Source organism: Malurus melanocephalus, unplaced genomic scaffold (assembly GCF_030028575.1).
Source record: "Malurus melanocephalus ecotype Western Australia unplaced genomic scaffold, MMel_1.1 scaffold_460, whole genome shotgun sequence".
Lineage (NCBI taxonomy): Eukaryota > Metazoa > Chordata > Aves > Passeriformes > Maluridae > Malurus > Malurus melanocephalus.
This window is the reverse complement of record NW_026623692.1, coordinates 54,204-198,382: the sequence shown is the minus strand read 5'-3', so window position 1 is coordinate 198,382 and position 144,179 is coordinate 54,204. Positions and strand designations below refer to the sequence as shown.

Below are 144,179 nucleotides of genomic sequence, written 5' to 3'. Positions count from 1 at the left end.
CCTTTGGGGCACCATCCCTTTGCACTTGGGAAGGACTTTGCAGTTGGGTCATGTAGAAGGCCACTGCTTAGAAAASAAAAAAAGTGCTGGAAGGAAGTCTGAAGACTGGCAGCTCCCAAATGTGCTCCTGTTCTGCTTTGGTGTGATGGGCTGGTGGCTGCTGAGCTGTGGTTGGACTCGTGTGTTCACAGCACCTTCAGACAGGTGTGTGTGAGCTCTGACCATGGCAATATCCATGGCTCTGCCTCACTGTCTCCCTGCCATTTTGCCATTTAGAGTCAAATCCTTGCTCTGTCACATGGCTCCTTAGTGCTGGAGGGGTTGAGAGATGCTGGGTGAGCAGCTGGGGGAAGTTTGGGATTTTCTCTGGAGGCAGTGAGAAGTGTCAGGCACCATGGAGGGGGAGAGCAGGTACCTGTATCGAGAAATTTGGAGCAACTCATGTCTTTCACTAACAACTTTCACTAATTTATTGAGCTAATTGCACTAATTTATCTGTGGGAATCTGTGTTTTTTAAAAGCAGGATGCTGAGGAAGCAAATACAAAATTTAGGTGGTGTGAGCATTCCTGCTCCTTCTCACCCTGGTGATGTATAAAAGGGAGCAGGCAAAAGAGGGAATTTTCAGTGACCCCAGGAGCAGTGCTGGGGCTGATTGTGCTCCCTAYGGTTCATCCAGGATGAGCCATCCTGTGCTCTCAGAATTGGTGTGTGCTGCTGCCTGGGGATGGTGAGGATCAGAGTGGGAGGCAATGTCCATCCTGGATCTCAGAGAGTCTTTGCTGCTCTGACTGTGGCTCTAAYGCTGAGCGTGCTGGTAGAAATATGTAAATATCAACAGATTCAGCCCTGCATTTGATACTTTCCATTTTCAAACACTTGACTAATGTTTACATATTTTCAGCAGCCCTTTCCCAGCCAGGRAAAATGAGACACAGCATCTGTGAATTACTGTGGTATATGACAAATCATTATGAGAGAGCACCTTAAGGGCTCATTAAGGACTTGCAGGGCCTAAGATTTCCTTTGCATACGTTTAAAGCTGAAGGCAGAAAATATTAAAGCTGAATCCAATTTAGGACAGTGAGTTCAATCAAAAAGRTCTGGATTTTGATGATAATTCAGGGATGAGAAATTTTGAGGGATCACCTATCAATGTAACACATAATTACTGTGGTCATAAGTAATATGCATTGGTCTTTTCTCCCAAATAGGAAAAGTGGAAATGACTTCAGGCTGTGCCAGAAGAGGTTTAGATTGGATATTWGAAAAAACTTCTTCATGGAAAGGGTTGTCAAGCATTGGAACAGGTTTYCCAGGGCAGTGATGGAGTCACCATCCYTGGAGGTATTTAAAGCTGTGTAGATGTGGCACTTGGGGGCGTGGGTTGCTGGTGGCCTTGGTGGCAGCACAGGGATGCAATGGCTTCCCCTGGGATTGGGGATCAGCACCAGGGGCTCTTACTGCTGCTGTCTTGCTCTGCGCTCGCAGCTCTCTGGAACGCTGCTGCTGTTACTGTCTGTGCTGTGGTGGGTGAGGAACCCTCAGTGATAACAGGGGAGGTGTGGTAAAGGCAAAGGAGAACTCCTGAGCAGCTGTTGCAGGAAAACTGTGTGTGTGGAGGGAAGTGAGTGGGGATAGCAGTGCCCGTGGGCTGGCTGTGATTTGTAGCCCTGTGTACGCATGTGAAGGCGTTTCTGATGCTAGAGGAGCTGCATGTGCTGGAAGCTGTGGGAATCGGCCCCTGTGCACTTGACAGGGTTTCCAAGCAGTCAGCAAAACTCCATTTTTTAGTCACCCACAAAAAAAGCACAAGGGGAGAAGCACAGAAGCAATCCCAGTGTGCTCATGGCACAGCTTCCCACAAAACATGGGTGCTCTGGTTGTTGCTGGAGCTGCTGGAGCTCGGCTTCCCCTGCTGCTGCTCTGTGGGTCACTCTGGTGACCTGCATGTCCCAGCCCCTCATGTTCTCCCCTTTATCAAACACCTTGTTGGCCAGGAGCAGCTGCCAGCCCAGCAGAATTCCCTGGGAATGGCTCCAGCATCTTTAACTCCTTCAGTGRTTAATGCAGTTCATGACTTTGGTTTTGTGTTTGAGCGCTTTTCCAAAAGTCGTCCTGCCCTGGCGGTTTGAGGATGCGACAGCAGGATGTGCAGATCCCGGTTCTGTTCCTCCTCTGTGTCATGCCCTGACACTTCAGTCCTTCCCATCTCTGAGGAGTCTGGCAAGGGCACTCGCTCATCATGTCATCCTGAAGTATTCCAGAGGAACAGTGGGAAACTCTGTAGCAAATACCAACACGCTGGTGTTGGTTGTAATTTGTAATTGTTCGTGTGTTCCTCCTTGCTAATCCCCTTGCTGAAATTCATTAYGGAGGGAGAGCGACCTACACCAAGAGAGCTGTGCTGAAGGCRGAATGACTTGGCCGAGGAAAGTAGCTATTGTTTTATGATTAAAGGAAGGGATTATATTGGGATTTCCTTGAACAAGGAAAGTCTCTGCCCTACTTTTATTGCTTGTAACAAGGGGATAATAATTACTTTCCATTATAAAATACCTCCAGCGCTTGCGCTGAAAGATTTGTGGTAGAGCTGTGTGGCATTCAGGGCTGGTTATCAYAAATGGCCTGGAGTTGTGCAAACTGAGATCTCTGCCTTAGCTCTCCTGCTGGGGCTCAACCCCTGCTGAGACCATGGAAAAAATTCCTCTTCTCCGAGTTGGGTCAGACTCTCCGAGTGTGATGTGAGATTTTCCTCTGGCAGACCTGGTGCCAGTCACCTGTGCCATGATACCCACCCTCTCCAGGAGTCATGTCCAGCCTCCTGGAGGTTTTGTACGGAGGTTTTGGGAGGATGAGCAGGGGCAGCAGCAGGGATCCAGGCCAGCCAGTGCTGGAGTTGCCCAGAGAGGTCATGTTTGTCCAGGCAGGAGGGCTGCCAGCTGGCTGCCACCCCCTGCTCCAGCACATCCCTTCTTCCCGTGCTGCTGCCACCCCCTTGTGAGGAGAGGGACAGAACAACCGAGCATTGTAACGGGGGTCGCCAGGGGCTCACTGTTTGTTTGGGTTTGACACTCAGTGCTGAGTGTCGTGGGCAGAGGTGCCTGTGAAAGAGAGAAGCSCTGGTATGTGGTCTCTGACTGCAAAAAGGAAAACTGTGAGGCATTTCCTCATGTGTCCCAAATGGCATCTTGTGGCTCAGCTGGTTTTTGAAGTGTCCAGCTGCCACCAGCTCCAGGGTGATGATTTTGATGTAATCAGTTTCCACTAAAAGTGGGAAAATAAATAAGTCTCAGCTTAGAGATAAACTAGTCCATGCAAAATTTGATCTTTTGGTAACGGATTTCCCTGAGTATGTGTGCTTTTCAACATGTCTAATTTGAGACAGCTCTGCATTTTATAATGATGCCTCTTCAGAGTTAACTTCTCCTCCAAGTTGTAGCTCACTGCCACCGTTGCCCATAAAGATTTGGTGGAAATGATWCCCTTATTTCTTCACACCTTCCTATTTTTACGTGGTTGTATTTTTTCCCTGTAATGCTACAATGATTTGCTTGGCTGAAACAATGCGGGATGAATTGGAATTGMGAGAGGCGCTCTGTTAATCCACAGATTATTGACACGGTGGACCCTCCGTGCTTCAAAGGCACCATTATAGTCCATCATGTCCATGCCTGCGTAGAGAGCTCTAATCCACGGATTACAGGTCCCTAAGAGCTCCTGCCCTCCCAGTTACAGCTGGTTTTGCCAACGGGAGCTGCCGTGTCAGTCTGGCTGYGGCACCACACAAAGAATTTGTCTTTAAAATCCACAGAGATACACCCCTGCATCCTTGGCAGGGCTGCATTCCTTGTCCCGAGCCCCTGCAGAGGTCCCACAGCCCTGTCTGGCCCATGCTTTTCCCCAGGCAGGACCAGACAACAAATTTTTAAAAGCGCTGCTTTAAAAAAAAAAAATAATAAAAAAAGGAACCACAAAAAAGAGCAAATGAAAAGCATACCAGGCGTTTTCCAGATCCTTTAGGGAATAGTCAGCATTAAATGGCAGGCCTTCACTTTTCCCCTCTGCTCTCCCCCTAAACAAACAAACTGAGCAGYTCCCAGTAAATGCTTAAATTGCAAAGGCGTTGTTTTTCCTTGTTTGCACATTAAAAATAACTGATTGCATTACAATCCAAATCTATAATTGCTTTTAAACTCCTCTGTTGCTCAGGTGATAACTGTGTGTACTGAGGTGCATGTATTTGTGGCATATATCTCTGGAAATGAAGTGTATAATGGAAAAGCCCAYGGCCTCTTTACTTGCAGCATTCCTATAATAAGTCAAAGAAGTCACACAGTGCCCTTTTATTTCCAAAGCTGGACTTAAATCACGTCAATAAGTCTGCAGACTTACCATGAGATGCAGCATGGGTAATGTAAACAGAAAAAAATCCACCCCCAGCACACCAGAGTTTAAAAATAGGATGTAGGAAGAGAAAAAGTTAGCCATCCCTACAATAAAAAGAGAAGAAATGTAATACAAAAGCGCTGTGTCAGGCAGTGCCTTGAAATTATCCTCACTAAATTACAGTTGTGYTCTTCCCACTCTCTGTAATTAATGTGAGGCTTTGGTTATTCCAGATGCATTTGCTGCAGGTAAACCCAGATCTTTTTTTGTTTTGTTACTGTAAAACCTTCACAGGTCTGGGTGACAGTTGAGGAGTAAAGCAAATTATTTCCACAGATCAAGGAAGATGGCTGTGAACAGCACCGACGTTGGCACGTGGTGAATCCAATACTTTGCTCCCTTTTCCCAGAGTGCAGATGTGTTCGATGACACTGAGCTTTTCTGGGGGGATGAAATACACAATGAAGCCCAAACAGGAATGCACAACTGCTTGGATCCCAAACAACCAAACAAAATGGGTTCTTGGCTTGCTGGGTGGGATTCCCATGATGGGATGTAGGCAAGGAGCCTAAGGAGCCTTTGATCCCTTATGGAGTACACACTGCAAAGCCACATTTTATTGCTGGACAAAAGGTCAGTTGGGAAATACCCTAAGCTTGAGCAAGGAAATCCAAAATGGGTGATTTTACCTGTTCCCAAGGCCACCTGTCTGTGGCTTGGGTTTAGGATGTGCCCACCCTGCTGATCCTGCAGGAAAAGCCCATGAGTGCTGCCATGGCTCCAGCTCATTTGTCCCTGACTCAGAACCTGAGCCACCTGCAAATCTTGTCACACTCTTCATTTCTGCTCCTAACTCAGCTTACCTAGAGATTTGCAGATCAAGTTTGTTACCTGAAGGTCTTAAAGGCAGGACAGAAGACTGTGTAGTGCTTCTGTAGATGGGATTTTGGAAAGATTGGGTAAGGAGAGTTTTAAAAAGATAGGAATTAATTTTAATCATCATAAAACCCTGACGTGACTTAATGATTATCTTGATATTTGTGCTTATAACTCAAATTTATGAAATGCCAGGCTGCTGTTTTTGATTATCTATGCTTTGTAAAATAAGAGAAAAGCCCCAAGCTTCTGGCAATGTGGTGAATTCTGAATGTTTCAAAATCACCCATAYCCTTCTCCAACATACAGCATGTATTTTTCATCTGTTGATCTTTGTAGGTAAATACAGCCGGGTTCGGGTTCACTAAGCAAACCTCTCTGAGGTGTGGCTGTTGCCACTGCAGTGTTTGTGTAGCCTGGGAGCTGCTCACCTGGGCACAGAATTGCAGCATTCCAGGTTCAGATCCAAGGAAAGCTTGGCCACCTGGCCTGGCATGGCTCAGCCTGCCCGGGTTCAGTGTTGCACAATTGGGAGCAGCCCTGCCTGGGATCTGCCAGGATCCCCTGGATGCTCCGTGCTCCCTTTCACTCCCAAGGTGGGTCACCAGCAGGATTTTTCCCTCGGAGTTTAAGGCTCAGTTGAGAAAGAGTTTGGGGAAAAAGTGAGAGGTAAGGATGGGCCATTAGAGGGCACTTTTGCAATCCTGGAGAAGGAAAACGGTGCTTATTATTTCACTTAGGACTGTTTATTTTGGCAGTCTCTTAAATTCAGTGATAAACAGCAGGCAAATCCCTCCAGTCAGCAGGAATATATCAATAAAATATTGACTCAGGTTTTAAAAGAAAAGAAAACAAGAGAAACTTGTAGAAAACTGAATAAAAGGCATTTAAGGAGGTGGTACAGCCTAGAGAACAGAAAATCACACAACATATTTCACTTAATTTGTGTGGCTTAGCAGCGCAGCACTTAGGCCTCGGCTTGTACCTGCCTTCTAAAAATGAATCCAAGACAAGAAAATGGTTTGTTGGGAGTTTGTGAGRGCTGGGTGGCAGAGCACCAACTCACAGGCTCACATCTAGCAAGTGCATTTTCTGAGGGGCTCTGTCAAAGTCATCGGTGAGCTTGCCCAGAAACAAACATGGGATGAATAAATGGGCTTTTTGCTTCTCTCTTGATGTTTTGCATGAGTGAACTACAGAGGATTTAGCTTGAAACTCTGCCAAATTGTAATGAGTGCATTGCAAAAAATGAAATCTGTTTATTAACAGTGTGAAAGGGTGGTGCAGCACTGACAGCACAGCTTCCAAAAACTGTGAGCAAGCTTTGGATGCCTCTTTGCTGTTGTCCTGCTTTTGGAAGGGTTGTGTGTGAAAACKGGGCTCATTTTAAACCTCTGAAATTAGATACAGGAAAATGAAAGCGCTCAAAATTCTATGCATTTGTAAAACAATAGAGATTTTAAAAATTTCCTTTTTCAGTAACAGTTGACAACTTTGCAAGGTATTTCATGTATGGGATAGGCAGGGATCACAGAAYTTACTTTAATGTAAGTTAAACTTTTTTGGAGTTATTTTTAAGCCAAAATGCTTTCGCATTAGATAAATTAGAGACAAATCTGTACCTTGTCACTGCTCTATRGCTGTTAAGGGGGACAGAAACACTGTTTATGGGAGGTTTTTAAGGGCATTAGCCCTTAAAATTATTTAAGAAGTGAAGCTTAGCCTATAATCAAAACGGTTTATTTTAGTAGAGGTTACATTGTGCTGGAACTGACTATGGGAATRCACAAGATTGCAGTTTTAGGGGGTTCATGTGGAGGACGCTGTCTGCAGAAAGCCTCAGAGTTCCTTACCTAACCAAATAATCTGCTGTAACTGTTGTGATTAAGTTGGCAAGAATTTCTTCCCTGTTGGCCAAGGATAATACTCGAAAAATCAATAAACAGCGTGATAGAGCACACGAAACTCATCTGCTTTGTGTGAGAGGAGCTTTCTGCTGGCTTCGGTGACTCAAGCCAACAAGTATTTTGACTTATGATCTTTGCTCCAAAAGGTTAAATGTCTTTAACTTTGCTGATAARTATCAACACTTGTGTGAATTTGAGRAAATRYGTCCACTGTCATTAAAAGCTAAGTCAGAACCTGATGGGGATAAATTTTGACAAAGGCTGAGAAAGCTAAATCAGGATTTACCTGTAAGTAGTGTGTGTTAGGTAAGGYCCTGGACTCCTTTCCCTTCTGTAGGGCAGAGCAGTGCAGTAACCTGTCATTAAACCATCCCAAATGATAACGGGGCACACAGTTTGACACCTAAAATGTCATCATGTGAGGGACTGTTCAGTGCAGGTCACTCCTGGCTTATGGTACTTCAGTTTGCTGTGTGTTTTCCCTCTCCCAGCACCAGTTTCAGTGGGACAATAGAGAGATGAAGGAACTGAGCTGGACAGCAGAAGCTGGAGAAAACAGTAGAAACAGGGGTGGGAATGGGCTGAGATCTGGGGAGAGTAGAGAGGAGGTGGGGGGGGTGAGCAGCGGGACCTGTGTGCTGTTGGAAGGAACAATTAAATACCGATGAGGGTGAAAATCGCCCTCCATGGCCTTGCTGGTGTCAGGAGCCCTGCTGTCCTCCATGTGGGTGGCTGTGTTTGGCTGTACTGAGAGCAGGACAGGCAGGAGAGGAGCTAAAGGCAGCAGGACAGGGATTTGGGAAGAGCAGTTCTAGTGTGGCTTAGACTACACTGTGCCACTTCTCAAGGAACTTTAGGTTTGCTACTTTTACATAAAATATTAGAGAAAGGTCAAGTGAAAAAAAAAAAGAACAATCTCAGCAACATGTTAAAGGTAAAAGAAAGAGTTTGCTGTGAAGTAGCAGTTACCTTCCAGTGCAGTACCCGGAGGGGTGTGTGACTGCACAGTCAGCCAGGGGACAAGATAAAAYTGTTCCTGCCTGCTCAGCTTTTTACCCTGTTTCTCCCCAAAACCAGTGCTAACACAGTTTAGTTAATGGCCTAAAGCTCTTTTTTTCCCCCTAATTAAAAAAGGAAAGCACTATAATTTAGCAATTTAAACTTGGTATACTTGTACCAGAAATGGGCTGTTTCCCCCCTTCCACACCCCCCCATCCAAGAGCCATTAAACATGAGATCATCTWCTGTACTGAAAGGAGATTTCCAGCCTGTCCCACTGTATATGTTAGGGTAGTCATTACTGACCTAGTTATAGACATAATAATGGAAGGCTGAGATTATGAATTATTATGCCTAATTTGTAAAGGATTCTCTGCTTTTGTGTTTTGCAATTCCCATCAGGCTTGAGGATTAAGCCCTGCTGAATTGCATGCTAATACCAATGTGCTTTGAATATGTGTGGGTTTGTATCACATGTTTTCCTAATTCGCTATTTTTGTAAAGAACAGTTTTTCTGGAAATATTTACTTTCCAGAGGATTGTTGGAAGCCCAACCAAAATCTCCTAGGGGAAGTGAGGCTGATGTACCCTTACATCTGTTCTGTGCTTGCTGCAGCTCCCAAGGCCAGCGAGCTCCATTCCTGCTGTGGCAAAACACTCAAGTGTGGCTCACCAAAGTGTGTGGAGGCTTTTGGTAGTGACAGGGAGASATTYYGRTTTGTARCCAGTGCCTGGGCTTGCTTCAGTTRCAGTTCAAGATGGGAAGATCTTGGTGAGGTCCTTTATGCAAGTGCTGTGAGGGTGATGGGTCAGTCTTTCCAGTGAGTTTTCCTGGTGTCTGTGTGGCAGTGAAGGTGCCTGCACAGCACCCAGTGTGTGTGAGGTTGTTGTTGCTCCAGCACAGATCAGCTGCACGTGGAGCCTCTCCTGAGTGGGACTAATCCCTGTCGTTTCTGCAGGATGCTCCTGCTGTGCTGCCCACTGCTGCTCCTGCTGCTGCCACTTGGCTCCAGGCCCCAGAAGTTGCCCACCAGGGATGAGGAGCTCTTCCAGATGCAGATCCGGGACAAGGCGTTTTTCCACGACTCGTCAGTCATCCCCGATGGAGCTGAAATCAGCAGCTACCTCTTCCGAGACACCCCCAAAAGGTATTTCTGYCTGGCCCGGGGAGGGAGCTGTACTTTGAAAACAGTAGCTCTGGTTGCTGGGTGCTTTGAGATAAAAATTGGATTCCAAACAGAAAAATACAAATGCCAGTCTTCTCGTTGCTGTAACTATGCGAGCTTCCATCCCAATGTCCAAATTTTGGATCTCTCCAAATTATTGGATTTCTTGAATAAGCCCAGAGGCCCCCCAGACTGCAGAATTTCCCTGGAGTGGGGCCACTAACCGTGTCTGGAGGCTAAAGGAGTGGGAAAGAAATTAGAAACTATGGGCTCTCCCCACCACGCTTGTCCCTCTTCATTATCTCATATTGCGCTTTAAAGAAGCGGCCTAAGGCAGCCTGCTCTGAGTTCCCCACTTCCCAGCCTCCAGGGTCAGAAAATACCAGGGGTTTGACTGGGGAAAAACTTGAGGCTTGAGAGAGTTAAGCGAAGAGCTGCATTGCCTCATATCACATACCTCCTTCAGCCTTCGTTGGTGAGCAACATTTTGTTATAGGTGCTTGGGGGGATGTGGGAGGGCAGCTGAGTGTGTTTGTATCTATATGTGCTTAGCTGGATATAATGTCAAATGTGTGTCCTGCTTGGAAGAGCATATCCCTAAGTTCCAGGAGAGATCCCATTTCCCTCTTTTATACTTTTGTGATTATTTGTATCTAGGTAGTATAGGRGTAGAAAGCAAATCCGGTGGAGGGGAGCAGGAGGCCAGAAACCCCTCTGCTGTGCCTTGACACAGAAGTGAGAACTTGGCTCCTCAGCTCTCACCCACCAGCTTTTCCATATTCCCTCTGCCTGCCAGTAACACTTTTGACTCTGTGGGCACACCAAGACCATTCCTGATCATGTCAAGTCAATCCCATTCAGCTGGCTGCCATCAGGAGTTACTGACATGTGGGTCTGTTAACCTCAATGTAGGTATTTCTTTGTGGTTGAAGAGGACAACACTCCCTTAGCAGTGACAGTGACACCSTGCGATGCCCCTCTGGAGTGGAAGCTGAGTGTGCAGGAGCTCCCAGAGGAAGCAAGTGGAGAAGGTTCAGGTAACAAACTGTCAGTGACTTCCCCTGTCCTCTTCCCTGCTTTTCTCCTAGATTTAAGGTTCTTCAAACACTGAGTCTCACAGCAGGTCTGTCTTTATGATCTCCTGCTGTTTGGGTATGCCTGTGCAGGAGACGGACAACAAGGCAGCAACACCAAAATGAAAGGGGCTACAAAAAAGGACGAGCTGAGGTTACAGGGGGGCACTGGATCCTGCCAGAGCAAACTGTGTTTGCCCAGAGTGACTCAGTTGGATGGGGGCTTTGCTGTGAGCTCTGTACACAAGAACTGGAGAGACAGGGCTGGCGCTGCAGCAGGACTGAGCTCACCCCTCAGAGGTGAGAAAGACTCATCTCCAGACAGGGAGCTATATAGCTGCTGCTTGGGAGAGAAAAGGGCTTCCAGAGCCTCTGACACAGGCACTGTACTGTCACACACACCACATGGGATGGCAGACACACCRTTGGTCCCTGCCCTGTTTAGCAATGAAATTTTAGCAGGACTTGGAGGGCCAAAGCCAAACATCCAGGAACAGGCAGCTGAATGCCTGATACTCTGGTAGAAGGTATCAGCTGCCATTCACGGGACTCCCATTAGTGCTGGGCAGCTGGAATTTCTACTGCACTTGGTTTTACCCTGAGTGCCAAGCCAGTTTTCTTCTCTGATTTGACAGAAGTGTTGATTAACTACATTTTTCTCATAAGACAAAGCCTTCCTTTTTCATTTCACCTTTGTATTTTATATAGAGTTCTGTTTCCTCGCATTCACAGAGAGTGTCTGTACAAATGTTTACCTTTGCTTGTACTCCAGGTGACCCAGAACCTCTTGAGCAACAGAAACAGCAGATTACCAACGAGGAAGGCACGGAACTCTTCTCCTACAAAGGCAACGACGTGGAGTACTTTGTGTCCTCCAGTTCCCCGTCCGGGCTGTACCAACTGGATCTGCTGTCAACAGAGAAAGACACCCATTTTAAAGTGTATGCAACCACGACTCCAGAGTCAGAYCAGCCTTATCCTGAGCTACCTTATGATCCCAGAATCGATGTCACCTCTCTGGGACGTACGACAGTGACACTGGCATGGAAACCGAGCCCCACGGCCTCCTTACTGAGACAGCCCATCCAGTACTGCATAGTCATCAATAAGGAGCACAACTTCAAAAGCCTCTGCGCTGTCGAGGCCAAGCTCAGCTCTGACGACGCTTTCATGATGGCTCCAAAGCCGGGTCTGGATTTCAGTCCCTTTGACTTTGCCCACTTTGGCTTCCCTGCAGACAGCAACTCTGGCAAAGATCGTGGTTTCCTAAAACCATCCAAGTTTGGGCGGCAGATATCCCCAAAGCCGAGAGTTGACCTGCATAAAGTCTGCATTGGGAACAAGAACATCTTCACRGTGTCTGACCTGAAGCCGGACACGCAGTACTACTTTGACATGTTTGCGGTGAACACCAACACCAACATGAGCACTGCCTATGTCGGCACCTTTGCCAGGACCAAGGARGAGGCTAAGCAGAAAACAGTCGAGCTGAAGGATGGCAAAGTTACAGATGTGTTCATCAAAAGAAAGGGAGCCAAGTTTCTGCGCTTTGCCCCTGTTTCATCTCACCAAAAAGTCACCTTTTCCATTCATTCCTGCCTGGATGCTGTTCAGATCCAGGTTAGGAGAGATGGAAAACTTCTCTTGTCTCAAAGCGTGGAGGGTGTGCGGCAGTTCCAGCTCCGGGGAAAAGCAAAAGCTAAATATCTTATTAGGCTGAAGGGAAGCAAAAAAGGTGCTTCCATGCTGAAGATCCTGGCTACAACGAGGCCTAACAAGCAGTCATTTCCTTCCCTTCCTGAAGATACGCGGATCAAAGCCTTTGACAAGCTCCGCACGTGTTCCTCAGTCACGGTGGCATGGCTGGGCACGCAGGACAGGAACAAATTCTGCATCTACAAGAGGGARGTGGATGACAATTACAACGAGGAGCAGAAGAAAAGAGAGCAGAACCAGTGCTTGGGTCCAGACACGAGGAAGAAGTCGGAAAAGGTTCTCTGTAAATACTTCCACAGCCAGAACATCCAGAAAGCAGTGACCACAGAGACAATCAGAGGCCTGCAGCCCGGCAAGTCCTACCTGCTGGATGTTTACKTGATAGGGCACGGCGGGCACTCGGTGAAATACCAGAGCAAACTGGTGAAAACAAGGAAGTTCTGTTAGTGCCCCTGGACAGAGCAACACACAGAGCTCTGGGCTGAGCATTGTCCTGCTTCCGAGTACACGGATTGACTACTTGCGCAGCTGAGAGGTTGTGACCTGTATTTGTACTGTGTAGAAAAGATATCAGCTTGTATATTTATGTTTACATGAGTCATTGTCTGCAGGGACTGAGGCTGGTGCTGTCTGGTGGCACCTGGCAGCCGTGTTATCATGTGTCCAGTGACCCACATGTGATGCTCAGTAGATGCCCAAGGTAGCAGGAAACCTCGGAAGAACTGGCACGCCTTTGCTTCCATATTGCATGAACTGCTTCTAAATTATTTTATACTTTCAAMGGCTGAGGTACATCGTTTGTCCACCTTGTTACTCACACACACGACTCACAGACATACGCCCTTTCTCTCAGTGTAGACGGTAGGGTTTCTGTAAATTATTTTATAGAGTCTYGTTTTAAATGTTTATGTTTCTATGATTGTAAACTATTAAAATCTCCCCCCAATTAAATACAGATCTAAACTAAGTATTAACTGGGCTGCGGATGAAGCAGTTTCATTGCTAATGTAAATTCTTACCTAGCTGATTTTCATGTTTAAATACTGTATGTATTTCATGTACAAAGTTGCCATAACGTTATATTCCTGTACATAAAATTAAAAATATTAGATTATATATGGCTGATTTTTTGTGGTTTTTTTTTGGTTTTTTTTTCTGTTTGTTTGTTTTTTTGTTGGGGTTTTTTTTTTACATTCTAAGCATGCTGACAAACTTGGGGACAGAAGAGACATGCTGAAACTTGAACTGAATTCAGTTTTTCTGTTTCATCGTGTTTTGGAGTCTGACTTAGACAGGACATGCAGGTCTTTTGTATGGTCATTTGTTATTTTTTGTTAGATTGTCATTTGGAAACATTTGCTTTCTGGATGTTGCTGGTTTTAACCATAGTAGTAATAAGCTGAAAAGATTGTGTTTTTAACATTGACAAGAATGCTAGTGCTACAAAAAGCCCAGGTGCTTTCATTTAATTTGCAGTAATTTCTATGGTGTAGATTTCTTTAGGATATTATATTTTTGGATCTGATATTTTCTAAATTGTCTTCTTTGTTTTTCCATGTCACCTGCATTGACTCAAAAGYGAGTAGAGAGCTGCTCAATGGAAAGCACACTTCAGAGAAGCAGCTAGGYCAGCCTCATTTCAAGCAGTGAAGGTAGGAGGGAAGGGGACCAAAATCCATCTAAAGGCTGCAAGCAGATTCCTCAGGCTGCTGACCTGACCTTTTCCTCAGGGAAAATGAGACCTGACTTCCCCTGCAGAGGTGAGCTCCAGTTTTCCTTGGCCCCGTAGTGTTGAGTTCCTGAGGTTTTCCTTTTTGCTGCCCCCAGCACATTTCAGGTTGCAGACTGGTGGATGGCAGCAGGGTTTCAAGCTCCAGTGCCATTCCACGTGCTGAGTTTGTTGTGATTCTCCCAAGAAACAGGGAGATGCTATGAGAAAACTGATGAGAAAACACCCGCTGTGTTTAATGTGTTTGCGTAACAAACATATGAATAATGGGAATTTACATTTCTCTGGAGGTGATCTTCTCTCTAATCCCTGAAAGGACCTGGCTGCAGTAACCCACACTTGCTGGATTGCCGTGCCAGGGTGTACGTGAGCAGTGGGCGACTCCAGCTGGGAATGCTCAAGAACAGGACACTGGTACCAAGGTTAGATCWCCAGCTGCCAGGGAGATACTTTCCCTGTATTTTACTGTCCAGAAAGCTACTGAATCCTTCAGCAAAAGACAAATTTTTTAAGCATTTCTTTCTACTGCTGCCAGTTGTGTGGGGGTCAGTATCCCTTCCACTGACCTATTATGATGTTTGCTTGAAAACACATGTTTCACCACAATTCCAGCCCTATTTGTTCCCTTCAGCCAGATTTCTCTGTTTGGATATTCATCCAGCTCACTTGGCTTTTCTGCCTGCTAACCCCTTATGTCTGCAGCATGTCACAAAATTTAAAAAGTCCCCAAGATGCATGCATCTTCTGTTTCTCAATGCTGTTTTCGAAGAAAAATGGYGCAACAGTTGTCTTTATTCCCACTGGAATTCTTCTTTTCCTGAACAGCTAGCTCTGTTTATTCTTCTGGACGAAACTGAGACCATACTAGTACCATATCTACCAATCACCACATTATCATTCAGGTCTCCATGATCTGAGAGAGGCAGTTCTTTAAAGGATGGAATTAAAACATGGGCACAGGTTTGTACAGTGCAAATACAAGTCAGCCTTAACTGAGAGGTGACTGAAGCAGGTGTTAAAGTAAAATAGTCTCATCTACTTGGAAATCTCCAGACTGAGTGTTTGTGAAAGCAGAGAGCCCATGTAAGAAGTCCCAGCATTGAAATATATATGAAAAGAATTTATGAAGAATGTAATAGATGGATACCTGGTGTAAAAGGTCAAAAAAAGCCAGTATATCAAATAGATGTACAAATATACACAAGGAGTTTTTAAAGCACAAAGCTGGAGAGTCAATTAAAATAGAAACCTAAGCTGGGATGTAGGAGGTTACATGGAGTTCAGTATTCATGCTGATGGTATGTGTCCCTTTGGGAGAGAATGCCATGCTGGGATGTGCAGTGAGGAACACTCAGGGCTGGAGGGAAGCAGCAAAGATGGCTCTCAGGGATGGCAGCACCTCACTAAGGCTCATCTACTGCAGGGCTGTGTAACAGAGGAGAAATCCTCTGCAGATGAGCTTTGTTTCAAAGCTGCTAAAGAGTCACTGAGCCATTGCAAACCACAGCAAGATAATCTTTAACACCTTCATCATTCTACTTACTGACAAATGTGGCAGCTGCCTTACCATGGAAGCTTCAGASTGCCCAAAGGACACAATAATCCATGAGCTGCAGAACACAAGGTGAAGTTACTACAGTGGCAAATCTGCAGAATAAATCCATCAGTGATACAAACACATTTCAAGAACTCCACTTGTAACAACAACAGATGGGTATTAAAGTCATACTTGTTCGGGTTTTAAGTTGCAATTTTAAAACTGGGAGAAAGAAAATCCTTATTTTGAGCAGCAAACATGTCTTTACCTTAGCACTTGGCAAAAAAAAAAAATGCAATAGTTGTGGTTGCTCAAAGTCCTTTGACTAGTTAGGGCTGGAGATACCATGTTTGGATACATTCAGTTAAATGGGATGTGAAAATGCATTTTATTTAATTCAGTACATAAGCTATGCTGGAGAACTGTGTACCAGGAGCTCTGAACTCGGCCTCCTTTCCCTCCCTCTGCTTGGAAACCTTGTTCAGAAACCTTTGTGACAGCAGAGATCAGCCCTCAAGTGTTGTGGCAATACATGAATCTGGTGTGACTGTGATTGTCCCAGATGTTCACAGCACAGCTGGTAACTTGAGTTTTTCAGTTCTACACCTATTCATTCAAATTCCCATTTTCCTTRATGTCCTCTTCCATTTGATGATGTTTGCTCTCACTTAAAAGGTCTCCTGGCATTCCAGTGATGTTAAAAGGAGGATAGCAGAATATGAACTTTTTTCCTTGACTATTGCAGACTTTTTTTTTTGTCACTTACTTCCACTGCTGATTTTCTTTCAAACRCTTCTATGTAGAAGGTGCAGCAGAATCAGATGTAAGAGATATAAGATAATAAGAGTTTTGCCCAATAAACAAACTCAGAGCAATTTGTGAGGTGAATAAAATTGATCATGTTAAAAACCATGGGGCTGTGGCATATCAACAAAGCTAACTGAGGCCATGGAAACCTGAGAAAAACCACATAAAAACACCTTTCTCTGCTGGTCTTCTCTCTTAAATGACCTTTTAAATGGCAMTATGGGTACAAAATAAAACCACTCYAAAGAAGGCGGCTTTTCCCATCTGTTTTTACCCCGCTTTCACTGATTTGAGCAGCAACACAAAATGCAAGCTAATTSCACAGGGAAACATCCTGCAGAGCCCAGGAGGCTGCAGCTGGGCTGCATTAGCAGCCCCAGCACTGGGGCCAGGTGACCCTGCTCCCTTTAAAAAGCCTTTGCACAGCAGCCATGGAGGATGCTTTCCACTGCCTGGGAGGAGGGGAGACCACAGTGTGCTCTTAGAGGTAGGTGGGTCAGTCTATTTTGCTTTTCTAAATTTGCTTTGAAGTAAAAGGAAAATATTCAGACTTGCAGAGGCTTTGGTTTTATGTTTTAGCTCCGCCAGGGGGTTTCTTGAATTTGTGTTGTGATATTGGTATTTCAGCCAGTTGTTTGTGAGTGATTAGTAAATGTGGCCCTATTAAAGTAAATATTTCCCCGCTTTTTTTCTCCTTTTGTCTGAAAAGTGTGAAGAAAGCCTGTTTCCCTGTATTRGGTCTCCTGAACCTGCTAACTTTGTGCATAAGAAGTTTAAGTTAAGCTGTGATGTCTTACTTCAGAGAGCAAACAAATGGATTGTCCAAGTCTTTTTCTGTTCTCTGGGCAGACAATGAAAAAGTGCTTCGTATCACAAATGTGTAGGAATAATATAATGATGTAACTACTGAAAGGCTGATAGAGAGGAAATAATTAATTGCCAGGTTTTGAGGGTATTGTTGCTGTATTGATACACGCTAGGGCTGTGTCTTAATTCTGGGTTTGGATATTCATGGAGTGTAACACCTGCTAGAGGTAGGCAGGCACATGCTTCATTATTTCACTTGATTTAGAGAAATGGGTGTTTGTAGCAACAGCAGCTAAGATGACTGTAAATTTCTGCTCCAGTGGCTTAGCTTAAATAAATGCTGACAGGATTATTAAGTATTAATCTTATAATGCATACCTTGCAAAGAGAYCTGAGTTCTCATTTTAATTGTGTTGCTAGACTTAGAAAAAGGATTTTAAGTCTGGTAGGGAACAATCTGTCTGACTGTGTGAAACCTGGTTGTAAGGTGGGAGAAACACCACGAAACACCACAAATGGGACACAATGCTTTAGCTTGCTTTGCTTCTAGAATGAAAGTTAAGAAATTATCCTGCTAATTCTCAAAGAATGGGTTTTTTTTTTTTTTTTTTGGTATGGGGGGAAGAACAGAGAGTCTGAATTACAAAATTATATTATTCTGGTACTCAGTGATTTAATGTTATTTCTAACTAATACTGATTTTACCTGTGCTGTTCCATACTTGGAATTGCAATTGTTTCAGGTGAAACAGGGATAGAGATCAAAAAATGGAGATATTTTGTGAAGTAAATTATTTTAGTCCCCTCCACTCTGCCTCCTGATTTAMCTGTTAAGTAGAAATGAGTGTGTTGTAAATATTGACTTCCCCACTCCCTGCCATTTCAAGCCACTGTTTTGCAAATGTTGCATTTTCCTGTTGAGCTGCCACAGCTGTTTCTGGCTGTGTAATTTAATCCTATATGTAGAGGAGAAGCTGAGCTTTTCACATCATTTCCATATTAAACCTTTTCTCCAGTAGCTCTGTGTAAGTGAGGAGAGCCTTTCATTGGCTGTCTCGAGGTGCTCCATGGATTTCAGAGTCACTTTAGGGTTTTGGTGAATCCGTGAAATGCTCCAACAGCAACTGGCACAATTCAGGAATGGTTTAGTCTTCTAAATAAGTGTTTAGACTGGTTTATAAACTTGTRCTATTAATCATGTCAGGGAGACAAATTCTTACTTCATTTCATGTGTTTGATGGTTCCAAAACCTACTTTGGAAGAGAGCTTTTATCACTTCTCCAGAGTCCACCTCCCTGGTTATAATAATCACAATCCTCAGCTTGCCTAAACAGCCACTGCTGATACCAGGCTGYGGGGACATCCTCTCTCCCCTCTTTTTTAAAGAGAACTCTTTATAAATGCACATTTAAGTAACCCAGTAACACTGATAGGTTTTGTGASTGCTATTTGTTATTACTTCTAAGCAACTTGTCTGTGTAACAAAAAAAAGGGACTTATCTATCTCAGAATAGTCCAAGTGAATAATGAATGTACAGCTGGCATCTGATCCTGCAGCCATTGTGTGTTTTGGAAAGTCGACTGATTTAAATTTGATTTCTGCCTGCTGAAAACTGTGTAGAGTTGAGGTACCCTTTGATGAACTGTTAGATAAATGTTTATCATTCACTTCAAAAAGCGATCCTTTTTTCCTTTGAAGACTTTCCTTCACTACAGTGAAGAAAACTGACAAGGAGCAGGTAGAAGTGTTGTTACTTSAATATTTGCTGTTTATAGACATAAAATAATATGGCTTTTTAAAAGGATGTTAGCTCTCAAATAACAAGCAGATAACTTGTTGTCAGGGAAGGATGATGATGGTGAGAGGATGTCTCCTTCCAGACAGTCAACCATGGCTTTTATTTTGCTTCTCAGTAAAATCAGGACTTACCTCCTGTGTCCTGGGGAATGAATTAATTCTTTGAGGACACAGGGATAAGGAATCCTGCTGAGCACAGGCAGGGCTCACACGTAGGCTGTGGGCACTCTTGATATTTTTCCTCCCACGCACTCATGCCTGTGCCAGCTGCCGTCCTGCCCCATCATTATTATTGTGTTCATTCTCGTTGATTTCCCATCGCACAACTGGGGAGCTSAATGTGAAGTAAACACAAATACATTTACTTCAAGTTGCTTGGCATGGTGTTGTAATTAAAAGCTGGAGCCAGCTCTCTCAATTTGTYGTTCAACAGGGAGGCATTGTTCCTCCTCCTGGTTTTTGTTTTCCCGAGTCGTGTCTCTTCATGGCCATTCTTTCACAGACCACAAGTTTTGTTTGGGTTTTTTAAAAAAATGTTTGACACATTTAAAACTAATGGGCAGGTATACCAAGCTAATGCTRTGCTGTTCTGGAGAGCTGGTTTGGTCTGTGCTGAGAGCGGAGCAGCTGCAGACCGCCTGCAGATGTTGACCGGAYGGCCAGTTGCTCATGAGTGATTCCATTATGTTTCCTCAGATCCCTCTTTGAGTCATGTTGGGCAACTGCTCCTCTCCTCTAATGGCTTCCTTATGTTCTCTCCTGCTCTTGTTCAAGCTGTGCAGCTGGCTGCCGGGGGGACAGCCCGGTGACAAAGGCTGCTGCAGCACGGTCTGCAGGCAGATGACGCCTGACAGGGTATGGACAATGCAGCAGTTCTGCTCCCTCTGTAATTGGTGGCTGCTGAGTGCCGGGTAATTGGGCTCATGGCCTCTCCAGAGCGGGTGGAGCAGACCTAAAGGACAYGGAGAAAAGGCTGCTTTGGTGGGAGCAGTAGGTTAAAGCAAGATCCAACTGTTTCTGGATCCTGTGTAGTCACAGGATCCCTGTTGGTACTGACAAAGGCCCTTTTCTCATTGTGTTTTGGAGCTGTTTGATCACTCTCCTCTGGCCTCGCCCAAGTGGCATCACAGCTGATTGTACAATCACTCAGTCTAGCGTTCAGAACGTGCTTTGTAGGAGGCTCTGCTCAGAGCTTTTGATCAGCAGCTCCTAGCTCAGATGGAGCATAGGAGAAGTRGAAMAAGACTGGAAAATTATGAAATCYTTTTTACCAGAACCTCATGCTGTCTTTATTTCCAAGTGTGCAGGAATTGCTTYTGAGATTAGGGCTGTCTCTGAGCTCAGGCTCTGCCCTAGTGCACAGATTGTGATGTTGTCACCCACCCCTTTTCTCAGACATAGAGCTCGACAAAGCCACTACTCCTGTGCTGCACAGAGGAGCTAATCTTTGTCATCATAATTAAATGAAACACCAAAATGCCTCTGTCATTAAAATATATAAATCTTTGACAYGGGCTTTGAGGTAGGTCTCTCCAGAGCTCTTCCCTCAAAGAGCTTTTCAACTCCAGCCTCAGGTTTTCTTTGAACAAAAGCTACATCAGACAAACCTCTTGCAACAAAGAGAAAGGACAGACTAGACATGGGCAAGGGTTTATAAACAAATCCCCTGCTGCTCACTTTGTCCCTGCTTCCAGTCTTGCTTTCAGTCAGCTCTGTGGCTTTCTGGGCTGAAGCAGTCTGCAAGTTCCTTGTGGTCCCTGGTGAACTTTTCCCACTGTCACTGGGGCTCGTTCTGGCTTGTCCTGCTGCTCTCAGCTATCTCCTGAGCTGTGTGCTGGTGTCTCCTTGCTGTCCTTGCTTTTMCCCTGTTAAGCACACCCAGTAGCTCACAAATGAAGATACCACATCTTTTCCCCTGCAGAGGGGCTCACTTAACTCTTGTCTCTCCTTTAAAGGCAGATAATATACCAAGAGAAACAATTAATTGGGTGCTGTCTGTCCTAGCCCCTAACCCAGATACTTTCTGGAGAAAGAAGTGTTTGTTGTGATAGGTATAAAACATGCAATATATATATTTAGCTGCTGCTAACTCATCTGKTAATGTTTCCTGGCTATCTTTTCAAAGTTGTTTGTGTGCTTCTTTGTATGATGTTTCCATCATACAATACTTTCCTTTCCTGTCTCAAAATAAAAACCATCTTTTTGAGTTCTCATATAATGGAGAAAATGARCAGCTGCCTACACCTCCTGTTTGTGCAGAGGTTAATAACCGGGTGATCTCTTTGACTGTCTTGTACTTCAGCTGGAATTTGTGCTTTCAGGTCTTCAGCTGGTTTTTCTTGGCAGCCTAGGATGTTTATTTCTGCCAGTTCAGGAGATGTGCTTATAATGAAGAGTATTTGGCAAATTTTCTGCATGGGCTGAGTAGTTCTGCTTCCATTTTCTGCTGTTGTAGACCTGTGTGAATGCAAGTGTAGGKGCTTTGGTTGAGGGGAAAGATCTGATGGGTGGTGATGGGATGAAGAGTTCCTGGGAACTGTTAGAAGCCCTCATCTGCTAAAGTAACAGAGCTCCCCCATAGAACCATGAATACAGCTCCTTTTTTTCCTGCTCCAGACTCAATCTTCCCAGTATGTTCAGAGAAGGGGCTATGGTGGTAACACCCCTCTGTAAATGAACCACCAGTGTAATGAGCAATTACACAAATCTATAACATCTTCCCAATCCCATGGCACCAGAACAGCAAGACACTTCACAGGACAGAGACAAACAATGATACTGAGGAGGAGGAACGGACATGAAAGAAACAAACAATAATAACAAGAATAGAGGCATATTGTCATTAAATGAAAACATCTTAAACAATGACCTTTCTGACAAACCACAGAAATAGCAAACATGCAGCATTTTTAATAACTGTTCCATACTGGAGTTTTGCACACATACCCCCTGGAAGCTTAATGCAATCCAAATGTCTGTCCCTTGGACAAGGCCTGTGGGTAAATGCTCTTTGATGCCTGAAGGAAAAAGTGAAAGCTTGCAGGTCTCTCAAACATGCAGGAAACTCATGCTCCTGACTATAYCTCTCTCCATTTCAATTTTTATCATTTGCTCTTCTCATCTTTTTCATTGTTTCTATGGGAGGGAAGTGAGGGGAGAGGGGGAAGAAGATTTTTAGTAAATGTTTWGTCATAATAGGTATGCTTAGTGTCTGTGCTAAAAAAAACTTGTCTGGATTTTTAGTTTGTACTGATGTTGGGCTGTTAAAACCCTCATCAGTGTCACAGTGTATTTGAAATGGATAAATGTCTCCATYTATATGACGATGGGGTTTTTGGATGCTTTGTCCTATTAGGCAGATAGTGTAAGCTGGAGAGGTGGACAAAATACCATTTTTGAGATGATGCCAAAATGAGTAGCTGCTCCTTCCTAGACCTCTCAAAGCAGCAGATCTTCTATGAAGAAAGAATTTAGATTTTTTTTTTTTGGTATATTGAGAGCTTTAAAATTCTCACTTCTTGCTAAGAGCTTTCATTAATGGGGCCTATCAGATCTGATAGCCATCTGACTCTTAAATCAGGGGTCRTTAGATTACTTTAATCTGTTATAACAGTGTCTATGAAAAAAATTTTCAAAAATGAACTGAAGAGCATTAGAGACTAATTGTGTTCAACTCAATGCAGACTACTGAGAGTTAAAATACCTGTGATGGACAAATGTTTACCCATGTCTATTCAGTGTTTTGTTTCAAGCCTTTTAGATTGTTGCAGTGTTTTCCCATGTCTTTTATCACAATTCAGTGTTAGTTAATAAATGTTCTCCCAACCTTCAGAATTTCATTAAGAGTAATGGTTATGCCCACTGCCTCCAAGTCTGTAGAGAGGTGAAACAAAGTAAAATTAGACTACTGCTGATCATATTTGATGGTGTTTTATCACAATGGAAATCTATTGTGTATACCCCAGCAACTCGTACAGCAGTTTGTAAACTAAATGGRAGTAACGCAGTGTCAAGAACTATTGCAGAAATAGTAAATTTCAGCAATTCCAAAGAGCAAAAAGATGGTTTTGTCTCTAAGTAAGGTGAGAAGGGAAATGGAGATTCTGTTTCTGGGATTCTGTGTGTATGCATGTGCCTATGGGAGGACCAGGTTGTTGGGTTGAAAAATCCACTGTTTAGACAGGCAGGATCCTACCAGAACCTGCACACTGAGTGCTCTGCATCTGCTGTTCTTCCCTCCCTCCCAGCTCTCCCTAGGGCTCCCTTGATGCTGTGAGGATAACAGTGTTCAGGCACGAGTGTGTCAGTTGTGATGTACCCCGTGGCTCTGTGCAGGTTAATGCTTTTCATCCCAGTAACACAACAGGGAAGTGTGCCTGGCTGCAGGTTGGTCACAGRCACGTTGTACAGGGGCTGACTGTGKCTGCTCTTTGAGTGCCGACAGGGCTTYTTCCAGACTTTCTGTGATGACTTATTATAGTTTGGGCAGACTTGCATATAATTTCCAAAAGGGCATGTTAATGTCTTGTACCTCTTGAAAGACACACTTTTAAATAAGATGCAGCTGCCCTGTACTTTCAGCCCGTTCCCTCGTTGCTTTAGGAGAAAAGATGACTAACTCATTTACGGCAATACTGAGCAGTAATAACTTCAAATTTATGGTGYACCCAGTGTCCAGATGCCTCAGGGCGCCTGACAGGCTATAACTTAAAACGTAACTTAAAAAAAAACCCCGTGTGATTGAACACAATGGAGCGAGGGAGAAACAGAAAACCCATTGTGTGATAAATAGAACGGCGTCCCACAAACAATCTCCAACCCAAACTCGCTGCAGCCCAGCCCAGGGGGGTGCCATTGTGCTCTCTGAAATGCCAGAGAGGAGCACACACTGCAGCTAAGGGGAAGCGTTTGGAMAGGCAGGCTTTGCACATGGAAAAGYAGAACCAACTACAGCTTCAGTCCGAGGAGTCGTGGGTTTTGTTAGCCGAGGATGAATACTTCAGGAAGGAAGTGATGTGGTGGCAGGCATCTTACAGATGTCTTTTGTAGCTATTGCTTTTCTTCTAAAAGCCTKCTTTTCAGAGCACACTTAGACTCTCAATAATCTAATGATTACTCTGTACAAATACACAAACACTCTTCCATTGGTCCCACTCTACTAATTTCAAATACTTCGAGAACTCCCTGTGGACTTGACTCTGCTCTCAAAACCAACTTCTGCCCCAAAGTGTAAGGGTATCAAGGCTTTGTATCAGCTTCTGCTCTTAGTGAAGAGTGAAGGTAGCTCCTGAGAGGGGGCCATGTGAGATGTGAGCTCTCCCCAGTTCAGTCTCCAGACATCTCTGCTKTGTGAAGCTGAATAGACCTGTGAAGTTTAAATCGAAGGCTCTGTCTGGAAGAGCACATTTATTTGAATTATGCTATCATTGCTTGTAAGGAAGAACTACTTTATAATTTTTGTGTTAATTTCAAAAACATGATAGTGAAGGGAATAAAGAAAAATTATATTGTTGCCTTTAATCCTCCCACTGCTTTCAGAACTGAGTAACTGCACTATGAACTATTTGTAAAAACAGCTTAACTTTTGGCGTAGCTATTGGTTTTCCTTTATTGTTTGTTTGTTTTTCTAATGTGCATATATAAATTTACAGTTGATCCTTACAGACCTTGGCACTAAAATCTAAAAGTAATTTGAGCCAGAATCATATATGGTGATGATTCTTATATTTTTTAGAGTCTAGTCTGACACCTTGATCCTTGAAACTGAGTTGCTGATGTCTGATGGAATATAATGAGGATGAGAGTTTTTGAATGGAAGCAKTCAACAGAAAAGCCATTTTCAAATGCTCATCCTGCATGGTTTAATGAGAACTTAATTCCTGACAAATGTCGGTGGTCTGATTTGTTGTTTTGGTTGGTTTTTGTTAGGCTCAGTTCATTCTAAACATACATATAGTACCCGATCATGCAGGCCCTTAAGCATTATAAAGCAGCTCATGCCCTAAAGTATTGTTGAAGCTGGTTCTGCTGAGGCCTGTAGGTGGAAAACTCCCAGATTTGTTTATAATTGTTATATGCAGAGCTGCCTTTTTTTGGAACAGAATATGTATTTGGATGGAGATATGTGTTGGTCCTTGAAACATGGTCTCTTTTGAATTCAAAGTCTACAAGTCAGACTAAWGTGGTGCATTGAAGAYGAWTCATAGAAGTTCCAAATTCTTTGAWGGGGGTGAGGGAAAGTATTTGATTAATAAAAGTTGAGGGTGTTTTTTTCCAGCAGAAAGAAATAYTGGAATGCCAAAATGAAGCAGGAATAAAGACAAGATAGGAGTAGAAAGAGTGGAAAGGGGTCAGAAGGGCAAGCAGTAGGTATGGCAACTGCAGTGCAAGAAGGCAATGTTTGGAATATGGAATCTGGTCTAACATGAGGGTCTAACTACTGCCTCCTTGGTGAACTCAGGAATTAGATTTAGCTCCCAACTAGGTGATGCAGATCTGTTGATGTTCCCATTTCCTGTAGGCCTTAGAACAAACTGTTCTCTTCTGGGACCAGGTTTCCTGACCAGGGGAATTAAATTGCTCCAGCTCACAGTCAGGAAGAARCTAGCACATCTGTAATGTGGGTAATTGGGGGGGTTTAAACCAAYTGGTGGGTCAGGCACAGCTGAATGCTGAAAGATAAGAAGGTAGTGGACACTCACCCCGTTGAAAAGAGGGTAACAAACGCTGCTTTGCTGAGAATGGGAGGAAGACTGTGAGGCCAAAGTGCATAATAATTATGTGAAAGATGTCCTGAGAAGTCTCTAAGCAAAAGACAGCACAAATTGTGAAAATGTGTGCTCAGAATGACAAAATGGATGTTCCATAGCTGGCAGTTCTGTGTGTACATAGCCATTCTCCAAGGATTTAAAAATATTCTGTGAAGCAGCTTAATGCTATTCGATGTAGTGGAGATCCATGGAGAAGTGAAAATAGCAATATCCAACACCACCTGGCAGACATGAAAGGCAGAGGTCAGTCATGAGAGTTGTCATCCATCTGCTAGAATAATATCAGCAAACCACTGTGAGTTCATAGCAGTCAGCTGTCTTCCTGCTACAGGAAAACCCAACATGGTGTTCCAGCTTCATGTCCTGTTGAGGAATGGTGGAAAAATACTTCACAGCATTAAAGCTCTTTCAAGGTTTTAGAAAGAATTCCTTGTATGGCTGGAGTGCCAGATATGATGAGTTAAATGACTGGCACAGAGCAGGTACTGAAAAGGAGCCTCACTTCCATGTTTTTTCAACAAATAAAAATAGTTGCACAGAGTGGAAATTGGCTTGGTGGCGAAGCTTGTGCTCCACGAAGATTGCTCTCAAGATTAGGCAGCAAAWAGAAGAGGAAGCAGGCAAGTTTAAGGCTTATTGGTCCCAGAAGGAGCACAGGATCAGCTCCAGAGCAGGCTGTAATGGGAAAAGGGGCCTGGGAAGGAGTGACCTTTATGCAACAAGGCATGTATGTGAATGGTTAGCATTGAAGGAAGGAGCTCACCAGGGACAGGCTGGATCTGAGAAGTCCCTTTCCATTAATTAAGGAAAGGCTGAGTTGATCCTGAAGTGGCTGACAGGAAAAACAGAAGGGGTCAATTTGGACATCAACTTGGGAAGTCACTCTCAARCTTAAATTAGGTATTCCTGAGCTGAGCTAGACACTTTGGGGATGTATAAGGATGTGGCTCAGTTCATGTGCTACTGCACTCCCATTTTTCAAGACAGTAATGCAAATGCTACAGAGCTCGAGGCTCGGCTGCTATTCTAAAAGTGAGTTACTGCTACTCAGTATTTGTAACCATTCTCGATTYGCTTTATAGAATTCTTTCCTATATTACTTACGTGAAGTTTTCACATGAGATAGCAAGAAAAATCTACTACAGCCCCATTGCATTGTGCTCCTTTTAGGTCCATCACAATGAAGCCTGAATTATTAGCTTAATCTGGTACTTAAAATTTTATCAGTTTTTCTTTTTTTTAACCCTAGTTTAAAACCCTCTCAAACAACAGGAATGATCACTTAATATGCCATCTGCTTGTGAATGTAAATACAACTGCATGTCTGAAATTCAGTATATTCAGTGGAGAAGGAGAAAAAGTTTAATTCTGAAATCCTGGCACAAACTTGTAGGACTTCGAATATCTGAKAGAGAAATTTTGACAGCAACTACTCTGCATGTAAGCAAAGAATGAGACATAAGTTTAAGACTAATCTGATAATTCAGAGCTTTGTGTGACCTTGAATATCACAACACAAGGAATCGGTATTAGTTTACAGAAAAAACCAAAAAGCTAACTATTCATTGATTAGAAGAGAGATTTTGCTAGGAAAATAATTTTTTAGTTGCAGTRCTTGCTAAATTCAAAAACCTTCAGAAGAATCCATGCAGAAAAAAAAMCCAAAAAACCCACCACACACACAAAAAAGCAATCCTTAAAAATATCTCTGAAAGGAATTCTGCTCGGCAAATCAAAGCGCATTAGGGAAAGAACAACTTAAGCTTTTCARAGCACAAAAAACACAGACAAAACAAACACTTTTAGAAGTGGGGAAAAAAAAATGAGACACTGAGTAGATGGGACTTTTTGTCATGTTTTAAAAAGGCACAGTTAATTGTTTCAAAAAGTAGATTGTTTTACATAAAAGAGATTGAGTTTTCAGTTGGTAGTATGACATATGGTTTAAGTTGACTCCATGTCAACACAATTTGTTCCAGGTACTTAAGAGTCCCCATGCCTGGTAATTACTGGTGGCAAGAGTGTCATTGTCCCCAAAGCAGGGCAGGCTCTAAAGGTGTACTAAGCTGTGACAGGTGTTTGGTTTGTTTTTGTTTTGGGGTTTTTTTTTTTTTTTTTTTCTTTTAAGTGTAACTCTGTACAACTGAGAAAAGAATGAAAAAAGCCCTGAAAAGTCTGTGTGCTATTCCTCTTCCCATCTTTCACTCACACTCTGCCATTAGACAAGCTGGAACCTTTCCTTTCTGCAAACTTTCAACCCAAAATGAGTCAGTGCAAACCCCATTTCCATCCTGGTCTGGGCACTGCAGTGTAGAAGGTGTGGGAAGTGACCATGACAAAAGAACAATGGTCCCAAATGAAGCTGAGGACTTTGTACCTAATCAGAGAAAGGGGCTTGGCAAATTCCATAGAAATTCCTGACTGAAACTTTGCATTCCTGGTCCAAGCTGACCATTATTTGCACACTGGAAACGTGCAGGTACACATGAACTAAGAGGAAATAGTCTGACAATACTGGACGTGTCCTGCACATGGGGTACAATCCAGGTAAAACAAAGATTTGCTCTTAAAGGGCTGCTCCTGATTGTACCAGATTRGGAGGAAGTGGATGGGGTTGGAGAGGACATCCATAGTTTGGGAAGGTTTTCAAAACATATCTGCAAACTTGGTTAAACTGCAGTGCAGAAATGTTTTGTGAACCAGTGGATGTTCAAACTGGGAAGAGGAGCTGTTATTGTGAACAGCCTTTCTCAGGTGTGTCAGCTGCTAGAATCAAATTCTGCCATTGCTATGGATGCTGCAAACACTAATATTTTAATACTGCTGGATGCAAGGAACTCTTAAAAGGATAAGAAAAATATTAGCCTGTCTGATTTCAGTCCAACTGCCCGCAGAGCAGGAGGAGGAAGGATAGAAATGTCAAGTCCCTGAAAAGCTTTAGAGATGACACTACACCATCTAAACAAGGGATTAGCAGTGAAAAGCTTGGASAACACATTTTCCTTCTAAGCTGCTGGACACTTCAGGGGCTGGCATGTTTACTTCTGGCATCTTGAAGCCCATTTTGGTCTTAAATCCTTTTGTTTGCTAGAATGTGACATATTGAATATGACTCTTAATTAGCTGCTCCTCGAGTAACATACCATGAGTCTGGTATGATGTTGCAACAAGTCCTATAACTCCAGACAAAACCTCTTGTAATTATTTTGTTTGTCACCACAGGTGGATTCCTGCCATGGAATTTCATTTGGGGCACAGCAGCTTTTATGAGTACATAAGAGCTTCCATCTGAAAGTACCTTGTTCCCTTTCCAAGGAAGTTATGCAAATGAATTTTGACAGTATAAGGCTTCAAATCTGAAGGCTGCTGTATGTCCTCATGTTTTTCCCTGGGGTTCTGTACAGAGCTACACAGAAACAGTGGGTCAACACGTTTTGTTTCTTTGTGCTGCATTGCAAATGAGTTACAGCCTTATGATTCCAACATTTAAAGCTATGTATTAAAATTATATATATATATATATATATATATGAGTTATATATATTAAGAAAGACTGCCATCCAATCAAGGAAGTGTTGTGGTCTACAAAAATATTAAGTATGTTCAATTATGCATGTGGAAGCTTTAGAGCTGGATCTCAATCGAAAGAATAGTTAAATTTTGCTCCTAGTCTTAAAATTATGTTGCCCCAGGCAATTTATTTCCCCTYAGTTCAGTTTATTTGTTTTTGAGATGGTAGAATTCTTACTTATATAGATTTAGATACTCTATTTTTATAACTAAATTAGTGGTCAGTGTCCAGGCTATCAGTCAAGGTGTAAAATCTGTGGGTTTGATGCATTTTCATTCCAAAATTATTCTTTCAACCATAGTGTTGGAGCTTTTCTTCCTTTTTTCTTGTCAAAGTGAGTGTCTCATCAAATTTACCAGAGCATTTGCTTGCATGTTGAATATCATGCAGTATTATATAAATTTCCCTGTATATCCRTGCGTGTTGGTGAGAATATACATCATCTTTATAAAGACCTTTTCTTACAAAGCTTTAAAGCTAAACTACAATTCTGTAGATGCTAAGCACAAAAAACCATCGTGTGCAAAAATAGTCAAAGGGAATTTCATGTTTAGCTAAAACTGGGGTTTTTATAWTTTATTTTTCCCTAAATATCCACCTGTGGATGTGCAGGAATACAGCTGATCCAAAGCTATACATGATGGTCCATTCAGTGTCATGTGGTAACTAARATTCAGGACATTTTTTTTCATTCTTTCCAAATGACACCAACACAAAATTTTTCTAATGCTTTGGCGGAAAACTAGGAGCTTTTAATATTTAGCTTCTACTATTTATACACCTGTTAACATGGAAAAAGGTAGAGAGAAGAGGTTGTTACGCTCCAGTGATTTAATTATTATTATTAGCAGCACAATTTAAAAATGTCTATAAATAGGTTTTTTTTTTCCTTTTCCTTCTGCGTGCCTCACATGCCTTCATACTTATTTTTAACTGCACAATCAAATATAACCAAATCCCTTTTCTAGCTACACCACTTTAGTTTAGAGAGGAACAATGTGAGTACGGCATCAATGGAAATCGCAAAAATCCGAAGAACTATTCCGTTTTCTAGAAAAAGGGCAGTGTATCTTGTATATATATATAATATACATTTGTAATGTATATTGTAATTTTGTGAGTATTGGTGTGATGTTAGTAACCTAAGCCGAACTTTTCCGCCCTGTTCGACGGCATTTCGTGTAGGTTGTCAGAAAGCCATGCCTTTGCTGGGTATGTTGTAAGAATATCCAGAATATTAACTTTTTAGAGAAAAAGCGTCATGTTTGCACGTTCTTAMGGATTTCTGGTTTGACATCCGCGTTCCCTCAAAAACAACCCCGGAAAGTGAAAGATTACTTGGTTCCGAAGCGAAGCCRCCCTCACGCTTTTGTGAATTAACAAGAAAAAAGGGGATAAATCCGCTCTGACGCGGCCGGGCCCTGCCGTCCCCTCACGACGCCGCCGCCGCCATGGCGCCGTTCCCGCCACTGCCCCTGCGGCACGCGCGCCCCCTGCGGCCGCCCCTGCCGGCCCCGCCCCGTCCCGCGCGCTGGCCCCTCCCCTCAGGAGCGCCCCGCATCCAGCCCCTCTTCCTGCCCCCTCCCCCGGTCTCTCGCTCGCTGCTCCCGGTGGGATGGAAAGTCCCCCGTAAGCCTCTTCCTCTTCCCCGGTAGGCAGGCGGCGGGGCCCGAGTTCGGTGCAAAAATGCTGGGCATGTACGTGCCGGATAGGTTCGCCCTGAAGTCGTCCCGGGTGCAGGACGGGATGGGGCTCTACACGGCCCGCAGAGTGAAGAAGGTGGGTGATGGCGGGGGAACGGCCTGGCCCGGCCCGGCGGGGAGCGGCTGCCACGTATCACCGGGGAGCTGGGCGGCTCTCCCGCCCCTCTGTCCCGCTCCAAGTTCGCCTCATCCGCGCTGTGCCCGCCCGGGCTCCCTCAGCTCACGGGAGGCGCCGCCCGCCCGCTCCCCCATCCCGGTACAGGAGCCTCCCGCCTCAGCCGGGAAGGGGCGCTGGGGCCGGCGGAGGGTTTGCTCTGAGGRAYTTYATTTTCCCYGTTTTATGAYTTTTATTTATTTATTTWTTTWWAAAAAAACTTGGTTCGTGTGTCTGGCACAGTTGTGAGGGCAGAGCTCCCCCGGCGGGACCGCCTCCTTCACTGCGCTCTGAARGGAAAGGGGGCCGCGCAGAGTCGCGTACGGCTGTCACCCCCTTACGGCCCTCAGGGCTCGGCGGGACGATGATTTAATTCGTCCTTTCGGCATAATAAAGCCGGGCCTCTGAACGGTGCCGTTCAGCTGAACCGAGTCTCATACCCCAACCAGGTGATGCCCCTTCACACCTCGTAATTGAAAGTCTCTCGATCATCTGGAATTCCAGCTGAGACTGTCCAGGTGGCCTGTTAGGACACATAAAGCCATASCAAAACTATGAACCCATCATTAGKACACACTTRTCTGACTTTTCTAAGTTTCAATTTSCATTTTTGTTCTCGTTTTGGCTCTGATTTTTTTATTCCTGATTTTTCAGTGGTTTCGTGAACAAGGCTTAGACACGATGGGATGGAGGTGTCACATTTTCAAGGTGTCCCTGAGTGTTAAAGGGGAGGCTGGAAGGAGAACAATTTTATATAATTTTGTTTAATTTTTTGCTTCTCTAGTGAGATTCTGAAGTTTCCTTTGATAACTTTGTGGGTTCATATAGCAAGGAAGGTTGTACACTGTTAGGATTTGTAAATCCCTGGACTCTGAAATAGTCAGCTCTGGAGTGAAACTCACAGGAATCAGCATCCCCAGTTCAGAGGTGGGGGTCTGAGATTCCGTCATTTGTGCTGTTGTCAGTTGAACCATTAGAGCTGGATGTTGGGGCAAAAAGAGCATTTTCCTACCTGAATTATTCCATACTTACGAACTTGATACAGACAACATGTGTTGATCAGTGCTGTGCAGGCGCCCAGAAAAACCGTGTTGCAAGTGTGGTGTGGACTTCATCTGGCATGCAGAAGGTAAAGGCAGAGGCACTTGTAGTAGGATCTTTATTAGGAGTGTCTGGTGACAGTGYTTGTTACAGACTTGTCTTTTGGCAGTGAATCCTCTGTGCTGGTAGCCCAGACAGCTGTGGYGTGCAAAGCCCTGGTCAGAAGAACAAACAGACTTTGGTGGGCTCAGGAACCAGCTCTTGAGTTGCTCTGTGGTTTATTAAAACATACTCCCAAAATTTGTGGGACACCTAAGCCCCATGTTCTCTGTTGGGAGAAGGGTCAGTCTGCATTACTCTTTTCTATGGAAAGAAAATTCACATCTGCAGTGCTCTTGGCATGTTCTCCTRTCTAGTAATGAGGCAGAAGTACTGCACTTCATGGCTGTGATAAATAGTAGCTTATAGCTGTTAAATTAATTCCATGGAGTTTTGGGATTGGGAAGGAGGTGTTGAATGTGACACTTAATTGTGAAGTAAGACCTGTGTTGCTGAGTTGGAAATACTGCACTGTTTTCTCTCTRTTGCTGTCACACAGTTGCAGTTGTGTGAACTGAAAGTAAAAAAAAAGAAATTCAGATGATTTTATAATGAGAAATTGCAGTACTAGCTCTCTAAGTGCTAAGGAGGCCTCTGAAAATTCTGCCGTTAGCAARTTTTGGTAATAATGAGTTCTGAACTGCTGCTGCCTACCATCTGCTTGGCACCTGTAGGCACGAGGAACTTTCAAGTTTTAGTTTATAATCATAAAAGGTGGAAATGTTTTATTACCTGTACAAAGCTGTGATTCCTGTGTACTTTGTGTTTTCCATCAGCTGGCCTCAGGCTACGGCATCATGAGGCTCTTGGTGTAATCATCAGAGAGCCATTGCATTTCTCAGTGTTTTGCTGCAACTGGAAGATTAGACACTGCTGCTTTTTGAARGCAATTGTTGAAAATAGYTTTTTCAGCATTGGCAAAATGTGYGTTCMTGTACTGAATAATTTCTCTGACTTCAGTCTGTGTTGTGTGCCTCACTTTTATTGATCAGAGAGGGGAAGTTGAGTGTGTTTTTGATTTATGTATGTTGGCATATAACATGTTTATTAACCAGGAATAATGTGSCTCTATGTATATATGTGTGTGTGTATATTTGAAGAAAGTGGTCTGAAGGGCTRAAAAATAATTGCACTTATCCCCATGGACCTTTGTGTTCCAAGACATCAGGTTTTGGTTTCCCTCCAAATTTGAGAAGCCATAAAAAGTGCTCAGAAATCTGAATCACCTAYGGCTTATGTTATGTTTACTTTGCACTCAGAGGTGGACACGTTGCTTTTGCCATGTTCTGAGCTTCCAGAAGGCCTTGAACATACTGCAGGAGAGATTTCTTGGTTTGAGGCAGCTGAGGTGGGAGTGATGAGTAGTGTTTCTTGTTCTGAGCCCTTTGCAGTGCTGAGCTGTTACTGTGCTTTGTCCCAGAGGTGCTGTGGCCTTCAGTGATGGGTAAAATGAACATTGTAGGTGCTGTACACATACAACTGTATTAACCTATCTTACCCTCTTTGCTGATGAGGTAAGAGAAGGGAAAGTTTCAGCCTGAGTATTAACTCCCAGGAGTTGAAAAACTGGTGGGAGAGGAACTCTGACATTACTTATCAGCAAAACAATGAAGAGTTGTGTGAAAGTCGGTGAGAAGGAAGGACGTGAAGCCCCAGAGTGCCAGTTTTTACTGTCACTGCCCCTTCTTGTCTCCTTTGCTACACTGGGCTCCAGTTGCTGACTTCTGGTCTTGTGTTTTTACCTTCTGCTTTGCTGTTCCTTGTAGTGAAATGTTCTTTGGGCGCATTTAAAAATTTGCCCCTCAGTTCTGTTGCTTTATTGTGCAATGCTAATTTTCTTTTCCTTTGTTTATTACCACTTCAGGTTTAATTTTAAAGTCAAGGATTTTTCTTTTTAAAATTTGATTTCTTGTTTCCAAGAGGAACAATCCTGGATGTTTTCCATTCCACTTTTTTTCTCTTTGCTCTAGCAGTAGGCAATCTGTGAAAACTAAGCAAGAAGGAAAACATGTWGCAGGCTATTGCTGGCAATATGGAATGTGCCTGAAGGAGGGGATGTGGACAAGATCAATACTTTTATTAACCACAATACTGCTATATTTTTAAAGAAATGCCGAAGTTGCTTTTCAGTATACGCTTATGATCTCTAATGCTTGAGAGTACATCGTGCTTAAAAGTATACAATGCTTTTGGGTCTGAATGCTGCCTCRAGGAACATCTTGCATTCCATTTGTAGGGCCTGTCCCTGCAAATAGGGACAAGGCAGTGTGTGTGGAGGGAAGCTGGGCCTGTGTTAGAATAAAGTCGTTTTGAATTATTGTGCCCTGCTGCTCGTCTGATGTCTGTGCAGGAAAAAACCTGTGATGCCAAATAATTTTGGAAGAACATATTAATGGATGCTTTCACAGCGGGTGTTWTGACTAGCAGGTGGTATAACATTTTAATTTTGTTTATGAAGGCTCAAATTAATTCATAAGCACGTGCATACTCCCTTACATTTTTAAACWAATCTCTCTGTATGATCAACTCCTCAGTTATTCAGTGTTTTGATTTGTGGCACTTCAAAAAGTAGTGTTGCAAATAATCTCGCAAATAAATCTAATGTAAACTTGGTGCTTGCCAAATTCTTTGTTTTAGTTGGATGCCTGTTGCAAGGTGCTTCCTGAAAATTTTATAAGAAGTGTAAGAAATTTGACTTGTAAATTTCAGCCTTATTTTAAGATAAAGAAAAATTCTGCTTCCCAAAGGAGGATTAAGCACGTGGAGGGAAGGTATGGTTTTAGGAGATTCTCCAAAGTATGAGAAGAATGGGAATGAGCTTCAAGTTGAACCCTCGAGGATGTGCACCTTCTTGGTATAGAGTAGGACCATAAAAGAAAAGTATTCTTTTCTGTTTGAAGATAAGAATTRCTTCTCTGCTGGACTTGGGTGATTCACTTGTCTTTTTCTTTCTTCCCCCTACTGATTCTTTTTTTTTTTTAATAATTATTCCTTAGGGTGAAAAGTTTGGCCCCTTTGCAGGGGAGAAGCGAATGCCGCAGGAACTGGATGAGAACACTGACAGCAGGCTCATGTGGGAAGTGAGTAAAGTGACATTATCACACCTAACAAAAATTGTTCTCAGAATTAAGTTTTACTGTAACAAATCATTATTGAATGCACATTTAGTCCCCTTTTACACTGAGGAGGGGACTCATTTCTTACTTTTTCAGAGATGGAAGAACTGTTATTTATGCTGTGGGGCAGTGTACAGAAAAGGTTTATGTTTGACATCTGGCTTAAAGCACTATCAGTGCATTTACCACAAAATACATGTTTATTTGAAAAATCTCTAGCACTAGCATCATTGAGCAGCTTATAAAGGGAAGAGTATTGATGCAGCCTTAGCAGAGCTACAAATAGATTGCATACCCTGAAAGGATGAGTGAGAGAATGTCATGAAACCCAAACTCAGTATAAATATCATGAGTGGTGAAATATTCCTAGGTGAGTGTTAACTCCAGTCTGTAATTCCTTGTTTTCTCCCTTTCCCTTTCTTTTGTCTGTTTTAATCTAGAGGTGTGCCCAAAATGCCCTTTCCYAGAGGAGAAGTGTGGACAATTTGTTCCCTTTGGTTATGTACTCAGAGTAAACAGTTTCATCCTCTTAGTTCCCAGATGAAAACAGAGCAATCCAAAATGCCTTTATTAGAGATGTTTGCTCAATTACAGTACATGTGAAAGTGCCCTGGCTCACTTGGCTCTTCCTGATGTGTCTGCAGGTTATTTTAAATCAGTGAAATGCTTGTGCTAGAACAAGGTTTTCAGAAGAGGCGGTGAGTGGATTACAGCAATGAGGTCTTCAAGTTTGTTGGAAAGCTGTTTGATTTTCCAGAKTCCTCACTGCTGATGCTTAAATGAGATTTATCTGTTTCTTTAAGATAGAAAAGGCAAATACATGTATTTACTGGTGACATTAATATGACCCCRTTGACAGCAAATCAGAAAATGAGGATTTTATGAGCTGTTTTAAAATCATTTCATAATATCTTACGGTAACCTAGTTTTGAGAGCCTTGAAAAGATTCCTGCATACCAAATTTTATGACTTCCTGAATGTTTTAACCCAAGTTGTTCATGTTTACTGAAGTTGATCTGAACGTGAGCTTTATAATATAATTTAAATCATGCTGGGAGTAGTCTTAAGTTGAAAATTGAGACCAGGAATGCAGAAAGTAAGACTTGAACAGTCCAAGTAGATGGTTATTCCAGAGCCTGTGGGAGGCACGCACAGAAACTGGCCAAGTTTGTGTGTAGTCAGCTGTATCAAAGATATTAAAAATAATTAATTTGARGGCTATTGGATGAAGGCACACTAAAGCCTGACTTCACAGTCTGATGGCAGTCAAAAAAAAGTGTTTTCAGAGAGAACACCTTCAAAAAGAAGACTTAAATAGTAGAGCTTTTTTTAAGTCAAGGAAAAAAATGGGCATTAGTGCAACCTTTTTTTTCTTGATATGTGATGCCTGGGATCCAGGCTTCAATTTTATGGAATATTTTTCTGTGAGGAAGTTTGCCACATGCATTTCTAGAGCAGTGCTCTGATGTGGTCTGTTTTGATCAAGCCATTCTTTTCTCCGAGACCAGCATTGTGAGTTGGCATCTTTAAGACATCACATTGAGACAGAATTGCACACATGATGTTTTATTTTGGTCTCAGAGAAAACATRGGACCCAAAAAATTTATTGAGCCCAGTGATTTTGTTCAGTAAAGTTCTGAAGACGTTAAAATTTTTCTTTAAATTAAATATAGTAGAATGCTATTACTCTGCCTGTAACATGCATAGTTTTGAAGAAATCAAAGGTTTATACTTGCTCATTCAACAGATTCCAGGGAAGTTTGGGCGGGTGGGAAGCATCCGTGATCTTGCTGTTATCTTTGTAAAAAGCAACAGGCTCAAATGTTTTCTTTATGAGTGGTATGAAAGGAAAAAAAAAAAACCCAAACAAACCTGTGGTAACCATTTAGTTAGGAGTGATAATAAAAAGCCAAGAAAATGTCTGAATGGACGCTTTTTTTTCTTTGTTAAAAAAACCATCCCTGTGTTATCTTCCAGCTCTCTGACTGTTGCTCTAGTGAAGGACACAGCTTGTTTCTGTGATGAATTGAGAGTTTTGTTTTTACTCTTAGCATGTCCCTAGCACCTTTATTAAATGCTTCTTTGTGTGTATTAGTAAACTTGGCATATCAGCTTTAAACTGTGTGTATTTGCTGGAAGAGCAAGTGCTTAAAGGCAAGAAGGAAATAATCTTTAGGTATTAAAAGTTCAGATGTTTTTGCTCTTGAAGCTCAGATGTCCCTTTGTGAAGGGAAGATACCAGTTCATTTCTTTATATATGTTCAGCTCCTTTTCTTCATTATCCCTAACCAAGAAAGAAGAATTCATTTCACTCCTATTGGATTGTGGCAAGCATGTACTTCGGGTGATGACTTTGGCAAATGTTAAAACAGGGAGGGCTGGAAAGATTTAGTCCTTCTTCAAATACTCTGACATACCATGAAGAAATGTTGGTCAGGGTTGGATGGAACATAATACRCCATGTAATGCTGAATGTTACATATTTCAGGTTGGGTTTCTGTCCATCTGCCAAGATCATGTTTTTTTCATTGTTACATTAAAACCAAAGAGATCAGAAATCAGTCTTTCGATGGAAGCCAATGTTTGTGTTTATCTATATAATGAAATGAACTTACRTTTCTACTGCTTAACTCTCATCACTTTTGCTGTGACAGTTGTTTTCAGTTAAATAAGCCTGCCTGAAAACTAGTGAATGCGACAGAAAATCTGCTATTGGCTGCAATCAGCTGCAGATCAGAGCTGTGGTGTTTAGGATTGAGGTRTAAGAAGTCAAGCACATTAAGCTTGGTGTGTTTTGGTGGCTTTCTTCTTTTTTTCCCTCTTCTTCTCTCTTTGATATCTTGCCTGTAAAATGTGCTTCTGGCATAGGAAGGCTTTTACATGCAAGACGTAAGTAAATTTATGTCCACATTTCATGATAAAATAAATCTTAAGGAATTCAGTCTTTGCTGTGAAGGTTAATGCAATATTATAAATCCAAACAACATACTCTTTACTTTTTCTGTGTGAAGACTACTTTCCCAATCATCTTTCCTCAAATACTCTTGACATTGAAAACTGTTTGCTTTTAATGTTTTTGTATGAATTGTCATTTGCAGAAATGCTTTTGTTTTCTCATTTCTTAAATGTTCTGGGCTTTTACACAAGTCAGAAATTGGTGGACTATCTCCACTGCAAGTCTGTGTCCCAGATTTTCAMTGTTGCTAAATTATTCCCAGTGGGATAGATAGGTGTCCAAAATAGTCATTGTTACTTATTTGTTTATGTAGCTACTTTTTTTATTAACTCTGTTAAAACTTGTATTAGTAATATTTATCCATGTTAAGTGTATGGCTTTATATTAAYTTTAGTAACTTTTGAAGCAGGCCCATTATTCTTTTGGTGATGAGAAGGGTCTACTTCTTAAAGCAACTGAGTGTTAACCTCCCATCTTCAGTTATGGGATATATTGAAGATGTTGGAAAGCATTTCTTGCTAGGCTGAGGTGTTTGTATTCTAGTCTGAACTTCCTGTAAATCACACACAATTTGATTAAGGAGRTTTGGGTGTTGTTCCAGAGAAAGGMAARCTCAACCCTGCTCCTGAAAGCTCCACAGAAGGTTAGCAGGAGTCTAGGAGTGAGCCTCCTGTGCCCTTCTGTCCTTGGCAAGGTCAGGTACTGTCATGCACCAGAAGGAGCTTCATTAATATGGAAAACTGTTGCTATGTTGTATGTTTTGGCTGAAGGAAAATGTCACATGCTGTYTATGTCCCAGGACTTCTTACTGAGTAAGCAAATCAGCAGTTGCTGCTTCAGGTTTCTTTTGCTGGAGTTATTTTAATGCTTTCTCCAGCAATGTTAAAATCTGAGTTTCTACTCTGCCATGAGTTCTGTGCTGAAGGTCTGAAACTCGGGATGCAGAAGTATAACATCTAGCTGTTTCATGCTGTAACAATAAAAAACATATTTTCAGCTAATAAAAAAAAGGCAGGAAGTAGTACTTTCCTTTACATGATTTTTGATGAACCTAGATTTTTCAATTTATAAATGTTTTAAAAATAGTTTCCAGAAAGCAGGCAGGGAGTTTACTGCCTTCAGCAAAGGTAACCACGTGCTTACTTGCAGTGAATTTTTGAGTTTTTTGTTCTTCTCTTGACAGSTGTGTATGGTAGAGCATTTGCAATTGTGCTCATGAGCATTTTGAAGTAGCATAAGTTTCAAATTCAGATGTGTTTTGAAAATGTGGGGATAATTTCATTGYAGCATAAAAGGCTGGCAGATGGAGTAGTGCCTGTTGCTGATGAGGATTGCCAGCAGCTTAGTTGTTATTTAGGCCTTTGTAGGGTTTCGTATGGGGGGGTTTATATAATGACCAGGGACATCTCTTTTTTCCTGAACACTTCTATAGTAATCAGGTGCTTGTTTATGTGGCATCATTCAAATTGTCCCAATTGGCCTTGAGATGGAACCTCCCCGTGTGTGGTGGCAGTGAATGTCAGGTGTTTCATCTTGCTGTGAAGGCATTTGACTGAATTAATTCAGTGACATTTTCTGTGTTGATTCTCAAGAAGATAATTCTTGGGCACCTCAGTTCAAGGTACATAATTTGGATATGTGTATGCATTTGAGGTGTTTRTTTTAAATGCTGAGTTTGGGATTCACTGTCATGGTGCTCAAAGATCCCTTGTTCRTTTAGGAAACTCCCTATTCATGCAACTGGAAAAGAATTGGTACATGTCACCAGTTGGGTCCATGTGAAGTACAGTTTTTGCAGTTTTTCTTGACTTCTCATATTCACATCTGTGTATTTCTATATGAGGTGAAAAAAGCAGTAGAAAATGCAGAATGTTTTTAAGGGACTTAGTGGATTTCTTTATCGAAAGTTTCCTTATGTCTTAAAGCTTGGCTTGGTGTTTGGCATCTCTTTATGGATTGGCAGATGCTCTGAAAGCATAACTGAGATGACTGTGTGTCACTGAAGCAAAYAGAAATTATTCTTATATAATTTAAGGATCAAGCAAGTAAAGAAAAGTTGWTGAAAAGTTAGRTAGTGTAATGTATAGTTTTTATAAYAGGAAYSGGGTWGCTTCTCYTTCCAACTCAGGAYCTGATGGAAGCCTTTTTAGGAGTTACATGGTGAGCTTCTAGAAGTCATATTTCAGTAGCTAAATCACAAAGCCTCTGTAGAACTGGKTGATTATTACAGGATCACAGAGTGGTTTGGGTTGGAAGGCACCWTAAAGATCATCCAGTKCCAATCYSCCTGCCWGGGACAGGGATGCCACTCACTAGATCAGGTTGCTCAGGGCCCCATCCTGTCTGGCCTTGARCATTTCCAGGGATGGGACATCCACAACCTCTCTGGGGAAACATGGCAGTGCTTAGTGTCAGATAATATTGTTTCCAGATGCATTTAAATGTGTAGGTTTGACACTTTTCATTGTGGTTAATCCATGTGTTGGAAAGTAATAGCTTTTAAACTTTGAATGTTGGCACCTTTTCATGATGTGTCTTTTTTTCCTTCAGAAGAGCAGTAATAAATTTTGAAGATTCTTATTTGTTTGCAGAACTACAATTATTTCTTTTTTTTTTCTTTAATCTGAGAACAACCCACTGTCACCACCTATTATTGTAATGGAATACAGGTTTTTCTTTCTAGTAATATCCTCAATGTTTAGGTAATTGAAGCAGTCTTACTGAAGAAATATGATAYTGCATTCTATTAGAAACAAATAGAGCAAGAATGCAAGCAATTCSAATACAAAGCCATGAAGACAATCTAATTTTGATCCTACATAACCGAATTCCCTTGCTCTTAGGAAATACYTGCTTTGGATACTTCTTGTTGACAGATGGAAAATAAAATCCATTCATTATATAAATAAATCACATGGAATAGTAGTGTGGCTGTATGACCTTTTTTGCATGGATCTCTGTTGTTGGGATCAGTGGAGATTCAAGTGATCTATTATTTAAAATGAAACAGACAGGGATTTTTGGCAGTGACAGATGTATTTTTACAGCAGTATGTCTTTGTGTTTTGAGGGGGAAGAATAACTTGGTTAGTATTAAATTTTTATTTCTATTATCTTCATTTTTTCAGTGTAAGCTGGACTTGTATCACAACTGTAGAAATTATATAGATCTGTAATAAGGTCTAGATATGGAAATGGATATATGTTGTGTTTAAGGTGTTTATTTCACTGAGTGGATCAAATGGGCATATTTGGTATTTTAATTTTGTCTGGGGACTTTTTTTAAATGTTTCAGGTTCGTGGAAACAAAGGTGAGGTCCTTTATATCCTGGATGCCAGCAACCCACGCCATTCTAACTGGCTGCGTTTTGTTCATGAGGCTCCATCCCAGGAACAGAAGAACTTGGCAGCCATTCAGGTAGATTTGGTAGAATCCTACCATTTGCTTCCTGTTCCTGATTTACTAATCTGATCTCTTTGGCCTTCATTTCTTGCAAAAAAATCCTGAAATCTGAGGAAAGTAGCGAACTCCTTTTCTTTTTCTCCCTTTCTTTTTAGAAGTGAAGTCTTGTGCTTAAGGTAATACCATAAATAAGAGTGGTAGGATGAAAGACTGAAGAGGTCCTTAGAATCTGATGCTATCTGAAAGGTTTAAGGATTAATTATTTAGAGACTGTATGTATTTCATGCTAAACTTGGGTATGAGCTTAGGTGTGCGTGAAGCAGAATTATGCATTTGCTTTATAGTTTAATATAATTTAAAAAATTATATAATATATGTAACATGTATWATTTAATATGAAAGTGTGACAARTTTGAAARGAAGCATGGTGCTGGAAATATTTAATTAGAAAACAGAGAATTGAACAATCTAATTATCTGATAGTATGATCGTGTAGTGCCTGAGGAKAAATTAATTTTAAAAAACATAGCTTTCTTGTCTTTTCTGTTGATGGGAATTTATCTAGTTTATTTCTTCATTTTTGTGGTTGTCATTTGCAGCATTCTGTGTTAATGAGTTCCACTGCTTTAATTATGTTGAAATATGCTCCTGTTTTTCTTCTAGACACTTCCTTTTTTTTCACCTGGTTCTCTAGTTCTGGCATAACAGTGAATAGTTACTTTATTTCTGTGCCATCTTTGATTTTATAGAATTCTGTTATATCTTTTCTCTCTTACTTGACAGCTCTTTTCTCAAGCTGAAGAGTCTTAATCTGTTTWATCTCTGATTTTTGGAAGCATTCTGTGACTACAGAATGCAACAGGGATGGAGATACTTTTCCAGTTCCAGTTGTTGTTCTTTTGGAGATTACTAGAGAAATTTGCCATCTCCTTTTTTTTTTTAACAGCTCAGTTTCACAGTAAATGAATTTCCACTCCCACATAAGTAAKAATTACATGACTGTGTCAATTTTTTTCTGAAATTTTATGCTTTACAAAATATTGTTTCAGGCTAACTTAAAGTATTTGCTGATGTAATGCTAATTTGCAGTCCGGAAAGGGAGATTTATTTATCAGCGTTTCTTAAAATTATTCTGCATTTTCATCATGAGATGACTTTTGTCCCCCAAAGATTAGCCTGTAGGTCCCTGACGAAAGAATTACAGCTTATTTTGAGTCCAGACAAAAAAGTTTGGTTCTTCCATGCCAAGAAAACAGAAGTTAATTTCTGGTGARATTTGTTGTCCTCCTCATGGTACCAGATAGCAAAGGCTGTCATCCATAAGGTGTCTGAGGCGTTGTCAGTGATCAGCACCTCATCAGGGCACAGGCAGGGACAGCAAATGCAAAGTAACGTTCACAAAAGGGAGCAGTGGGAACAATGAATGTTCATTATTATCTTTCCAGTAATTGACTTGGACTTCTGAATAGAAGTTTTAATGGAATCCAGTACATACTCAGTGGGTTTCTTTTCAAGGAAAATGATAGAAACAAATAAAAATTTCCTAAATTATCTCATAGGGTTTTTTTGTACTTTAAAGCCTATCATAATACAGAATATTCAGCTGGAAAAGCATTCTGGCCTTCCCTGGGAGCTATTACTAAAAACTGCAAGTATGATCTAAGAACACAGGAGAAATGTCAGAATTGCTGTAGTAGTTTGGCCTTGTCTTCTGTTTGGTCTCCCACTTGTGTCTCAAATGTTTTCTACCTTGCCATGCACACAGGAATAGATCAAGAGAGAAAGCTGAGGCTTCTGGATCTCCTTTGTGTGTGGTTCAGGTGYTATATTTTAGATGAGATATAAGCTGAGTTTTGGGCAGTGTGGGGTGTGTGTGTGTGAAATCATCTCCATGCATTTCCTGGATTGCGGTTTTTGCCCTCACAAACATTGTCTATATTGGTTTTACCCCTGCCAAACTTGACATCCTGGAGCTGCAGTGTRTTTGGAGAGGTAGCCAAGGAGAACTGGCACAACAGGTAGGCTTGAAGAGCTGGCTTGCTGCCAGGGAATCAGATACAGAGGGAAGTCAGGTAACACTTTGTGGGCACAGAGGGMAACWGGGTAAAGATTRGGAARRCTGGGCTGGAGCCAGCTGCTCAAGSTCTGAAAGGTGGAAAAGTCCTACACTCAGGTAACAAAAGACTGTGCTGCTTCCTCCTCCTGTGTTTTAAACTTTAAGGAGTGGTGACATAAGGGTCTTAAGCTACTGGATGAAAGTGTGATGGGCTGTGAGTGATCTTTTGCTCCCTCTTACAAAGCATGTGTGAAGGTGTGTAACTGTATAGAAAATCCAAAATCTGCATGGAAGAGGTGCCTCTAATRAGAATGAGATAGCAAAGGCTGTTGGAACAAGGAAACTGTATTTGCTGGGCAGGTCAGTATGCCTTATCGTGTAAAAGATGACAGTGAAGGCAGGGGTGAGGGAAACAAGATGGAATAGTAAAGTAGGAATACTKTGAAGGGAGGTTGTGGTGCCACCATGATGAACACTTGCATTTTTCTCCCAAGGATCATTGTGGTCTGCCACAGATGAATGTTATTAGGAAAACAGCCAGCATGGTCTGAACAGATGGGCAGGTGGAATGGCTGCAGATGTGTTCTTAGAAACAGGAGGGTTGTTAAAATAATTCAAACGGTTCTTTACTGTGTTTACTATGTCTGCATRCACATAGATTAATGTGATTCATGCAGGTGCTGCTGGTGGAGAGAGAGATGTGAATTATTTTGTGGTTTCTGGAGAGCTTCCATTGCTTTCACTCAGAATGCTGCCTTGAGGAGCTACTACAGTGTGGGTGTATCTTGATTAATTAGTGCTCTGAATACCTGACTATTAGCATTTGTGTGGCTGGAAAAGGCAAACAAATTACACTTGGAGCAGAAATTCGTTTAGATTGGGCTGGCACAACTAATTTCTTTCCAATGAAAATGCAACCCAGAGCACTCAAGCTTTGACATTTCTTAGAATGTGGGGCTTGGGTTTTGCTTAGGATACATGACTTTTTCTTTTTTTCTTTTCAAATTTTCAAAATCCTTACTTTTTGTATTTTTTTTAATTATTGATTTTGGTAAGTCAATAATGGAGATATGCTTCCCTTCATGAGGTTGTCTCTCTTTTAGAATAGTGTTGTCCTAAGTGGTGGTGTATTGGAGATTTACCYCAGTGGTTTTATCCCTGTATGGAGACTGAGTGTAGAAGGACCTTTTACTTTTCTTTATGCTAAGAGCTTCAGTATGTGATTTGTTTGACTTCAAACTGTAGTAAATTAAAGGTTTCTGCTACTTGACATAGATGTATGAAAACCAGCAACTTATAGATGTATGCAGAGGTTAGGTTGGCATGCTGATAGATATCTGGACTGCAGAATAGATTTTGAGGGAAAAAATAATTTTTTTTTTGTTTTGTTTTCCAATGCTGTTGTTGAGATAAGGACAGAAAAGTGGTGCATCCTTGAAAGCAGCAGCTCTGTCAAATCTATTGAACTAAGTAGGTTTCACTCTTGTGTGACAGTATCTTGTGTAAATTACAACAGATCTTCTACAGCTCGAGGAATGCTACATCCCTGTTGACAGTTCAAATTAATCTCAGTATATTACAAAAATTAAAAATCATTATCTTGTCCTTTCTCAAGGAAGCTTGTTATGAAATATATGGCTAGATGCAGGGTAAAAAAGCTTCAGTTAACTTTTCTGGATGTTAATCAGATTTAAGATTTATGATGGAACTTGTCAGTCTTCACTGCATGAAAATGAGTCTCCTTCAGCACTTTTGTAGTACCTAAAGCAGTTGGGTAAAATGTAGAAAAAAACCCCAAAACTCTGAATTTCGGTTTAGGGGACAGATAGACAGATTCCCCTTCAGACGCTGCTGTGCCAGCCTTGGAAACTTTAATTTAGTATTGTCAAAGCCCAAAGTTGTTAGTTTATGTATCTATTTGGAAGCTTGTTTAGGCATTATCAAAAAGATTTGTAACTAATTGTTATTATGTAGCTTGTCCTGTTGTGCAGAATGTGGGCTGGATCCTCTGGCCTTTTGTGGATCTATACTGATTTAAACGTGCAGAGGATATGAAGTGCATATTCCAGATGTGCCTGCTGATTTGGTTGTGAAGATAACTGACCAGGGATAAAAGCCTATTGGAGAAGGCTGGGAATCTTAAGGAGAGAGAAAGAAAATAGCACTATGTGAAGATGCTGCTGAAAGCTGTGTTGGAATTCCTGCAGTCAGCTGGGGAGAGAGATAAAGTGTGTTGCTTGTGTCAATGTTGCTGTTTTTCTAATACTCATGTATTTAATTTTCAAACCCTGAAGTTCAGTAGAGTGAAGTAGAGTCAGTAGAAGTTCAAGTAGAGTCTTGTCCAGTAGAGTGTGGCAGGAGGAGACTTTAATGCCACCTCCATCTTGGTTGAAACTACAGGGAATAGTGGGAAAGCCTCACAGGTGAGGCAGGGGAATATATCCAAAACAGCAGAATACACATGCACTGTATCCATGCAGCTTAGCAAGGCTGTTAGAGCATTGTGCTCCCTGAGGAATGGAGCCAACCCTTCCACAGCTGAAGCATTAGTTCAGGGTCTCATATATGTGTGTTGATGTTTTCTTTTTCTGACATAGTTACTTACTGCCTCTACTTCCTGTTTGYGACAGGAAGGGGAAAATATTTTCTATCTGGCTGTGGAAGACATCGAAACAGACACAGAACTTCTGATTGGGTACTTGGACAGTGACATGGAAGAAGAAGAGGAGGAGGAGGAGGAAGTAACCRTTATCCAGGAAGATGAAGACAGTGGCAACAATAAAGAAGTGCAGCCAGCTGGTGAAAAAAATGCAGGTGAGCAATAAGTAAAATACAGGGTAACTTCAGAACTTAAAAGTAGTAATGAAGAAAGAGAACACTGATTGGGGAACTGGAAGGTTCCCTGGGTTTAATCTGAGTTCTTGCATTATTTTTGTCTCTTTAGTTGGGTTTAAGTTGAGCTTCTTTGCCTAATAAGGAGCAGACAGTCCTATGAATTACTGACTGAATGAGTGAGCCTGGATTTCTTAAGTAGTAAYTGTTAATTTTTGAACTCAAGACAGAGTTTGTTTCACCTGACATGCAGGCTTATGAAACCTGAAGTTTTGCTCTTGGAGGGGTACTTCCCTTCTTATTGAGATGGGAGAGAAATAAACCTTTTCATAAAGCTGTTCAGTCAATCCTGAGGTAACGTGTCTAGGAARAGGAAGCTGAGCTGAGCTGTGTGGGGAGTTCTCAGCATCTTTATTAAAGATAAAGATGAATTTGTGAATGACATTGAGTTGAGGTTCTAATTGAGTTGTATGACTAATTTGGGCCAACAATCTAAGTCACACCTGTCTTAGTACTTTGAATTCATTTTCAGTAATGCTGATGGTAATCTGCTTAATATAGGTTGTCTATAGTCCTTTCTGAGACATCTTTTTTTGTGAGTTTCATGCCACCATTTTGCATAATCTGTGTTTGGCAGAGAGTCTCTCTTAATGTAACCAAAAAACCTGAAAACTATTTCTTTTACTGRCTTTTCCTCCAATCATGCAGATCCCCTCACCTGTAAACAGGACCACGCATGCCCAAACTGTGAATCCAGTTTTGCCAGCCAGGAGATCCTAGCTGAGCATCTTCAGACTTTGCACCAAAAACCCAGTGAGGAAAAGGAATTTAAGTGCCGAAATTGTGGAAAGAAATTCCCTGTTAAACAAGCTCTGCAAAGACAGTGAGTAGCAACACGAGTGTTTTTTCAGAGATCATTTAAATCAATTTCATTCAATCATTTTTTTCTCTTGATGTAATTGCAATTTAAGCTTTAATTTTGATACTTTTGTATATGTACCATTACTCTTTGCTCTAATAGTTTAATATGTGAATTCTCATATTTGTTGGAGACTTCAGTTGGAATTACAAAAATGTTACTAATTTTATATGTGTTGAAGTCATACACTGTAGACTGGACTAGAGCAGCAGTTTGGTGCAGAATTACTGGTCTCTATCAGTGGAATATTCAGTAGTTTAGGAGGTGTCATTTTCAAACTGTGGATGTTGGTGTGGAACTAAAGAAAGATTTAAGAAAAAAAGAAAGGAAACCCAGTGCTTCATGTTTTCTTAATTAAATATTTGGGTGATRGAAACAAAAAATAGAAACATGAAAATGTGAGATTTAAGAACATATCTTTATTGTCCTTGAGAGTTTAATTATGCAGTTTTGTCACTAAAGTCATCTTAGAATTATGCTTCTGTGCAGAAACATAACTGGTTTTGTGTTGTATTGAGATTATGTATTTTCTTGCAATTAAATAGATACTTTACTTTTTATTATACATTTAATTACAGATTGTCCACCTACTTTTTGTAAAGCTGTATATTTGTATTTGGCTACTGCAAGCATGTGTAAGTTGTAGAATGTTGCCCTTACTTTGTTTTTTTCCTTTATTTGTCTTTTAGTGTCCTTCAGTGCACAGAGAATATCAGCCCAGGAGACTCCTCAAGAAGTTTCCAGTGCTCTGTTTGCAATACTCCCTTCAGCTCAGAATCGAGGTTTTGTGTCCGAGTTACAGGACTGCTGTCATGTCCTTGCTGGCCTCCCTTTGCATGTTAGCTTTCCAAAAGCTTGGTAGTGTTTGGGAATCCTAACAGGGGAAGGACTCAAATGCTTTCATTCCTGTCTGCTGTAAGTAATGCATGAGGTGGCCTTGGAACTCTGCAGTGCAGCATGTGTTCAGCTCTGAGTACTTGCTATGGCTCAGCTTTCTGGAGGCACTGCCTGATGCGGGGCTTTTTGTCTCTATTTGTTATCCCATGTAGTTATGAGCAGCACAAGGAGGCCTGCAGAGGGGATGCCAGGTTCATCTGCAAGGCAGATAGCTGTGGGAAGAGGTTCAAGAGCAAGGATGCCCTGAAAAAACACAAAGAAAATGTTCACAGTGGTAAGAGTTTAATGTTTCTTCGAAAAAAACCAACCCTCTGACATGTTCCTAGCCTTGAATTTACAAATCAGAGTAAACATTGTCTTTGCTTTCTTTCTTAATGGATTCATTTGTATCAAATAGAAAATTAGGCACTAGCTAATTGCGAGAGGAACTATTTCTCCTCTCCCAGGGAGAAATTATTGCAAGCCAGATGAATCATTAGTCTCCTGCAGAAAATGTAATAGGAATTTTGAGAAGTGTAAACTACGCAAAGAGTAGATAAAATAAAATGTTGTAGCAGTGAGGAAAATCAACCACTGGCACAAACTGCTACAGGAAATGGTGAGTTCCTGATTATTTTTGTATTTTCAGATCACAATAGGGTGTCTTCTCTTTGCCTAATCCAACTATTAGTCTTGATGAGGATGTTGCACAAAATTCTATAGCCTCTGTTGTGCAGGAAGCCAGACCAGACCATCCACTTGTCCTCTTAGGCCTGATTGTTTTTATCTCTGGGTGCTATGAATCAATAGTTTTCACTCAAACTTCACTCTCTTCTCGTGAAAGGACAAAATACTGCTCTCAGGTCCAAAATGCAGTTTTCAGTCCTGGCATTCTGTTCACTTTCTGTGTGTCGCCTCTCCATGCCAATGGAAGATCATTATGTGTGGGGACAGCAGAATTCTAGAGTGCACAGAAAACAGTCTTAAGTTGATGGTGCCTGCACTGAGATGCTTTTTAAGATATTCAGTCTCTTTTTCCTGCCAAACTCTTGCAGTGTACAGAAATGATTCTGTAATCATTCTTACAAAAAATACCTCGTTTTTTCAGTATGAGTAAGAACTTTTTTTCATCCATGAGCACTGTTGTGTTTAGGCTTAGCTTTGTCARTTATGTAGTGGTTTATGAATTCCACAGCTCCTTGAATCACTCCAGACATGACTGAGAGCAGATGTCTGAAGGACATTTTTCTCTGCTGGCACAGTGAGCAGAGCTTTTACTTTACCACTTGGGAGTTGTAGAAGTCACCRATGTTGGTGCAGGAAGGAAGAGAACCTTCTACTGTTTAGGGGCACTTTTCTAATTCCTTTCTGCCTTGTATTATCTGGAGGTGAGGGAAGGTGGAATGAGTTGTTGTGTGTTGTTTGTTATGCAAGGCTGTGAACAGATAGGCTCTGTCACCTTCCTGACCTCTGAAAAGGACTGATTAATGTCCTAAGTTGCAGGACTAAGTGTATTCCTGTATTAGGTGTCTATTTCTGTATATAAATACTTGCTCTAAGTTTTATAACATTTTACTTTCATACTCTTTTTGCTGTTCAATGTAGTGTGAATGTGTTTTACCTAGGCTAGGAACAATCTTGCATGGGCATCTTGAGTTATAAGCAAAGAATTACGTTTATGGTGGCTTTGTCTTGTAATAGTATAGCTTTTCAATCTCTAAAGGCAAGTAAAAGATAAACTCAATGAAATGGTCTGTGGCTTTTAAAGCAGCTGTGAGAAGGTAAGGAAAATATGTCTGATAACTGTCTTATATCTTGTTTTAAAATTTGCATTTTAGACAAGATTTGAATTCATGAGCTGRTGCTACTACAATTTCCCTGTTTTGTTCAGTTCAAGACCATTAATGGTATTTTATATAATAGTATGCTGAATGCTTTCTAAATAAACAAAAATGTGAAATGGTGGTTTTGACTTAAATCTGAGTTTTTATCATTGCTGCACTGTATTGATTTCTGGATTAAATGAACTGTTCAGGTGCCAAGTGAGCTGTTCTCAGTTGAAAATGCTACTCTTTATATGGGATTGGTGATATATGATATCTATTTGAAGGGGTTTTGACTTTATTTTTCTGGTTTTCTTAATTTACATTCCATCAGTAACTGGTTTGTTGGACACCCACAGAGAATTCCTGATAGGGAGCACTTTGAAGATGGGATACAAATGTAAAAATCTTATGTCAGTCAAATGACCTGTGAAAAGTCACAGGCTCAGYTGTAATGTTTAGGTTCTTTCTTAGCACTTCCTCTTTAAGATGTTGGTGGTATTTTGTTTCTGTTTCAGGAAATTCTAGGAAGAAGCTGATGTGTTCAGTGTGCAACAAGAAATGTTCCTCAGCAACAAATCTCCAGGAGCATCGAAAGGTCAGTAAGATGAAGGCTGACTCACAGCAGGCACTGACTTCCCTGAGATGTGRGGCTGTGCTGCTTAGGTCACTTGAAAGCTGCTGTAATGCAAGCCTTTGGGTGATCTCTTTCATGGTTACAAAGCCAACCTGTTTTAGTGTGGGTATTTATTTTTGTAATCACACTTGGTTAAACCAAATATCTTSCTAAAGTTTTCATGCATTTCTTACCAAATGCTAATATGTTTGTGCACTCCAACATTAAGTCAGAGTTGCCTGCTGTTCTTCAGCATTCTTAAACATTCAGCTAAATCTAAAGTGTGTTATGTAATCATAGTATACATATAGACTCTAAAATAGGTTCATGAGCCTTCTGTTTTTGTACAAAACACAAGAACTTTCTTAMTGCTTTTTGATGTACCACTTACGGGACTTACTTGTACTGTAGTTACGCAGGAGTAAAGAAAATTCTTCCTCAACCCCTAAATTTTTAATGTCTTTTTATTTATGCACATAGTATTTTATATCCAGAACAGGAGGGGTTAACAGTTGCAAAAGCATCTATTGAAAATAAGGGTGTTCATGTAGAAATACAGATGGACCATGAATATGAGATTCGGAATCCATTATACCCAAAGGAAGTCCCTGCAAGATTAATTTGATAAATCACTAAAACCCAGGAGAATCTGTTTTTGCAAAAGGCTGCATTGTACTGTTTATCAGATTAACTGTAAGTCTTTAATAATGCTCTGGTTATAACCTGAATCCATTGAGGATATAAATGATATCAATTAAAATATGTTGTTGCAAAGGAAATGGTGGGGCCCTTCTTTTTAATTTGTTTTTCTCCTTGCTTGTGTTAATATGCCCTGCATTTCTTGTCAAATAGGGTTATACTTTGTTATCATGGTGTGCCTTGCCATGTATAATTACAAATTTTACACAATGGCACAGGTTTTACACATCAGGATGTGAATATATGAAATRTCCTGGTTAGTGTGTGCATCTGATTCAGATGTTTACTCTGTTTCAGTAGCTGTAATTCTGTGCTGACATTGTGACACACTAACAAGCTTCTCAAATGCCTGATCATGTCAGTTGAGCACTTACCTTAGGAATAACTGTGAAGATTTTGTGCATAAAACTTCATTTACTCTTCTTGGTTGGCATTTGTTTTAAAATATCCAGAAAATGGGTATTCCAGATTTACACACCTACATCAGATAGTGAAGGAGATTGCACATAGTAGTACTCATGCTGTTTGTTCGCTTGAATTGATTTCCTTTTGTAGGAAGTGGGGCAGGATTTTAATGATAAGCATTACCAAAAAATGTTTATACAGGCAGTAAAATCTGTAAGAAAATAATAGGTGAAAGTGAAAGAAAAAGGTTATTTTCCCCCTACCTGTTTCAATGTAAAGAAATTAAATAGAGAGTAGAAAGGTAAATTATAAGAGAAAACAAGCCCAAACAATGGAAAGAAGTCTGAGAAAGGCAGAAAAAGGAGACTAAGAGGGTGGCTTTAAGGAGACAGACGTATGTTTACTTTCTGAAGGCATGGTCATTTAGATCTGTAGCTTTCATGTCATCTTTGATTTAAAATAATTTTTAGCTTTGTGTGTCCTGTTCATTGCCTGTGCCTTGACTGTCTAAAGATAAGCCCTTCCTTAGCTGTGCACAATTCAACTTTGCTGTCATCATCCAGACTGCTGCTTGTACCATGCTCATTTTTGGTGGCATGCCTTGGTTGTTTTGGTTTTTTTTTTAATTTTATCTCAGTAAATCCAAGGAAATGTAGTGCTGTGTATATCCACCAGTTCTCTTTTGTCTTMTCCTCCAGCTGTAATGTTACTACCTTCTATCTTATATTTATAGGAGTCCATGATTTGGGCTGCTAAGTGATACAATAGTACAAAAAAATTAAATTCCTAACAACACAAGAAATGTTGTGCAGGAGCCAAGAGAAAATTGGGTAATACATGAATCTGTACAGTTCAATTCAGCTTTAGTGCTTTGTGCTGGTGACAAGGGAGCAAACCAAGGTAGATCCTGCTTTGGTCCGAGTTTGAGAGAATGTGTATGAAGAACCCTTGCATGATTCTGAAATTTTAAAACTTGGTAGAGCTGGACTTCTGAAAAATTGTTCTCAGTRGACTCACACTTAAACATCCTCTCTGATTCCCAGTCCTTGCTGGTCCCCTGTTTTTACCTGCCAGTGCCAAGCATATTTTTTGGGTTTATTTCTGACCTCTTTGTTCAACACTGAGCAGTGTTTTGTTCTACAGGGCAATCTTTATTTTTTATTTAACAGAAACTGCTCTCAACTGCCTCCTGTTTTTCCAGCATTTAGTCCTAGATGCCGTTATGTGCTGTGGTGTCGAAAATACTGCATTTGTAGTTTGAGACAATGCTGCTCTCCCACTCTCTGGCCTCTAAAAGTTTTTAAAAGAAAAATCCTGCAAGGGTTTGAAAGTACTTGTTTTTTAAAATTCTTACAAAATGGTTTCTRTGTTATTGTTACATGTGTTTTATTAATGTTCTGGCAAGTTATTCTACCTTTTTTTTAATACTTCACTAATAATGATATTTTAAATGGATATGTTAGTTAGAAACACAGGTTATACAAACTTGCAGTATAGTTGTAATGATAATTTTTTTGTTTGCAGTTATTAATTTTAATTTTTTGGGAGATGATGGTTTTCAGCAAGGAAAGAGCAAGGGGGAAATCACAGAATATTAGTGAGTATTAGTGTAGCTACTGACTAATAAATAGTTGCATTCTGTTAGAAAATTTCTATCTGTGTAAGAGGTATGGTCTTGTTTTYGATGCACAAATGTTTAATCATCATAAAACATCCTGCAGGTGCATGAGGTCTTTGAGTGTCAAGACTGTGACAAGAAATTCATTTCRGCCAACCAGCTGAAACGCCATATGATAACTCATTCAGGTAATGTACACAAATAACACAGAGCTGCATGTGTGTGGATATGTATTTCATGCATGCTGAACTTTACTTGAATTAGTTTTTTACAGAAGGCTCAATGAAATCTGTGTTGTCCTGAGTTGGGCAAGCCAATCTCAGGTTGCAAAGAAACTGTCTTAAGCCAGCCTAAGCCTTGCAAAAACCCGATGAAGTGGTGTAGTCTTCTTCCTGCTGCTGCTTTGTCATGCTCTTTTGTCGTGCTAGCTGGGGTAGATAAGGTCAGCAAGCTGGGATGGGGCAAAACATTTTTACATGGCTTAGGGGGGTGGTGAAAAAACAGTGGTTGAAGAGAAGAGGCTGGGAGCTGGGCTGTGCTGTTGGTGATCCTTGATAGACATCTGAGTATTTTGCTTTTCGTTGGTGTATGCGTTAGTGAGCTCATAGCGTCTGCTCAGAGGAGAGCAGCTCGTGGTCCCCCCATCCGTGTTCCACTCACAGATGGTCCCTTGTGCCCATCCCGTGCCAGCACAGGTCACTGTGAGCAGCAAGTGTCCCATCTGTAGGTGTGGCAGTGTGGCTCTGCCAGGATTTCTGGCCACTGCAGTCCAGCATTTTCTGTGTCCTTCGCCAGTGATTAGAWACATGAAGCAACACAGTAGAAACACAAACATGGTTCTGTCAAATGCATTAGCATTTTAACAAATGCAGGTTTTTWCAGCTGCACAGGCTTACAATTGAAATAGTTTCTTGGTATCAAWCCACACCAAAAGCTCAGTTCTTGTAACATAATCTGTATCTCAGAGGCTCCTGGCTTTCTTTTGACACTTTTGGATGAGCATTAGTGCAGTTGAGTTGCAGTCACCAGTTGAAGCATAAATGCTTTTTGCATAGGAWCTTTTGGTTTTGGAAGCTAATATGTATATTGTTAATTAAGTTTTAAAACATTTAAACTRTCATGCCCTCTTTCACATTTGTAATCTGGAAACACAGTTTTMCTCTTTGAAGTCATTCTCTTTTGATTTAAGCTAATTAATCAGAGTTTAGTTTTAGCAATGAGTATTGCAAAGAAWGTGCCAATTTCTTGAGATACACTGTGGCTCATCTTTTGTGAAGTGACTTAACTGTCTAACATAAAGGGCATTAGATRTCTTTCTAATTGGTTTAATCTTAATTGGGTTGACTTAATTGCAGAAATCTCTCTGAGGAGATGACTGTCTCTGCCTTTCATCTTCTCCCCCTGTATAAACAGGAGATTAAATGTCCCCCACTCATTTTCTGCAGAAAAACGCCCCTACACCTGCGAGGTTTGCAATAAGTCCTTCAAACGACTTGATCAAGTGACTGCACACAAAATAATACACAGTGAAGATAAACCTTATAAATGCAAGCTTTGTGGAAAGGGATTTGCCCACAGAAATGTTTACAAGAATCACAAGAAGGTAAAGCACTCTGCTGTTGTTGTTTACAGGTCTGCCAGCCTCAGATTTGCAGATTTTTTTTTTCTTTTAAGTGGTTCATCGTTAAGCTCTGCCATGCKTATAAACATGGGATTAAAGTATTGGAGAATGTAGTTTTAATGTTCTTTTTTATATCCAAAACCTCAAAAGGCTGAATCAATTCTAATAAACAAAAAAGCTAAGCAGAAGTAAAGCACAGTTGCTTGTTTAAAAGCCTCAAATCCCATTTTGACTTTTTTGTTTTGTTTCTTTTTCTTTTTGCTTTGTTTTGTTGGTGGATTTTTTGGGCTTTTTTAAGTACTTGCTTACCAAGTAATTGTGACTGATTTTAAAATGTCTTCACATACTTTTTTTATACTCTAGTTGTTTAARACTATGTGTAGTCATCTTGCAGTCATTGCTGGACTTTGCAGCAGATGCTTTCAAACTACACTAAATTTGAACTTGATGCAGTGTTCACATATGAAAACAAAATCAAAAGAAACATTACCTGAAAAATAGGCTCACAAAGGGATGTTCTGCCTCTGTTGATTGAAGCTCAAATCTGCTTGGCCTAATTTCTGTAATGCCTGTCATTAGTTTTAACCTGGGCTTACATTTTTATTGGCAAGGCTCTATCCAGGACTGCTATTTCAGGATTACAAGACTGTTAAAAAAAAAAAAAAAAGAAGAAGAAAAACCCAAACCCGGATATAGCCATACCTATAAGTCTTTCTCAGTGTGGTTCATGTTATATTCCATCTGGGAATTTGGCACAGGATCTTTGCACCATCTTTTGCACTTCAGCCATAAATCATGTAAGAACAATAATATTCCTGTCACAGGATGAAATAGTGATGACTGTCTAAAACAAAAAGCATGCAGCAGCCTGCTGAAGGACAAGATTAGCTCCCATACATTATATTTGATCGTAGACTTTAGGAAAATGGGACAGAATCTTGCAGATTGGATATATTCTAAGAAAAATGTATAAAACATTGTCTAGAAAGATACCTCTATATCTTAAATGAATACTTTTTACRTGTTTCCTGATGTGAATTTGCCACTGATGATCGATGGGGACTTGGGGTTGAAAATGGACTTCAGGATTAAGTACTAAGGAGTAAACACTTTGACCCAATTCTGTGTTTAAAGCAGCAGCACCGCTAGCATAAGCAAAGATTAGAAGCTTCACTTAATGGGAAAAATATTAAAATTTACACAGCTTTAGTGGGTACCTAATTTTGACAGAATTCTTTGAAGCATGTTGGAATGCTGGTTTCCTAGACCTGCTTGCTCGTAGTACTGGCTGTAAATAACTGTTCTATATTGAGAGAAACTTGGTCCCATGTTTGCATAAAGATTATCCAGGCAGCTGTGACTGTTCACCCATCCACATGTAGGTCTCTAAATTCACTTGCTGAGTGAAGAGGTGAGCGTGAGAAACAAGAGACTGACATAGATGGCCTGAATTGCTTTTATAGACAAGCCTCTCTCCATTGAGGAAACAATGGGGGGAGAGGTGGTGAACAGCAGAGAGGAGACTGGATGTGTGTGCATGAAAGCCAATAGTGACATACAGCTCAAGGATGGGGTGGTTTGGGATGCCAAAATAGCTTTGAGTACCGTGATTTTGGGAAGGCTGCACTATGCTCAAGGGAAGAGGACAATAGTTCTCTTACTTGTTCACAGGAATTTTGATCCAGGAGCAGTGTAAATGTAAAACATTATTGTGTATCATACTTCCATGTATTTCTTCAGCTTGGGTTTTTAATATTTGGATGTGGATTTGCTTTAAGGTGTCCTCCTAGGTTTGTTTCTTTTGGAGGAACAAAAGTTGAACTCTAGATAATTTCAGGGTGATTTTCTGAGTTTCAGGGTTAGGTTACTGAGCTAGTAGCAGGCAGCATGGATACCTGCAGTAGGGATGATGGTTATAATAGTTAAAAACACGTAGATCAACAACGTTTACTAGAAAACACGTCTTTAAGTTTGATTGCAACATTCTTAAAAAATCTTTGGATGCAGGCTTAGATCCTTTTAATATATAAGAGAATACAGATACATTTTTCTGTCTTTGAACTCTTGATTTGTGTTTTAGATGGAAACTTGTGTTGCTGTTGTTTCTGTGATTCTTATATTGGGATTTTTTAAACCTGATTTTTAGTTGGAAAGCTCAGAATAAAAATGGTCCCCTCAACATGTGTTTTTAGACGTCTTTCAGATGGGGGTGTCTGTTGGGTCATTTCAAAAGTGCAGGAGGAGATGCCAAGGCTGGAAAGTGCTCTGGGACATGGAGCCAGCTCAGATGTCCTGTGAAAGCTCAGACTGGGACTAAATGATTGTGTRAAGAATAAGGTTCCATTTCTGTGACAAAGCAAACGATCTGAAATGAGGAGGCAAAYGTAGCCTGGGATTGTGCTACAGATAAATGTAGTCACCTTTCATGCAGGTTAGATTGGGTGAGGGTGCATGTTGAGCCATGTAATGCAGATTACCTCCATACAGGAGATGTTTTGCTCCATCTGCTCCTTTGTTACTATGTATAGAGGATGAGTTCAGAGAACAAAATATGAGGATATGACAGTCAGCAGAAATAGGTCATCAGACGTAGGATTTTAAAGGGTTTATGGCTAATCCAGGGTTGTTTGGTCCTGGGGAGCATAATGATTTGAAACAACTGTATTCCATCAGTTTATCTGTTGGGAATAAGTAGCCTTGGGCTGGGCTTAAGCCTCCACAGATGCTGCGGTAGAAAAGACTGCCATGAAATGCTCCATAAGAGCCCATCTTCATTTGCTGGGATGATCTGTGTACCCTTGAATGTGGKTATGCCTAGTTAGGTGATTTTCTTTGCAGTGAAGTTAAGATGTGCAGATGAATCTGTGTGTTTTAATCAAAAGACAAGGAGAACTATAAAGGAGATGCTAAAGAGCAGTTCTGTACAGATCACTCTGCTCTTCAGAACTGTCACTCACGTGCTGAGTGTTCTGAAAGAGGGCATTTTTAAAATAAGCAGCATGAATTTGCGTTCGTGAAAGGTGCCAGATTGACAGCTCTGGAGACTGAACCCTTCTATTTATCCACAGAACAGGTACAGCACAGACAGCAGCACTGCGAGCTTCCCCACAGTGTCTCGTCAATGTGTCCCAACCCTGTTCTGGAGGAACCCCCTGTTGAGGTGAGAAGGCAGTTCAGTCTCTTCATGTCCTGTCAATCCTTGGCCTGACTGCCAAGGGGGCTGAGCAGGGTATCAACTGCTGCCAGCTATGATGGAAACGTGTAGTCTGGGCTGGAACATGCAGCAGATTGCAAGGAACATGAGATATATTCCACACATCTGATGGTTTGCCAGTTGCCTTTTTTCTTTCAGTGACATAGGCTGAGGTCAAGGAATTGATTTTGAATCCAAGGCCTCCCTGTACCATTGCAGTACAYTCAGGCTTTGGTACTGTGTGTATGTGAAGGTCACTGATTTTAAAATCAAACTGGGTTCAAGTCCCTCAGGSAACTTCTCAAGAATGATGCTGCCTCCCCACAGCCCCCTTTTCCCTCTCAGTTGAAGGGGTGGCAGTAACAGTTGTGTGGTATTCTAAATAGCAGAAATAGATTATATAAATATACTATGCTATTATTATATTATGCTAATATTTGCCCTTAGTATACCACATTAACTCATTTACCTAATTTCCTGCATGCTTTAAAGTACTTACTGTCCATCCCCTTTTCCTCTGGGCACTGCAGCTTCTAATAAGGTCCTTGTGAGCTAGTAAAGTATTTGGATGCTGATGCTTTGAAAACCTGGTTTTCTTTGCAAAAATAGTAGGAAATTGGGTAGATAGTAAATTGATCAGTACAACTTATTATCTACAGTGGGACAGCTGTTAATAACACTAGGAAGCGGGGAAAGTTCTTTGAAACTCATAAGAATAAAATAAAGCTGGATGTTTCCCAAGCTCCAGAAAAGAAGTTTGCTTCAGCAACTCTGTGGTCTGGGAAATTCATCCAAGCTTAGCCTTTTATTTTATTCATAGCTTTGAGGCTGTTTTCCAGCGATGATGAATTTTTATACAGCCAACAAAAATCTTGGTACTGTTGCTTCTGTGGCTTTGTTTTTTTTTCTGGTGCTTTTGTTTTGTTGGTATTTTTTTTAAGTAGAAGAAGCTATATATAAAAGTAGTCTCATGATTTGAGGAATTTTCTTTGCCAAAATTTAGACACTATCATGAAAATGAGATTGGTTATACCTTGAAATGTAACTGAGACAAAAGGGGTTTGTGTTTAATTTTAAAGCATTTATTCATATTAATAAGTATTCCAAGCCAGTGTTAGTACAGTTGAAGCAGCTAAGCTTGTATATGTATTCCCTGGTTATTCTGTGTTTTTGTTTCTGTTTACATGCACACCTCATGTGGCACTTGTGAGGATTGGGAAAGCACAGTTGTTCCATAGCTGCTGTTCTTTCAGAATTCTGGATAATGGCAGAATGATTGTTTTAGTTCTTTATCCCCCAATGTTTCCAATTGTGATGTCCCCTCCTRAGTTCAGTGTAGAAAATTAGCTGTAGTTACTGCAGTGACAACTGATTGATTTCCATGAGCCTTTCCTCTGACCTGTTGTCTTTCACCCACAGACCCATTCTGAAGAGAGACCGTTCCAGTGTGAGGAATGCAAAGCCTTGTTCCGAACCCCCTTCTCTCTACAAAGACATCTGTTAATCCATAACAGTAAGTGCAAAGTCAGAGAGAAAAACACCTTCCTTCTTTCTCACATTTGACTGAGAAAAACAGACATGTGGTACCTTGCTCCAATATACAATTGGCTGTTTGAAACTGATATGAAGATTCAACTTTAACCCCAGGGAGTTAGAAAATTCCGAGCCAAATTAAAACTTTGCCTTCAAATGCACTTAAGTGAAAATCCAAATAAACTGTAGAAAATCTAGCAATAATTTGAGTTCTCATGACAGAAGATTTATTTCTGCATTAAGTGTGATGGTGTTGCCTCCATTTGAAGAAAGGAATAATGGAAACAGATRCAAGTTGGTGACTTGCTCAGCTTTTGTAGGTAATCCAGTTTATAGCTTGACGCTGAGATTGTTTCTCCTGTGCCAGCCCAGGCTCATGTTTGCTGCCTCTGGCATAGAACAGGAGCAGCTCAGAGAAATCCTGCAGCCATTTTTCCTTATGGGTAACTTTTCTTGTCATTCTGTCCTTTTTTTTTTTTTTTAACTGACTATGTAAAGATTTTTCTTTACCGATGGGAATTTTCTCCCATCTGTAATATTTACAGAGCCCTGGACTACCATTCAACTGTTTGAATATCAGCAATTTAGACTGGAGAAAATACTCATGATTGAAAATCCTTGTAGTTTAGAAGACAGTACTTTGTTTTGGGGAATATTCACATTGGCATGACTAAAAAAACCACAGATGTTTCCTTTTTTAATCCTGCATAACAGTTTTCTGTTAGATGAGTTAYTGGGTTGGCATGTTCAGTTTTTTCTTTTACAATTATCTTTCARAGCTTCTGCAATTGTTTAAAGCATTGGATGTTGTAATTTTTTTCCYCAATGTTAAATGCTAAAAATGATGGGGGGAAAAATAAAAAAAAAATGTTCAGTAATGTGTTTTCTGATGAACAAGGATTTGCAGGCTATCCAAAAGCTGTAATTCACAGTATGCAGAATTGTGGGTTTTGCTGAAGGTCTCTCTAAAATCATGTACTTYGACTTCTTTTTTGAAGAGGATGGTAGCTCAGGAAGACCTGTTTTTCTCTTCATCAGGTGAGAGGACCTTCAAGTGTGATCACTGCGATGCCACTTTCAAAAGAAAGGACACACTCAATGTTCACATTCAAGTTGTACACGATGGACATAAGAAATACAAGTGTGATCTGTGCGACAAAGCTTTTGTGACACCCTCAGTGCTGAAGAGCCATAAGAAAGTGAGTAGAATCAGCTGATCATTCSTTTTGTGTCCTTAAGGTTGTGGTTAAATGTAGAATCCCCAGCTGCTTCTGCATTTCTGGCTTTTCAGTAGGAAGCTGTGCTGAGCCTTACTCTGAAATGCTCATTGCAATAGCAAGCACAATCTTCACCGGGTGCATACGTTTAAATTCACTGCTCCAGCATCAGCTRTGTGGCAGGATGGGACTTGCTGCACTGCTCTTACCCACACTCCACCTATCTCTTTAATGAAATTGGGCTAAACTTGAGGAGAAAGCTTGGCCTGAGGTAGGATTGATATTACAGGGAAGAAATGCAAAAAAATGGATTGAATCAAGAGCAAATCAGCTGAGAAAAGTCAGTTTAGATGTTGCCACCTAATTTAGATAGTGAGAATTTGTTTAAAAATATCATGCATGTATTGCTTGCAATGTTGTATGTGCTTCAAGGATGGGTGTTAAATTAGGGTTGCTTTTGCTTTGTGCTTCTGTCAGACTAGGACTGGCTGTATTTGTGAGCCTTGTAGGTCTAATGTATTGCTCCCAGAAATCCTTTCAGTATTGGGGTGTTGGGAATGMATTATTATCTGTCTGTTTGGTATATCCCAATATTGCTGTTAGAGATACAAATGATTTCTGAATAATTGTGTCCTAATCAAGAGGAATTTAACAGTCATATTTTTAATGGCAGGGAATGAAAACAATGCAAGTTTATTCAGTATTGAAATGAGATCTCATTTACTCTTTCTTCAGCTGCAGCATAAAATGTACTATGTGAGATGGGTTTTTTATGATGTAATGGAGAATTTTATGTCACTTCAGTGTCTTCCATAAAAATAAGATTTAATTTCCCCTTCTGAAGAGGGTCATGTGCTAGCTCAAAAMCCAAATAGTCAGCTTTACATATAATTGAATGTGTTATCTTTCCTATCTCATTTGAATTAACACTTTTTAATGAAGTAATCAGAAATTCTCCACTAAAAGAACAGCTACAGTTATAGGGAGAAGTAATTCAGTAAGCTGATAATTCTTCAGCTAGAATTGGGTATTGAAAGTGCAGTGTGAAAAATGATGGTGACCTTGTGTGTAACTGATTTCAGGGTGATCTTGCTGTTGGCTGCACAGGTTGGATGGGAAAGTTTGCGATTATTTTTTTCTCCATTTTGAAATAGTTCTTCTTATATCAGCAAGGCCCTCTAGCCCTAAAAGCTTGATTTGAAAAGACAAGCTCAGTGATTTAGTGTTAGTCATAGTTACAAAGTACTTTTCATGATTGATTCTCTAATACCTAGAGCTYATTAGAATCTCTGCCTGGTGTGATGGTAAAATACATAATAGAGGTAGCAGCAGCTGATGTCAATACAATTAAAATATCCCATATTTCACTTTTTTCAAAATACTGAGTAGTCATTCTTATCTTCCCTCACCCCATGTAGACTCACACGGGAGAAAAAGAGAAGATTTGCCCATATTGTGGACAGAAGTTTGCAAGCAATGGAACACTGAGGGTTCATATTCGAAGCCATACAGGTATGTGTTATAATGAATRGMCAAGACTGTCTAAATATGGTACAAGCTATCTCTGTGTCCACAGTTTATCTATCAACAAACAGAAAGGCAAATTTACAGGTGGGCCTAACACAGCATCTTTGTCAGATATTTTACCTGCTCAATGTGTAAAACCTGTTATCAGGTTTCATTTTGTGAGCCATGAAACACACAGCAGGGACCTCTAACCTTGAAGAGAGAGCCCTGCAAAATTTGCAGTGCAGCTATAGGAGGCTGTAATGTTTTGAGCTTAGTTGAAGCAGAAAGGCTCTGAAGATTTCTAGTACCCTTGTAAATGAAATACAGGAGAAGAAACTACCTTGCCAGGAGATGTTACAGGTTGGAATTACAGCAATATGGACTGTGGAAACCATTTATGAAAGAATAATGCTGCAGGAGGGAAACTTTCAAGGCTTCTTTTTTTTACCCAAGGAGCTAGAAGCAGTCATTTTACAGTTWCTAATTCAGGAAAAACGCCTTGCTAAATTGATTTATAATGACCTGTGATAAGTAAACTCTAGTCCTGTACTCTTGCAGTCTAGCTGCTATGGTTGTTTGCAACCACTGTGAGAATTAATTAGAATTCTCTGTGAGAATTCTACTGTGAGAATTAATTCACTGTGAGAATTAATTAGAAATAGATGTTTGTGGTTGTTTTGGTCATTCTGTTATGGTTTCTGACCATTTTGATTATCGTGATGAAACATGGCAGGGAGGAAGTTGCTGCTAAGTTGTGACTTGTGGTTGAAAAATAATATTTCTAAGTTACATATTAAAATGTCTTATGTAAAGTTGAGTGAGAAGATGCCATAAATGGATTCATATTGAAATTCTGGAGGGATGGTTTAGTTTGGTGCTGTACCTGAAGACCTCACCTATGTTGTTCCCAGTCATGACACAAGTACACTGAAAACAAGAGGAAATCGTTGTCTGGTGTTCAGTGAGCCTGAGGAAACACAGCTTTCTGAGGAGTAGATACACATTTGTTCCCAGAGAATGAAAGGGTATCTGATGAAGGAAATCCAGGTCATCTGCCAACAGGGTAAAAAGAGCAGAGCACTCTTAAGTTCCCTACAATGTGAAAATCCTTGAAGAACTTTCAGGGCATTTCTGAGCATTAAGACATTTTGATCAAATAGAGCCACTACTTTATTCAGAGATGAACGTTAGATTTCTAAATGTTGCAGTGATTATTACTTCATCTTATTGGTATTATTTCAATTCTGTGCATTTGAATTAATAATTTGAAAACTCTGCCGTACTTTTCTACTTYAGTGGGTCTTCAAAGTATCACTTTTCATTCTGAGCTAGAAGTGAAACAAGCAGCCACTGTCTGTTTTCAAGAGATGATTCAAATTTGTGAATAAGCCTTGAGCTGGACCTAAGCTTTTGTGCAGCTAAGCAGGCCACCATAAGCATAAATATTCCAAAGATCTTCTTGTCTTAGTGGTTACAAGTGATGAGGTTTGAGGTCAGTGTGCAGACGTTTGCATTATCCAGTTTTCTGTATGTGGTCAGCTAGACTTTGTGTTATTAGCTACTTTGTAGAAAAGGTTTTGTTCTGTATTCACAAAAAAAAGATTATTATTATTAGTATTTTAAAGAGAGTTGTGCATCACTTTTTTTCCTCCTTATATTTATAAAGTTCTTCAGAAAAGGTGAGGTTCTTGGGTACACTTCTGTTTCTGCTTTGGAATTGTGTTTTTCGTGTGCTTTATCATCCATATGCAGAAAGAGAAGCTYAATAGGGTTTTTTATTTTATATAATATGCAGCATGTGTTGTTAAGTATTGTTATTCACAGACAGACGTGCTTCCTGGAGAAGCAATTTTCTTCCCTCTTCTTAGAATAAGACTCTGTAAATGAGCCCTAAATAAATGAGCCCTAACAGTACTTGGCCTTTGCAGAAATGGAGCTGGCTTGGGGTGAGTGAGCATGACTGCATGTGCATGTATGGAGGGAAGGGGGTGATGTTTGCATCTGAACCTGGAGTATTGCTCTGTAATTCATCATCTGCATTTCAGCCTTGGCATGACAGAGACAGCGCTCTGCAGGTCAGCTGAAACACTAGAGCACATTCTCCCTCTCCTCTATCCTGTTGGTTTATGACTTCTTAGGGTCACAGGGAGCTGGGGTTAATTCAGCAAAAGAATCCTTTGACTGTGATATAAATTCCTTGGCTTGTTCATAAATTGTAAAAGAAATCCTATGGTCTGCTCCCTGGGCTTGAAAACCGGGGGCCAGGAGGTTAATTGCTTCCCTSAAGTTTTAAGCAATTTCAGTGTTAACAGTTTCTGGCTGCAGTTTGTGCAGCTTCTCAGTTGCCTTATGCMCAGCTATTTAAATGTGTTAATTGCTGTGGGTTGTGTGTATGGATCTGTGTGCCTGTGCAATCTGTGTGTAAACACATTTTATCTGTCTGCTGTTTAYACTGTAGCTTTCCTAATTAGTTGTGTCCTAGTCCCTTCCATTTTTGGGATGTAGCACTTCAAGTTGTGCAACAGTGAAAGTTGTTCTGAAGTAATTGMTGTTTGCAGGTAATCTTACTTTAGAGTTAAGAGAATTAAGGGGTTTAGCTGTAATTCTCTTCTCTCTGTGTTGTCTTTTACCCACTGTTTCCTAGAGACTGATGAGGAACAGCTAATGACAATAAACATCTTCCAGAAAGTGTTTGTACACACAAACATAGGTTAAAATATAACCCGATTCTGCTTTTACTGTCACAGTCCAAGTCCTGATAAAAASCCAGTAAGATAACTAGGACTTTACATCTGTCCTAAATGTTCTCTGAAAAGATGAATGTTTTAATTCTCTGTCATTTGAAAGCCATGACTTATTGTGTCATTCTTACATGTTAAATGCTCTGGGATATGCAGAAAGCAGCTTTGTTTTATAAGCCTGAGTTGAGGTTCTCAGTAAATGTTCTTCTATATMCATGAATAAAACATAATACCAAGAGATTACATTAAAACAACAAAGAGCATTTGGACCACTCACTTCTATATCCTTTGTGCCAATACAGTTAATCTTACCTTTTCAGCTTCCATAAGTAAAAGTTGCTTTATGAGCTTTCAAAAATATATAACTTTAGGTGCTGATTGCCCTCTTGAGATGTCTCCTGCTCTGAGAGCCTGATGGTATGCACCTAATTTTGCCATTGTTGTCTCTTTTCTACAACTTGATTAGGCATTTGAGCATATTTACAAYCATATTTAAGTCCCAACAGTATAAAAAGTCTAGGTTCAAATTCTGCACTTTTAAGACAAAATTCCTGAACGTGCAAAGTATTAGTGATGGATTATAATAATAAAAATCTTCAGTTTTCAGCAGAAGTTCAGTCATCTCTGWGCACAGAAGACTTAAAAGTAGTTGAAGGAAGTAGTGAGTTCAAGTACAGTGTAACTTTAATTTATTACAGTGTAAAATATGTCACTARAAGTTTAATAACTAAACAGGAAGCTGTTTTTTCATGTACGTAATAATGTACAGCCAGGGTCCTCATTCCAACAGATCGTCTGTCGAATTACTTCACAAATAATTTATATTTTCTTATATCGGAGAAAAGATAAAAKAAAAACTTGAAGGGACATCCTCTCAAATGCCAATGAACTATGTGAAAGAATGTGTCTGTATCTAGTCAGAGAACAGCTTGCAAATGTCTACAGATAGGTTGTTYCTATTCAATAACTTTTAAATGATCCCTCTTTTATCTACCCAATTTAAAAAGGAGCTTGCAGAAGGCCTCAAAGGTAAGGATTCTGCATTTYGAAACCTTTCAGTTTATACATCATTGTCCTGTTCATCTCCAGACAAGAGTTAAATCTTTAAAAATACCTGTAAAGTTTCATGCAGCTGTCAGCTTCTTGTTGTCTATACCCATGAATGAGGAAATGCTCTTTGGAGGGGTAGATTATTTGAATGCTACATCTTTAGATCAAATGAGTTACTGATTGATTAATGCATGTTCTTTAAAAGACTTAGTTGACCACTGAGTTCACTGAAGTAATAGATGTTAATTCATAGGGAACCCGAATTGTTTAATTCCACTGMTAGCTGCAAAGAATGGAACTGACTTACTCTTTAAAGTTGTGTCTGGCTTTTATTTATTACTAAAATCTTGATATCACTGTGGAACTGATGAGATTCTGTAAGTAATAATTTTCGTGCCTGCTTTACTGCATGGACTCAGAAAGTGTTCTTACTTTRTATGTTTTTTTACTAGGTTTTATGATGCATTTAGTTGCAAATAGCCAATGTCTCCATTATATCGAGATAATTTTGGACCAGATGGACCAGATAGGACAAACAGTTTATTGGTCTTAACTAGAAGCAGTCTGAATTTGTTGAATAAACCCTAAACTTTGCAGAAAATAAACCATTTCAGMTGTGAAAATACCACTTCTATACATCAGAAATTAAAGCATGGCTAAATACTTAGAAAAAGACAAGTAATAGAAAAAAAAGTTTCAAGCCTTCTGGTTTTCCCTTGTTTTGAAAGAATAGGATTTGAGTTTTTTTCTTATTAAATATGTGACTATTTTTAGTGAATGGGAAATGCACATAGTTGACTTACATAAAACCAATTCTAGTTCTCCCTGGTGCCTGGAAAATGAGTGTTGGAGTTTGGTTAGGAAGCATTCACAAATACACAAGCCTAGTGTTATTCATCATCAGTGGAGAAACAAACCACCTGAAAAAACAGAGACATGTAATCTCTTGTCTTTAGAGTCTGCCAAATTTGAATGTTGGTTAAAATGAAATAGGAAATATCTCTAATTGACCCATACCTGAGGAATTTCTCAGAGAACAGCACTGTTCTCAGAGCAGTCAGAGCTATCCCTTTCTTTATCTGGCCCTCTATGAGTATAAAATTACCTGAGCTTTTGGWGTTTCTGGGTCTTGTCTTAGCTGATGTCCTCGAGTATTTTATCTTTTAGATCACAAAGTTACTTAGCTTTTGGCATGAGAAAGCTGTTCCTGTGTGGGGACTTCTGTACCTTCTCAAGTGCTAAATTTTGAGTGTTTAGTGGCTGAAAATCAGACAGGCCAGAGTTTTGTACAGGCCAGATCACTTTATTGTCTAGTCCAGATGTCATAAAGAAAACAGCTCACTGCTGCAGTTGGCCAAGCTTCTTGATTACTCTTCCGTTCTTTTCCCTTCCTGGAATCCCTGGTCAAAATTACAGAAATGCCTGAGAGATGCACAGCATTAAATGCTTTCGAAGATGCTACTCAAGCATGTAGAAAACTGCCATCTCTACATGAGAGAAAGTTCAGTATTTTGAAGAGGTGTTTGTTTTCTCACAGGCCTACAATACCCAAGTGGTGAGGCTTACTGAATATTTCTTGAATTGTGAATTTTTAATCTTTAGTCAGTGATTGGTTTTCTGGCATTTTCTGATTTAAATTCTGTTGGAATCACTGGGTTCATTGAGTTGCTATTTAATTTAGTTTTGATTCCTAATGAAGTCCTTTTCATGTGGGAAAGATCCAGGTCTGTGTATTTTAGGTTTATTTGGGTTTGTGTGTACATATTTGTGTAGTGGATTAACTGAATTATGTTCGGTTAAGGACACAAAGKTTTTAATTTAATGGGAACACTGTTTAATGGCAAGAGCAGCTGGGGATAAATGTGTGAAGCTGTCAGGTGCCCTCTCTGAGCAGTGTTCTAAAGCAGATGTCACAGATTATAATTTTGTTACATCCGTTAACCTTTTGCCCATCCTTACTTGCTGTTGAATGCTGTCATCACCCCCAGATTATCTCTGAGTAAAAAARCCCTTTTGCAATTCCCATTCTGGGCTGCCCTGTGGATCATCTGGTATGGAGTGTTAAATGTGTGATCCAGATGGCCTCCAAATTCCTCCCCAGGTGAACTGTCTTCTTTCCACYGCAGCTGGGTAATGGTGGTGTCTCCCTTGTAACCCTCTCCCCTACTCCTGTCTAAAGTTRGGRCTTTAAAAAGGATTRYAGTTTGCTYGAACTGYTCTGAAAGCTGGTATTTTGRAGTAATGCACATATRTGTTTATACATAAAAACATATAATTTTTATTTAAGAGAYGGTCTTCTAATCCGTATAATAAGTAGTTCACCCTCTGAAWGGGASCTATATTTAGAACATGGTAAATGGTTTGTGGAATTGTCTGAGGGACCACATTGCTGTAATTATGTCTGTTCAGTTTTTTAAAGAAAACTGAAAAAAACAATTCCTTGAAGCTACATGATCTGATGTTTAATGCAGTTTTTGGTAGGACTTTTTCTGATGTTCATATGTGTTGACCAAAACCATTGATGGTGAATTGCTCAGCTGACTGAGCAGAGACATTAAAGTTTATAAACCCCCCCACCTTGATAATTTCACTGCATAGTTAAAATTCTTCATTCCTTAACACAGCAATTCAGTTTCAATAAAGGCAGAAAGCCAGGAAGTTCCTGCATGAAAGCTAACATGAATAGCTGAGAATTGTATTTAGGTGACTGAGCAAGCTGCAGAGGAACGGGAACAGTGAGGAAGGCTGCAAATTTCACAGAGGAAATAGAAGTAATGCCTGTGTGTGGTTTGAAAGAGCAGTRAGACTGCTGCTTTGGTTTGCTGTGCTCTTCAGACACCTCTGTTACAGTCTCTTCAGATCAGGACTATTTCTCCGTTGGATGTTTCATTTGTTGGGAATGTATTCTTGCCTGTAAAGTACATATTTGCCTAATCTTACTTGTGCTCATTGCTTTCAATAACCRGCAGCACTGGCACTTAGATCAGGTTTCCACCTAACTTGAGAAACAACTTTTTTTTTGTGGCACAGCTGACTACAGGGAATGCAAAATACAGTGTGAAAAYAGCAGTGCATATAACCAGTTTGAATTACTGTCTCAAAGTCCTTATTAGATGTCTAGCTGTAGCCACTGGGATCTTGAAATCTTCAAAAACTAATGTATATTTGGGTTTGCTTCTTAATTGTTTTGTGTCTGAGTTTGGGAAATCTGTGTGCTGCACTCAATGTAAGTGTTGCCTTACAGCACCTCAGAGTGCAAATGTCTGGTAGGAAACTGCCCTGAGTCACACTGGAATGGAAGGATCTGGTGTTTAACTTCTTAAGTTATATTAAGGTCCAGTAGGTATTGTGATCTCAAGCTAGAGATTGAGGGGAGAAAAAAAGAAGAGRTCAAATCTGTCATGACATGGTTTCAGATCAAAATCCCATATGTTTTTCAATCATGGAATTGTTTTTCATAATCCTTGTATTAAGGTTAAATTTATTTTTATTATGCTAAAAGCTTTGGTTTTTTGTTCCTACAAAATCTGGAAGTAGAACGTCTAGACTTTGAATTATGCTAAATCCACTGCAATTTATCCCAGGATTATTTATTTGGGGTTATTTGTACAGAAGTGCCATTAATGTGTTGAGCAGTTCGTTCTGGGACAGCAGGGACATGACAGTCAGCTGTAACTGGAGGGTAAACATGACATTTGGTACATTTGACTTGCTTGAGTGTTCTGTTATTTTAATGAAGGCAATAGTTTTGTTTAGAAAGCAGATTTCAAAAACACCCAAATATAAAAATATTTAGACATTTTATATGTATCTGTATTTAAAAATGCCTTTATATAAAATGCAGAATGCAAGTGCTGTAGTTATTATTTGGCACTGACTTTACCTTAGGTGCACCCTCTCTTAGTATGGTGTTACCACACATTGATGCCATCTCTTGTAAATGTGCTTCTAGCAGCAAATCCAAGAGGAAATTGTAGTTTGTCGTTGGGGAAATCACTTTCTTTCACTTTCATTTTTAGTGACTCCTTGTTGTGAAGACAAGAGAAAAGAGGTACATGACTTGCCAGACTATTTCATTTGCTGGTTTTAGTAATTTTTACTTTTAATCTCCTGTTAGGGATCCATTTATTTTCTGATCACAGGAGTTCTTCATCTGGAAATCTCCACAATTTCTTGTGCACAAGTTGACCTGAATTTTATTGTTCCAGTATTTGTAATTGGGTTTTGATAGATTTTTTTGGCTGTAGATGAATGTGAAAGCCCTGAGGGATAATGTCATCTTCCCAGGAGCTTTTATCACGTGGCCCTTGCTCTCCMGTTTGTCTCAGTGACAATTCTAAACTTTGTGGAAGCACAAACCCTTTTGGACACTTGGAATAGGTCTGTATGAAATGCTGCACTTGAGCAAGMCTTCACATGTGGAAGGAATATTTTTAGCATTCATTCTTTCAAATCTYTCTTTTCCTCTGTTGGYATYTYATTCCATTTTCTTATCACAGTGTAMGAGAAAGTTAAGCTGTTTCWGTTTACCTTACAGGACTTAGAGTGGGACAGAGTTTGTAAGACTTCTCTTGGGGAATGCCTGCTTCCCAATAGTCTCATTGAGGAGTCTGGAATCATTCTGATGAGAAACTGTTTGGTAGCATGAATAATGTTTGCCTAGGCTAGCTCACAAGCAAAGAAGGAAGTTAATTTTTACCAGAGATAGAGAAGGTCTTATGTAGGGTTGTAATAATCTTGCCAGATCTCCTGTYCAAAAGATCAGATATTTAATCTAAGTTAGTTACCTGGGCTCCTGRGACAGTAAATAGAGAGCAGGATGCATTGTCAGAGGGCAGTTTGTTCAGTTCTGAGACACAGAAGAGAGACCTTTTCCAGAGAGCAGATCATAAGAAATTTATGCTAAGAAACTTGGCTGTTGCCAGCACAGATATATTWTACGTGGCCTATTGTTTATTTTGTAAAATCCTAAAACCTTTTGAGATAGAAGATAAGATGCACATTTAAAAATGTGTATGCACAGGGTAAGCAGTTGTGTAAGTACAAGGACACTTGTATACATTTTAAGCATGTAGACTGCAAAGATTAGGTGAAAGAAAATAAGATAAGATCAACATAAAATTTCTTAAGTGGTTTCACTGGTAATTACTGACACAAGTGCCCGCGAAGTTGTTTGTATCAATTAGAAAAACAAGATGGCTCCTAGTTTAAATGTCAGGTCAGAGCTGGCAGTCGTGTTCCACAGTAAAGTTGATATTTTGGAGCAGTGAGGGTTTTTGACGCTACACAGTGTGCAACAACAGCTCAAAGCCTGACTTTGTCAGGTGTGACACGTTGATGTGCAGTCATATTGTTGCCCTCTGCTGGCATCTGCTGAAYTCCTGAGGCCTCACCAGGTACCATGGGGGCCATGGTTGATTTCAGAAGGACTCTCTTAGTCTGATTCAGACAGAGCCATTCTTTGAAGGCAAAAATCATTTTCTTTAAAGAGTCTTGGGGGTGGAGGAGAGAGGGAGGAGGGTACAACTCCTACTTGTCATCGCTCATCTGCTTACAAACTGCTGAAAGCTTTAAATTCTRCATTCAAAAGCTCCCAAACATAAAAATGTCAGCTGAATTAATTAAATATTTGAGTACTGRCAACTGTTGGAGTGTTTGAATTTCGGAGGCATGAATTAAAGTCATCGAGGGTCACGAGAGAGARGATCATATATCAAACTGCTCAGTGAAAACACAGCACTGACAGAGATTGTTGTCATCATCCTAAAAAAAAAAAATCCAAACCCCAAATCACAGAGTTGTGCTTTCTAAGAGATGACAGAACACAAGAGAAAAACATTTGTGTGTCACAAGTGCCTTGCTGCACGATCTTGGGCTGCTGTCATTCACMGAGTTACCTGTGCAGGAGTAAAAGACAGAAAAGAACAAAATAATCTGTGTGTTAAATAGGGGACGGTGTCCATCCTCTTCCTTAAATAATCATCTCACCTCYGGTGCTCTTAAATGTTTACACAACCTGTGGGTATGAAGATTTCATGTCCTGCAGTGACTCTTAGTCAGTATCTTTGGGATATCAGTGAAATAATCTCGTTTGGTTTTTTAAAACTGTAAAATGTARTTATTCTTACTTGCCTATTTTAGATGATTGAGTAGGAGTGTTAATAAGTGCTTGACATTTGGTCCRTGTTAAATCTGTGCATGCAGAAATACCTTTGTGAGCAGAAAGCTATGCAGTGACTTTATAAAATAGGCTTTTGCTCAACTTGTAAAAAACCTTTATTTGAAAAATCACCTTCAGTGTTATGGTTGTGTAGAACAAAATCTGTTTTATTAACAGAAAATTATAATCTTAATTTTTTAAATGTGTTCTCTAAGGGAAACAATATTATCTTGGCTTTTAAAGTATTGTGTATAGGAACAGGAGGCAATCAATTTAGCACTGCATTACCTGAAGAGTTAAAATGCATTTTTCCCAAATGATGGTGCTCAAAAACCCTTTACTGTTTTTTTCTGAACAGCTCAATATCCACATTACACTAATGTGAATTTGGGAAAATCGATACCAAATGACACCAGCGTAATGGAGCATTAAACAAACWCCTTTCAGATATGGGATGCTGTAAGGGAGATGCTAAGATTGCTCTGCTTCTATTTCAGTCGTAAATTGTGACACAAATATTGCAGAAACTTTTAATTAACCAGCTTCTAACACAGATACAGTATTATAAAAGAGTGGATTTTTTATTCCATCGGGATTCTGACACCCAGAGGCCTCTAATAACAACCAGATGTGAAATGGAAAAAATATTTGGGAGCAGTTAATGCTAACCATAAAAGTGACCATGTGTAAATCACTGTAGAATGTGGTTTGAGCAAGGGCATTAGGTGTTTTCTTTCTATTCTTATTTTTCCCCCCAAGGCTGTCTGTATCTATTTATATATTGCTGGTGCAAAATCAGTCTGCAAAGGGAAATATTTGGATCCAGCACTGCATCCTGCTGAGGCAGACGTTTATGTGATATTTTTCCAATGTTTAAATGTGTTCTTTGAACAGAGCGTGGAGATAAAGCCAGAGACAAGTAGTTGAGTTTGACAAAGAGCTGTGCTGCAAGGCCTTCATGCACTGAGGATGCATTTCTGGATTCTGACACTTCTCTTGTTCTCAGGGGAACGTCCTTACCAGTGTCCTTACTGYGACAAAGCTTTCAGCAAGAATGATGGCCTGAAGATGCACATTCGCACCCACACCAGGGTAAGTCCTGCATGAGGGGAAGGTTTTATGGTTACTGGAGGGTTGTCTGTGACTTGTATAGTGAGACGTAATTAATTGCTGTTTGTGTAGAGATTAGGSTCTGCCAACCGAGATATTTTATACTTAACAAAATAAGAGGCAAAGATTCAAGTCATTAACTTATACATTCTAATTAGGACTCCCTTACCTTCTATTTTTTCTGTGTTTGATTTCTTTTATGTTGAAATAATAGCTGTACTAACCTATTCATTAACCCATGGTTATTAATAGATATAAATTAATGTTGTTTACTAAGTAAACAATTCTGTAAAGGCTTCACTGTTACTGAAACTTCAATATCCAGTGCTTTGATTTGTACTGTGCCTGTAAAATCCAAGTCACTGTTAATTTTTCTAGAGGTTGTGCTTTACTAATTGTCATCAATTTTAAGCTGCAAAATGACTTTATGGAACTTTTATTTAACTGGGAGCTGTTACAGCTCAGAGAGGTCAGTGCAGCCTTGAGGCCAAGCTGAGAAAACTCTGCATCTGTTGGGAAATGGGGAGGGTGGCATAGAAGTTAGTGGTCTCCATATGCACCTGGGCACGTAGAATTACTTTCTAAAAAAGATCAAAATAAACCAAAAACTGTTTAATTTTCTACTCTTGTACCTGTGTGTTCAGCATATGAACTGGAGGTCCTAGATAAAGTTTAGCTTTTGTAYCCCAAACTATAGAAGTAATCAGTAGTTTGTGCAGTGCTTCTTTGTAATCTATTGGGAGCAGGCTATTCCCCTGTTGTTAGTTGTTTCTCCTTTTTCTCCAGCTGTTAAATCACTTTAAGAAGTGCTATAAATTCTTTTCCATTGTTATTGTCCCCTCTTACTGTGTTTGCACCAGGAGAAATTTCATGACCCATCTAAGTTCTGCATGACTGGGAGTGGTAAACAAGCTCTGAAACAGTGCCAAATTTAATTTTTTTTCCTAGTTTTTCATACAGTTTGAGTAAAAACAACAACCCTCCCCCCCCAGCCTCTGTAGAAGAAAAATAGAGGGGAAAAAAAATAATAATAGGCTTTTAGAGTCTGAAGTGATATACACCAAGTGATGTTTTCTTCTAAGTATTTTTTAGCTAATAGGGAGGAGTTTAAAAAATAAATTTTAAGGAGTGGATATTTCTTTTTAATATATGTAGACACTGTAATTAGACAGGCTATGCATTGCACTAGTAACGTAATAAAATTTGGTTTCAAGTGTCTCAGGAAATGCTCTGCTGTGTACTGTGTAGGCCAGATRACATCCTTAGAGATACAAAGAGCTCATTTGAAACCAATTGTGGTATCAGTGTTTCCATTTACTTGAGATGTCTTGATCATCTACATTTGAAAGGTCACATTCCAGGCTTTTATATTTTTGTGTGTAAAAATGCTAAGCAGACTGCTGGTCATCCCCACAGCTATGCTATAGGATTAAAATATGCAGGTAAAACATGTTTCTTTAGACTTGATTAGGTTTTGATTCTTTTTGTGGTCATGCTACTCTTATCCCCAAACTTGACAGTGAGGTTCWTTCATGTATGATTGGCATTCTGTGTTCCATTATCTCCAGGTAAATATTTTTTTACTCTGAGATAATGAGAATCAGTTCTGATAACATTTACATGAATAGTAATTCCTAAATTGAAGMCTGTTGCTATAATCTTGCATGTCCCAAGTTTTTTCACAGTTCACTTTATTTAATATTTAAGTAGAACTGGGCAGCTGAAAAATGGAATGTCTTAGGAGGAGAAGAATGGGCTAGAATTATTAATACAAACAATGAAAGAGAAAGCTAAGTTTATTACAAACTGCCGCAGATTTTCAAGCCAGAAGAGGAATTGTGCTGAGTTTGTTGTGCAGAGCAATTTTATTGTTCAGGTGAGTAAATATTAGAGCAGGTACAAGGGAATAAATGGGCATTTTAGCTAATGTGAAAGAACAGAGTGGTAAAGGGAGGTTGGGTTTTGGAAAGGAGTAAGATGGAAGTGAGGGAGCAACAATACTGAGAACTAAATGGGGAAGGCACTGTTTTTTACAAGTACAGTTGTGTGCTTGGCAAGAATGTGAAGATTTATTTCGTCTTAGTAGTAGGTTGATGCTTGTCAGGAATGCAGGGTGTGGGATACAAACCAACCTCCTTGCAACACAGAAAACAGCTGCTGAGCTGTTCAGGTGTGTCTTTTCTGCAGCAAGTGCTCGTGATCTGAATACTGACTCTGAAGGAGGTGTATTCTAACTGCACTGTGTAAGGACTTCTCCAGGGGAGAAAGGTAGGTTCAGAAGGTCGTTTGAAACCCCTGAGCATCAATACCAGTTCACTATAACTTACTCTGTGGTCCTAGGCTATTTAAACAAAGATGAAACTAAAGATTAAGAAATAAAAAATGCACTGTGTTTGTCAAAGGTTTGGGTCCTTTTGTTAGTCCTAAGAACAAGAAAAGCCAGGAAGTCACACTTGAAATTTCTCTTTTCAGTCATTCCGTGTATTGACTTTTCAAAACAATGTAAGATTGCTGACTCTTCCTTTTTTTACCCTTTCCTACACATACATTTTATTTGAATTTTATTCTTGCGTGCAAAAACATTCAAAGAATGAACAGTGAGATGTATAAATACAGAAGGTATTTTTCTATCAGCTGAGCCTAGCAATCTGGAAATTAACACAATCATAGCACCCTTCTGCAAGGGCTATTCTCATAAATAGCTTGGAAAAAAGAGTCTGTCTTTCAGCCAGAAAGTAGCTTAAAATTAATGCTGTGATATTCACCCAAGACAGTAGAGATGAAATCTCCATGTGTTTTACCAGTGGGCTGAAATGCCAAAGCTGATGCTGGGGATCAGGGAAGGCTCCTGGAGAAATCATTGTAGAAAGTTGATTAAGGTCTGGCAGCTGCWAAAGTGAGCACAGCCTGGGTGGCCRCAGGTGTCAGCTCCAGCTCTGGAGTAAACAGAGGAGGTGAGGCAAAACCCCTGCTGGCCAGGGGAGGGGGAGAAAACACCACCCAGAAATACTAAAATGGYACCTTGGAGCTGATTTGTTTCAGTGAAAGTAAATGTTTTTGGTGGGTTAGGTTTTTTTTCCTTAAGGACAAATGTAACAATCTAGGAAAACATAAATGAGGTACTTATTGAAGCTGTTGATGAAATCAATTTACAGACCATCTCAGCTTTGAGGGAGGATGTGCACACTTCCAACCCTCACAGTGCAGGAAACTTCAGCTCTTTCCTAAGGCTTTATTTGATGCCTGACATAACATTACATAGTTTGAGCTTTTACATGTGGAAAAATTACCGTATGTTACAGCAACAGAATTGTTGATGTTTGGAAATATGGCCATTGATAGGTGTTCTGACTTATTGTCAGGTTAAAGAGATGTTTTCATTACTTCTGAGAATGGCAATTGTATTACAGTTGGTTTCAGTGATGGAAAGCAGAAAGAGTCAAAGCCATTTGAAAATGGCATTTCATCACTTGATTTGAATATTTCATATTTACATATAACAGATGTATTTAGCTTTTATAGCTTGTTTAAAAATCTCMTTTCCAGTGGGTGGAAGGCTGCCAGCCTGTGCTCAAACTGTACATTTCTGAGGTAATTTAAAAATTAGAGCAACTTCAGTGTGCCAGTGGGCCCGTTTTTGTTTCATGCATAAGGGCCTACTATTTTAAAACACATTCATATTTAAATATGTTTAAAAACACTGTATGTGCAGAAGTTAGCCAACTTTTATTTATGTGTTTTATTTATGTGTTTCATGGGAACAGGGATAAATCATGGTAAGTATGGTAGTGAGGCAGTCTCCTGCAGAGAACTCTTCCAGTCAGTGTTTGAGCTCACTGCTGGGACAGTACAAAGAGAGGTCCTGAGTTACACAGGCTTTCCAAAGCACTCATTTGGATCTTTACTCTGCCCCTCTTTTCTTTTTTAGAATATTGAAATAATAGTRATTAGGAAATAATGCAAGGACAATATTGACAGAATTTCACTTGTTCTGTGTTTCCCAGGAAATATTTGGGCCTAAAGTTTGAAAAAAGGTCCTGTGTTCTAGAAGTGGCATAGAATGCTGTTGTAAAAAAATGTACTTTGTGTACTAAAATAGACTTCTATGCATGTGACAGTGAGTAATGAAATCGTATGATGTGTTGATTGAATTTGGAGGGCTTTTTCCATATTGGGTTTTATCTGTATTTCTCTGTTGGTGAGATATGAGTGAATTCCCAAACATCTGCCTGAGGATGATGACTTTGCCAGGGCTGTGGTTTCCTTGCCTCTGGAATCTGTGTTTKCACACAGAATGTGGAAGGTTTTGAATCCCACTGCACCTATATTTTCACACTTTTTAATGTTACGGTGACTGATGATCATTCCTTCCTCACAGAGTGAAAATGTAGTTTTTCTGTATTAACACTGTTATTTTCCAGGAGCAGGTGGACAGCCATTGAATTTTCATCATGGCTGATTAAATAAACCCTTCTTCACTAAATTTYAGGGGCTGAAATTACCTCAACAGTTCCAAAAACCACAAAGAAACAAAAACTTTTCAGATTATAGGTATCAAATAATCAGGATTACCATGGAAAATGGGAAGTTAATGATGTGGTAAAGCCCAACCAAGTCCACATACTGGGGCTTTTCAAGAAATGCAATTTTTTCCTGGCAGTCATTTCAGAGAAGATGGGTGCTTTTGTTTTAATTGCAAATTTTATTGCAAAAAAGATTTTTTTATATCTCTCTGAGACTGAATTGAGACCTGTTCTAACAAAAACATTAGTCATTTCTAATAAAAGTCCCGTTTTTGTTTTTAATCTGCCAAAATTATTTCACAGTTGTTCTAACAGGAAAATGTCTTTGCCTGCTCTAATTGTTGGAAATACTTTTTTAAAGGATTTTACTTTTCAACAGAGGAAACATTGTAAAGTGATTTTTAATTGAGGTTTAATATTATAAATTTCAAATCTCTACCACTTCTCTAGAGTTGTAAATTCTCATCACCCTTTTTCTTCCTGTGTCAATGTTATGTTAGTAATTTAAGTAGGCTTCTGTCTCTGGTTGAGTCACTTGCTGTGACTTGCAGAAAATTTCTAGTTGTTAAGAAAGCAACTTTTGTTAGTTCTTGCATATTTTTCACACTTAGACACAAAACTGGACTCCACTGCTATTTTAAGTGTAAGCACTTTTTTTTAATTTTCAGGTTGGCAAAGCTGTAGGATTTCCAGATTTCTCTTTGAGAAATAAGCTCCTGGTAGCTGCAAACATGACTGGAGTGTTTTAATGTCATCTGGCTGGTCATGTGTGTTCATTCTAGGCCAGATTTTACTATTCTTGCTGATTTTTTTTCAGAAATGTCCTTTTATTAATCTTCTATTCAGGTAATAATCAAAGTACACAAAGCAGCAAATGATACTTATTAAGAGTAATCCTGATACTTGCAAATTTTTCACATAAAAACCAGTTGAAATTAGTGTTACTAGATGTATATCTCATKAATAGGCATTATGAAGCTGCTCATAAAGGAAAGCTTTATTTTAGAATGATGAAAAGAAAGAAGATATATAAAAAATTCTTTTATGTCCTGTAATGTCATCATTATTCATGTCTCTCAATTTTCACATTCATGTTCCAAGGGTCAATGTTTAGAAGTAATAAAGATCTGATAAACATTTTCTTTTTTCTCTGAACTTCTCTCAAAGTTCARGCTTCAGCCTGTTGAAAATACAGCTCCATCAAGTTGGGTTCTTAACTTTTATTTTGATCTTGAGCTATGATTTATTTGGTAATAATAGTGTTTAAATTGCTTTTGTGTAACTGTTGAGCTGATGTAATAGTTTTCTAATTTCAGATTTAGAAAGCAAGCTGGAGGCACTCCTACCAAAGTCATCCACGTTTCACCTGTSTAACCAATTTTAACTGGTTCACAGAACCAACCACGTGCACAAGTGCTAAGTTAGTGTACATAATGCATTTATATTTCTTAAGGGAGATGCAGTCAACTGCAGCAGCAGTTAGCAGTTCAGATATTCTGCATTTAAGTATTTCCATCTGCTGTGCTTGCAGGGCATTGTACACACTTTCTGTGCATCAAATGGCCTTGAGCTTTGTCATGTTCTGAGTGAGGTCTTTCTAATGCAGAGCATAATTTGCATAGAATTCAAGGTGTGATTTGTGATTCAGCCATCCATGGATTTTTGATTCAGCCATCCATCTGTACTGCAGGCACTGTTTGATTTGGYGTAGTTGTTAAAATGTTGAATTTCTCTCAGTTCTAATGGTAAAGCCCATCAGGGATGGGAGTTTTTAGGTCAGCATGCCAATCTTAGAGCAAAGCACCTTCCAGGGTACCACTGGTGTCTGCTTGGCCTTTCCTTGTTCACAGGCCAAGGTTATAAATCCTGAACCAAATATTTCTGTTCATACCTGGCATGTTTAAAACTGTGCAGTGTCAGCCACGTCCTGTCTCTCTCRCTCTCCCTGCTCCCTTCCTCATTTAGTTCATCAATAAAAGAAAACACATGGAATCCTTTAGCCTGGCTGCCACCATAGCCATGGCCTGGCAGATGCTTCTGCAACAGAGGGCAGATTTACAGTGCCAGCACTTGCTAAATCCTCTGAAGTCAGACTTGGATGATCTTCCCAGTGAGCTCCTGTTTTGTTGACACTTAGCAGGTTTTTCCCTTTGCTTCATGTTTCAAATCTATCCAGCTTTCTTCTCATCTCAGTGTTGGCCGCTTTTCTCCTTTTGTGGTGGCATTAACTTTTTCAGACCTTTTGCCATGGTTTATATCCTTTTCTTTTCTCTGCTCACGTTTTGAGCAGCAATGGTTATGCCAAACAATCATCATCTTTTCCATGTTACAAGTGTTGCTTTCTTCGAGCATTGTGCAATGGAAATTTGACATGAGGGGGAGAAGGAGGAGAGAGAAAAGGAAAAGCACAGAATGTTTTGCTTTGAAGAAATTGGTCTGTGAGGATGATGTCTTCTTCARAACCAACAAAAAAAGGGCTTTTTCTCTGGAGATGAATTGAGGGCCAAGTTTTGCTCTGGACAGCGCTGTGATTTTCCTGAAGCAGACACAGATGTGAATGGAGGGCAGCTTCACTCAGGGGAGAGGAGGCTGGTGTGAATCAGAGTCGTGTCTGCTGAAGTCACTGGAATATACAGATGGAAGGGATCTAAAATTACATCAAAGGCAGCTTTGGATGTGTTTCATGCTCTACATATGTGAATTTCAATACAAATGCCAAGGGGATGGTTAGATACACCCTTTTTTGCCACAGAGAGTAATAAAAATAGCCAAACATAACCTGGAGGAAGATAATACMGGCCAGGTTTGTGACCCCAGCTTCCCAGAGTTTAAAAATGGCTCTTTGTCCAAAATAGAATCCTGAAATCCACGTAACTCTGAAATGATTGACCTGGTCATAATCAAGTCAGTTCCTCAGATAGCTGAAGACCAAGATAATAAAAAGGGAGCGAGTCCAGCTGGTGCAGTTTGCAGTAGTGAATGCTTTCGTAGGTGTTTAAGATGTGCACATCGTATACTTCACTTTGCACTTTCTGGGCAACAACCTCTACACAGAAAGGCTGCTTTTGGAAAACTTGCAGAAATGTGGTTTGTGTTAACCACAAGCAAAACCAATTAGGGGTTGTTGTAGAAACCTGCTTTTCATATGACTTAKGCATACATGTCTCTTAAAAGTGCAGACGCTGCTCCATGAAACCTTTAGTCAAAGCTCCCTGTGACATGAAGTTTTTGGGCTAGATGAGGATAATTTTGTTTCCACAGATCACATCTATTTTAGGTAATTTGTTATGTTTYCTTCTCTACTGAAGAATAATGGAAATAACACTGCCTTTTCTAGGAAACTTGATGRGTGAGGACTCCACAATGAAGAACTCTGTCTTTGCCCCACTGAGGTGTCTTTTGCCTGCTCTAAAGAGAGGGACTGGGACATACCCAGAGCAGCCCTGACTGTAGTGCACTGGTTAATGCTGGTGAATCCTGGCAGGATTCCAGCCATGTATGGAGACCTGATGGTTCCCAACACACTGAGAGTAGGAATTCGATAACCAGGCAGCTTATTCTCTTTGCTGCTTCAATGCCTGAGCTGTTCTATCTCACTTATCCTTGGATCCCACATCATCTTTCAAAAGAATGTGACTACTGCCTATTATTGRTTAATTCATAGATTTAACTTCTTTTTGCCTATTGGTTTACAAGTATTGTTTTCAAATAAATTTAGTAAAAAGTGTTCACTTTTCTTAAAATACCCTTCTTCAGAGCTTAAGCMATACAGAATTTGAGACTACAGAAAAAAAKAGAACAAGAGWGAAAGAAGTATAGTTGATTCTAAAGTGAGGRTGCTTCTAGAACATTAAAATTTTAATAAGGCCATGTGCAGTGCCATAATGCTGATTTTTACATTTAATTGATTTATTTAATTGKTGATTTCTGTGCAGTTCTTTTGTAGCTTTAGTGGAATCTAGAAGGAATTACATTTATATAAATTTCTACATTAAGGAAGAACTTCAAAAAAACAGGTCTTTACATAAGTGGCTTTCCTTATGTWTCTCTAATTATTTATTTGAGGTCGGTTAGATTGTGACTTTTCTAACATCATGTGTTACAGTAGCTGCTAACCAATAGTTGTAATAAAAATACAGATGGCTTGGTTGCCATCTGCACTTCTTYCGAGATTCTGCAATGAATATGTGATTAACCTTCTGTCACCACTTTTCAAAATAAGTTTTTTTGCTTCCACAAGCTTCCCCTGTACCTCCTCTTCCTCTCCTCACCTCTYCCTGCTTGGAAATGTGCTAACAAACCTGAAGTTTTTGGGGATTATCTTGCTTGTCTGTATGCTTTAAGCATTTGTGGAGGGTAAAGGAAAGGACATTGAAATTTTATGTTTCTGTACCTTACACGTGACAAAAAGCAGACTCCCCAAATGGCTGGATTTGAAAGACTGGAACAGATAATTAATTCATAAGTGGGTGCTGAAGTGGAAACTGTCAGGCCACAGCTTTCCCAGCTTTCACTTAATCATTTGAAAGTCRTTTTCTGTTGTTTTCACTGACTGTAATCCCTTGGAGAGAATATAAAACTTGCACCATCCAGCATGGAATTCCACTCCTTTAATGACCTGGGCTCTGTGTTGACTCACTTTCACTCGCTGTTGTCATTCCATGCAGGAAAAGCCATACCAGTGCTCGGAGTGTAACAAGGCTTTCAGTCAGAAGCGAGGCCTGGACGAGCACATGAGGACCCACACCGGRGAGAAGCCGTTCCAGTGTGATGTGAGTTCCTCTCTGCTTTGTCTTCTTAGCCTCAGTGCAGCAGCAGGAATTAATTGCAGTGACACCACGGCCTTGCACCTCTTGGCTGTGGCATGGTTACATTTCACATGGTCTTGGATTGCCCAAGGAAGGAAAGGCCATCAGGGAATTTTATGTACCTCCTTTGGTTGCCAAGAGTTCCCCTTCATTTTATGGATTTGGACCCCATAACAGTTATTTTCACCATAAGTAATGCAATTTGAATTTTGCAGTTTACAAATCCATGCTGGTTGGGTTCCTGTATAAATTGTGTGACAGGTTAATAGTTGGAGATTAGTTTATGTAGCAAAAGGTATTTCATTTATTACATGGAATCCGAATGCTTCTGATGTTGAGTGACACAAATATGAATTCAGAATTGCCAKTTTCTTGTGAAATCTGGTCTGATATTTTCAACATCTGCTCATAGCCTTTTTTATTGTTCAGTGAGGAAATCTGGGATGCTGCGCACGCTTGCAGCGCTGAAATGCAGCATATCCTGTGACAGTTCATAGATCACTGTCAGGTATCTTTCTTGTAGCCTACCCCCTTTGTATACAACATCTCTCAGCTTTTGGGAAGGCTCAATGTGCAGAAACTGCTGGGGAATAATGTCTTACAGAGCTCTCAAATGCCAAAATTGTTGCTCAAGGATTTAGAGAAAGGCATCCGAATGGAGYGTGGAATTAGCGTAGGTGTTTTGTTTTGTGATTCTGACTCTTCATGAAGCATCCACAGTTATGTCAGCTCATCACAGTTATGCCAGCTCTCRGTTATGTCCTAGATGGCTCAGTCTGAGCAGCTGTAAATTGCTCAGAAATTTCTAAAATTAAGTGCAAAATTAGAATAACGGCTTGGCAGGAAAGCTTTGAGGSTCTGTTACTGTTCTGGTTTTTAATGAATGATCTGATGTTGTTTCATTGCGAATAAAATATATTAATTTCATGAAAAAGTTCAGCTAAGATATTTTGCTGATGTCTACAAGTTAGGAGATTTGCTGTATTCTTTTGGGATAATCTCAGCCTGGCTCTGGATACTTGAGTACCTTGAGGATTCCTCTAACTCCAAACCATTGTCAATAACTTTTTCAGATTGCTATACTGTTTATCAGCTTCTGGCCAGTTTGCAGTGTAAATGCAGTTTTCCCACACTGTGGATCCAAGATTCACTGCTCTTGGATTTAGTGTGCTTTTTCAGACTAACTTGGTAGGGTGGCTCTATTTTATTCTTTTTCCTTGCTTTAATTAAAAATAGGAGCTGTGTAAAATGTATTTTCCAGTTTCAGCTTTTCCTTCACTTTTCCTCATGAATTAAATAGAGGTGTGCTCTCCCAAACCATGGCATTCTGGAAAAACAGCTGAAATCTGTGTCTGGTCCTAGTCCTTCTCTGAGAATTTTTGTGTGCCTTCATTTACTGGAGATATTTTTTGTAATTTAAATTTCTGCCTTGTTTCACCAAAATTGCTCTTCAGAAGGAGTCTTTTGCTGGCTGCACCCTGCAGAGTCTGCTGACCTTTGGGGGTTTGGATGTACCAGCAGTTGCCTCCATTGTCCATCCCTGTACTCTTCAGTCAGCCAGGTGCCCACTGTGGTCTGTTGCTTAATGCACACTYAGAGAGTGTTAAAATTGATGTTTTCAATAGTTACTCCTTATTTCACCTGGGCTCCTGTTCTGTGCGTGCTGGGGACACAGTAAAACTGTCACCCAGAGCTGTCCTGCACATTGCATGATTCCAGATGTTTTGGTAGAAGTTACAGGAAAACCAGTAGTGGACAGTGACAGATTAATGTACCTGTGGGAGATATTTACTGTGGGTTACCTGATACTAAATTTCCTTTTTACACTCAGATATTTTCACCTACAWTTTTTTATTCAGCTGTAGATAATYTCATTATTTTTCTTATAATGACTTGAATGATAATTTATGGCAACAGCTTTGACAAGTTCTCATCTCTAGAATACCACATACCAATTCTTTCAGTCAGTATTTTTGCTTTAAATAGTTCTTCCCCCTCGGAGTCAGAAATAAAAGTAATGTCTTCTYTTCTGTCTCACTCTTCTCTTTCTCAGGCACATTGCACAGTCATTACAGTGCAGAATCGAGTTACATGTGAAACTAATTCTTGTGCTCTGTTTGAGGAAGGTGCTGCAGTTTATTTATGTGTCCATTTCTGTGTCTTATCAGTCAACAAAAACATTTTTCGAACTTAATGTCTCAGAGCTCTCACATCGCACAGATAATAGCAGAAATTGAATATTTCCATTTAAAGATGACAATTTCTAATACATGTCATCTAGGAAAGTGAAAGTAACTGAAATATGGGAACAGAAATGCAAYTTTTCATAGTAAATTAGATGTCTGTCCTCTCCAGACCAGCCTGTTTTTCACTGGAAGGCCAATTGAACTTGAGTTTCTCAGAGACAATACATYATTTTTGAGGGGCAGAAAGGTCAAGTGCTGCCTGTCCTGGTTTCTTTCCAGTACAGTATTTCCTTCCACTCTGCCTCTGGTTGACCTTACACTTACTTTCCAATGTCAGTCTTTTCCATCCTCCCTACTTGACCAAAACTTTGATCATTTTGAAGAGATTGATTAGAGCTCGAGTGCGCATTAGCAAGAGTGTCTGTAAATCTATAAAATATCAGTCTTGTTTACAAAATTGATATATGAAGCAAACTCTCTAAAAAAATTCCTAAACTTTTCTGTGTAAAAGCACAGGATGTGCTCTTTAATTATCCTGTGCATTCCATGTTCTTYTTGATGAAGAAAGGTAGCACAACCTGCTAGAGACTTGGAGGAATGGAAGGACAMGTTGTTTTAGCTACATGAGCAATATAAATGAAAAAATGTACTTTGAGGTTGTGTTTTAAGCTGTTTATTTTGGGAAATGAAGAGGTGTGTGTAAGATATACAGAGCACACACGTATCATGTGTATGTGTGCATATCCCTGCTTGGTTTTCTGGCTCTCAAGAAACATGGAGTATTCACAAGTGTGTGACACTTGGAACACGCTGTGGSACTTGTGGCTGTGATTAGATAAACRTTATRGRTTCWCTGGGTGTGCTGTGCATGGGAGAAACAGAACCTGGTGTTTRGCAAAAGCAGTGCTGGGAGCTGACCAGGGTGTTCTGGAATTGAGGGGCACTGTCAGTAACAAAAGGGTGGCTGTTGTTTGGGTCTGAAAGAGGGGATTATTCAGTGGGGGGAAAGCTGGAGAGTTGCTGTATGAAAGTCCTCAGCATTACATCATATCATAAAGTCATAAATGTTCTATTGCAACAGCACACACAGCGGGGGAAAAAATTTGGGTACAAAACTTGCCTCTGGCCATTGCTGTTTTTATGGTCATTGGATGRTTTTGCCTTAATTGGCATAAAATACATATGCTGGAGGTCAAGATGATCTACTTGGATAATCAGCTCCAGTTGTCTTGGTTTCAAAAGRAATCAGTCATCATTCAGCATATGCATTAGTTTGATGCCAATATAAATTTAAAGCTTCGTTTTTCTAAAGAGGGATTGTCCTGGGGTCTCTGAGTTCTTTTCTGCATGAAAGARAGATTGTCTGGAATGAACATGGAATTTTACGAGTGCAAGCCTATGGATGTTAATTCTTGTTTAATTATACTACTCTTGCCTCTTTGGTTTGTCAAATCAGCAGCTGCTTGCTTTTCCTTTTTTCTTCATTTCTCTGTAAATTTCATGTATGCAATATATGCATACATGAAATATTCACCTACTTGCATGGTAGGTGAATGTGACAATATAACTGCATAATTTCAGTTGAGTTGGTGTCTTGCCTTAACCTTGAATTCTAACTTTTCGTTGCTGAACTTGTTCTTAACCTTTCATGTTTTTCATTTGAACTTCAGTACTGCGATTTTTATTAAGTGATGGCTTAGCAAGCCAGAGTCCATCATCTCTTTATCCATGTATTCAAATGGGAGGATGAATTAGACTGCTTGGAGTACAGTGGAGGAAGGGGAGCAGCACATCAGATAATAAAGCCAAGGAGTTGCACCTTCATTTGCCTGACGTCTTCCATTTTCCTGGCCAGGCAGGGAAAGGCTGGAACAATGAGGTTTCTTTTATTTTAATAATTAACCTTTCAGAACCTCTTTATTCTCACTCCTTCCTCCTTGTAACTGAGGAATTGGAATTGATTCTCTTCAAAGCTGCAGATGCCATGCAGGACGTCAGGGAGGAAGTGTTTCATTTGAGCTSATGGATGCTCATGATGTTTTGTCATCATTTTTCTGCATCCCAGACAGAAAAATAACTTTAGAAAAAACCTCAACAAACCAGCACAATGTAACCAGGATGCCTCAAGGTGTTGCTATTTTGAAGATTGGGTCCTTTTTAGACAGACAGCATCCTTGTGACTGTGGTACCACTCCTAATGTATGACATTAAAAGACAGCAGCCAGAGTAAARGTCTGTCAGGTGCTTTCTGAAGGAGTTATTCTTCCAAAGACCAGCTCATTTATTGAGTACTGCAGGTATGTGTGGCTGTGGTCTCAGTGCTGTAACATGAGGAGTGTTGTACATGTTTGAAATGTTAATATTTGATTTGTCTTGTCTTCACTGGCTCAGGTGTGTGACCTGTCCTTCAGCCTGAAGAAGATGCTGATCCGACACAAGCTGACCCACAACCCCAACCGCCCCATGGCAGAGTGCCAGCTCTGCCACAAGAAGTTTACAAGRAATGACTACCTCAAAGTGCACATGGAGAATGTCCATGGAGAGACTGACAGCTGAATGCGGCCTCTGTGAGAAGAGTGGATCCAAAGTGGTGCATTTGTGTGTGTGCAAACTCCAGACTTTTCACCTGGCCAGTAAGCACAATCAGGCCAAACAGCAGTAATGCCTTCTCATGTTATTTTTCCCACTTTTGTTGGAAACATTCTAGTAGAAAACAAACCAAAGACATTCAYCTGATGTAAAACATACCTTGAAAAAAAAAAGGTGAAGATACAAGAACTTGGGAAAAATTTTATCCTTGTAAAAAAAAAGCTTTAGCAAACTTCTCTTGGTTAATCACATCCTTAGAAACATAGATATTAGTAGCAGTGCCTGGAAATTCTGGACACTCACAACTGAGCTCTTGGCTGTCTGCAACTGTATTTCTGTATCTAACCTACAAGGCTCCATTAAAATTATTTAATTTGAAACTACACAGAATTTGTCATTCTAATTGACTGCTGATTGTATCCAGGCTTATTTTRTTCATGTCATAATTCTGCATTTTGTTATAACACAATTTTGTCTCATTTTATTTGCAGCTTTGTCATTACTGCMTGAAGCTCATTAACTTGAATTGATTCATGAGAGCCAAAATGTGTGGGTAGAGAGCTGTGGAAATCTGTCGACAATCAGTATTCCTGTATGAGATTGAGGAGGATTTGTTTCTTCTGGTTACATGAAACAAGACTGAAGTGAAAATGTTGAGCAATTTAGTTTAAGTGCTGTATTCATTCTCGTCACTGTGGCTGGCCAGGCAAGTGGAAAGACATCTTAACAGAGTAGTTCGAGCAGCTAGAGTTGTTGAGTTTACATGTATTTGATTTCCTGGTGAACAACTGGTTCCCACAGTGTCTTTTCCTCCTGATTCAGATGCCCTGGATTTCTTCATCCACTTAACTACCTTTATTTTTTTTCCTGTTTTAACTCTGTTCATGAGCACTGGGAAAAATATTGCTTTAAAACTGAGCAACAATCAAATYCTTCATGTTATCAGAGTGAGTTGTTTGCTGCAGAAGACCCTTCAAAAGAGTTCCCACAGGCCCTCTTGTACAGCCAGATAAAAAAAGTTCTTATCTACAAGGACAGTAAAACTGTAACTTCAGAGGGCGATTGCATGTGGAATTCCTGAGTTATCAGCAGTTAATATTAAGGCTCTGGCATTAGCMAACTGTTCCTATTCATTTTGGACCTGTCAGGGGTGTGCAGAATGAACTTGCAGTGGGACATCTTGCTTCTAGATTTCATGGGAAAAGAATTCAGCTTCTTGCTCAACCGCAGCAGGGACATTTTTGCTGAAATGAACTGCACAGTTCTTTATCTCACAGTAGACTCTACTCAGGTCTCTTKGTCACATGGGAGATTTTTGATTCAGAAGAGCAGAACAAGTAAAGAAATAATAGTAGTAGGATTGCTAGTGATAGAAATACCTAGTGATAGATGTGTTCATGTATTTGATGATCAAAACTTCCTTGCATTCAATTGCATCAACACTTTTATTGCATTCAATTTGCCTGTTGAAGTGCATGTATTTAATTGTTTTTAAATTGTTTAGGATTCCTGCAGATTTTGGACAAGTGTAATTATGAATTGCACTTAATTATGAATTCTCTTGTTTGTGACAACCACCTACATGTAAAAGCATCCTATGCCTTCATGCCTTTTTTGCTTCCTGAAAGGTAGGAAAAACTTAGASACTTTGCCAGTTCCACTCCACAAATCATTTGTTCATGTAAGTCAAGTATTTCTACCTGTGTAAGAAAAAAATAATAGAAATAAGCATTGTAAAGTTGAGTAGAGAATACTTTTTCTCCTTATTTTTAGAGATTTTGTTAGTTTATCAGAACAGTTTATTTCTAGGTCCAGAGACCTTTAATTTACTGATAGTTATTATAAAATTTRATGTAATTTTAAGTGTTCTGTTACCAAAAGCAACCAGTATCATATACTGAATTGTGTGATGGTGTTTCAGCTTTATGTTCTTAATTATCTGCGTGGAGAATTAGATTGGTGACTTTTTTGACAAGTCTGGGGTAAGTGACTTCTTGTTGTTGTTGCCTTTTTGACATCAATGAAATCAAGAATTCAGGTTCATAGGAAAACCARCATTRCAATTCTTTATTTTTCTGCCWTTTTATTTTTTTTCCTKCTTYCATTTGGTCAGTACAAACTMAGGCACAGAGWACAGCAGAAGGAAAATAAAACACTGAAGAAACATAAAGTGGAGGTTTTCTAAGGAGTTTTTGAGGGACAAAACACAAAGAAGAAAATCCTTTTGGGGGAAAAAAGAGGCTAATTTAATARATTTACATATTTTTGCATAGGATTTGTGTGAGTGGTCTGTGCTGCAAAGTTGTTAGGGTTTAAGGTTAGTGGTTTAGGATTTAGGGTTTTAGGGTTAAAATTGTTCAGGGTTAATAACTTCTTTTGAGAATACCTAGTTGTGAAAGTCGATAAATGGGGAGGAGAATGTACTTTATTTTTTAGGTATTTTTTTAGGTTATTTCTAGGTTAATTACAGTATATTAAGATTAATCATGCTGTATGTAATCWACAGCAGCAGTTGAGCAGCTGAAGCTTTGATCTTGTTAATGACATCAATAGAAAGAGGGATTGACAGKATCAATGTGGGAGTTCTGACCTTCCTGACAAACACAAGAAGTTCAAGCCAAGTTCCAGGTGAGCATCTCTTGCACAATGTCCTCCAGGAACTTTCCCTTTGGGGGAAAGTGGCTGCARACCTGAGCTCCTGCAGAGCACCTGCCTCAGCAGCTCCCAGTGTTTCCATGGCAAGAGCTGCCCCGTTCTTTCCATGGGGACCTGAATTTCTCCCAGTTAGAGGTAATATGTTTCACATTACTGGATTCATGAACTGTGTAATTGATTTTATATGCAAGGCAGACTTACCAGTATGCTACATATTTCTATCTGATCGTAGCTTAGTTGTAGCTGAAGCTGTATTCCTGAACACAGAAATTCTGAATTGAATTAACCGGTTGAATTCTGACAGCTGACTTTTGTCTCCTGTATTTCCTGTGGCACATCTAGAAGATGGCAGTAATTTAAGGAATTTAAGTTACAGCTGAGARGTTGTCACTGTTAAAGTTTCCTTGACCTGGAAGATTATTCATTGAACATTTTAACCTAGGATAGCCAGTTTTTTATTTAATAATTTCTGCCTATTTAGTGTCTTTTACCTCTGTCTCCTTGTATTCAAAGCTGTCTGAGCAAGGGCAGACAGTGCACTGGCAAAGCTCAGCATTTGCAAAGCATTTGCTGCTCACTTTCCCTGAGCTCTATTTGTTCTGCTCAAGTAGCAATGTCTTGGAGTTTGCTAACATCAGCTGCCTCTCATGTTACAGCAGCAGGGGGATCAGAGGCTGCCCATGAAATACAAGCTGTCATCACCCTGCAGTGAGGAGGGAARCCAGGGGGAAACACCCGCCCGTGTCACAAGTGCAGSAGAGACTTGATGGTCCATTTGTCTCCATGGACTGCAGCTGAGGTAGGCAGGAAAATATTCCTGGATCTCCATCGCTGTGTCCTGGGCCTGGCTGCCTCAGAAAAATCTGGGTAGTAAGATGGAGAAACAAAACCAAAGCCACTTAGTGTTTGACTCCTGGTGTTACTGTGTAAGACCATGAAGTCTTTCCAACACCTAAAACACTGACTTAGGCATTATTATTCAGTCTAAGAAAGTGAAAAGTTGTTAGAGTTTCCACCTAGGTTATTGAAATGGTGTGATCACACAAGGCTTTCATGAACAGGTACATGTGCATATGCATAAACTGTTACATAGGTTAGATGGATAAAAGGCTAGAGTGACAGATGGGATCACAGTTTCATAGGGCTCTGAAGTCTGCTTCTGTCTGTGCTCCTGGAAGTCAGTAGGGTCTCACTAAATTTTGGAATTTGACACCATTGTCTAGATTTTCCCTAGCAGAATGTTTCGATAAGCAGAAATGCAGTACTGCACAAATACAATCAGAAAATGTCCCAGTTTAAATTTGATATTACTTTTGTTTTAAGAAAAAAGCAACAATGAGATAAAACTGTAGTCTTTTATTAATAAGTTCTGTTGGTTGTATATAACATTTTGCATCACAAATAAATATGATCAGCTGTACTTCAAATGTCATTGATGACATGTTCATACCCCTTAGCTGTAAAATCCGTGAAGTAATGGAAGTGTCTCTGGGTGTGTTTGTACAGCAGCAGCAGGTAGATGTARCACAGAGTGGCCTGGRAGTAACTGGTTGTCAGTTTTSTCATTCCATTTGTTCCATGGTGAASCAAMAGTTCTTGGCTGAGCAATAATCTAAGAGAGCTTGTTTTCATTTCCGTTTTTCTTTGAGAAGGGCATTCAGCAAAAAAGAACCAATAATAAAAGTTGTTTGGGGGTTGTGGTTTCAGGGTTTTTTTGGTTATCCTTCTACAGGGAAAACACTATAAGCCCTTAAATCCACAAGTTCATTTCCAGTTTACAGCTGTTCAAACAAAACTGGGAGGAATTGCTACAACAGGTAAYGTTGCTGCTGGAGGAGAGACATCCACTGCAGCATTAACTCTTTGGTACTAATGTTGTGATCATTCTCTGTGCTGCACCTCAGACTTTAAAATATTCTTTAACAATCTTTCACTGCCAAATTCAAGGTAGATCATAAACCCGCTTTGCAAGACAAGGACCACCAAAGTAATTTCACAAAATGACATCTTGTTCTAATTGTTTTAAAATTTGTTTTAAAAATTGTTTTCCATTAGTCTGGTATATTCTAACTTTTTAACATAGGTCAGTTATACTCTGATAAAACTCAGAAGGTTTGGTCTCTGTCTTCTAAATCTGTSTGCAACTTGTTCAGTTTCTGAGAAGTGAAGTGGGGATCAGATCTGCTGAGATGAAATAATAAAAGCCCTTTGGATGTGGAATAAAAAAAAATCTGTGATTACAGATCTCACTTTTTCTGTCTTTGTTACTTAGAACAAAATCATTAAAAACTGAGAATATTAAAACTGTGGTCAGAAATTACTATGTAATCAGATTCAGTCTCAAAGATTCAAGAGGAGGATGAATTATTGAATTATTAATCTTTACAAAAAGACAAGATGCCCACTTTTTCTGTGTTTATTGGAGTTTTCTCTTTCTAACCAGGGCTAGGTGCTGTGCAGCCTTTCCTTCTGGTATTGAGCACAGAGTTTAGCTTGTAACTAAATCTTGCCAGATGACACTGACAGCTTATGCAGAGGACATTTTCTGCCGTTTGGCTTCTGCAGAAAAAAGCTTCTTGGATTACTTGGTAATTCTGGGCAGAGGATGCCAGGGCCTGAGCTTTCCTGTCCTTCCTTGCAATCTGAGCAGCCTTGAGCTTCTGTTACAGAAGACAACTTCTGTTAAATTYCTTCCTGAATTTTTCTTTTCTAAACTCACTCTGTGTGTCTGAGAGAAAATCATGCAGTTTTGAGTAACCTGACCCAAAAATCMTTCTCAAATGAGTGCAATGGAAAGTTTCTTCTGCAGTGAAGGTAATTATTGGTAAGCCAACCAGGAGGGATTATTCTTTTCTAAACTATTTCCTCAGCCATGTACAATATACTTGTGTGGGATGACAGGGCTGGGCTTAGACCTTCAGTATAGCAAAAGACTGAGATCAGGTTCTGTTAGAGCTACAAATGAGGCCAGGTGGACTGACTTGCAAACCAAAGCTTCTGTAAATTCTTCCCACACCTTTACAGTGCAGMAGGGATGGCTGGAAGTAGTGATTCTTCTTGCTTTGATACTTTCCATCAGCCTAGCAATTATGGGAMGATTTGAATGTGGCYTTTGAATTCAGATGAGAATTGGAGTAGAAAAAAAATCTATGAAGTCCATGATTTGGACTTGGTTTATTTGTTTTCCCAGTTGTAAAAGTCAGTCTGTAGAAAGCCAACACAGAACTGGACATCACTCAGCTAATCTTTTTTTTTTTTTTTTTTAATTGCCAAGTCTTACAAAGAATCTTTCTTAGATTTCATTTAGATTAGAGTCTTACTCTAATCACTTAGAGTCTTACTTAGATTTCACTCTAGCAGCTACCGAGCTTGTGATTGCTCAGTGTGGATGGTTATAGGTTGTATTTCCTGAGCTRTATTAGATGTTACAAGGCAAGATTTTTCCAGAAATAGAAAATTGTAGAGCCCTTTATTGTGATTGTAAGTTGTTACTCTTGAACACAGTGCTKATGGTGTCTCAAGTTATTAGTCAGGGGAATAAATTTGTTAAACAGTAAKAAAGCCTAACCTGTGTGTGTTCCCTAGCAGACTTCTTTCATAATTGCTGGTAACTTCCCCTGTGAATATAAAAGCCCAGCCAGTARTCAATCTGTAATTTCAAATTTCCTATGATTAACTGTGCTGTTCCTAAATTAAAGTCTGGCAAGGTCTGCTCAGGATATGGGCTACTGTCATGTTGTCCATTTTAGCCACAGTTCACCTCTCTATCAATAGAGGATAAATACTTAAATGTTTTGCTTCAAAATATACTTTCAGAAAAACAAAACAAACTTATAAATGTGCTTACTCTGAAAGAATCTGGAGCTGCATTTTTGCTGCACACTCAAAGTGGCTGTGGCATTTGCCTTTGCTTTTTCTGAAAGCAGRTCCTGGCTGGATAAACTGCTTAAACTGCTTTCACCATCTCTTTTTCTGCTTGGTGTTCCTCATGCCATGTTTTGAGAAGACCCAGACATAAAGAACAATATTTTCTGGAAACCAAGCAAAATAGATCACAGATGAATCCTTGGTAAGTCTGTGTTTCACTTCAGRCTTACCTTAGGTGAATCCACAGCTGCTGTAGATTTTGGCAGTACATCCTCTGAGAAAATGAAAAATGTTTTCTTGTTCTCATCTTGTACTTGCTTGACTTAGCTTATGGAAGTTGATTTATGCTCATGTAAGAAGAAATTACTACAGTAAATACACATGCCCTTTGTGGTTATGGAGTTCACTGTGTACRGTAGGCACACATTATATATTTAAGTTAAATATATTAAAAAGTTAAAAAGTTTTATTTAAGTTTAAAAGTTTACATATGTAGCATGTATGCACATACACAGATCAAAACATGTATGCACTGGGGAAGAGATGTTATGTATTTGAATTAAGCTTTTAATAATGACTGAACAAGGCAAATCATTTGGTCATGACGATTATCTGTGGGACCAAAGCCAGTTTCAGGACAAATGAAGAATTGCTTGAACCTGATGAATAGGATTCTTACTTTTACCATATGGCAAGGTTCTGTAGGGCAATCAGGAGTCTAAATGCATGATGAATCACATTTCTCCTATCAAATGGTCAAATCCTTCCTCAAACAAACAACAAAACCAAGACAAACCAAACCACATAATTTCAGAAAACCGATTTTTTGAGGCTTCTTTTTTTCTGGTGTCTCTGCTTTCCATTCATCAGTTTACCTCTGTGTCTGCCCTCTTGTGGATTTTAAATGCATTCAAAACCATGGGTTTATATTATCCAGGTTTTAAGACTAGAGGCCTTTGTGATGATCTGGTGACTAATTTGAATTGTCTAGAACAGAAAGGGCCATACATATTCTAGCGTTCTTCTGCATTTCTTCTGAATGCATTATTTGACTAAAAGMATTGTTCTACCTACCCTCTGCTTTGGGAAGTTCTTTTGTTCTGTTTTTAAACCATATTTGTCAGTGTTTGTTCTCATTTTTCACCCYCTACTGTCACACAATTTTTGTTCAAATTTGACTGTCTCAGGAAACCATGACTTGAAAGATAATGCTAAGGCAAAAGAAATAATACAGATGTATTCAAAGCTTTGGGAACCTTTTCTAATGTCATAAAGAGGACAGATCAGAGCCTTCTACAGCATAACACTCTGCCAGTCCCACCTGTAATTTCTGTCTGCTGTGTTTGCAGAAGTAGTAAATTGCTTTAAAGCCAGAGGCCAGGGATCACTCCTGTGCTGAATGCATCCAGGAGAATTAGTGGATGTAAGCCTGCAAGGTAGAATACAATTAATAATACATAACGTGGTTAAAGTTTTTAAGCCAATGCAGCTTTGAATTTTGCTGCAGAAATAGGAGGAAGATCTGTGTATTGTTCATAGTGTGCAACAGAGAAACTGAGCTCATGTAAAATGAATGACCTATCAGACAGCATCACTATGTCAACACGAAATACTTTAGAGAGTGTCTTAGATTATATCTTGTGAAAGATAACCATCGAAGGACAAGGAAGGAGAAAGGGGTAGTATAGGGTCAAAGGCAGGAATTAAAAAATAAATGTGCAAAGTGGATTCTTGAGCAGAAATTTGAAATAGGTTGCTCGTTTCCTCTCACTGTCCAAGGTGCTGATGGCACCTGAGAGACAGAGACAAGCTCTGCACCACAAAAATGGGGACCTGCCTTGTGGGAGCAGGAGACCCCCAGATCAAGGACAGATCTCTCAGAGGCAGGTTTTGTTCTCTTCTGCACAACAGCTGGGGATGAGGAACTGTTGGAGCCTGTCCTACTGACAGTGCTGATATTGTGATAGCCACCATGGAGTCATGGTTAGAGCCATCACAAGAGCATGGCCAGCTGCATTTTGGCATGAATGTTCCCCTATGTTAGCATGATTCCTCTGTGCTTACATCCTTTGCATGATGTTCCAAAATATTTTTTTCATTTAAGTTTGGGAAAGTAGGAAAAATATTCAGGTTTTATGAAAATTAATTTCTGGATGATTATTGAGCTTTAATGTGTCATGTTGCTACCTCACGGAGACTGGTTCCTGATCTCTGTAATTTTGTTGGTTTTTTTTCTGTTTTCATTTTGATGGTGCAGTATTGCTGCAGAGGGTTTAAAGATGACTTTAATGAAGGTAAAGACTCAGAGATAAAGGCACTGAAGTAAATTTATGCTGTTCCTTTGGCAGAGGTCACTTAGACCACAACTCCTGGATGCAGGAAGATGCTCTGATGTGTATTGAAATAAAATTTCAATTCTTGTCTTTGATATATATTGTTTGTATTTGACATTACTGACATCTCTGGATGTAGGGCAGAACTGTGGAAGGGCAAGCCTAATTGCTGTGTTAATGTGATGGTGCTCATCAAAGAAACAGATCTTGTGGCTCTGAGGAGAKGGATTCTAAAAACTGATGGATTCTGGAAGCTGAACATGCAGCTCTGAGAAAGATGACAGGTAATGCAATACACAGAAAAAAAATTTCCTTGTGGCTGTCAGGGGTAGAATGGAAATAACATTTGTTTGGTTAYTGCTTTTTCAAAGCACATTTATCTCTACACATGAAAATGACCACATGAATGTTGAATGGTTTTTTGATAATTATTCTTTTATTGTAGTTATAACCATAACTTTGTGTTTTACTCAATACTGTCCAGCTGTTCTGTGCTCTAGTATGTGTATGGAATYTTTTATTCCCTACCTAGCACATAACTGTTTATGTGTTTGCCAAGACTCCAAAGAAACATTTAAATGCATGTTGGACTTCYGTGAAAGTCCATAGAATGCACATGTATTTCAGAAAATAAGGCAGAGGCATTCAGATGCTTTGCTAAATAGGAAAGTAAGGTTGTGAGAAATTTAAAGAAGGTTTTGATACCCTTCTTGCTAAGTCACAACTTACTTTGTAAATATCTTGGGGGTTTTGGTGAAGTGCTGCTTATTCTGAATTAGTGACAAAAACTTTTCTGCATATTTTTATACAACAAATTCCCTCATTCTGCCAATGTGACGTCTCYTTTTGTTGTAGAAAACGTAGCCTGTTGCTCTTTCCTGCATCTCAACTTTCAGTTCTACTAAATCTTTCAGTCACTTCTCTTTACATCTCTATTTTCAGCACATTTAGGTAGTCTGTAGGGTTTTAAGTTGTTTTAGCTTGRGTCCATTGTGAGACATTAATACAGCCTTGACAAGGTCCATGGTGTGGAACGTTCTGGTCTCTAACACAAGTCAGAACAGATGGGGGAGCAGAGCYGTGTCTGACGTAAGGCACGCAAAAATGTAGATCTTGCCAATTAATCACTGCACACTGCTGACAAATAAGTGACAGTAATTGATGCAGCCCTTTGAGAGACAATCTGGAACTACTGCAGCCTGGGAAAGCTCATTCATTTCTTTTCCTTTGCTGAGTTAGTGCTGCCCACTGTTGCTTTATCGGGTGACAGTGTCAGTGACAAGCCAGGAAGTCGAGTCTGGTTGGAGCATTATCTGGCTAAATCTTGCCTGTGTTCTGCTTCTGCAGCTATTGATGCTTTCTTTTCAGTATATTGGCTGCCAAAGGGCTTATGCACCTACACCTGAAGTGCATTTGAGTACTTAAAGGTGTTCTGGTGGGGGTTCTGCTTGACAGTCTAATTATGAAAATGTTTTATTGTTTATGTTACAGTYCTAGGCTGGAGTGTCAGGATTTCTAAGATGCCCAGTAGATTCCAGCAATAAAATCTGTGCAGTCTGACWAGATCTGATTTGGACTCTGTGCTTTGTTTTAGGTGAATTTGTCTGACTCGGAGGAAAACCAGAAGATCTTAGGCCTGTAAGAAAATGTGTGACTGTTTCAACAGGCAGTGTGCCAGAYTAAGGCACCATATATTCAGAGCACTGTCTGCTGCTGAGGTCCTGCTTGCAGAGTATTCCTTTTCTTGACAGCAGGGCAGGAAGTCCAGGCTCACTCCAGAATACCAGAACAAAGGGAGATTTCTGCTGAATTTTCTCCTCAGTAGGCAGTGGCTGCTTCCATCGCACTGAGCAAAATTTTCTTCCAGAACAATTGCCTGCCTTGGTTATTACTGGAATGAGGCCAAAATATTTCATTTTGGTGCAATAATACTGTCCCAGCAAAAGGAGCTGCTGAGTGGAATCTGCTAGGACTGTCATATTTATGGGTAGGGCCAACTCCTACCCAGTTGTGATTTAGATCTGCTGCCATTTCCTTGTCATTAWCAGGCTGGGTAAGACAGTATTCACATCCCTGTTACTCCTCAATAAGTCCTGTGACTGTTTTCTTGTCTTCCTTTCTCACCTCTCYGCTGCTGCAGAAGAGCAGGTGTCTCCATCTGAGAAAAAGAGGTAAATTGCTCCCACTTTTTGAGCCTGCAGAATGGAGCGCAAGGTGGTAATTGCTCTAATTGCTGATAATCCAAACACARCTTCCATTGACTGGAAAGAGAGATGCAAAACCTTAGGGCCTCTGTGAACCAAGCTGGTCACATCTGATTTGCCCAAACCTCTGTAGTGATTCAGTGGCAGAACAGAATAGATCTCCAAGTATAGAAGTGAGGAGAGGAAAAGAAAAAAGTGTCTGAAGGATAATGTATTTCCTTTCACTGGAATCCTTGCATTGGCTCTGGTTATTCAGATGTACCTAACCAAGAACTGGCAGTTCCTCTGTGGCTGCAAATGACAGATTTTTTCATTCTTTCATTGGGCCATTTTTGCTTTCTGAAGATAAATTTTCCTCTGCCTTTAGGGCCTGAATTGTTCCCTSACAGCATTTTTGTTCTTCTGGTGTTGCAGTACTGCTGCTGGAATAACTGGGAAGAGTGTGCTAGAATAAACTGCAAGCATGTTTTTCTTCTCTAGCAGAAATAGTCAAAATGTGGGGCTTTGCAGGGTAAGATGTGTAAACCTAGGAGAGAATATCTCAGAGTCTAGGAATAGTGCAAATGTGATGTAGAAATCAAAATTTCATCTAAGTTGAGATGTTTTTTTCATGTGAAATAGAGGGAAATGGAATTTTAACTGTTACAAGAGTCCTGGCAAATGTCAGGGGTGTTTCCTTGGAAGAGTTTACCATTGTGTTCTCAATTCCACATTATTATTTTTTATTTTAGTAGAAATCTTGGAGTCGATTAGGTATGATACAAAATCTGTTTTCCCTCTTATTTTTTTTTTCTCTCTTTGCCTTTTCCCTTCAGGTTACTGTTGCTGTTCCATGTCACCTTCTCAGCCTTCCTTTTCTGGCCATCTTTCTCTGTGTTTAGATCTTTCTCCAAGAAATYTGGAAAGATGCATTCATCTACTTGCAGAAGAACAAAAGTACAAAATGAGTGGTGTATTCCCTGCTGGTTTCACAACTTGAACCAATATTTTTCCCAGTGTTTTCACAGCCTTTCTGCTGAGGCACCTGCCAGAYCCTGATCCCTGCTCAAACTCTCACTGCAGTGGCTGTGCACTGCTGTGGATTACAAAGATAAAATGTGACCTAGGAAAATGTGACTGCAAGTCGCAGAAGCAGGAATGTTTTTTTTGTTCTAATGTAAGTAATTGTACAGAGTTGAAGATCCTCAGAAAAGCTGTGTTCTGGTATGTTTGACAGAACCTGTAATGTATTTTTAACTTTGATGCAGTGTAGCTCTAAGAATTACAGTTTCATCTGATGTGTTTACTGGGGTCTTCTGCTTGTTCTCTTTCACAGCCTGGGATTCTGCTTTACTTTCTAGGGTGACTAATAGGTTATTCCTAACCAGTAACCTTACAGTTTAGATAAATAGTTAAGAAAAGTGAAGGAAAATAATGCTTCTAGTTTGTTGATAAACAATGGAATGAATTAATGAATTGGCCCAGCCATGCTCTGAAGTCTGTGGCAAAGTTAGAATTTGAAACTCTTCTGAGCCAGCTGTTAGATCAGACTCTTTGACTGGGAAGAGGTTCAACTGCACAAAACATTTTTTCGTGTGGATTAGTTTGAATGTCACCTAACAAACCGAGTTCTCTTCTTGTTTTGACAGGAACAACTGAGATTTCCTCTTTTGCTGGCAGACTTCATTAACTGTGTGGCTTTTTTAATCATCAGGCACCCACCCAAAATAGCCTACACATTGTTGGAGTGTCCTTACTGGTAGGAAGCATGACCTCCTCTCTGATACAGGGCCATCCAAAAGAATGTAGTCAATTTGAATGTGATTGTAACTTAGCCAGCATTTACATGAAAGACAACAATGATCTTCTTGTTAYRGAGATCATTAATGAAACATCAGCACTGGTCTGCAAATGTGCTACCATGTTGTGATCCAGCTGAAAAAACAGCCTTGTGTAACTTGAGTACATTGCATAACACAGGAAGTGGAAAAACAAACTAAATTTCCAATAGTTGTTTACATTTTAACTAAATCTGAATGAAAAGTCTACAGTGAGTGGCTTTTTGAGTAATTTAACTTCTGTATGCTCTGAAGGAATGTCTGTGAGGCTGAATATATTCTTTCTTGCCTATTCAGTGCTGGTATTTGTGGTTGCATTTCTCAGTGTGTTAATCTGATGTTTGAACTCCAAACAATGTTGAGTTCCCTTTAAGTCCTGTGCACCATTTGTGTTTCTGAGTGGAGAAGGGGAATGAGTGCTCTGCTATGAGTGCTCTGCTATGAGTGCTCTGCTCTGGGATTTGCGGGTGATTCAAAATCCATCTTCCTTGTGCAGTCAGGCATAGAACTTGGAAATTTGCTTACCCATTAGTCTCTGGAAAGATAAAGGTAGTAAATCAGATCTGGTGATAGGCAATCTCATATTCCAGTAAACTCGTGGGGAACATAATCATTTACAAAACTCACTTGATATTTTTTTCAAACTGTAGTTTCAATGCCAGTACATTCGACACAGACTCCTTTCCCTCCAATGATGTTCTTCACTTCTGTCTCACTGCAGAAAGGCAAAAGTTGCAAAACTCAGCAAGATTTCAGGAGGATGCAGCCAGTCAGGAAACTGCAGCCATTTCTTGTAAGTTCTGCTATTTTCAAGTGTTAAACTCCCATGAGGATCATGTGTGRTCTGCTCCAAGTACAAAACGTTTGTTAACAATTTTGAAAAAGTCCTTCTCTGCTCCTTTTAAACAGAGATTTTTTTAGAAAATTTATCATAGAAARTTTTTGAAGAAAATTGCATCCAGGTAAAAATTGAATCTAGAAAACCWAACTGCAGAATGAAACTGTCAGCTCTTATTAGGAATGCTGTGCAAACTAACATATGTRCAGAGTTCAAGAGACTTGTGTTGACTTTTTATTAGCAGGAGAGCTGTTTCTGTGACCCAGCAGAAGGGACACAGATACTGCTGACCAAAAATAGTTTGCTCAGCATCACCCATCAGATTGATATTGCCCTACATGTGAATTATTGATGGATGGAACAGCCACCCTGTGAACTGTATTTTGTGTTATTAACAGAAAAGGAAGGCAGGGTGCTCTGCTGGCTTGTTTCTGTAAATAGTGTGGAGATGGAAACTTTGAATTTCTGATGAACTGAACAGCATTTCAGGGCACACACTCATTACAGTTTCTTTTGCTATCATTAAAATTAATGGCCATATCATCTTCAGTGGAGATCTTGAGTTTGGTGACCCTTCAGTGGGTGAGTGACAGGTGCAGAGGATTTGCCTCCTTTCAGACATTGTTTGGCCTTGGGTATTTTGTGCCAGCAGGTCCTCAGGGTAGATTAGGAGGAAGCACTTGACAATAGATATAACTGCTGTATACCATGGGGCTGAAGTAACACTCTCAGCCTGTAATATTTGCTCAAATAAAATATGTAGTATTAAATTTGCATTAAGTATTGTGGCTTGTTTGATCAGCAGAGCTCTCCCATCTCTCCCATCCCTGCCCCCCAAGCTACAGATGCAGCAGTGGCTTTTCAATTGGCTGAGGATACCACATAATTAATGGTTGCCTGGAGATTATTATTTGGGTTTGGTTTAACTTAAAATTTGGCTATGTTTTTGTAATTATTTTTTCCTTTATTTTGTTTTCCCCATATGAGAATAATCTGCTTTTGATATATATTGTTACCCTTGGATTTAAAATTTGTGACAATATGCAAACTGTATTTCAAATGGTTCAGCATTGGCCAGTTTCCAGCCTGGGTTAGATTTATAGGATAACAGTATATTGTATTGTTTTGTGTCAAATTCTTGGAGTGACATGACACTTAGTTAATTTTAACACCACCACCACCACCCATCTTTCTATATATAAAACAAATGTTACAAAACTCAACAACTAGGTGAAAACTGCATGCTTCTTTTAAAGGGCTGATTGTTTCAGGGAAGATACTTGATTTAGAGATTTCCTGAGGTTAGCTCTGTGTGTGTGTGTGTTCCATTATCTTATTTGTCTTCTATATTTCAGTAGAGCCTGGAGGTCCTTGGCAGCTGTGCTGAGGGCTGTACACACATAATAAGACAAGTGGTCTTCTCTGCAGTAGAAAGAGAGAAACAAGAGCTGGAAATGAAGAACAATTTATAGAGCAGAGCCTGTGCTTGGTGAAGGTACATTTTCTGATGAGTTTGTTTTTACTTGTATAACATAGCATGTTTTATGGACTGAGCTTTGCCCTCTAGTTGTCCTATTTTGTAGAGCAATGGCCTGGAATAAAAAAAGTTGGTTACAGTTTGGGATGTCCCACTCTGAGGAGAGGGAAAAGCAGGCAGGTGCATCTCTTTCTTTAAGGTGTTTTGTTGTTGTCTGTCCTTGGAAAAGCTGGTTTTGTAACCCAAGGCTCTGAATCCCAAACTGGMAAAGGAAGGATGCCTGAGTTTCTTTATGAACCTCTGCTTCTGACATTACAGCAAAGTTGGTGTCTTAACAATCAGGTGGGACAATTTKGAGAGAAAAAAGAGACATTGGTTTTGTGCTGCACTTTGTTTTGTTTTTTATCTGCTCTTTAGTTAATTCTCCTCATGGATTKCTGTTTCCAAATCTGAACAATAAAACAAAATATTAAAGGATTGTTGCAGTAGGAAGTAACACATTAGAAATCTAAAACAAAAAAAAAGCTGCATGGTTTGTTTATCCTCTAATTAAAGGTAGATTTTTCTTCAAAGTACAAAAAGATCTTGTTTGGTAACTGTGAACCACTAAATACCCTAAATCCTGAAGTTCATAGGGAATACTTTGGAAACAGCTACGATCTAGAACTCTGAATAATTTGCAGTGGCTACTTGATTCTGTTCTCTATCAAAGCCAAGCTGCAGTAATTGAAGCTGAAGCTGCTTAGCCACTGGAACTGCATAAGACAATAGGGGTCAATGTATTTCAACAGGGTATAARGGTTTGATCAAAGTTCTGTGCGTTATCAAAAGTAATTCCCTCTTGTAACAGGAGGTTGCCTGCTGATACACATGTTTTTAACAGATCCCAAAACCTATTTTCTATTATTTTTGCGGGAGGATGTACTTCTGTTCAACAGCCCATCCTTCAGTAGAAGTAAGTTCAAAGAAATGTCGAGCAAATGTCGCTAATCCTTTTGAATTAGCGGTGCAAGTTCATGAGGTCACTTGTTACAGTGATGTAATATGCAGAAAAGCTCTAATAATGGAACATGTGTTGCATGTAAAGCCAGCAGCAAAGTGAACTGCAACACTGACATGAGATGGAGCAGCGTGTATTCTCTATCCACATCAAAGCTCCCAAATGCTTCCGCCCAGACAAGGACATGGAGCTGGTAATGTAATGTCTCTGTTTTTCTGGCCGTAGCATCAAACATGAGGCTTTTGGAATACAACATGTTCAACTTGAGCCTCTTAAAGTGGGTCCAGACATGAGGATATTTAGCATTAATGGCACCATTGCAAATAACTGGGCGTATTTTACTTTCTTGTTTACTTCCTTTATCAGATTTATTACGTTTATGCATCTGGTGAGAGACACTGAATGAAATCACATTTGAAATACCATTCAGAATTTTTCTGTTTTTTTTCTTCCTGAATGGGCTCAGAGGTTGCATGCAAGAATTCTGATGCTTGTTGCAGTTATAATGCACAAAGTCATTCTACATTAGTTAACACTAGTAGAAATCAGCATGCTCTGAATTTAAAGAAAGCAGAATACCTGCTCAGGGAGCATGCTGCTTGATGATATTCAATCCTCTACATTTGCTGCTCAGGTTTCTTTAGGGAAAAAGTAACTGGAAAAGGAGTGCAAAGACCTCTTTAAGTTTGCTCTGACTTGGAGCAGCCATAAGGTGCARCTCACTACTGTGTAGATAAATGGTGCTGATCCTTGGAGCAGCAGAGCCCAGCTCTTGGCCTGAGTTAACAATCCCACTGCTCAGAACTTCTTAAGCTGGGAGAGGGCTGTGCAGTCTCAACTGCTGTGGTTTCCACATTTGAAGGTAGTTCAGTGCATCATCACTTTGGGTGTTTGCTTTGGAGCCCATTCTGGAACATAAATTCCTGTGGGATTTCCTTGGATGGGGGACAGAACATTATCCTCCCCTAGAAATGAAATGAGATTCCACTGTCTGTCGGATAGGTCCTGTTGTCCGAGTGCCAGTGCAGCACGGAACGACTGATTCATTGCTCGCCTATGCTGGATGTAACTGTTTTATACTGCTGCAAAATGAGTGTAAAACCCATGGCTTACACTGGGAGGTGTTTAATTGCTCTTCACTGCTGTATTTATGGCTCTAAGTTCCCRACTTTAGTGGAGCTTCCGCTGCAAAGCAGCCATGGAAAACTTTTGGGAATTTATGRCATCTAGATGTGTAATACCTGCTTTCTCAGATGCAACTGGCAGTTTAACTGAGGACCTTTCTAAGTATTGTTTGCAATTTGATTTATTTTGACTGTCAGCTGTGGTGAGCTCTAAGAAAATCATTCTGGGCTAACTCAGGAAATAMGTCTTTTGATATCTTCAAGACGTTAGTGTTGTTCTCTGTGCTCAGAAAGAACAAAGAGATAAATTCTTTGTGTTCAATGGAATGACTTTTTTTCCAAGTGCAGAAAGAGCACAGTGCCTCCAAAATGGCTGAGCAGTGCTGTACATAGAACATGTGTTTGGAGAGCAAACCATCACCTACCCCTAAGTACATCAGCAGGAATTAGGTGWCTGTGCAGTCAGTGAGATTAAAATTTGGAGACAGATGGAGCGTTGGCATAGGGTGATTTCTGGTCTTGGACCCTTCATGCGAAGTGCACAATATTCCTCCTCTCTAATCAGAGGCAGATCCTTCCTGCCCAGCTGTCCTCCTTACTCTTGCACATTCTTCCATTAGTAGTGTGGGCCAGGCAGTGAAAACTTCATTTCCCATAATGTCTTGAAGGAAATCTGTGGGATTATCACTACCTGTTACCACTGTGCAGCACTCAGACACTGTTCCACTCTGCAAGGTGAGAAAGAAAGTAAATGCAAATGTGGATGACAATAGCAGGAGCAGATGCCTGTGAAAGAGTCTTGCAGGCAGGATTTCTTGCTGTAGGTTCCTTATCGGAATATTTCAGGACTCTCCACTTCAGTCCATGTTCTCTGTCTGTTTTTCCCTTTAATCTTTTTGTATCTTCTGTRGTAGGATTGTTTCCATAACAAAACYAGCAGAGAAGATGAATTGYTTGTAGCAGACCTGATGCTGCAGACCCTGATGTTGGCGAGTCGCGCGCTGTGGGTGGGATTTGATTTCCTGATCGTTTATCCTGCTGTGCTCTGCAAGATGCCCCAGGACATCTCACTTGGGCCTGCATTTGCCCAAGAGGTCCTGGCTCATTTGTCAGCCTCATGGAGCCAAGGAGACACAGCCTGGGGCAGCCGAAATGCCACTGCACACTCCTGTTTACACAACTGACTTGCACCCACAGTGAGAACTTGCACTCCCTGCAAAGGTTGAGAGAAAGTTTCCTGATGAGTTGTTTTTATTTTTTTGGACAGAAGATTGAGGTTTTATTTATTCTTTTGTATGATACATGCCTTTCCTGCGGGCAGAATTCCCGATGTAAACTTGGTTGTTCAGCTCACAGCATGAATGCAGCCTGCCAGAGGGGAAAGAAATATTTTCCAAGTAATTCTGTAGCAGCAGCAGCTTACACCAATGACTCCCGTGCTCTATTGTACATTATCACCACTTAGGAAGCCTTGCATTTCTAATGGAATAGTGTGCTGTTTGTAGGATGCTTTCCACTGCTTGTGTGAATCCTACTTTTTTTCCAGAAAAAAACCAAAAAACAAAATAGGAACAATTAGGAGAAAAACAGGCAATAGAAGAAATGTTTATCTTCCTGTCATAACCCTAAATTCTTACAATACGAGTCCATCTGCAGATTTAATARTTGTGTCTTGCTTAGTGATCTGAGGGCAAGCAATGAGAAGGTAAAGGAGACCAGAATGTTTTCAAACAAAAGAGAACATATTCCTGAAAGAATATGGAACAAAGTTCTATTGTGTCTCCATTTTGTTCTCTGCACTGCCTTGTGCAGTCTTTGTGGAGGGTACATAAGGATTTATTTAGAGATGCTGCTCTCACTCCTGTGATCATCTCCACATGGGGCAGAGGTYGGTCTTTCTATCATTTTTGCTGGGTGGGGGTATTAATTTGGAAAAGATCTGGGTAACAGACTGCTTATATGTTTCTGATCTTTCTTAATGGGATTATGGTGGCTTGTTGCTGAGGAGGGGATTTTCAAAAGTGCTCTGTTGGCCAGAGCCTGTTCCTATTTGAGACATCAGGGAGACTCTTCTGAGTGTAATCAAAATTGAGATTGGGCAATAATAATCGCTCTTTTTAAAAATGTTGTTGATAATTTTGTAGACAGCAGGTGGAACAGTTGAAATGAAATACTTGGTGCACAGCAGCCTGTCAGTGACTGCTAAGGAAAAGTGTGTGCAGGAATTCCTCATGGAGAGGTGTAGTTACTGATGTAACTTTTGCTCACCAAAAGTGTTGCTTGACAATTGGTATTGCAAGAATGGAAGGGAAAGAGAAAACCACGGTAAAATATAAATATGTGGTGAGAACATGCTTATCTCCCCAAAACAGATGAAAATTACTGTGTCGTTACCTGTGTACAGGTATTCTTGGTTTCTGTATTATCTTGTCACTATCCTATTATAACCCTGCATCTTTTAATATGATTTATTCCACAGTATGCTTAATCAGCATCATGCGTGATTGGAAAACATTGGTATCATTTATACAATATATGAATGAAGAATTTTGGTGGAGGAAGTTCACCAAAGTGAACTAGAACAGGTCAAGTACAGAAAAGGCCTGAAAGCTTTTGCTACCATTTCAATTTTAGTTAGGAAAGCTATTAGCTGGAAATCCCTGATATGGTTTCCTATTTTTGGGATTGGTGTAGTCAGATGAGTTTTCTAATTGGCTCAGAAAGTGCCATTGTTGAAGTATTTTTCCTACAGCTTTCCAATATCATCAGTATTTATCAGTCAGAGTTCTTCATTAACACAGTATTACATTTCTGGTTTATCTGAATTTTTTTACTAAGTTCTTTGCATACATAACAATGTATATCAGCTGTTTCTTTTGCGTTACTTTGTTAGAAAAATGGGACATTTATCAGTCTATATTGATAGAGTTCCAAATAAAAGGATCAAAGGAGGAGTTTTGSTTTTTTTCAGCATTGAGCCGGCAGATGTTTTTATTAATCAAGTTAATCTTCCAGAAACATTTTTTGTCTTTATCTGCTGTCTTGAAAGGGAAGGATGAGTGATGCTGAGTTTCAGATTTGCTCAGTCAAATTTATCTTGTATAAAGTTTCTCTGCTTGACTGGAAGTTGCTGTGACAAATGTGAATAAAAGAGGGAGAGATAATAACTACTTTGCCATACTGAAAAATGTAATTGCAGAGTCAGTGCTACTGTCTAAATAAGCTGGAAGAGAGCCAAAAACTGCTCATGTTGCAAAGTTTGACTCTGGATGCCAAAATTGAATTGGATCTTCTCTGTTGGTATTCTAGTATAATATTCTAATCCTGTCTCATTCCAGAGAGAACAGTGGCATTTTGATTGATTTTTCCTCTACMATCTACACTGCCCTAAGCTAAACAAAGAGTTTCTGGAGAAGGATGCAAGACCCTTGTCATAGGGCAGTRTTCCCAAGTCCCAAAATGGTGCTCTGCTTACTAAAGTGAGCAAGGCACACTCTGGCACTGAGGCGTTTTTTCATTAGCCTTTATGGCTAATGTGAAGTATTTATGGCTAAAGTGAAATAYTACCCTTTTCAGGAAAGAAAGAAATAAATCCAAAATCCACCACTGACCACCTCTAGTCCCAGCTGTGGGTCCTTGATTAGGTTTGCTCAGCCAGCTGTATCTGTCTGGAGCTTGGAGCTGTTTAATGCAAAAGCTGTCAGGATTATCTTTCCCAGAGTGTGACTAAGATGGGAGGTAGGGAACTAGTTCCTTATCTGTCTCCTGGATGAGGGAGTCTGGGGACTTTTGGGCTCCCAGCTGGGATTTGAGTCTCTCTTGCTTTAGTGACAGCTCTGCTCCATCTGTTAGCAGTGGTGACAGTCTCAGGGAATCATTGCTTTRTGCTCACAAGGGTGTCTCTTCCCTGGGCTTAAATGCCTTGAAGTGAATTCASTGCTAAAGCAGAGTTCAGCAGGGAACACACAAAACTGGGCAGTACATTCACTCATTATCTGCATTGATCCATGGTGAGAAGTTCAACACTTCATATTTTAGTACCATGCTACTCGTGGCTCTTGTGATGAGATGTGGCCATGGAGCGTGTTTGGGGTGGGATTGCAAGAGCTGTGACTTGCAAGGCCACATAGTGACCAACRTTTGGGAAAAGAGATTATTGTGCTCTTTGACCCTGAGCTAATTTCCACGCTTCCAGGGACTGCAGGCTACTTGTGCTGACAGCAGATGGCTCAGAATATTCTCACAGGGGAGTGTGAAGTAAATGGACAGATTGGATAATTGCATTCGTGGTGTTGACCCTGAAGTCCAGAGCTGATACAGGCTGCGAAGCAACGTGGAGAAAAGAGTTGACCACGATGGATATGCAGCAGTAACRAGGTGAAATTGCATTGCCCTTTCCACAAAACTGATAGCCTGTTAACTATTCCACTGTAAACAGGAGTAAATCAACAAGCRGAGATTCCTCAGATGTCTGGCAAAAATGTTTTAAATTCAGTTGTGTAGCTGGGGTTGAACAAGCGGTGCAAAGATGAGAACTGTCTTGCACTTCATTTGTTTATTTTTAAAAGTTTGTCCTTCCTCCCATTTGTCTTGGCCATGCTGTTGAATATATGCAACAAACAAATAGGAGCTGTGGGCAACTGGAAGCATTTCCAGATGGTTCTGTGTTACAAGAGGGAATATAATCTGTGGGACATGTGTGAGGAGCAATAATATATAAYAATATAGAGAAACAAACGGTATACACCTTGGGCTTGAAATCCCTTTAACACAGTAAATCCTCAGGGTACACCTGCAGGAGTGGAATGCACTCATCACCATCACTTAATGCTGCTGGTGTCTCCCTCCAAATAAAATTTTGAAGGAGGCAGAAGATAGGAGTGACTACACTTACATTTACGAGTGCCTTGCCATCTCTTCAGCCAAGTGGCAGAATTTCCACTGGAGAATTGATCTGTTTTGATTCTAATCTTATAAATGTCAAGTTGGAAAATTCATACAAAGGGTATTATTCCAGAACAAAACATCCAAACCGAACACCAGACCCTGATGTGTTGGCCCTATAAGCTTAAGGGGATTTTACAGAAACCATGACTTCATGTCTCATTGCACGTGTCTAAATAAATAGTAAAGACAAGCATTTTGCATAAGAGATGCTACAGTATAACAGCAAGGTTATTAATTTATTTGCCTCTGGCAAAAGCATTTCATGGCTGTAGTCATCAGCTCCAATTATTTGTTACAGTCTCTTGACTTCTTTGAGTATTGTTTATCCAACAGTATTTACACAGAAGCTCATTTGTGAGAGGTTTRAACATTTTTACAGGGTGAGTTTGGTATGTGTCTAACATAAATACAAATTATTTCAGAAAATGAGGGCAAGGCACACAGATCAAAACTGGCTGTAAACTGCTGCTGAATTCACAACAGGGAGTTAGACTTGGATGGGTTTTAATACTTCAGATTCCTCCCCAATCCTTTTATTTTCTCTAAAGCAATTTCCAGCAAAACCACATCTTATTTCCCCTTGCTGAGACAGACCTAAGCATCCTCTTTCTTTGAGAATGTCCAAATTCCCCTAGGCAGACACCCAGGAATGTGTAATTTAAAAACAAATTTTAAAAATAAGTGAAGAGGTGAGGAGAAGAAAAATATGGTAGCTACATGGGTAATACTGCATTCATAACCAATTCCAAACAAAACAAATATAAAATGCCCTCTTGAGTGTAGAAACTAGTAGGTAGGTATTTGTACTCAATTGATATCTGCACATATTTGATAGGTAAACATTTGATTTGCATCTCTACTGCTGTTATTCCAACTCACTTTGCAGCAGATACTGTTCTGTAGAGATGGTAAGTGGATAAATCTCTGATTCTTTCATCAGAAGGAGAATTTTTGGAAATTTTTCTGCTCCAGCAAGAAAAAAAATGAGGCATTCTCATTCCTGCCTTGACCTCACATGAAAGGAAAAAGTCATTTTCTAAGGTGTGTAAGTTTTCATTTTGTTGTGGGAAATGGTGGGGGTCTTGTTCTATCCTGAGCTGCCTCTATTCTGCCAGCAGATTCCAGAAWCTTCATGAAATGTTTTCAGAAGTTGATTTCATGGCAAATTTATATAAAAACATGAGAGTATCCAGAGAGGCAAAAAGTAGGGAGAACTTTAAAACAGCAAGATTGCCATTTTGTGTATCTTCTGCAGAAAGAACTGAGGAGACTCTTCCTTAGAGTTCTTTGCCTGCTCATGTTTTGAGGGTTGCTTTTTTTCATTAATTCATGTGTGACCTGGAGGAGCTATGGTGACAGATTCTCAGATTGTCCCCAGATTCATTCAAGCCCCAGAGTGATGTTTGTTCTGTCTCTAACAAAGGCCAAGATATTGGATTATAACATAGTCCCTGCCATAAATTTAGTATTTCCTCTCTTTAAAACCATCAATTTAGGTCGTACTGTCATTATGTTCTTTCAAAAGTCTTTGCAACTGAAACCCTTCCAGAAGGCAAAAAATTAAATTTCTTGCCTGAGAAGTAGAGAGATAAAATCTGCCTRGGTTCCTGTTTCTCTACAAAAGTCCTACCATTGGATAAAATACCCCCACTGAACTTGYTCTGGTAATGTTGGCATCATGAATTATTGCATGGAAGTTTTCATTTGTTGGCCTCTGGTGAATTCTTTTGGTGATATGTAGATTATTTTAGAAATGGTTTTGTACATGAGATGAAAAAGAGAAGTTGCTGTGCTGATGACAAATGCATGTGCAATACCCCTGTAAGCAGTTCAGACTTTATGACTCCAGATTTATTCCTGATGCCTGGTCATTCCCTTGTTATGTTGGTCTTTTTATGATATGAAGAACAAACATGGAGAGAAAGGAAGGTGTCTCGCATTTTTTGAAGCCTTATCTAAGCTGAAAGCACTGCTGTGACTTTGTAAGTAGCCTCAAACCTTATTTTTGATTTTCTCTTGGTGCTGGAATTGCAGTTCTTGCATGTGTGCCTGATGGTTCCATGAGGTACAACATGTGTTGTGAAAGTCATGTTCTCCTTCCAGAAGTTCTCAACTTGAAATGATACAGCAGAGGTAAAGGTGGAAAGTAGGTGGAAATAAAAGGTGGAAAGCCCCAAAATCAATTGAAAACAATAAAAAGATTCAGTTCCTCAGGCTGCTGTAGACTTGCATGCACAGTGAAGTGGTTTTTTTTTTCCCAAAGAAGAAAGATTTGCAGGATTTTCTAAAAGTACYGCTTTAGCTGTGACTTTTTGAGGCAGACGTGTAAAGCAGATTAAATTAATACTCAAAACAATCAGCAAACACGATGCTTCTGCGGGCACAACTGTGGGACAAAGAGATTATTTTTCTGTGTCAGTGATATTGCTGAGATATGGTAGGTGCAATTAATTTCATATTCCATGGTTATTAATATTTCTGAAGTGTCTGCAACACTGGCTTGGCTCTACTGTAAGGTGCTTTTTGAACCGATAGCGTTTTGTAATCCTGTTGTTTGGTGATGAATATTTGCACATTTTCTTGGGCTTGTGCCCATAATTTACAAGGAAATGCTTTGTAGATCACAGAAAATTTCTTGTCTGGGTATACTCAGACAAACTGAAATAAACCTTCAATTCCAAGATATGATACGTGCTATTCCTACTTTGAACACTTTACCTTCATCACATGTGTCCTTGGTGTTTGATGATTTGGCACAGTGCCACAGCAGAATTCGATGATCCACCGAAAACTGTGATTCTTTCATGTGGAAAACAATAAAAAGCGTATGGTATCAATTATACTTCACTATTTTTTTGAGAATTCAAGCACCAGAAATAAAAAAACACTGTCTGAAGACTTTGAATTTCCCTTAACTGGAAACAGTTGGTATAAATTATTTTTACTGAAACTGCTCTACTGGCCCTGGGTAATAAAAGCAAAAATAACRTTGGCATTTGATTGACTTCATAGGTGCAAGATATGTCATGCTCAGAGGGAGCATAAAATTCCAGGTTGAGCAGTGGAATCATTTTATTAAATACYGTATTTGTCATGGAGAAGCTCTTGGAAAAATGAGTGTTCTCTTACCTTAATTTCTACTGCAYCTCTACTGAGCCTGGTGATTTGCTGATCAAATATGCTGGGTAATGAACATGGTGAGTAGCTAAAGGAAAAGTAGGAGGCAAGAAAAAAGAATTCTAGAATAATAAGAGTTTTGGTGAAAATAAAAGCTGAACTCTTCAAAGGAACAATTTCACTGGCAATGTATTTCTAAGGCATGGCTTGGATCTGGGTTTTGGGAATTTCAGAGCAGTGTATGTTGTGGTGTCTTACTCTCCCAGGGAGCACGTTCAGTAGAACTGACCTTGCAGAAGTCACTAATAATGCAAAGAGGGGGTTTTTGTCTCTGTTCTTTTGTTCAAGACTGAACTGCTATGCAGAATTTACTGTAATTCTGGGTAGTAGCATCTCCAGTCAATTGCAATCAAACTTACATTACACTGTTTATCTTAACATTATCTTTCATTAGAGAGACTGATGACCCAAAATGTACCTTCAGTGTTCACTACMATGTCTGGTAAACAGCATTTTTTCTGTAGTTTCTGTAACAGGAACAACTTATAAAAATAGCGGTGTTAACTCTAACGAAAACTTAAACTGAGCTGATAGCAGCTCTGAGATAGAAATTTAAACAGAATGTATCTGCATTTGTTGTGGTACAGCAATAAGCAAATTAATAAAACGTCTGTTAACCAGGAACTAAAATAGGAAAGCAAGTTAACTTCCAGACTTCTCAATTTTGTCCTTGAGGAATAGACTCTTTCCCCTGTTAAATATGACTTGAAACACTGGAGTTGCTTGTGTAATGAAATCCCACCTGGTATTCAGAGGTTATGTGCCTATAGAGTTACAGTTTATTAGGTAATAAAAAGGGGCACGGGTAACTCACCTGAGAGCAGCCCTTGTCCATGCTGTCCCTTGTTTGGGTCACTTGGTGATAGAGAAATATCACAAAGTTCACCATGAGTTACTCCTATTTTCTCCAAATTGTTTTAGCTCCAGTCCTAATGCCCCAATGAACAAATGCTCTCACCAACATATTCCAAGTTCAATAATATTAAGATCAYCGTATGTACTTGGAAAACATTAACATTTATTTTCATGAAATACCATCTGATAGTTAAACTGTCATATTTTTTCCAGACTTCTTTCATTAGAGAGACTGATGACTATTACTACAAATATCCCACGGAGTATTCAATTATGCTGGAAGGCGGGTGAAAACGATATGCCAGRAGCTATGCAAGAGAGATGATGCACATTATTCTAATTTTATGAGGTTGTAGATCTTGGGAAAAGCAGAGATTTATATTACCACTCCCTACAATAATTAAGAAAGTGTGCATCTGATTTATGTGTATGTGGTGGGAAGCTGGAGAAATCAACTGAAAACATCACCAAAAACAGAATCTGTGTGAAAACAATCTGCCCAAAACTCCACATCTTCCACTCTAGTCAGGAGATAAGTTTATTCTTAGAATTKAAAAATGTCTTTCTATGCTTTGATTATCAGCCATTGTTTTCTCTTTTGCTCCCAGTGGTTTGAAGTTTGAAGAATATTCAGTGAAAAGCACCCTGATAAGCCATCAACACGATGTTTTGTAGATCTTGCCTTCTGAATGAGAACAGAAATCAGGTCATGTTTCTTTACTTCACACTAAGGATTGGCATGATTCAGCAGGTAAGTWAAGTCTATGCTTGCTGTTGGAATAACTTTTTTGAGAAATAAGTCATCTTTGTCTTTGAAAGAATTCGTATTTTGATGACTCAGGGCAGAGAACAGTGGTAGGTTTATGTACAGTGTTGATGTCAGGGACAGCTGTGTGTTTGCAGATCTTGAGGAAGAGTTTGGAAAGGCCAAGTTATTTTTCAAGATCTTTTCTTTTCCTCCCTTCAATTGCAACTCAGGATTCAATCTTCAAATGACTATAAATAGTGAAATTGTTCAAGTCACYTGAATGGAGTTTTTTTTATCTTTGGTGAGTTGCTTTTTTTTGTAATTTGCTTTGCACTTGTTCCAAGAGCATATAGGGAAAGCAAACTCTCAGTTTATAGGGGAAGTTACAGRTAAAATGTGTCTGCTTTCCACTGAAAGTGCAGGGACAGTAAATTAAGGCTTCTTATCCTCATAACTGTTAATTAAATGTCAGGCTGTGTTGCAGGATTGATGAGCCTGTCTTACCTGGCAATGTTTTCAAGAGAGAAACAAGTCTCGAGACTCTGTGTTTTTCCCTCARGTCTTCTCCATTTTCTCCAGTAATTTCTGGATTTGACTCTGAWCTCATTTCCAGTTGTTTTAGATGTTGAATAAAAATATTTTGTCTCAATACAGGGTTCAGTTGGAAAATTAAAAGTGGAAATATTGTATATCTCATATTTCCCATTGTTTATGTCCCATATAATATCAAGATCTGGTTTTATTATGTTTTTCTGCAGCATTAATAATTTGTTTATTAATTAGACTTTGTAACAAATGGGAAAACTTCATTGCCTGATTCATAATTCATTGGTATCAGTGGTGGGGTTTCCATTAATGGCAGTGGCAATTAGATAATTATTGTTAATATGGATTTAAAGGGTGGAAGTAATGTAACAGTCTGGAGTGTTTGATGGGTTTTGTTGTTGTGCTTTTTGGTTTTTCCCTAACAAGATGAAGGAGAAGAAACATCAGAAAGGTTTTGTTTGTTTACTAGCTTCAAGAGAGCAGAGGAATTAAAACTGTGGTTATGGGTATATACAAAAATGAAAACACAGCACCCAAAGAGTCAGTTCTTAATAAAAGTATTTTAGTTTGTATGCTAATAACTTTTCAATGTGTTGTTAATGTTCTAGAGCAAAAATCTGTAGCTGGTGGGTACAGATCATTATAGTTTGATTCAATCCTTTAAACCCAAGTAGCATAATCTAATTAAAGTGAAGCAAGAGAAAGTAAGTGTTGCTTTGCAAGTTCATTTTCTTACATGCTTCTGTAAAGAAAGAAAACATCAGTAAATATCATTTGATATGTGATCTGTCTAGGAGCACAGAGACARCATGATCAGATGCTCAGTCCGGATCTAGGACTCTTGTGTTGAGATTACAAGAAGACAGACTTACTCTTAATTAGCTTCTGTTTTCTGGAATRATCTATGTGTTTACACAGTGACAGAGCTAGCACCTTATTCTGAAAGAAAGTTTATATATAACTGTGTCAAATGCATGAATACACTGCTCTTGGGCATGGCAGAGAAGAAGCTTATCTTCTCCAAGCCTCAGCAGTCCAGCTCTTCTAACAATCTTGTGACTAAGAGAAATCAGCAGTTAGGAAAGYTTTTTTGCAGGATATCAGTAAGAAGTTTTTGTTACAGGATGCCAGCATGCAGGGAAGAATGAGACCTCCCATACAACTTGGAAGCACACCTGGACACAGCTCTGGTGTAAAACAAGGACACCRAGGACTCGTAAGTACCTGTTTTGCTGCTTGTACCAAATTCCCTACAAGTTTTTTGCTGCCTGCTGGTATTTTTTTCCATCTTTCTGAGTAAGTTCCTTCTAAAGGTCACAGGTGACAGACCCCTTTCCTAAGTTGATGTTCTTGTGTGTCCTGAGACATCAAAAGGAAATATTTGACCTGAAGAGAGATGGGATCCATGTAGGATGAAGTTATTCTGTGTTACACCTTTGAGTGAAAGGTGGGACTTGGAGGGCTGTCAGTGCTGTACAAATGTGCATTTGAGGGAAAGAAGGCACGTCTTGTTGATAAGTGCCATCAAAACATGTCTGTCTCTTTTCTTCTTTCTAATATGGGAGTCAAAAGCATTTTTGAACAGCTTGAATAAAATTCTGTTTTTTAGCTGGAACAGTACAGCTAAATCCTTGTACATTATGAACTGGCACTGCTGCACTGAAATCAAAGAAGCTTCGTTGATTTATAGCAGCTGTTKTGTATTCTTAACTAGAAAGAAGTGTAATGTAATGTTGGTGTCCATATCCAAATGTTTTTGCATCAGTTCTTTAGCTAGCCYGTTTGGGTGACAGAAATATCCTGAAAAGTACATTAAAAAAATCCTATGAATTTAAAAGAATGTAGTACTCCATATGTGTCTAATTGAGCTATATGGTGTACCACAGTGATCCTGAGGAATGCTTCCTTCATATTTATGTTCTAAATACTATAATATTTAGTGTAGCTCCTGTTTGGAGGAAGGATTATGTGYGCCTAATTTTGCCTAGAGAAACCACAGGATATGTATCAACAAGTGGTGTTTAAATTGAGGCTGTGACATTGAATCTGGCTGTGCTACTGGTGCAAAAAGATGATCAAACTGCCAGAAGTGAGGCTCACAGCTTTATAGGGTTTGCTCAGCAGGACAATACCGTTCTACTGGATTGATTGATTGATTGATTGATTGATTGATTGATTGATTGATTGATTGATTGATTGATGATCGACTGCGTTCCAAAACCTGCTCAGTCAGACCTGGAATTACCTGCCACAGTGCTCTTTTGACCAGAAACTTGGAGGAGCAGACGATGAGGAAAAACATCTCTAAGAGGCAGTGACCCCCTTAACCTGAGTCAGAGCTTGGGGGAAACCAGAAGCTGYTGGCCTGGAACAAAATGAGTGTAATTGGTCTCATCTTGGGAAGAAGAACTATTTTTGCTGGCACGTTTCCTCGTCCACTTGGCAAAGACCAGTGTGTTATGGTAAAACCTTGGAAGGCCATAGACRGTCTGTGGGCTGTTGCCCATCTTTCTTATGATCCATCTTCCATACCACAGCAATTTTCTTGACAAGATAGCAGTGTTGCAAAAAGGATTTTTTTTCCTGGCATTGAAACAGTTCCATGTTYTCTCCCCAGGACTGGTTATCTCTTGGGCCAAGAAAGCTTCAGTTTAGGTGTGTGGAGCCAGGCACACACTGCTTTTGGCTGTATTTGCCGTGGTTTGGCATTTATATTTCTGTCTGACTCTTTGCTTCCAGTTGTAGCTTTTCCTATTCTTACATTTGCATGTGAAAGGTACTCTGGGTCTTTTGCTGATATCCTGCACCTTAGGCAGTTTCATAATAGCCTTTAAAAGGTACAAAAGAGGCTTCTTGTCATAGCAGATGCCCAAACTGYGCTGCCAGAGCTGCCCCACTAGTGACAGCAGCACAGGAGGTCTTTGTGTCTTTACATGTTTAGCCCTAACTTCAGAGCATCATTGTTTCCCTGCTCCTGAGAGAGAGGGATGTGGGTTACAATGTTTTGGCACTGATTCCATCTCCTGAAAGATTCCCAGGGGTAAATGAAGTCAAGAGAAGCATGGGTTTGTGTGGAAGGGAAYGGTGTGAAAAGTGTTGTGAAAAGATTAAACTGTTGGAGAGGGCTTAGGTTTAACATGGCAGTGAGTTAAGAATTTGCAATTTCAACCTCCCTTTATTCCCCAGAGTGAAAGATTGGAAAGGAGAGGTTTAACTTTGCCTTAAAGCAAAAGCTTTTAGCATAATGTTCCACATCTGAGAGCAGGCATTGGTTGGAGAACAGGATTCTCAGCCTCTCAGGCCAGGAAGAGCCTGCTGTGCCCAGAGAGATATGGGAGGATGTGGGACCAAATCCCGTGTTGATAAGCAAAGGTCATCTGCTCTTCAGAATGCAAAGCAGAGGTGGATGTAGAGGAGGAGCCATTGAAAAAAARGCACAACACAAATGAAAAAATTACTGTTAGGGACCTTGTAAAATGAAAGTTGATCCTGCTGTTGAACAGAAGTCCTTCTGGCTGGTTGTCTAAACTGCCTCTTTATTCTGACAGTAAAACTGGCAGAGGAAGACAGTTTAGGGGAGTTTTGGGATAATCCCCCAAGCCAAAACACTGCAGAGCTTCATCCAGCTGATTTACAACTGTTGTCCCTCTCTCTGAAAAGGAAAAGAAGATTCACTTACCTAGAGGGTTGGGAAATAGCTCACATTTACTAGTCCTGCAAGAAAGAGGGGATCAGAATGGGCATAAACTAATCACTGGTCAATTGGACTTTCACAATTCACCAAAAAGTTTGACATGGTTTTTTGAGTAAGGTTTCTTATTCTAGCTCCACATTGTCCTTGATCTCTGTTTATTCTGGCCAGTTGATAATTAGTAATGTGATTCTTGTCAGTGCTGGTTTATATAAAGTATCATATAAAATATCCTGCRTTTTTGAGTGCCCAAAACTCTCCCTGGTCTTAGTGCTGGTTTGTATTACACTTGCAATTCATGACTARGTTTCATCTTGGCCATCTATATTTAGTTTTCTAAGACACTGCTGAGGGAAAAGAATCTGCCCCAATAATGCATCTCCAAGGAATGCTGGTTGCATGAAATACTGTATTTATGGAACAGCCTAGCAGAGTGAAGAGTAAATCAGTGCTGGGTATAAATGCAGCTCTTGTAAAGTATATGTTACACTAAATACCAAGATGATATGTTGCATCTCCACACCCTCTTTTTATCTTGAATGTTACAATCATATCTCTTAGTTGTTGCATTTAGAAACTGGGAGGGGAGAGTGTTAACCCAGCCACAAAAATCGGATGTTTGTGCAGATTAGAAGTCAGAGAAAACTGCCCCTAAGATATGTTGGCAACATTCCACCCYCCAGGTTCAAAATGCAGTTAATTGTCTTCAAAAATGGCAGTGAGCCATGCTCATCGTGAAATGGCAATGACATGGGTGTGAATACCTGAAATGTACACCACAGTGTGACAAAATGACCCTTCACCAGTGTTAGAAGGAAACAGATAAGCCTTTTAAAAACTGGATGGATGCTAAAATTTCAGTTTGGAAAATAAATGAGGCAATAGTAACAAAAATGCCATTATAATTGAGTCAAATCAGTCCTACACCAAAAGTGATCTATTAAGAATATCAGGTTTTTGAGTCCTTATCTGTATAAACTGATTCCAGACTGAAAAATRGCAAATGCAGTTCAGTGTTGAGATAGGGTAAGCTGGAACAATGAATTGAAAGTTATACCTGTGTTGGAATATATCCTGTTTATGTTATGCTCCATGTTACAGAAAGAAAAAAAAAAAAGATCATTAAATTTATACTTCCACAGGTAAGTGGTTTCTGCAAATAAAAATGCACTCACAGAATAAGACATGATTTATTCCTGTGCAGAACTGCAAGTGTAGATATCAGCACAATTAGCCAAGTATCTGAGCTACCTAAACCAGTAGTAAATGTGTCTCTACTTACACCTCCTCTCTGAATTTCAGCTGCAGACCCAAGAGTGCTGGCTCACTCTGGTGCAAATACACATGTAAATTATTCTGCAAAGGAGACTGCTGAGCTGAATGCCAGTTTAAATAATAGAATAGTCTGCCTCCATTTTCTCTCTTTTTGTATGTTGCTTATTTTAGACTCCCATCTCTTCAGAGTAGGAGGAGATTAATAGCAGTTAATATACTTTATGCACATACTTCAGTGCATTCCTCAAAAGACCAGTAATAAAGCTTCAAGGATACAAACAATAATATAGTAGAAACAACTGTTCTAGTTCCCTAACTACTTTATTTTCTAAAATATAACCTGTGTTTGTCCCTGGAAGGTAAGATTTGGGTTTAATTGTGCCCTTGGACAATCCAGCAAAAGAAGAAATGTCAAGAAGGGGGATACTTTAGGGAGCAAAATATTTGGGTGCACTTCCTCTTGTGTATTTAGAGAAACATAGGACTTAATTTCTCTGAAACATAAGCAGACTTTTCTTCTTCTCCCTGGAAAACACATGAGTAATTGCGATGCAGAAGTACTAAATAATATATTCAGGTGTTTAATCTACAGGGTTTCATGGCACTTTATTCCTGCTCGTGTCTCACCTTTGAAAAACTATGTGAGAAATTAATAGAAGCCATTAAAAATCTTGGACATACCTGTATCCCTTTAAAAATGTCTTTTCCAAAATGAGAGAGGACAGTGATTGCATAGTCACCCCAGCAATGGCTCAGCTCCAAAGCACCCAGGACAGGCAAGCACAGAAATCTTCCCCTCTCCTCAGACCCACAAGAGAGATGCCAAGGCCAGAAATCTCTTTTGCTCCTCAAGAGCTAAGTTCCTCTGTCAGCCTTTATCCCAATACACATTTGGGCTGCCAGGTCTTGTCTTCAGCCCTTTCTTGTGTCAGAGGTTTGCCAGGAAAAATTACTATTTCAGCCAGGGAACCATGTGTTCTATGCAAATGAAAGCAAAGAGTTCTGGTGTTAATCATCTCACTTGTCACTGASCAAAACAAAGCTTTTGAAGCTAATTCAGAAATTATCATTACATCAACATGCAAGCTTTGCTGMCTCTGCTTACCTGTGCCAGGTTATTCCCATAATACCCATACACAGGACTGCCTTGACTCAAGATCTAACAAATATATCCTGATTTAGTGAAARTCACTTGGAAGACGATATGAAATCYSGACTTTTTTATTTGTTTTGAAATAACTTGCTGGATGAATGTGCCAAAACTTGGAAAACATTAGTAGGCATTACTGGAAAACTGCTCTCGCTGTGTCTGACAGCAAACCCTGTGCTCTGGTACAGCTTGGCAGTCCACTACTTTATCATCTCTAGTCCCTTTACAATACAGATGTTTTATTTTTGAGACAGAAACCAAGCCCAGTTTAAAAAGCAAAAGGTGTTCCTCCTGTAGACTGTGGAAATTTACATCTACATTGCTCTTTCTCTTAGGGAAGCTCAAAGCCTTTTACTCTCTTTAAATAGCAGTGCTTCATGTCTGTCACCATACCTGTCATTATCTCATTGCTGGGGTTTGTATGTTTGGTTGGTAACACATGCTCATTCGCCTGATTAGCACCATGCTTTAATTTCATTTAATAAGTGTATTTCAGAGTCAGAATGATCCTCATCAACTGGAGTAATTTCACTTTGCCATGTAGAATTAATTAAGATGAAGACTGTCACATGAAATGTAAAAAATAATCAGTGGTTCTCATTAAGAGATAATAACAAGATTTTTTTTTTGTTGTTTAGCAGTTTTGTTTTGGTCCCAGCATCAAATTTTAAGAACTGTTACATGTTGTGAACGTTAATTTTAATACATTTGATCTGGCACCGTGCAATAATTAAATCCTTAAACTTCATTTGACAACCAATAATTTAGACTTCTAGCTAAATACTGAAAAAGAGCTTTAAGAATAGATAGCTAATTTAGGCATACATCAGAGTTTGATGAAATGTGTAACACTTGAAAGAGGAGCTAAAGCTGTCTCTGGTGGAACCAATGATTGTATCCAAGAACTGAGTCAGGCCTGATACCATTTTGGAAGATTTGAGGCAAACAAGTKAAGAGAAGTTAAAGTTCAGAGAAGAGTATCAGTGCAGTAAGGGGTTTAGAAAAACTGGAGGATTTGGATTTGTTTTGTAAAGGGTAGTCCAACTTTCTCTTTTGATAAAGCTGGATGTAAGAAGGATGGTGTAGATTGATTCTCTTAGGGATAGGCAAGACCTGGTTTGTAAGAAAAAGGCATTCTGATGTCAGAAAGAGCTGATCTCCCAGAACAGACAGCTATTCAAGGTGGTGGTGGTGTGTCTTCCTTTGGAGATTGTCAAGAACAAGGCAGGAAGATATCTCCCAGTAGTGGTGGGATTTACTTCTCCTGACTGGGAAGGCTTCTTGGTACCTTCTCTCTGCCTTTGTGCCTGTGTCTTCCTAGAGTGAGCCAAGTGTGGAGAAAGGCAGTAGGAATTCAGAAAGAGTACACTTGCTTAATGGCATTGCCTTAGCCAAGGAGTCAAAAGTTTGGTCTAAACACTCTAATTTATTAAAACTTAAATAACTGCCATGAGATGAAAGGATATGTAGCTTAAAACACAGATGCCTGTTGAAGCAGGACAAACATTGTGGACTGGAAAATAATTTTGCCAGTGTTGGCTATGTTTAAAGTTAGGGAAATTCTTCCTTTTTAAATGTGTAGGTTCTATATGATGGCAGCATGATTTGTTTTCTGGATTTCCTTTGTGTTGTGACATTTTCAGAATTATGGTAAACAAAAAARTCATCATAAACTGTTCAAGGAGTATCAGCTTTATGGGGTTAGATAATGTCATCCCTATTGCCTTCAATTAAATCCAAGAAATAAAGTCTCACCCTTTCCAGCTTGTTATTGGGCCGTGAGCCCAATGAAGTAATTTTCCTTTGATTATGCAGCCAGTCCTGAACRTATGAATAGATTTGATGACTGCATGCTGTGGTTTGTTGTGGTTTTTTTCATTTTATGGATTTCATTCTGACTGGAGGCTATACAGTATGTTATGCTACCCATCAGACTTGGCTACGGGGTCCAGCTTGGAAAACGCTGTTCTTTTCCTGCCAACTTGTTCAGCCTACAGTCACTCAGCCTACAACAGCTTGTCAGCTYGGCTGAAAAGAGCCAAATCAGACTTTGCCATAATGTTTCTTTCCCTCTCTCTTGCAAAAGACAGTATGTTTCTTGATTCAGATTGGGCAGAAGTTCTTGTGCTRCATGGCCAAGAGCTCTGTTAATATCTCCTGTGTTCAGAAGAGGCAGCCTGGCCCTGTTAACCACTGAGCTCTGATGAGGAGCCAGCAAGAAAACAATTCTTTCTCGTGAAGTTACAGGAATGTTCTGTTGGTAATGCAGCCATGTTTTTATGAGCTTCAGCACACTCGACACAGAGGGAGATGTAATTTCCACCATTTCGCTATGGCAGAGAGACACAGGGTGTGCTGAGATCCTGGAATGAAGGGCTACTGAACTACATGGGAGGGAAAAATCCTGCTGGGAGTAAAATCCTCCAAGGCATCCGTGCGACACATGGCATCATTGTCTGATACAAGCAGAGCAGAATGCTCATCAGAAACACCCTCAGGACAGCCCATAAAACTGGGCAGTGAAAGTGCATTTTAAAGTGAGATTGCTTKGAGCACACTGGCAGCATCAGAGCAGAAACAGCGAGAGGGGATGGGGGAACAGTAGAAACAAACCTGGCACGTGTGTTTAGGGGAAGGTGTCTGCTTGCAGCTCTTCACACCTTGGATAGCTCAGCGTACCTGTACAGCACCACAGGAAGCTAGCTAGCACCACAACCCCACACATTGATCCCTGGCCATTCAGCTTCATCCCTCTTGGGTACRTTATAGACTCTTAGAGTTTGAATGTTTAAATTTTCTGGTAAAGGAACCCAAATCCCAGCTCTGTCCGCCTTTTCAGTTGCTGCTTTTGAGAACTTTTGAGAATTGCATACTAATTTGGCTGTTGAGCATTTTGGCAGGCCAAAGTACCCACTGGTTCACTCAGTGTAGRCAGGAATCTTCAATTCCAGCATGCCAGGTGGGTTAATGGCACGATGGGGTCCCTGCATCTGCCCACTCTGGCTGTGCCAGTGATGCACAGAAAAGCAAGAAAAGGTGAAAGAGCACAACAAAGCATAGGAGCAGGACCATCAAATAGACCCAGCCCATTGCTACACGTCTAAAATTAGAGATACAATCAGAATTAAACCCTTCTATTCTAACTTAATTTAGATTCTTTTGTAAGAATTGCAGATGCTTTCACCCCACAAACTGTGAGCTGTATTTGTCTCATTGCCTGCTAGCCATGACAACACATGTGGCTGGGAAGGTCTTTKTGTTGTGGCCAGCCAACACTACAGCTCATCTCTCCCTCTCTGGGATTTTTCTTTCAAGTTATGATGCCAAATTTTCGAYGTCTCTCCTGGAAGGCATTCTGCTTGTAAATTACCAGAGCTCTCTTTTCTTCTAAGTGTTCACTCTTTCATCTCCTTTCCTGTAGTCTTTCCTCTTTAATTTCCCATTAAATCCTTCTTCTCTGTCTCGCTCCATCCCCCATATTCATCTTGTGCAGCTTTTACAGGCTACAAGCCTACAAGTTTCTGTAATTATAGTTTGTTGGGGGCTGTGTGGTTTCCTTCTCTTCTGACTGATGGCGATTGCCTTTAGGTCAAATGTTGACACAGCTTGTGCTTCCAGGTAACCAATATAAAAAAAAGGAAGGGTTTGTATCCTATAAAAACACAGAAGTGTGAATTAATTTGAATATTTTCAARCTATGGTTGCTTCAAATGAAATTATTTTTCATAAACTTCACAAGGAAGTTATAAATGAATATTGATAGAGGAAAAAAGGTATTTTAAAAGTAAGGTTTTCTGCAATATTATATATTCATCTGCTTTTCTCAACTGAATGACTTTGAAATGCTCTGTTAAGCTGCGAGCAAATACAGCACGAGAAGTAATGTTCTCTCTGTAAATGCTGAGATTTGTGTATTTTTAATACCAAGTACACTATAATCAAAACACTTCCTATCAATTGCTGAAAACAACTTTCTCMGTGTTTGAGTAATGTTTTGTATTCATTTATTTATCTAGGATGAGGAATAGCGGGARCACGAGAGGCTTTCCTGGGAATGCATCCAAGAAGTGCTGGTGGAGGCTTTCTAGTTAATCACTTTGTCAAAAGGAGTACTTTTCCAATGTGCAACATTATTCACTTAACTTTTCATTAGGCCTTTTAATGTAAGTGCTACCAAAGCAAGCAGCTGTGATATGGAACCTTCATTTATGCTAGATTGCTTCAAGTCCTCATTTATGCTAGATTGCTTMAWGTCCTCATCTGTGCRGCAACAAATGRAATTTAGATCTTYTGCACGTGGTAAGGATCTCACACCTTTTTATTGGTGTGACCTATTTTCACATTTTCAGGTGAGAAATGGTGCCAGATGAGTTTTCTTACACCTATGTTATGAGGAGACATTTCTACTTCCACAACCACAGCTGTCTTAAAATGTTGGAAAACTTTTAGTGGTGTGAGGCACTAGGGTTTGATTACTAGATGATATTGAATCAAGAAAGAAAAGAGACATCTTAGAAGTTAACCTGGGTGGTTACATTAAAATCTTACGGGCAAAAGGAAATATATATCACACACGATTGGACCAAGAATTTACCATTAGTTTAGTTAAAGTCTTGTTTCTCGAGTCAAACATAGCTGATTAATTCAAAAAAGCATGATAAATGATGTGGTAGMAATGGTACAGAAGAAAGGCTTCCCATTATCCACCTTTTTTCTCTGGAGTTATCTCTGCCCTCCCTCAGGACCCTCAGCACCCTCAGGGCGTTGGTTTCGGTCGCCCTCAGAAGGAAGGGGGTGTTTATAAAGTTGTGCCAGCATATCATGGACAGAAAGGGTTATTGTTTGCWAGCAGTGAGTAGCAATTTATTCTCTGGGTTCTTCTTTTTATAGTTTATAAACAGATATGAAGTTTCTTGTTTGCTTTGGGCGCAGACTYGTGGAGCTTGTGAGTTGAGGCCTAGTAGGCTTTCAGGCATGGTGTGTACAAAGCATAACATTGCACTGTTGAACTGGGGTCAGCTTTAAACAAGGCCTTGAGGATATAATTCTGTGCAATCAATAATGGGTGTTTGGTGGCTTTTGCAGTGGATTGGGTGTTTTCTTGATAAAGATCATTTGTTTGAAAACCAAAGTATTTAAGACTTGCAAATGGAATGAACCATTTTGATTATAGCTGTGCCACATCCTGGGTTGTGCTTTTCAGGTGTAATTGCTGTAGAGGGAACTGCAAGTGGTGTTTAATGCCACAAAAGGATAGCTACTCTGTCTATTTGGGCTTCCTCTAGATAAAAGGTAATGTCTATTTCTTAAGCATTCCACAGTTTTWAGAATTGCTTTGAAATTCTCTGYGGTTCTGAAATTTTGAGGACAARATCAAAAATTATGTGGAGRCAGTGTCACCTCCTTRACCACAGRCAGCACTTGTTGCTTAGTAGAAAKGAACTTGGTCTCTTTTTTCCAYCTTTRCTCCCTCAGTCCACACAATGAAMTGAAGAASTGAATTTTTGTTTGACCCCTCAGTTAAGGACAATTTCAGTGATAGGGTTGGTTTTGTAGACAGGCCAATGAATTCTGTTTACCTCTGGCACTAAAACATAGATATTTGTGCCAGTGGTGTTTACATTAGGAAAGAGTTCCTTTATGTACTATGAAAGCAACAGATTCAATACAGTAGCTTGTTGTGCATTTTTTCTTTTGTTTGCTTACTATTATTAACTCCAGAWCATTGATTCCTTTAAAAGCTGACTTGGAGGTTTCAGTTGTGTAATTCTCAGTGTGCTGAAGGCTGCATAGGAGGCATGTGCATTCACAAATGGCTCAGTAGGAATAGTTTACTTCCAGCGGTTATTATTGTATCAGGCATGTTTGCAACAAGGAGAAAAAAGAATTTATTGTTCTTTCAGATCTGCTGTGCTCTAGGAAATTCAAGCACGTGCTTTGAAAGGGTGAAAACCTGGCGATTCTGGAGCAAACATTTCYGGTCTTGGAAAGGGAGAGGGCAGATAACTAGAAAGCCCATTTTTCAGGCCTTATGTGATCATTTTATAAGTAAGSTCATAATTATCTAGTTGTTTTATTTTACATGAGTCACTGACCCTGGTCATCTTTTCAAACAGTGATTTTGTGCATGGACCAATGTGGATGAATTTCCTTCTCTTGGAATGACAGCCAGCTGCASCAGGCACCACCATAAACAGCATAAGGGTGGGCTTTGGAGAGGCAGCACAGTTTGTAGTTCAGGAAACCCTATTCAAGAACAAAGGAATGTATTGTAGCAGGTATTTTCATATCATTTAATGCTGTGTTTGGGTTTGGACTAGTTTAGTTTTTTTCTTCAGAAGGTATGAGAGGCTGCTCCTGTCTAAGAAGTACAACACTGACATTTCTTGAAAGGCAAATATTCTGGTTTRTGTCTGTTTTGGAGCTTTCCCTCTGCCTTATGCATCATTTTGGTGACTTAGGTACCTGTTTGTGGGTGGAAAAGCTGCAGAGCATCTGGGGCTTCAGTGCTTTCCTACCAGCAGGGTGGGATCTGAARGAATGGCTTCCACATGGAGAGCAGTTGCACATCTTGAAGTGCATTCTGTCCCTTAAWTAATAAGAAGAACCTTGTGGGATGTGTCAAGTGCATTTTAGTCATTGCTTGTCACAGGGCTTTGAAAGCTCTTTTAAAGACACGTGTGGGTCTGGGATGAGCTCTGGGGGAAGGCACACGGAATGGCTGTACAGCAGTGTGACAAACTGGTGGACAGGGTGATGCCTGGTGATGGATTGGGAGAGGTGGACYACTGCAAGGCTTGACAGTTGGGATAAATAGCAGGGGAAGGATGTTCTGACATGGGACAAAATTTATGTGGTAGCAGATGAGCATCTGACAGGTGGATTTGAGTGGGGAAGGGACGCAGTCAAATGTTGAGCAAGGGGAGCAGCTTGTCCTTGTTACATCTCCTTGTTACGTGTCTTTGCAGGGGTGCAAGAAAGGCAGCTTGGAAAGCCAGGAAAAGGAGTGACATGGTAGCTAGGACAGAGTAAGGAATGTGAGGAAGGGATTAGGGGTGGGGRTGGAATGTAAGCAACCACCCCCAGAACATTTATAGGAGTGCAATCAATAAATAGAGTTTGTAGGTGGAGGCCCTGCATTTTGTATTCCAGGTGAGCAATCTCCTAGTGGATCTGCAGAATCCCTGAGGGTKCAGGGGTAAGGAAGAGGAAATGAAGAGATGTCAAATATGAAAAATTATAACATAGTGTTTGGCTGCATTGTTGTCTAGGTCAGTCCATCATTGTGTGAAAACTCTGTGACAGGCATGGATTTGCYGTGAGTAGAGCCTTTTGTGTGAACTCAACCTTCTCTGCTGCTCTCTCTGAGAGAAAGAGAGTGCCTCTGACACACTTGTAATTACAAATACTTCATAACCCACAGCMCTAATGGAACTTGGCAAAAATTATTACAACAGTGTATTCTCAACAATGTATTGTGAGACCACATAGCAATAATGCTTTTAAACTTTAAACATTCTGCATCTGATCTAATAKTGCAGGTAATCCATCAGAAATTGATTCTGAAGTCTCTCAAAAATGTTGCTGGTGTAAATGGATACAATGAATGCTTGTGTTGCCTTGTCAAATAAGAAGTGGTGCTGTAAGTCCTCAGAGTAGCAAAAATTATAGATGGATAGTTTGTGGAAAGATGTCCCCAGCAACATCTGATGGGCACTGATCTTCATCTCTGGATATCAGTGCTGCAGTTCCCCATGTCAAAAATGGTAGATATTGTTAAAGTAGTATAATGGAATCATTCAAATAGGATCAGGGCTGATCCCATTCAAAACAGGACCAACTGTACCTAAACCTCTGCACAGGCACTGAAACTGGGGACCTGCCATTGTTCTTGTTCCCTGTGTTTTTACAGTAATAAATGCTATTCCCATGTCTGTGCTCTGGGGATTCTTTTCTGCATAAATTACTGCTATCTTTTCTTTCTTTGTTTGCCGTGAGTAAAGCAAGAAATACCATAGAAAAAAACGAACAGCAACTCAGCAGAACATTTCTGCTCTTACAACCAAGTAAAGATAAAATTTCTTTCACCAAGTACCAAACCCAGAGATACATTGTATTTAAAGAGAGAAAAGAAATACAGAAATGTGTAGACTGGCCAAGCTACAGGCTTGCTGATCAACAAGCCAAGAACTTTAAAACCAACAGATAATGTAATTATGTTTGAGTCACACTACGTTTTATTSATTTCTTGTGAGAGAATTTGGAAGGTTTTGGTACTGATKATGGACAGAGAAATAGCAGAGTRYATGAGTTGTGRTGAATTAYTTCTTTTGGGTGGCACATTCTATTAAGTATCAGAAAATTAGCTTCTCTCTGTTTATCTGTTGTCTCTCCTCTGAAGGCATTTTGCTGTGTTTTTGTCRCTGTATTTACTCAGGAAGCAGTATTTCTGCTGGCCTCCTATTTCACACAGAAAAAGGGAACTTTGGGTTATATGTCAGGAAAATTCTGCTGGAACAATTAGATTCTGGAAAAAATTGAAGCTAGTTAAGCAAAGTGGACACTGTGAGCCATTTGGGAGCTTGCTGAACATCGCTGGAAATTATACAGGAAGGGAGTAATTCTACAAAATGAAGTGTAAAAATTGGATAATAAGTGATCATTTCTGATGAGGTCCTTACTATTATTTGGATGGAGATAGGCAATGGTCTTGTTAGTAATTMCATGGAAAAAGAGCATTGAGACACCAGCATTGGCAGAATCTCAGTGAGTGATAATTGCAATTTTAAAGTTGTTACTTTACTATTGAGGATTGTACTTGAAGTGGGGAAAAATATGTTTTTATTTCCTAAAGCTCATACAGGAAGAGTGATAGAAAAGGAAATGAGTTAAACTCAAGGCAAATGTGCATTTTGATTATTAGTATTTTCTTTGTTCTGGATTTTTTGTCAAAGKTTTCAAAAAGCATTTTAGAAAAGAAATAGTTGTTATAATACACAGGTCATCAATTGTTTGGGAGTTTCATGTTTGAATGTTTATTTTAACATGACAATATGGTTATTTGACAATATTTTCATAGTTCGRGATCTCTCAAGGCTACACCTCTTTTTTCACTACTCCATATGTTTTCCTTTCCCACATTACTGCAATGTAAAGGAATGTAGCACATTTGCTTCATTTAACCTCTGGCAAATAGATAAGGATGAAATGGATAATAGGASAATTAGCTTTTAAATTGTAGAACACTAATTTTGAAACAACACAGAACAATCTAATACTTGCTGATGTTTGACTTTTTTCCTGCCTAGATGATAATTCTGTGGTTGTTAAAGAGAAGAGAGCTATCTAGCGGTTATGGATGTCATCAGCTTTTGTCCAACAGCTATCAAGGACTGTATCCAACTGAAAAGGAACAGAATGGTTTAAATTACCAAGGAGTAAGATAAGGGTTGGGATTAAGCTCTGTTACATAGRAGGAAAAATTCTCCCACCTGCAGAATTCTGCCACCTGCTTTACAAACTYAGTTTTTGAAATGTGTATTTCTCTTCTCACTAATTCAAAGTCACATAGTATTTTTAAATAAAATTAGCAGTCAGTAATGTGAATTGAAGTGGTTATGCTGAGAAATACCCTTGAAGGACAAGTTGCTGTGCAGCCTTTGGGTGGGGAGGTGAAAAGCAGAACAGTTGATGAGTGGCGTACAGGAAATTTGGTTACTGTTTACTGTGTAGAAGAGAGACAAGGCCTCCATGGCCTGCTTTGCTTAGGAGAATTATCAGTTTGTTAGTGGTCAGTGTCATATTCCACGGTAGATTTGTACCAGTGTGCTCTACAGAGCCCAAACCTGAGTAGCATTTGTTTGCCTTGCAAAGGCATAAGAAACTCCAGGCCTAAATGAAGTATCAGCATTTTTGGTTCCAAGACATGGAAGTTACTCCACCTCTCACACCTGTTTTTCTGTCTAAGTGTGAGGTCTTCTCCAGCAAGTACTTCCATGAAAGCAGAGTGTTGTGACTGAGGTTCAGGACTGTAGCAGGGCTTTATTTTCATTAATTTAGGATTGTGTTTTGTGCTTTTAAGATAGCAAGGGCCTGAAGAATTTCAAAACTCAGCTCCCATCCTGGCAGGTAGGTCATGAAGAAATGATCAGTGAAATACTTTAAACTCATCTGAATAATTAGTTGTAGTGACCAAGATTTTTCTGAGTGGACTGTCAGTGCAAGATATTCCATTGCATTATTCTTCTGTAGATACTGCCAGTTTATTTCTTCACMCTCTTTATCACACATTCTTCTAAGCACATGCTGTTACCTTTCTTTGTGCTGTTCTGTATTCCCATTATTGCTCCTTCACTCAGTCAGGCCATTCCAACATACACATTGCACCTGCTTGGATATCTTTAAAACTACCTCGACAAATCCCTAAATCCATTACAGATGCAAACGAGAGCCTCGCAGTGAGACAGTCTGTTTTYTGGACACCAGGTTGTCATCAAAAATCTCACCATCACTTCTTCACCTGCTCATGTGGTACCCAGCTGTGCCTTGTTGGCCCTGCCTTTGCCTGTAGTGTGGGATTTGCTATTCAGAGGTGAGATTCCTATTTGGGAAAGACTCCGTGTCAATCTCTAGCTGGCCCCTGTATGTTCTTCCAGAGAACAAACAGAATTAGGTTTTGATGGGGGAGAGGGGAATGCTTTAGTTCTTCTTCCATGTGCTTTAAAATATAAGTGCATATTGTAAAGAAAATATAGCTGCTTAAGGAAGCAGAGTGGTTAGAGTGAAAACTTCCAATAACCTTGGAAGCCAGTATCTTTACATGTTTTACATTACAGTTCACTGTGTTAACACTTGGCCACGGTGCTGTGCGGCTCCTAATGCATCAGAATTACGGAAACATCTGGGCTAAATAGCTTCATGCCGATCCACTGAGAAAATTCACCAAGGATTCAATACTTTTTAAGATATTTCATTTTCTATCTAGGATAGTAGGTTGCATTATGCTTATATACCGATTTATGAAACACACAGGAACATTTTGTTTCTTTTTTTTATTCTTTTAGTCTTTTAAGTGCCTACAGGGCACATCTGTGCTTTTTTAATAAGAGCTACGTTATGGCTGGGCCTTGCGTGGCTGCAGTGTGGGAGAGGGAGCAGAGAGGTTCCTTTTCCCTTTACACAGTCCATCCAGAGACTGCCAAAAATTACAAACCTCTCCAGAGCCAGGATTAATCCTTTGAAAGGAAGATGTTTCTGCTACGTCTCTGTCCTGCTGGCCAGGAGAGCTGGCTGACCATGTGGGAAAGTACCAAATTACCCTGTTGCAGTAAAGCCAAGGTGCTCTGGTTGGAAGCCCCTTTGCTGCAGGCATTGCTTCCTACACATTGTCTGTCCCTGGCACACCCTCTGCTGGGRCTCTGCAGGAGCAGAACATTCTCTGGCATCCTCTGATCTCACCGAAGTACTATTCTGGGGCCACCCAGCTCTGTTTTGGCGTGTTTGTGTTGTACTGGTACAGAGAGGATGGTTTGTAGCAAGCACTGAAGTCTGTCTTTCGGTCTCTTGTAGGGCACACTCAGGTCTTGCTGACCGTGAGGTCTGTAACGTGAGCTGATCCCATCTAGTGTCATAAGGAGCTTTTGGTTTCCAAAACTCCCCCACCTCCCTGAAAAGCATGCCTGCTGTACGTTGCTCTGCTGCATAACCCTTGTAAAAACCTAATAGCAAGATGTGGTTCCATGTATGCCTTTGGCCTGTGCCAAAGGTCAGTGGTGAGCATCTAAATGTCTTGAATTTCAATCCAGCAGATGATCAATGTGGGATTCACTGTGACAGCACATAAAATAACTGCCATTAAAATTTTACTATTGGGCAAACCCTACATTCCCTTTCTTAAAGAGGTGAGGGATTGCTACAAAGCCTTCATTTTTTTTCCTCTGGAAACATTCGTGTGCTGGAAACATCTTTTAATTGCTTCCTCTTGGCTCTGAAAGCTCAGCCTTCATCTGGTGTTCAGGTTGGACTTCAAWTGAGGCAAAGAGCTGCAGAAGAGACATTTGGTGTGTAAGAGACTGCACCATCCTATGGTCCTACCTTCCAGGGTGACAAGTCTACTTAAATTAAATGCTTGATCAGGACTGAGTCCCAGTTATGGACTAGAGATGTGAAGTTGTGTGATGGCACAGTCTGGTATGGAGGTGACATCTTTCCGTGTGGAGAAGAGAATTTTATTATCCTTTCCCTAAGTGTCAGAAAAAGCAAATTCAGCCATGCTTGTGCAGCATGAAGAATGCATTAACTTTATTCTTTTTCAAGTCAGATCTTTCAGTTTTACTCACATTTGAGAGCAGCAAATTAAACTGCTTCTCATAGTGTAAATTTCTAAATAGTCTGATACAAAATTTTTATTCTGTCTCCTGAATTAATTTGGATGTCTTTTTTTCTTCTGGTGAAGGGGATGTTTGTCACTCACTGTAATGTTTTAAGCTGACATGAGAAACTCTTGCTCTAATGGAAAACCAGTTAAAAAGCAGACCTGGGAGCATCAATACCTGCTTGTCACCCAACACTGACCTCCTTAAGTAGGTATGTGAACTTTAGTATCCCTTCTCCCAAAGGTACACGTTTTGTGGGGTATAAATAAGGACCCTTCTATGCTGGGCTGACTAGCTCTTCACCATGCCAAAGAAATGTAAATATAGATCAGGAAATGTTCAGGGCAGCCTATGGTGTGGGGAGTTAATCTATTTTATATGCATATAAAAAGCTTTTATTGGGGTGRTCATCAACACAAGCTATTGTCTGATGTGCACTGTAAATAAAGTTGTGTCAAAGGCCTCTAAATCTCAGCAGCCTGGGCTGTTCTGAGCATTGAGAGACAGCACAGCTCAGCACTTCAGCTCATTGTGAATTTCCCAGCTYTAAAACAAGCCCTGAACACGACTGTAAGAACTGTGATGAGGCCTCTGTGAGCCTGAGCTTCCCAGGGTGYGCTGGGATTTTCTGGGATGAGAACAAAGCGCCTCTGTCTGAAGGCTCAGCGTTCTTGGTGACTAAGCTGGAGCTGGAGACTCAGCCCCAACAGGAACTGGTTTCTCTGCTCTGGGTTCCAGCTGCTGGGCACAGTTTGTTGACTTTACCCTCTGCAAACCTTGTAATGTGTATATTTTAAGAAAAAAAGTCTCCTGCAAACTTCAGAAGATGAAAGACACCACTTCATAAGTCTTCCACCCCTGAGTATAGGAACAAAGAGCCAACATGCAACCATGATTATATTTAATGCATTGTTGCCAAGTACTCTGAAAATATATTGAGGAGTGCTGTATGATTTTTGTATGCTGGAATATAGATGTGCAAAGCTAAACAGAGCTTCATTCTCTTCCTATGATTGGTGTTTGCAATGACTTAGAATCTCTTAAAATGTTTTGCTAAAGTGTGGGATAGTGGAGAAAAAGCAGTTTGTTGGTAGAAATGCTGTTTTTTCTCTCCTTTTTTGACATCATGAGCCACAACGAAAGCACATCTCCCAGTTCAAAAAKGAGTAATTCTGGTGACTATCTACTGGAGAGATGGTGTTTTGTGTTTGGGGTTCTTTTTGGTTTTTTGGTTTCTTTTTTTAAAAAAATCTGTTTTGAAAAACAAAGAGGAAAAACCTGTTGCCGGAGTAAGTGCTAGGGAAGAGATGTAGCACTGTGTTTTTCTTTGCATTATATCCTAGGTAAGTGATGCAGCTGGACATGTTCAGTTGGCATTACAGATGTTTTTAAACAGCACCCAAATGTGCTGGTCACTGGTGCGAGTTCTGACACTCAGGAATACCCAAGTGTTGGTGGGAATGGATTTCATGTCATTTCTGCTTTGTTGCAGATGGACTTTTCTTAGCTAGTGTTGGTACTGAAAGTGCCAAATATAATATTCACACTGGTTAAGGAAATCATTCATGAAATAAAAACATCTTTTYCAGGACATTTATTGACTGTGTGTCCCAGGGGATCACATCAGCAGCCCAAGAGGGAAATGCCAATCAGAAAAATCACAGGATGGAGCCTTGCAGCTCTCACTTGTTCTTAGGGCACCCATGATCTCCATCAGTTTTCTCAGGTATTTATTTTCACATGGAGAAGGATAAATTGACAAAWGCTGTTGTATGGAACAGTTCTTTCCTTATTTAGAAATATTTATTTGGGCTTCTTGTTTTTTTACTGTTCTACATGGTCTTTATTGTAATTGGTGCAGTGTTTATTTGCAATGTTTTGTGAAATATTACATGGAGTTTATTTATCTTTTAAGTCTCTTTAATGGGAGGAAATAGAGTAGAATTGTCAGCATGTTTGCATCCTCTGCTTTCCTAATGGCAAGAACTTCTRTGGAAGGTTGGAGAAAGAAGCTGATCCCACAGTACAACAGGTTTGKCAAATCACCATGGCCTTGAGATGGTTTTCTCTGGAATGTCTGAAGCACCTAAAGGTATGTGATGATTGTTACTTGTGTTTTACAGCTGCTRAAATTAAACCACTAGGGGTTTAAGTGGTTCACCTGAGGATCAGATAATAAATCCAGAGTGTGCTAAACACCAGACTTGCCAGTTCTCAGCCTCTGGAAGCATAGCTCCATAGAAAAGGAAAAAAAATCCCCAAACCCTCTAATTAGTCATGGAAGGAGTGAATGTGCAGGGATCTCAGACATTTTCAATCACASAGTTAATTTTCATTGATGCAAAGCATTTCTGGGGTGTGAGTTCAGAGAGGAAGGGTAACTGAAGTGAGAAGTGTTCAAACAGCTGAACAAACCACACATGCACTTGAAATTACTGCAGGGTTTGTAAGTTCATAAAAGCCTCATAACTGTAAGGTTTATTAGCCGGCACAATAATTTTCAAAGGGAAATAGGGGGAGTTGTGAGTTAGTTGTCCCTCCACTGTGCTGCATATGCAGGAACACTGGAGAAAAATATGATTTTTCTTTTTTTCTGCATATGATTCAACAATACAGTGGTGATCCAGAGAGGTATGTGGCTATAAAAACCAAACAAACCAGCAAACCAAACCCACCAGGAAAAGTGACACTGGGGTGAGTTCTGTTGAAATGCCTCCAGTGGAGAGAACTCATTATTAATGCTCCTGCACACAAYGAGGGAGCCTTTGGGGAATGTTTTTCAGTATGACTGTGCCATTTTTCTCTGACTTGCAAAAAAGCTGCATTCACACTGAAGCTCATTCAATGTGGCAGATCAGGGGAATGGATTTCAAAGCAAAATCTACAACTTTGAGGTGGAGTGATTTATTTTTCTGATGTGAGTTTTATTAGGAGATTGATCTTCAAAAGTGTGATWTTTGTGGTTAGAGTAATATCCTTGGTGGGCTTTCATGCAGCTGGCAAATATGATTCACTAAAAGTTTGTATTTTAGMGATTTTTTTTCAGGAAGAGTAAATTTTTCCACAAGACTCTGAAAGAAATTTATAATGTGTGTAAATGGAGTTTATTAAGGCTTTGGCAAATCGTGATCCACATTAATTTGTAAAACTCAGTGTCTCATAGCAAGTAGGCAGGTTTAGTATTCCTGGGTTCAAGTAGAGATTCCTGGATAYAATTCTCTGATCCTTACCTCAGACAGTGTATTTTCTTAGACAAGATCATGTTTGCTGCAATAGGTGTGGGACAAAAAACTGTGTATTGATCAGGCCAGCTACTTTGATCAGATTTAAGGTATAGATTCACATGGCTGAAGTGGGTAGCAAATATAAAAGTATCCTAACAGCTGCATGAGCTAAACAGACATTTGATAATAATGCCATTTATAAGTTACTAAGGCCTCCTAAGAGAAAGCCTTATTAGCCTACTGATTTTCCAGCCCAATTACATGATGTGAGTTAATCATCCAGTACAGTGCACACCTTTTAGCAGTAAAAAGTACCCCATGGAACAGTGTTTCACCTTTTCATTTGCTGATGAGAAATCAAAAGCACTGGGGAAAAGCACTGAGAAGTCAAAAGCACTGGGAAAATCCCTACAATTGGGTTTGTTTTTTTTTTTTTTTTTCAACTGCAGACTGTTACGCCACTTTAAATAAACATGGTAATCTACCAGACTAGTATTAAGATAAATGTTTTGTGGCCTCAGTTAAGTCCATTTCCTGCACTCATTTCTCAGTGCGCAGTTGAGAATGGCAATAGCTGGTGCACTTGGGAGGGATCTGGACAGACACTGATAAAGTRCTCAGTAAAACAGAAGTAGCTGGTCAGACCCATGGGTGGTCCTTTGCAATGTTTTGTTTACAGAAATCTTTGACATTATTTGTAACAAAAGCATTCTTCTGACAGCAGGTTGTTTGGGGTTTCTCTGAAGTGTTCTCTGTGAGTTAATCGGCAGATGTCCTAAAGAGGGAGATTGAGAGGRCCAGGGTTAAAATCCACTGATGTGAGAGATGATGCACTTTTCCTGYGTGTAACATGGGATATTTGTCATTTAGAACGATGATTGATTGCCAGCCTGGTTATGGTACCTGAAAAAAGGAGCTGAAAATGGGCTGCTCGGCTGAGTGGATTACTCCTGAGTGAACTCCCTTTGCTAGTTTGGGAGGCTGARGCCTAGTACAGAATAGGGCTTTGAACACTTGAGATATCAGTGTGATTGAAAGGCCAGGTATGCAGTAATTTTTCCATGGGACAGGAAAAAACGAGGCAGGTATGGCCCTTCAGAGTTGTTTGCAGGCTGAAGAGATTTCAAGCAGAAAGTGTTAGATCACTCTAATGATTCTAAAAAGTTTCCAGATAGTGACAAGAGACTTCACAGCAGAATACCACAAACAGCAATCCAGATAAAACAGCCCTGGAGTCCCCTTTTCTGTTTTTTAACTTCCTCTTCAACATCTCTGTTTTTTCCAATGAAACTTTTGTAAAGGTAAGATACAGCAGACAACGATCCCTCTGTGGCAATATTTCTCCTCCTTTATCTTGAAGGAATACTGATTTTGGCTTCCATGGTTTATTTACTGGCCTTGCCTGTGCTGGCTGTAGAAGACCGTAACAGTGAAGTACTGTGAGTAATGGTGCATCCWGGGGCTTGATGAGCTCCCAGCAGATCATCTGAGGGCTGATGCCATGTTGCAGGAAACTTAAAGAGAAAACATTCAAATCATCAGGTACTTTTTCCCTCTCAGGACTTGCTGCTGCAGAGTTTCAAGATTCCCTTTGAATGGTTTATCGTTTCTCTTGGTGTCCTGTGGGAGACCAGAGGCTGCTTTATGAAGCTGGACTTTATGGGAATCCTCACTGGTGTCTCACTAGAAATAATGTACAAGATGCCATTGCAAAAAGATGGGTTTCAGAATTATGTGTATTACAGTGGATGATAAATACAGGTGACAACACAGAAACATTAATWAGAACTTGGTGTAGCAAAGCTACAGCTCTGAGTCAGTCTCCTTCAGTAAAAATAAGTGTAGTCCCTAGATTTTGGTTAGTCCAGCAAAGCACAGTGTTTAGCTTATCACATTTTCAGTTTCATCTGAACTTGCAGAAAGGTTTATTGGACCTTGAACTGTACATCAAAACAAAACCTTTGAAAGCTTCAAAACTTTACTGGTATTCTTCCCCCCCGCCCCCCCGCCTTTTCACTCTTTTCTGCTCCAACCCATTTTTCTGTCAGCTGAGGACATTGGCAGATAAATTGSTATCCCTGTGCTAATAATCATTCTGGTTATTASAATGATAACCCCAAATGAAGAGAGRCCTTGATGGGTGTTCCCCTCCAGCAGCGACCTGCGGTTCTTGGCAGCCCTGGGAAGGAAAGGGGCGACCCCAGGCAGAGGAAGGGTTTCTGYTTTCAGTGCACCAGCCAGATTTTGGGTGCTGCTGCCAAGAACGCAGATTTTATTAGTGCTGCAAAAAGGAACTCTGTTCAAGGRTCTTTATTTTCAATTCCAGTTTAATTCACATTAATACTGCAAAGTATATTCTCTACTACCCTAATGCTATTTCACAGCCCCGGGTGGAGCTGCCCTCGGGTGATGGAGTGGAAATGGGTTCTAGGTCTTTAGGGAGTTTGATTTATTATACCAGATTTGATGCATAAATGAGCAAATTATGTGGRTGGGGGAGAGAAGGGATAGGGAGAGGAAAGGCTTGGGAGATGTGAACTGGTTTCAATAAGAGCCAGTGTGGAATTTCATCCCCTTCTCAAGAAGAAACAAGCCTTTTCAAAGTCTCTCCCATTTTTTCAGGCTTACAGTAAATAAGTAAATAGCTCATGCTCCCACTTGTTGGCTTCCARTGGAACCCAGAACAAGGGGTTACAAAAGAGATGCAAAAAGTCATTTAATGGCTTGAAAGGAAATAGTTACAAATGGATCAGGATGAGGTAGGACTGGTTCTTAAGAATTGCCCCATTTTGTTTSTGTAGCAGAGGACTGCAKYTGAAGARTTKTGTTSACCTATTCCTGTGTTCACTATATAYACCAAATTCAAGCCGGGTGCTTGAATGGAGGAGTTCTTAATTACTGGAACTTTCATTTACATCAGCTCTAAACCCTTGTTTTGTTACTTACTTTAATTTTCCAAGCCAAATAAACACTGAGGAGTGTATCTCACATTAATTTAGGCCCAGATTCAGCAAGGTAATTTAATTAAGCACCAGTGTAATTCACAGCACATTAGAARTCCCACTGAAACCTACTTCTGCCGTTTTGCAGTTGTTTCAACGCTGGTTTTATTTCTTGACGCTCCAAGACAAGCCAAGCTTGCTTTTTTTCAGTTCAGCTCATGTTATGAGCAGGGGAGAAAGGCAATTTGAGGTTAAGTGGAGAAAATTTTACAGACTACTTAGGGAAAAGCTGAATTTTAAGTAGAATGGATGCAGAGGAGCTGAAGCATGTGTGGGCTGGGTGTTTCTCGAGCTGCAGGTGGAGGGTCCTTGCTGTACAGCCAAGGGGTTGCTTGGATGGTTCTGCAAGGAGAGAACAGGAGGCCACTCTTTGTTAAACACCCTGGGCTGGGCTGTGTTGTGCCCCTCCCCAGAAGGGCCATGATAAAAACCTTGTTAGGTGCTGGCAGAAGCCAGATCTGCACTTGGTTGCTCACCTTGCTTGCCTGKRTAGCWCAGAGWGYGYTGGGGGAGCCTTTTGCTGCCMCTGAAACTGTGGCAGAGGAATTGCMTGGATGAATTTCTGCTCMAAAGYTGTAAGAAACATTCACYTTGGCATTAGCTTGGTWGGAATWTGTGCTTTTAAGATCCAGCTTGCTCAGAGTGTGGTCCTGCTTGTGTTGGTATGAATAACTCCATTATTTAAAAGAAAAATTACGACTGCATAAATTAGAAGAAACTTGGATCCTGTGCTGTTCTTTCAAGGAATTGTGAATGCAGTTGGGGAATTGACAAATATCTGGAATATTATTTRAAAACACCAGACAAAATTTTGTATTTCTTGTTATGGCGACAACAMTGTTACAACTCACTTTCCTTGTGCTTTAAATAATCTCCTAGTAATTAACCTATTAAAATCATGCTATAAAAAGTGCCAGTTTTATATAAAATGTAGAGAAACTTAGCCCATGTAAAATGGTTTTTAATTGAGGAAAATACTTAAACAACTTTCTGGAAGTTTTGAAATATTTTGGCAGAACTTCTGATGTAATGATAGAGAAAATGCTGAATAATTAGCATTTTAAACCAAATGGTTTTTGTGTAAAACAAGAATAATCAATCATCACATTAAAGGGGGATTGCTATAACAATGAAGCAATTTATCAAATGCAAATGCAGGGTTATGAATAGACTCCAGAAAGCTCTTAGCTTCTTGTCCAGAGYTGCTTTCCCACAAAGTTAACATTGCCTCACTGACAGAGTTGCTGGGAAACTGGGATACTTGCACGTAGAAAATTTGTTTGGAAAATGTTTCCATTTTTGGATTTATCAGCACATCATTCTGAAAACTTGTTTTTCTCTTTCTCTCCATATTCACTCTTTCTGTTTGCCTGAAATTTCAAATGGGAATGCTGCTGTCTCATGTGAATAGTGGTGCTTGGAAGCGTTTTAACTTTATACAGTAACATTGAAATGTGAAGTTGTTATTAAAAAAATAAATAATTAATTTAAAATAGCACTACTCTGCTTTCAAGCACTTTCAGTTACTTATCACTTATTTTATCTGGATTGTTTGTTTAATTTGCAGCACATAATTTGTGAACCTGGCCAATCTGTGGAAACTGCTGGATTACTCCTGCTTTCTTATCTGCTCCTAGTGAAGTGTTTCTGAGTCAGCAAARGGAACCCAGCACATTTTCCAGCACCCAGGAGGGAAAGCTTCAGAGAAAAACAGGCAAACACTCATGGGCCAATAACAGGAAACAGAAAGAAGGAAGCAGGTAGGCAGCAGAAGGAAATGCTGAACACTCTCACTCCGGCAGTGAGGTAAGAAAACTGAAAGCAGTCTTGTGTGTACGAGGAGTGCATCAGCCAGCAAATTGTGATGGGCTATTGAGAAATTAGCTAAATCATATTGCATATTTATAATCCCTGCTGCACTAAAAGTCACAGCAGGGGTGCTTGCCTTGGTCTTGTCTCTCACACTCCTGCTCCTCAGAGAGCTTGATGCTGTCCAAGGAATCGGAAGTGTAGAAGAAATCCTTCCTCCCAGCCGCTCCTCACGTGTCCCAGGACTGCCACAAAGGGATTGCTGCTCTGCTCCTCAGAACAAGCAGCCCTAAGCCTTCTCTAACAGGGCCCTCATTGTCCTTGTCCCTGTTCTCCAGGTTTTCTCTGTTCTGTTCACATCCTCCTGGGATGGTGGTGCCCACAGCTGAGCTGCCTGCTTCCCCCACCGAGCCAAACGCGAGTGTTGGGCCATGTGTTTTACAGATGACACTTGTTTRTTCTTCCAGAATGGTTTTCCATTTTTTCCCAGCAGCATGATGTTGTTGACTCAAATCTCTGATTTAATATATTATAGCTCGGTAGTGAAATGGGAGAGGATTTGTGGATTTGATTTTTCTTTTTGMCTTTCTGACTGCTTTAATGAAAAGAAAAAGAAGGTGCTACAGCATCAYTGGCAGAAGTAGTTTATTTAGTTTATTGGCTTTCTCAATGCTGAGGTTAAAAAGCCAGATTCACAAAATGAAATCATGAATGTCGGTAAGACTATCAGAAGAATTGTAGAGCCCCTCTTAATTGAGAGGGTTGGTAGGGTTGTGCTTGACTTCAGGTTTGTTTGTCTTCACAAAATAACTTTAATTATATTTTTTTTAATTGAGTCTGAAGTCAGAATTTTAAATTAAAGCTCAAAATCTAGTCCTTATTTTTCTTTTGTTTCTGCGAAGCCAAACAATTGCTGTCCTGTCTGTCACAGCAATCTGAACTTCTTTTCAGCCAAAATGTTATCTGTGTGCCCGAGCCTTTTTCTTTCTGTCAACAAGTCTATGTTGATGGAAGGCTCAGTTTTTTAATTCATGCTTAAAACCATGTTTTAGCTTGCAGGTCTACACTGAAGCTGTTATGTTGTAAGAAATAACAGAGGTAAGAAGTCCTGCAAAGTTATTATTTGTGTTCAACCTTACATGTTTCAACAGCATGGACAGKAATAAAAARGTTGTGGRGGGTTTTTTTGGTTATTTTTTGTTGTTGTGTTGTTTTGTTTGGGTGTTTTAGGTTGTGGGKTTTTTTTTAAATTTTAAACACGATTTGGAAATAGATGAGTGCTTAACCTCTTGAGACCAAACATATGTTAGTGTGAAGTAGCAAACTTGTCTGTTTTGTTGCCCATTTCATGACTACAAGCTAGAAATATTTTGACATCACTAGTTAAAATTTGATAAAGGTAATTATTGGCATAGAAACACCCAAGATGTTGGCTGCCTTTCAGTCGATCCCACTGAATATTGCAGTGTTTTCCAACCACACGTTAGAGACCATTTCRTGAATGCTTACAACAACGTGGCAAAGTTTCCTGCCACTTTATGTGCACTGGCTCCATGAATCACAGAGTATTTATTGCTGGGYCTGTTATTTCCTTCTCAGAAAAGCATTTAATATTCAGACTGCATCTTCTGCACACATTCAAGTGGTAAAAGAACAGAAAGAAAAAAAGAAAAAAAAAGAAAAAGCTTTGCAATAGTTCATTTTCAGCTCATGTTTTGTGTTTGCAGTAAGTTTGAAGTAAGCTGTTGCAGCAGCTGTAGACTCTGCAAAGCAGAGTGAYCCTTGGTTTAGTCTGTGACATAATTTTGCTCATTCTCCCTCTGCTTCCAGAGCTCAGCACATCCCAGTGTTGTTTGAGAGAGATACAAAGTCAGCTGGCTGCTTTTCCAGGCAGCATCAGTCTCCCCATGCCTTTCCCTGCAGACAGCAACTTCTGTGTGATAAGGAGAAGTTTTCAGCTGAACATTCATCAAAACACACCATTCCTCTAGTAAGAACATTAAACTGAGATCTCTGATGCATGGCCAATTTGTCTCCTKCACAATGCTCTTCTCAGTTTGCAGCTTTAATGCAGCAGGGTCAGAAATGAACAGGCTTTGAAATAGGACCATGTGGCTGAGCACACAGAGCAGGAAGCAGAAGGTTTGACAATTGCATCATTATCTGTGTCTTGCAGACAGAGCAGCCCATGAGAGAGAGCTCAGTATCATAACTGGAGCGGTGGAAAGCAGAGTTWGTCCTCTCTCTCCCCTGCAGAATTCTGGGCAGTAGGCTGGACAACAGCATGAATGGTTCAGGGCTGCATTGTTCAGCTTCTGGGGTTTTTTGGTTTTGTTGTGTTTGGTTTTCTTTTTTCTTTCCATTTTT

General features: G+C 39.9%; 2 protein-coding genes across 4 annotated transcripts in view; both read left to right on the top strand.

Moving 5' to 3' along the window:
* Positions 1–13,243, top strand: part of NDNF (neuron derived neurotrophic factor) — a 21,873-nt gene extending 8,630 nt beyond the window's left edge. For all 3 annotated transcript variants that reach the window (XM_057380565.1, XM_057380566.1, XM_057380564.1), the window contains exons 2-4: positions 9,130–9,318; positions 10,249–10,373; positions 11,182–13,243. In XM_057380565.1, the coding sequence (XP_057236548.1) occupies positions 9,130–9,318; positions 10,249–10,373; positions 11,182–12,572 (1,705 nt within the window). In that variant the 3' untranslated portion in view covers positions 12,573–13,243. The remainder of the gene's footprint in view (positions 1–9,129; positions 9,319–10,248; positions 10,374–11,181) is intronic.
* A 17,490-nt stretch (positions 13,244–30,733) lies between these two features.
* PRDM5 (PR/SET domain 5) lies at positions 30,734–88,118 on the top strand. The gene is made up of 16 exons (XM_057380562.1): positions 30,734–30,922; positions 35,137–35,220; positions 41,508–41,630; positions 46,302–46,485; positions 47,212–47,386; positions 48,112–48,204; positions 48,472–48,593; positions 50,640–50,719; positions 53,563–53,647; positions 54,905–55,062; positions 59,693–59,786; positions 60,845–61,005; positions 62,442–62,535; positions 73,490–73,575; positions 82,784–82,888; positions 87,502–88,118. The coding sequence occupies exons 1-16, from the start codon at positions 30,830–30,832 to the stop codon at positions 87,664–87,666; spliced, it is 1,902 nt and encodes a 633-aa protein (XP_057236545.1). The 5' UTR covers positions 30,734–30,829; the 3' UTR covers positions 87,667–88,118.
* The last annotated feature ends 56,061 nt before the right edge of the window (positions 88,119–144,179 follow it).